Source organism: Toxotes jaculatrix, chromosome 4 (genome assembly GCF_017976425.1).
Source record: "Toxotes jaculatrix isolate fToxJac2 chromosome 4, fToxJac2.pri, whole genome shotgun sequence".
In the NCBI taxonomy this organism is placed as follows: domain Eukaryota; kingdom Metazoa; phylum Chordata; class Actinopteri; family Toxotidae; genus Toxotes; species Toxotes jaculatrix.
The window spans coordinates 4,213,476-4,357,654 of record NC_054397.1 but is presented as its reverse complement, the minus strand read 5'-3'; the positions used below and the strand labels follow the sequence as shown (position 1 = coordinate 4,357,654).

Sequence of the window (144,179 nt, the reverse complement as noted above, 5' to 3'; positions counted from 1 at the left end):
GCATGCAATGCATTCAATTAGCACACTTGCAGTAGATCTGTTATTCTGGTGCCTGTTGTCGTGGCGATGCTCTTGTGGCCAGCAATAAGGCCTGTGAAACCAGTTGGATCAGTACATTGCAGTATTATATCATGGATATTGATTTTCTGTGTGTGTGTCTGTGTACACAGTGTTATTAAATGTTATGTTTTACTATGAGTCAGATGGGACTGTGGTAGCCGTGATCTGTGTGGCCTGAGATGTGATTCCGCACACGCTCATTTGCATAACACTGATGAATGTGAGAGAGGGGCGGGGACAGGAGAGACTGGAGGTGGATTCATCTTAATTAGCATCTTGGTCCTCTGGAGGTAAGCTACTCTGCTGGGGTTACACACACACACACGCACACATACACACGCACACACCCACGAACGCACAAATACAGGCAGTAGTGGAAGAAGTACTCAGGTTGTTTACTTAAATAAAAGCAGCTATACCATATTTAAAAAAATGCAAGGATAAATATTGCATTTGAAATTGCAATTTAACTTAGTTTAACTTAAATATTAAAATATGCAGAATGTCCTCTTTCATAGTGATATTTTATTATACATTGTTGAATTATTATCACTGAAGCATTACTGTGCTGTTGTAGCTGGTCAATGTGGAGGTAATTTGACCTACTTTATATACTACTGGCTGGTTCAATCTATAACAATTCATTTTGGTGTAAAATATGTAAGACATATGAGATATTATATGATATTTTATAAGATAAATATTTGCCAGTGACAGTGGAGAGATGACAGCAAATGAAAGAGAGAGAGAGATAACAAAAGTCCCCTAGCCGCACTCAAACCAGACAGGAGCTTGATCAACCAATCGGCTTACTTGAAGGCCAGGTTTGGCAGGTGTGTGCATCAGCTCCTGTGCATCCTGTGGTTACCCATAACACCCTTCTCTCTGTAGGTCTGAAGGGATGTTTATCTGCATCTTTGCCGAAACACAGTTCCAGCTTATGACATGATGGAATAACAGTGTCATATTACTTCTACATTTACCTGAAAGTGTCTTTCAGACACTCAGCTTGCCTCAAAGCAACAGCATGTGCTGTGTTTATCGCAATGAAGTAACATGTCATTCAATGCAAAGTGGCTCCTTTGTAGTGTATATTTTTAAGAGTTCTTGGGCAACAATGGAGTTCAATGACACAGAGACAGGAGCTATGTCAGGCTGTGTATTTTCCATCAATGAAGTATACATTCATATTTATGCGCATGGACTCATGCATATGCCAGAACATGCACTTAAACACAGACTGGATCCAAGCAAAGGACAGGGACCTGAGCAGTCCTCTGATGGGCAATTAGCTCATGAAGTGACATAGACAAGCATGCAAAGGCCCTGACAAATACATGTACACACACACACACACACAAGAGGCAGTGCTGGCTTGCTCTCTTGATAGGCAATTAACTTACTTCAGACACCTCATCAGCAAGTGAACAAAAATCCCCCTTTAATCATACACACAAACATGCGCACACACACACACGTCCTCACAGCTTTGCATATGCAGTGTTCATTGCAGCATTGATATGCAGCATGAGCGGGAGAATCTGTTCCCATTGCTAGCGCCTTAGCATTGCTAAATTTAAAATGCACATACACAAACACGTTCAGCCACACACACACACACACACACACACACACACACACACACACACACACAAGCACATATACACGAAGAGATCAGGGGGCAGATGATGCGTCAGGAGTCCTGCTGAGTTAAGTAATCACACTTGGGTGTTTAATCACTAACGAGAACCTGATGATGCTCTTTAATTAACACAACACTAATTGAAGAGGGCTGGCGAATCACAGCTCTCGGCCCTGTCTGTTACTTGAATAATTAGAGAGCAAAGGATTGTGGGTGAGGAGTCTCCAGCTGTAGGTGGGTCAGTAGTATGAAGTCTTTTGCTTTATTTCATATTATGTGGAGGGAGGAAATCTGTCTACATAACCTGGCTGATTACAAATGTATCTGTTTTTGGCCGGCCATGATTTTTCTTCCCTTCAGTGACGTTTTAAGTCACGTTTCCTACCTTGATAAATTGCGAAGTCAGTTTCCATTGCGCTGTCACATTTTACCCTTATCAATACACCACTTTCACACCCCAGCCAAGCGTAGAAGCTTTTTTGTGATTGTTCACAGATGGAAGTTGGTCCTCTATAGGCTCTTCTTCAAATAGAACTGCTGTTGATTCTTATTTTTCTCTTTCAAAATAACGTTACAGTAAATTTGTATCTAAACTGTAAATGTTTTATACTTCTCTTCCACGAGTTAGAAATACATTATCAAACGTGAAGGAATTTTGAGTTGCAGGTGTGACCTAGAAATATTTTCCAACTGCAAATGCGACAACAACAAAAATAGGACCTGAATCTATCAATTACTGTACAGTATGTTCATAATCAACTTGTTTCTCAACTGCATGAATTGCTGGAAGCCAAGTGACGAGGGGAGAGCTTTCTCAATCCTTTGTTCAACAGAGATTTCCGTGTTTCACAAACAGAATGTAGGAACGTAATAACCATAATTCATAATTTACCATGAATGTACAAACATTTGCAGAACCGTTTGTGTTAGAGGCTGATAGGATTCTGACATCTGTGAGCCTGCTGTTAACAACTGAGTAAACTTTGCCGAATCCTTCCCGCGTCAGCGCAGAGTCTGAAGAGCGACGAGTTGATGGGATTTTGATTCGACTGGGTTTATTGGAGTCTCTTTGGTGAAGTGGGACGAGAAGTTTTTGGTGAAGTTTTACACAGCAGAGACAGGGGGATGGGACGGAACATGGCAACACGGAGGGAGGATTAGTGTTTTGTTAATGAGGATTACCGTAAACCGGTGAAAGGCAACTAAGCTGAGCACCACCGTCATCAAACCGATTTAGTTCCTGGCTCCTATTTAGAAGGATTACCAAACAATGTTATTGTGATTACAATTGTTCTAGCAATGAGACTGTTGAAGCTATTCTTGTCTGTTGTTATTTTACCCCGAGTGGCTAATATAGCAGCTAGTGTTTGCGTGTTTGTTCTGCTATGGTCATGGTATCATGTAGATATGGTCAGGAGGTCTTATTGTATTAAATGTCCATGCTGCATGTGAAAAGCAGCAATAGTATTGTTACAGAGCTGCAGAATCTTCCTCTACCTCAGCTGGAGGAAGATTAACCTGAGAAACGTCTTCATCTTTCTCCCTCCTCCTTTTATTTCCCCCCAGAAAGCTTCTGCTGCTGCTGCTGCTGTCTGTTTATAGGTTCCACATGGGAAAAGGACAAAGGTTTAAACAGAGGGGGGGATTTCAAAAGATAATTAAGGAGGAACAAACAGGCAAACTATTGAAGGAGGAATGGAGGAAGGATTGGGAGCAGAGAGGATAACAGAGGAGCGGAAGCTACCTTTGTTTTGCCTTAAACAAGTGGATCAACTCAACTGCTTCTCAAACGCCATGAATATGTATTATATCAGGTTATTCATCCGGTGCCATTGTTCCTCTTCAAATTATGTCCCACCAGAAGAACACCGAGGAAAGACAAAAGAAAACTGGTGCAAATAAAAATGTAACAAAAACAAAAAAAACGACAGAGCTGTTCTTTTTATGTCCACGCGGATTCTTTTGTGGCATTAGAGGAATCTTTGGAGATGTCTCGCTTTTATCCACGTGAATAATGCCACCTTTTGAAGAAACAGCTCTAATTAACATCCATTTGAATAATCTGATTATTCTACGGTGCAGCCTAAAGGAAGGAATATATAGCATGAATATGTCTATTGTCATCGCACACTAATACACCAAAGGTAATATGAGAAATACTTAACTTAAAACCTCTTTTTTTCACAGAAGGATGTAGCAAACTAATTAAGGGGTTTATTGCTGGATGGGTTTAGTATTTTATGTGAAATGTTATGTGAGAACTTGGCTGATACACATTTTAGATCTTGCCTTCATATTTTCTTGAGACATATGATTATTTTTTATTATTATTCTCTACTAATGTAACTCATTCTGAATGGAGACAATATATGGGGACAATATGTTTTGGATTATTTTGTTACTCTAGTTGCTTGTCTGTAGGGATGGCATTGTTAGTCTCTTTGCTCAGACTGAAATATATCAACAACTATTAGATGGATTGCTGTAAAAAAAAAAGAGAAAAAAAAGAAAAGAAAATTGACATTCATGGTCCCCGGGGGATGCACCCTGCTGGCTTAGGTACCACCATGAGGTTCACATTTTCATTTTTTGTGAAATGTCCCGACATTCCATCAACCACAGCTGTAGTTTGTGTTTAGTGTTAATAAGCTAATGCAAGCATTCAAATGTCACTGACCCAGGAGACTCGACCTTAACAACCCTGAAATAGTTTGTTTTTAGGTACTTTCATGCTAATATATACTTGACGTGTTTGTGATGATAACGTAAAAATATGAAATGGATAAATAACACTAATCCTAATTTATTGTTTTAATGCTGATTATCTGGGTGATGCTAACAGAAAAAGGCAGAGAATGAACGGCGTGGCTTTTCTAAGAAGGGACTTCCATTCCCAACGAACATGAGACACACACACATTCACACACACACTACGCTGGCAAAAACACAATAATATGGGTAGCACTCACCTGGAGGGAACAGAGGAACAAAGGGCTAATTAGTGATGATGAGAAGTTAATTTAGTCAGACACCTCAGGTAATAGTCTCCCCCCTCCTGTCTTCATCTCCCTCTTTCTCACCTTCCCTCTCCGTCAGTCGTTCCCCACTCTGCATATTGCTTTTTACTCTCCAACCCAGCAATTTTCATGTTCAGACAAGGTGTCAAATGTTGTGTTTTGTGTTTTTTACCCCTTCAGTATGACTCTATCCCTTTATCTCCATGAAACAAGCACACATACGAACACATATCCACGTGTATTCTTTAGAGATTGGTGAGACTGCAAAGCAGGTGAGATTGTCAAGTCGACTAAGTGGGAAATTACATTATCTTCTGCTTTGACATTGCTGAATTGTATTGCCGTGTGTGTGTGTGTGTGTGTGAGTGTGTGTGTGTGTGTGTGTGTGTGAGAGAGAGAGAGAACAAGCAGTCGAGATGGTTCCTGAGCTAAATGTTTGCTAGCAGGTGAGCCTGTTGTTGACAGATGGTGTTTGTGAGAGAAGCTCACTCCCTGCAGAGTCTCACCCCAGGAAAACGCTCATGCTAACACAGACAGGCCCACTGTACACACACACACACACACACACGTACTGTACTTGTACATACATAGAGCAGAAACACAACGTCACGATGTCTCTAAGTGTATTATAACCTGTTCTGTTTGTGTTGTGCACGGCACAGTCTGGTGAGGCAGACGACAAAGGAAAGGGAAGATTTACTATCACTACCTGTGTGATACAACAGAGAAACTAATGCCCCTGTTTTTTGTTTATGGAAAGAAAGGTACCCTTTTATAAGTTGTAACTAATAACAATGTTTTAAAATATCATTCATCAGTGGTTTAAAGGCCATTTAAGCCTTTAAACCACGGATGGCATGTGCGTAATGACCACCCCATGGACCCTGAGCACGTTCAGAGCTTTTGTTGAAACTTGTCCTCAAAAATTAATGCTGCGCAGTTAAACCCATGAACGGTGGAAGCAGTTTGTCAGGTTGTGAAATAAGGTCAAAGAGAAAAAAAGAAACTGCAGCAACATTAGTGGGAAATTTTAAAGAGGAACTAAAGTCTGATAGCGCTGTTGCTGCTGCTCTGCAGTGATCTCGACAGAAATAATGTAGTGTTATATTAAGTTGTATTTACGTAGTGTGTCTAGTGTTGGCCAGAGATGATTCAGTAATAATCCAAGTGGATATACCTGTTAGGCATACCAGTGGCTTGACTGCAGGAATGGTAATGTCTGTCTGTTGGTTGGTCGGCCCTCCACTTTCATCCACACTGGTTGGTTTGTGCAGAAGTTCTCATGGACCCCAGAAGATAAATCCTACTCAGACCAGTCGCCTTGTGCCACCATGAGGTTGAATTTTTCCTTGTTTGTGATGTGTCTTGATAACTATTAGATGAATTGATTTAGATATTCATATTGTCCTAAAGATGAATTAAAACAACTCTGACGATCCTTTAACTTTTAATGTAGCACCAACTTTATGTCCAAGTGCCCGCAAATTAGATTCACATACTTTGTGTTTGGGGCTAATTAGAGCTGAATATGGTAAATCTTATACCTGCTAAACAGCGGCATGTTAACAGTGTCGTTGTATGTTCTTCGTGACTTGATCACTTAAAAAATTAGTGTCATCAATAAAGGGCCATGAGTCATGTTTTAATAAGTCATCAGGGTCAGTGATTTAATATATAAACCCTTGACTATCCATCATCAGATGGATCCCAAGTGGTGCCAAAAGAAAGAAATAAAGAAGCAAACAAAGAATGGAGTGAAAGTTACACTGACGGTCCTCCAACTTGTGACACCATTTTCCTCCCCGGCCAGCCAACCACACATAGCAGCCATTTTGTGCCTCTGAGATCAGATTAGTAGTCTGGTGGCACCGCTTCCCATCAGCAGGTCCGCTGGAGCGTGGCAACTGTGGAGGAGTCACTATTAGAGCTAATGACAGACTAAACAGCTTTTAAGTCAGGCCTGTTGTGTGTAATGAGACTTTAAGTGTGATGACAAGAGGAGAGAGAGGAAGGAAGAGCACAGCTACACTGAAGACTACATGTTAAACAACCACTTACCCGCTTCTTTAGAGGTATATGTAGGTGATGAATATGCAAACCAAAGCAAACATGAGCAGAAGCAACTTAACTGTAAGGAAATAACACAGACTCGTGTCTCAGACTGGCCAAATTACAGAGCATGAGAAAGTCGACAGAGACGGAGACAGAGAGAGGCAGACACTCAAAGTGTTAGAAAGAGAGGAGAGATACAGCGAGGGGAGGGGGAGCAAGTGAGAGCTCCTGTAATTAGTCAGTTAATTACATCTGGATGGTGATCTGCTCGGGGGGATGGATGTTGTTTGAGCTGTGTGTGAGTGAGTGTGTATGTGTGTGTGTGTCTATCCTTGGCGGCTGTGTACACTCCAGAAAGCGTTTACTGAAATGGGAGCTAATTCTCACTGTCTGAGGCCATTACGGTATTAATTTAATTTGGTTTAGCTGTCGCTAGCTCATTAACACATCTAATTAATTCATTGACATCAGAATTAAGTTGTTTCACTGAAACTGACACCTCTCTCTCTTATAAGAGAGAGTGGGAGGAGAGGGAGCGACAGATTGAATGAGAAACAGAGATGGAGAGGGGGAGAGAGATGATGGATTGAATCATATCTACAAGAAAAATGCTATTAATAAATTTTGTTGGTGAGTAGTGTCAATCTGTTATGTAGGAAATAAGGATGAGGAATGAAGGGCAAGAGGGAACACAGAGGTGCAGATAACCGCTGCTGAAGGAGGAGAAACAAGAGAGAAAGTTGATTCTTTGGTGTTTTATTGCAGTAATTTGAGAGGTGATGCCTTACTGAAGAGAACAGCCACTTGTGTGACTAATAGGATAGAATTTATGGAGGAAAGCTGAAGAAGATTACAAAGGCACAAACAAATAGTTTGTCAGCGTCTTCCAAAACCATTACAAACGACTGTTTGTAGAAAACAGCCACACTGCTATATCTCACCACTTCCAGCTTTTCTCAGTAATTCTCACGGCCAGTGGAGGATCTTGCCAGTAAACTTGGTTATTTAAACAAATAAAACTAATTAGATTTTATCCCATTCTTGTCTAAGGCAGGGTCTCAATCCTTAACATTTACTGATACTGCTGCACACAGTATCGAAAGCAGTCAGTTACTGAGAGCTTGTCGGATTCCTAATCTTGTTTACTTGTTCTCTGACTCCACAGTTTCTGACTGTTTAAGTACATCAACTCAGTACAAATCTCCCCATGTGAGAATACCTGAGAATATCGGCCAGTTAATTAGACTTTGGAGAGCGGATTATTTCGGTGCAACCTGGCGTGGGTGTGTAGTTAGAGGTGGGACACCTTTGGAAGTGGCACGCAGTGTGAGCCTGGCTAGAGGTAGGGATTATTTGGATGTAACACACAGTGGGTTTCTTGTTAGAGGGGGGCGTCGTCACAGTCTGTCTCTGTGGTAAATTTGATTAAGGCTGGCGGGAAGAGGTGGTCCAACCGTGAACAGGTGCCCCTCACAGCTGAGTCGGGTTCAACCCTTGGTCTCTCTCTCTCCCTCTCTCAGACATTGTACTTCCTGCTCCTTCCTGCTCTTTGTTCTCCCTCCATCTATCCGTGTAATCTCTCTCTATTTTCACCGCTGTCTCTCCTCGCCACCGCTGCCCCTCTGCTTCATCTGTCTCTGTTTGTCTTGTAATCAGTCGCGGGAATGGAGGCCTCGTAGCATTTGGGACCTCCACCATGAAACGCTTCTCCATCTTCCGCTCGTCTTCTCTGCTACGTGACTTTCACTGACCTTCACAAGCATTTCTCCCCCCTCCTGTTCACTGTTTCCCTGCTTCCTATGTTTTCACTATCCCCCCTCTGTACTACCCACCTGTTTGGATCAGTCCAGCCAAACTCAGACCGCTGGATCAAACCCTGTCCAAAAGCACTCCTCTTAATTTATGTTCATTTTACTAAGATTTGTTTTAAGTTGGTGTAAGATACATCCAGCCATCAGGAATTTTGCTTTGTTGTGGTATTCAGTTTCATTTCAGTTCAGTTGGATCTTATTTTTGTAGTTTTCTCCATCATTTCTGTCCTTTATTTTAACTTTGTACAAGCGAAACAGTGACATCGTTTAAGTCTAGGCCAAGAGACAGGAGCAGTCTGATGATTAGACAGGTCATCAAAACCACTTTTTATAGTTAAACTGAAAATGACTGGTCCAGTTCCCAACCCCTGAATCATCGCCCACACCTCAAACTGTTACAGCTCGTCTAATAGAAACAGTGTACTTATTGATGTCTGTGATTTCAATTAGAGGTGTCATCTTGGTGACATGCCATGAATGAGAATGACGCAGTTTTAAGTCAACTTACAGAAATAGTAGATACTATTTCTGTAAGTTGACACATTTCTTCAAGTTTATGGAGGTTGAATAGTCCCTGTGTCAATGGATCCTTGACTTTTTGTTGGAGAGGACTTAAGCATTCGTACTGGGGCCCCACAGTCACTCCTGTATTCATTGCACCCAGATGAATGCATATCCCGCTGCCTGTCTGTTAGGATGTTAAAAACATCATGATCAAACACACTGCTGTGGTGTCACAGTACAACACCACTGCTATTCTCAAGAAAGCCCATTTTCTTTTTAGGACAACTGAAATAGTGTGGTGTGTCCAGCTATCCAAGGGCGCGCACAAACTCGAGGAAACATTAGGAACAGAACTTCCAGGTTCCAAAACAGCAGATATCCTGAATCTGTGCGGCTCCTTAACTCTCTAAACTGCCACTCGGCAGGTTAAAATTATTGTGCAATAAGGCAGATGTTTTTAATGCACTTGAAGCACTTTATCTAGTGGGTCGTTTCATGTTGCTGCTAATTCCCCTACAGGTGCCAGTGTTTTATCTATGATGTTCTCATGTGTTGGATTTTATTTTATTTAATCCATTTGTTTTATGCTTTTATAACTGTTTTAAGGGTTGGATTTTACTTAGCAGTTTTATACTTGTTTAATGCGCTATGTGCGTTATAAGTGAGTAGTTCTACTATTTTTTGTCTTTTTCTGTCCTTGTCTAAGTGAGCTCAGCGTGTGTTGATATGGCAATAAAGCTCTGAATCTTGAAGCTCTTAACTGCAGGTAGGACATGTCAGTCACTGGGAGTTCACTATAATTAATCTCTCATTACTTGAAAAAGTTGAAAAAGCATAACTGTTGCATTACATATATTACTGTCATTACTCACACTGACAGTCAGGTCAGTCAACCGTCATCTTTGTCCAAAGCCTGCACAACCATGTTGCATGTAAAAAGCATGAGCCAGCCTATGGTTCAGAGGCATTTGCTGACTATCGACAGCTAGCTTACCAGCTGGTCATCCCAGATAAATGCCCATAGCAGGCTCCCCATAAGTCCCATCCTCACAGTGAAGGCTTGGGGTTCACACTCCTGTCAAGTCTGAACAAAACCCAGGTGTATGCTTAACACAGGTGTAAGGGCCCAGTATGCTGAAGTGAAACTCTTTGATGCCACGTCACCTCCTTTGCCCCCGTCTTAATTACTATGCACACTAGAGGTCGCCTCACCAGAAAACATTATATTAAATTTGCATTACACTCTCATTTTATCCAAAAGATAATTATGGGTCATTAATAAGCTGCTTGCGCAGACGACCTGTGGACCTGTCTAGACCAGTCTCTTCACTGAATGCACAGGGACAAAACTAATATCAGTCTTTCCATTTAACTCAAGGCAATAAAAAAAACTCACCCCCATACATATGGAAGTGATCAAGTGTTACTGGAAACCATAACCATAATGTTATTACTGGATGTCAGATTGTAATAATTTTATATTTTGCCTGCATTTTCACTCTCAAATACATTTGACAAACCAGGGCTTAAAAAAAAAAAAAAAAAGCCTGACTTCTTGTGTTGGTGAAATGTCGCAGCCTTCCCAGATCTCTGCTATTAACTTTGTGAGCACAGTATTCTCATAATAACTAACAGAAACAATGACCTAACAACTAGACCCGAGCTATAATGCACCAAAATGATCTTTTACAAAGCTCTGAGTCTGCCTCCTTAACACGGTGTTAGACAACTTTTCCCAGAGGAGAGAGAAAGAGAAAGTGATTGACAGAGAGAGAAACCTCACCTCTTTAGTACAGAAGAGCTACATAACCAGCTGCAGCAATTAACCCCTTCTTCCTCTGGGGAACCATTAGAAGGTAGAATAGCCTTTAAAATTGCATATGGCTGCAATTAGGGCAGAGAAAGTGATGAAATGATTTGGCTCAGATATTCCTGTATAGATTTTTAGGAAATGGCCCTTTTTATAGCACCATAAATTGGAATTAAAAGAGTGAAGTGCTTCAGCCTCTCCTCTCCTCACCTCTCATCTCCCCTCTTCCTTTACTCCCCTTCCACCTCCCGTATCTCTTTCTCTCCTCTTTACTTTCCTCTTCCATTTCCCCTCCTCTCCCCACCCCTTATTTCCTCTATCCTTCCTCCTCTCTTATCCTCACTCTAATCTGTTCCTTTCTCCTCCTCTCTTTTTGCTTTCTTTCCTGTCTCCCCTCTAAAGTTAACCCCTCTTCTCCCTTTTCCTCTTTCCTTTTGTCTCCTTCCCTCTCCTCATCTACTCTTTCCCCATCTCCTCTCCTTTTGTAAGTCTTCTTTCTTTCTTCCCGCTTTCCTCCTCTTTGTTCCTCCCTTTTTTCCAGTGGTTTCCTCCCATTGTATCTCCTCTCTGGTCATTTCTCCTCTCCTCTCCTCATTCTTTCCTTAGTCTTTTCCTAATTTTCTTCGTTCTCTGTTTCTCCTCTCCTCCACCCTTTGCTATTTCCTCATCTCCTCTTTCCTCCCTTCCTCTCCTCTGTCCCCCTCTTTTTTGTTTGCTCCCTGTCCTCTCCTCTTTTGCTCTTTCCTCAGTTTTCCTCTTCTGCTCTTTTCTTCCTCTCATTTCCTTTCACCTTTCCTCTCGTCACCTCTCCTCTATACCTTTCCTCTCCTTCTTCCTCTTGTCTCCCCTCTTCTCCTTCCTTCTCCTCTCCTCTCCTGCAAAAACAGAAGGAGATGGCTTAAGCATCTGTGTCATCAGTGCAGATTAATGTTCTAATAATATTCACAGATGTCATTTCAAAATTCTCCATTTGTTTATTTTTGCTCTCCGTCTCCTCGGAGCTCGTCCGCTCTCTGTCGTTTTCGCCTCCTTTTCTTTCCCTTGTCAATGAATCACAGGACTAATCACGGGCTCATCACAGACTTCAAAGCAGCCACTTAAGACCGCCTGTCTCATTCGAATGTGACACACACATACACACACTGCCGCCTCTCCGGCAGCAGTGTTTTTGAATCATTCTTAATCGGGATAATTACACATGAGAGGAACTAAATGAGCGAAAGCTTGAGTAAAAAGGAGGCAGGACAGGGAGAGCTGATAGTGAAAAAAGGAACCGAGGAGGGAGGACAGCAAAGTGCTTCCTGACACGTTTATTCCTTTGCTTATTATTTTGCTGCTGTAGTTGTTTGTTTACTCATTAAGGATAATCCAATTAAAGCACTTAAGAGCAGCTTAAGAAGAAGCATACACACAAACACATCTCAGAGTGGGTCCAGTCTTGGAGAGAGGACAGGTTGCGGTGGGGTCTGTAAAGCCTGCAGTTTCCACCCCTCCCTGCCTCTACAAACAGGGCTTCAGGAACGTGTGCCAGGGGCTTGGGGCGCTGAGACCATAACATGCCTCCATGGCGGCTCCGTGTTGGCTCCGGAGCTGGTCAGTCGCCTGCCTGCCTGCGTCCCCCCCGCAGCGCTTTCCTGTCGTGTGTTGGCTGACTGGTCCCCCAGTGCACATATGCCCACTTACACTGTGTTCCTCTCTAATTAGCTGCTCTTGTCTACACAGGCGCACGGGCTTTGTTAAAACATTGCTATGCCTTTCCTGGCATGTTTTCGTCTTGTAAAAACGAATCTTTCCCACATCATAAGGCTGTGCGGCGGGGACATTAATCCTGGCCTTGTGCGTTGCAGACTGGACCAATATAGAAAATGTTCATGACTCTTTTTACTCCAAACAAGCAATAATAATCTGGAGGGCAGGGAGCACAGGTTACCTTGGTAACCTCAGGCTGGAGAAATGCCTCTTACTTCATTTGTGTTGGTTTTTGATGAGTCATTTATTTAATCCATGTGACCCTTTGTTGGCTTTTCTACAAAACGACACTACTGTTCCTCTAGTCAGATTTCAGTGCTCTCTAAACCAAATCAACTGTTATCTTTTTTTCTTTGTTAATTCTTCTTCCTGTAACAGAAGAGAAAAGGATGAGAGTGACTCTACTTTAGAGTTTGATCATTAATTATTAGTCTCTGGTTCCTCTGAGGAGAGAAGCTGATGACAGCTAATTAAGGATGAAGTGATGTATATGCTCTCTCTCCCTCTCTCTGTTTCTCTCCCACCCCTCCCTCCTCTCTGTCTCTCCCCCACTCCCTGCCCACCTGCCAAATCATATGCCGGAGCTATAGACAGTAAATATCCACAATAAATGTGGGGACGACTGCATCAGCCATTGTGTTTACCACATGCTTCACTGATTTTCCAGTAGAGTGGTACTTATCCTAAGGTATTTAACAGGATACGACTTGTGTTATTCTATATTTTTTCTCTCAGCAACAGATCCCAAGAGAAGGCCAAAACCAACAACCCGACCAAGAGAAACTTCCCTGTCCTGTCCTTCCCTGTCCTGTCCAGCTACAAGCCCACGGCCTGGCAGATTTAGTGGCCTAATGCTAATGTTTTGCCAGGATACATACATGATCTATTAGAGTTTTGAGCATGCTGTTAGTGGACAAAGCTGTCAATCCAATGCAATGAGAAATCCAAAGAGCTCCTCAGGACTTCAAAATATGTAAAACAGGGGAAGAGGTGAGACAACAATATTAGAAAAATAAATGTTGAAGCTTAAGGAAAATGTCCTTTATCCTGTTACTACAAAACAAGTAAGCATAAAGAAGAGAGGTGAGGTCTCCCTTCGATCATGGTTCTCTCTTTATCATCCTTCATATTTTGACTGTTGTGTCCATTCAGCTGCACACAGATCCACAGAGAAGTGGCTGGAGGATAGATCATCATGTCACTGCTGCTTTTCCTCCTCTGCCCTCAAACAGTGATGATGATGTCTTTATGACAAGTCCCTGGGCAGGAGGAGGGAAGGAAGGGAGGGAGCCAAGGAGAGGCGGGAGGAAAGAGACAGAGTTGGAGTGAGGTGTTATTTTTAAGGCGTGTGGATGGAAAACTGTGGCACATGGACCGCATTTGGACCATCGCTACAGCAAGCCCAGCTGGACAAACAGAACGTTAAATGAAAACTGGAGTCCAATTTGCTGAAGAGGTAAAAGAAAACATATTCACATTAACGTGGGATAAATTTAGAGATTCATACTCAAGATAAATGGTGAGACAGATCATTATTATTATTTTTTTCTGTTTTTCCCCCATTTCTCTTCCTCAAACCTCCCCCTCCTGTCCTGCCAAGGCCCACCCCGTCAGAACCCTTCTCTCCTGAATTTGTGGTGACTCCAGCAATAGTAACACCAGTGGAGGAAATCATTTGTGCCTCCAGGCGAGTCATTACAGAAGCAGAGTGTGAGATTGCAGTGACAAAACTCTGTCTCTGGCCTCGCGACCAGCCAGAGACCAGCACGCTCCTCCACACTCATTACTCCACAGCTCCTCTCCTCTCCTCTGTTCTCCTCTCCCCTTCTCTACTCTCCTTTTTGTTCCTTTTCTCTCCGTTTCCTCCCGTTCTGTCCTCTCTCGCCTTTTTATTTCATGTAGTTTATTGCATATGCTTATATTATCGACCCTGTCTCGTTCATGCGCTGCTAAACTGTTTTCCCAATTATGTTATTCTGGCCGCCTGTCTGTTCAGAGGCAACGTTTTTTTGCAAATGCTAAATTTATTAACGTTGACGGAATTTCCAGGAAGTGAATGCAGTGGCTGGAGAATACACAAAGTGCACGATTGTCACACTAGAGACGAGAGTTTGCATCCTGAGTCCACTCGGTGGTTTAGGCAACAAAAGCACTTTGGTTGAGGTTGTTGTTGGTTGATGTTTTTTATGAGCTGTTGTGATCATTTTTTGTGTGTGTATTAAACCACACCACAATCTTTCACTAACCTTAACCAAGAGCTGTGAGTTTCTAAACACAAGCATGAAAGTGTCCGATAATGCTGTAGTCACTACACGTGGACATTGTACTGTAAGATTGGATATTTTGGCAGAAAACAAATATGTTGTCTGTGAATGTTTTACGGATACGTTCATACATATGAACAACTCACCAAGTACAGAAATTACATCTAATCATTAAATTAAATTTATCAATTTATTTATCAATCTAATATTAGCATCTATATACAATAAAATCTGGATAAAATCATTTATTTTGAAAGCTAACATTTAAGGATGCCGCTGGACGTGAGCATTAAAAGCATCAAAAAATGAACCAAATAAACCCAAATTACAGTTCATGGTTACTTTTATTGTCTCCCATAGGAGAAAGTTGGTTGAAGGGAACTGCATAATCATTAAATAAGAACATTAAATCAGAACACAAACACTGACCGGAGGTAAAACATCCAGCCAAAATTATCACTAAAACATTCATTCTGTTTAAAGCTGCAAGAACTCATGACTCAGTCCCAAGATGATTGATATGTCTTTATATACAGGGGCAACAGCTAACTATCCTTCGTACATGGAGGAGTAAAATTATTTTTTCATTTTAAACAGAGACTTAGGTGAACAGATGTGTATGACTACTTTTCGAACCCAGTGTTTGTATTCATTTAATGCTATTCTAATAATTTGGTTTGTGATATTTAATTCAATAACCTAACTATAAATAATACCGACTGTGCCTCAAGAAGTCAGTAAGTAGAAGAATAAGCTATATTAAAGCTGCTAATGTGGCTTTATGAGGTTTATTTTTGTATTTAGTTCTTAAAAGGAAAAAGGACTTGTCTTCTTGTATTCGCAGGCTGTTTATGCCCTCCCTGGCCAGAAGGTGTCAGCTCTGTGTTGGGTAGCTGTCTGCAGCTACACTCACACACACACACAATACATGCGCATGTGCACATGCGCACGCACACACGTACAAAGCCGGGTGCTATGGCCCACTGATGTCCAGCTGCTCCTGTCAACACTCTACTACAGCGTGTAATTCACCCTCACACACAACGGCAGCTGAGACCTGAGAGGAGCCCCGCCCCACCCCCCAACACACACACACACACACACACACATACACACACACACACATACATGCACACACACGCTCTAAAGGGTTTGGAGGCAATAAGTTAAATAAGTTAAATAGCCCAAAATAAAAGTGGACAGAGAGGAAGTCAGAGAGCTGGACATGGAGAGGGAGAGTTGTGGGTGACAGACGTACAGAGAGCCAAAGAGACAAAGAGAGGTGGGGGGGGACTGTTTAAGTGACCTAATCAAGGGACCTCCCCTTCAAAGGGAGAACTGGTGTGTGTGTTTGGGCAGGGTGGGGTGGGGGAGGCAGGGTGGGTTACACATGGACAGACTGAGTCCAAGTTCCCCTGCAATTATCAACTTACCCATCCTCCCTCCTCCCTCCTCCTCCTCCTCTTCTCCCCCTTCGTCCCCTGAGAGACCCAAGCTGCTGTACCCATCAACAACTCATTCAGGCCTTAACAAAGCAGCACCACGCCTACCAAACCCCCCCACCCCCACCACCACCAACACACACACATTTTACAACTCGGCTGCCCAGTCGATGCTGACATGGGATATGGATTTGTTCCCACATTGGAATCATTTGAAAACAATTTCCAAAATTAGGACATTTTGATTTGTGATCTCCTCTTTAGGCAATTTTTTGGATGTTCAGGTTGTTGATCCAGTTTTGCTGTGAGCTTTTAAAGTGTTGCTTTGAGTGTTGTCTTTTGTTATCAGTTCTCACACTATAAACACAAAAAACATTCAAATTTATAAAATTTGAAATCCTGTGCTTCCATTTAGCAGACATGTGACCACTTTTAATAACACAAGGAAAAGGTGATTAAAATTGAAAATACAGAAAATGTTACAGAAATGTTAATGTGAATCTTTAGCCATTATATTTCCCGCTTTATCCTAATTTCAAACTTGCATTGGGCTGTTTTTGTGACATTTCCCAATGACAATCATTTTATAATAATTTTAAAATTAAGAGAACTTTTTGATGAGCCCTTGTTCTCATCTTCTTTAGCTTTTCATTTTTTCTCATCTTGGTTGTAAAGGTCATATCAGAGCTGTGTTAGAGGAACAAGCTGTTTTAGTAGACTCTTACCCCCTGTAACAGAAGCTTTTTATGTGGTAAGCCGCGCTGTATCCTGCCTCCTTTTACAGTCAGTCTGGTAGTATGAAGCACAGGGAAAACTCACTGTGTTTGTGTGTGTGTGTGTATGTGTGTGCATGCGTGCATGTGCGTGAGATGTAAACGGCTGGCGTGTGCCGCTCCACATGCTGAACATGCCCTGAGGCCATCATTTCACCTCCGGCACTCTTAATGTGGTGAGCTCTGTGTGTGTGTGTGAACAATATATGCATTTATGCCTGTTCCCCTCTCTCTCTCTGGCTTTGTGTGTGTGTGTCTCTGTGTGTGTGTATTTGTTCTCTAAGCCTTCAGTAATAAGGTTGGCCATGGTGCATCAGAGATAAGGCATTAGGCTGTTGACCTCTGACCTCTACCTCTGTTTAATACGGAAACCCGTTCACTAACACGCAGGAGAAGCCATGTTTAAGAGGTGCAAACTGCTTAATGAAATCTGTGTGTGTGTGTGTGTGTGTTAATTGAGGCATCTTTATAAAGCAGCTGTATTGGAAGTGTTGTCTTTGCGTTCTAACCCCGTCTCCTGGAAATTACGCTCAACGTTGTAGGAAGCATGATCGCTGACTGGATTATGTTCATATTTTTATTGGAAAGAATGAAGCTACATTTATAAATGTCAGCAGCGTCACCAGGAGGTGGAGGGCAGCCATCCAACATGTGTGACTGTTATACCAGAGGCCGGGGTTCATATCCAGGGTCCAGTCTGTGGATGGGTTTAGGCAACAAAAGCCACTTAAATATTAAGTTTAGGGAAAGATTGTGGTTCTGGTTAAATGTAAATGAGAACCTTAACCACTTAACCTTAACCAAGTGCCATGAGTGTCTTAAAACCATACAAAAGTTTACTGATGCTGTGGTCACTACATGTGAAAAATGCACATTTTAAATTGCAATATATTATATGTCTATTTACACTTTTATATATCTTTACATATATTGTTCTATTATGTGACTGTATGTGATATGTTATTTGAAGTATTACTATAGTCTTGAAATGGGAGACTTACATGTAGAGATCACAGTAAAAGAACCAGTGACAAATCAGTAGGGACTGGATAATACAGGGTGGAAGTCTTTACTAGGACAGAAAAATGAACTGTTCTCAGCTGTCTCCTTCGCTTTTTATCCACTTAGGACGGCAGTGAAGCCTCTTCACCCTCCACTGCTGGTTTTGTCCTTCCCTCCTCCACTGTCTCTCACTCCACCTTTTAAATTTATATCTTCTTCATTCTCTGTTTCTTCCTCCCCATACTCTCTCCTACTCCTTCTCCCCCCCTCAATATTATCTTTTGGTCTCCTGCCCCCCCCCCCTCCCCTCCCCCTCCTCCTCCACCACCTCCTCCTCTCCTCTGTCTTTCTTCCCTCTTTCATTTGTTCTCCACTCTTTCGTTCCCTCTCCTCACTTTGAGCGAAATAGATTTTCAATTACGTGCTGAGTGCCTGGAAGCTTCTATATTTCCCAGCCTGACCCCAATACAGCCGAAGTGACACCCCACGCACCAGGAAAACACACACAGACACACACGCACACACATATATCGACACAACACACACACATCTGATACACTTCCGCCTCCACTTACAGCCTAATGGAGTGGAGGAGAGGTTGGAGAATGTCTTCCGTGTCCCGGACAAACCCGGTAAACTACCTGACACACACAACTCTCCAAGACACACAGAAAAATGAGGCACTGCAGAAGTGAAGTCCTTATTCATAAGAAAAGAAATAACTTTGTTTATCCTAAAGGAATTCTTTTGAGAGGGAAATGCTGCAGTTGTGCCAGCATTGTGTGGGGAGTTTTATGTAAAATTGTCAGAGCTATTCCGGATTACATTGTAGGTAATATATGTGCTTAACTTTCAACTTCAACCATACTGTTCCCAGTTTTCTCGCAGTCAGGTAGAACACGGAACAGACTTGAACATAAAGCACAAAATACAGTAACACATAATAGAAATATGAAAAACTAGAGACCATCTTGCAGTGGGATCACAGCCGCCGTCAATATGCTGGCATTCCGCCCCATTAGTACTCAGTAGTCATTCCTGAATGATTACATAAATACTCAGTGGTCAGACCACACCTGCTTGGACTTCATTTTGATATCAGCTACAGAACTGTAAAGTTTTGTGACCACATCTTACGTGACAGTGATGCTAGGGCAGTGACAAAATCTGTCCACAGACAGACCTTAAATTTTTTTCATAATTTTAATTTGAACTCAGATCTGCCTCTGTGGTAGTTCCTGTTACAGTAGAGTTGCTTTCACACATGCACTGCAACCCTGACGCTAACCAGAGGAGGTGTATGTGTGACCGAAAATGTCTGAATCAGACAACCTGGACATGAAACAGACTTTACCCTGCCAGGTCCGTGCCATGTCCGATTGGCCCAATGTGTGAATATCATTATTGTCCGGAAAATTCACAGCAAGAAGTTCCCCTGCCCCTCGCCTAAGCCATAATATTTCCAGTATGCGGGAGCGCGTCTTACATGGACAATCTCCGACTGTGTGCCTCGTGTAAAAGGGCACATGTGATTATCCAGACATTGTCTGGAGTTCATATGTGCAAACAGCAATTGAAAAATACCTGTGAACAGACATAGAGAACTACTGACACCATTGTGCAACACTTCCGTTCATTAAACCCACAAATGCTGAGTCTGTGACAGTGAAGCAACAAGATTTTGAGAAGCAAAGAGAGAGCAGATAATATTGTTTAGTGCTGTGATGAACGAAAGAAATTAGAGTAAGTTCACTGAGTGACAGCTGAAGCAATAGAGAAAGACTGCGTGCACTCACAAACATTTAGTGTCTACAAGTTTATCTGTTCAGGTGAGGGGGGCCTGAAGGTTTTGGAACCAACAACTTTAAACAACAAATTTATATTAAAAGCCAGAAACCCACAAAAAAAGGTTTGGAATTGTTACATGAACGTGCACAATTTGGAACTAATCAATATTTGATTTAGTGATTTATTTCATTTTTGATATTTGTCGTAGAGGTCAGATTCAGTGAGGATTGGATGGCTAGACATTTACATAAGATTTCTGTGGCACCGACATCTAAATGCTTGGCGTGAATATCAGGTACATGCATCAGGCCAAAGCAACGGTTAGTTTAACCTGTTAGTGAGAGATGGTTTTCAGCTGGCGAGTTGCCCTCTGCAACTGGGTTGTATCAATGTTTGCTCTGCACAAAGCTCTAACACATATTCAAAGGAACTCTGAGTACTGGGATGTTTTAAAGAGCCACAGACCATTTAACATTATACCATTCAAAAAGTGGCAAGAAAACAATTACAGTATGCTTAAGAATGTATGAAATGGGCTATACAAATAAAGTTGCCTTGCCTTGCTACGTTTATTCAAATATTACTGTAACTGTTAGTATGTAAAAATATATACACATTTAAATGTTTAGTAATTCCCTAAGGCTCTTCTCAAATGGTCTATTTATTATTCATTATTTGGTGACACTTCAGGTGCTATATAAACCTAATAAATGGTTTATAACACTCTGTAATTGTAAGCAGATGATTTTTTTAATCTATTTGTCAACAACTTTAACTCCAGTGAGCACCCATAAGTGATGCTGGTGTATTAACAGATAATGAATGACAATATAGTACACTGAGACCCAGCTGCGATAATCTAAAATATGTATTCTGGGAGACAAAATACAAATGCATTAATAAACACCAAAAATGTCCTTATAGCTGCTTATGACTACATTATAGTGTGTTATAAACATGTATTGCTTTTTATAGACTACTTAGAATGGGGGGACCATCAGCCAGTTAGGGACTATTACGTTGCATATTTTTTTGTGTCAAAAGTCAAAATCACGATGTCAAAATTGCTCCAGTGTGCAGGTGACAAAAAGCACTACAAAGAACACAATTTGGTTCATCTCTCCAGATGTCCATGTGTCTGTATGTATGTGTGAGGGATAGATAGTGAGGTGGAAAATAAATGTGTGTGTGTGTGTGTGTGTGTGTGTGTGTGTGCTCTGTGTGCCTGAGGCCTCTTCATCTCATCAGTAGAAATCTATTCTGCTCAGACTCATCCAATAAGGTGGGTAATGATACTCCACTCTAATATTGGGACCGTCCAAATTGAACACATTTAAACTTTAATGCAAGTCAAGTCCTGGGGAGAATGTAATCTGCCCCACTTAGTGTGTGTATATTTGAAGGTTTGTGTGCGTGAACCCATGTGCATCTGTTTCTGTGTAATGTAAAGCACTTTTAAGATTTTTTTTTCCCACTGTTGCTCTGCTAATGAATTTAAATATGTTGAATTAGTTTTAAGAAGAAGGTGAGAGGTGAGATGAGAACGCGTGTGAAGTGCTGCAGAGGGGTTGTTTGAGCGGCTGAAGCAACAGTGTGTCTGTGTTTAGAGGCTCCAGCTGAAAGGAGCTGTGCAATGAGAAAAACACATTGCACACCTTTCAACCTCACTCCCCTCTTCCTTAACAGAGAGAATATGCTTTCTTGCATTTTTCCCCTTAGCTTAGCATAAAGACTAAATATGGGTAAGCTGCCATATTGGTCCTGTCCAATGCTAACAAAATCTGCCTACCAGCACCTTTCAAGCTCACTAATTAACTGTTCCCTTTAATGTATGTTAGTATTGCCACTGTGAACATGTTAGTATGTTAAGGTTTACATTTAGCTCAGAGTACTGCTGTGCTTTTGTATCTACAGCCTCACAGAGCTGCTAGCGGCGCCATAGACTCTTAGTCTTGTTTTGACCTGTCTAATAAATAGCTAAAAAGCTAAACATGTATTCTAGTGTACAGACAAAGCTCAGTAATATAAGTGACTGTTTATGTTTGATTTTGATGAGTTAAAGTTAGCTGACTTTATCTTGGAAAAGACAGAAAAGGGTAATTTTCCTTTGATTTTTCAATTGTGCTTTAATTTAATGGTAGACTATGCACTTTATCAGTAATTTGCCGACCTCATCTGAGATATAGTGTGATTGATGATTATTAAAATTGTGTGGATTGGTATTATTTATTTTTGGACACTTTGTTGTACTGTTTAAAAATTGATGTACCACAATTTGTTTAAAAATTAATGTACCAAATTGAGGTACCACCTCATAGGATCTAGTTTGTATTCATCTGATATATTACACAGGACTAACCTAAAAAACTAAAATGTCTTAGTTTACACCTAAGCTTTGCCAGTTAAATTTGTTAGTAGCTGTGTGTGTCAGTGTTTACAAGTCATAATTCTTGACTGTGTGTGTGTTGTTTGGGTAAAGCGTTGTGACTGATCATTAAGATGTTTTGAGACCTTTCGGTCTCTGTTTGTGTTCACCTCAAGCGTCCGTCCACAGATTTGAATGTGTGCATGTGGTGTGGTGCTTTACCACTAATCCATGAAGAATCGTCTTCCTCCTCCATTTCCTCTTCCTCCCAGGATGTCAGGGTCACATCAAAGGAAAAGCAGCGACCTTTGACCCCATGACCCCAGTTTGGGAGCTTTATGAGTGAACAGGGTGAGAATCCATTAGCTACAGCAACATCTTCAACAACATCAATGACAGTGCTGAAGCTTGAGCCGAAACATTAAGGCAGACTTTAAATCAAGGTAACAATAGTTTAAAAAAAAAGCCATATTTCTTCAAAGTAATTACATTTGAGGACAAGTGACGGAAAATAATTAAGTTGTTATTAACAACACTAAATTGTGACACATGATAATAAATGTTATTCAGTCATAGAACTAAACTAAATACAAATGTTTATACCAAAGTTGACTATGACAGTGACACTAAATAAATAATAATAAATCTCCTTTTTTGTTCCTAATATTTCAATGACACAATTATTTTGCATGTGAAAGCCAGATGAGATGAGATTCAGATCCTTGTTTTCATAATTAATGAAAAATGATAGGGCAAACTGAATAGTGCTTAAAATGATGAGTGCTGTGTGTGTGCGCATGTGTGTGGGTACATTTGTGCTTGTAAATGGGGCTAACCTGCATTTAAAGCAGCCCTCGGCATTGCTCCCTGTTTTTGTCTTTTTCACAATGAGTAACTTATCTAAACCATCCCCTCTTCAACGCTCAACTTCAACTGCCTATTTATCCATTTTGGGTTGCATGCAGCCCGTCGTTAGTATTCCGGTACACACCTCAACAAAGCCATTATCATAAAAACACACATTCACATGCAGATGGATTGCTCTTAGCCTCTTAGCTCTGCAGCTAATGGTGCTAGCCACTTAATTAAGGTCACTTATGGACAAACTCTGTTAGCATGGGCACTAATAAGTACTGCCCAGACAATGGGACTGAGAGTGTGTGTGTGTGAGTGTGTGTATGGTAATGATATTGCTGTAAAGCCTGACCTGCAGTCTCCATTATCACCAGCTTATTGAGTGGTTTGTTTTGCAGAGTGGCTCTTAGAGGTGGGTATCATTGAAATTTCACTAGATGGACAACTGGACACTTTAGAAAATGCATCACAATACATTTTGGGCTGAAGTGTGCGTGTGTGGCCCAGTTGAGGGGCACCCAGAGACAGAAAAAAAGAGATAAAGTGTCTGCAGTCTTCTCACCAAAACCCATGCGGAAACCGAATATCCGGCACATCGTTAATTTATAGCCCTCTGCTTTCCTCCTCTTCTCCCTCAGTCCTTTGCTCCTGTCCTCCCTTCCGGAGCCTCTCCTCAAGTTGCCTCATCTAAAAACAATTAGTTCCCCCAAGCAGTCTGATCAACCAGTCAGGTTAGAGAGTGTAGGTACTATGTGTGCAGAATATACGTGTGAGTGGTGTTGTCCCGCTGGGAAGCATAACATTGCCCCCTAACATCACCACACAGGATGCTTCCGAAGACTTGGTGACCTTTCACCTTCAGTCGTGAGGATGAGAGACGAGGGGAAGCAGACAAGAAGCTGGGGGGGGGGGGGGGGGCAATAGGAAGACAACATGGCGGTGTTATCATTCCCTTTTGAATGAAATAGTAGCTTGTCCAAATGTAATGTACATAAAGAAAGATAACATACTGTGTCATGAACTATTGTATTTTGTTGTAACGTAACATAACATGATGTAAAGATTATTTTAATTATGGATCAACTGATTATTTTCTTGATTAATTGATTAATTGAGAGTAAAACGCAGCAAAATGTCACATTTGAAAATCTGGAACCATGGAACATTTGGTTAAAATGATAAATTGTTGTTAAAATCTTAATTGTTGTTTTATTATCATATACTATGTAAAACTGTATTGCATCATGTGATATTGTGCTATATTACATCATAATGAATTGTTCAGTGAGGAAACCCAGTTTCATTCATGTGTTCAGCAGCCATTTACCGAGAGGCAGTGAATTATTGGTCCCCAGGTGAGAACAATTGATTATGTCTTCACAGGGACACTAAAGAACAGCTGTTTCTTACTCTTTCTCCATTCACTTCCGCCACCAACCAATCTGTCTCTCACCCTCACCACCCCTCTCCTTTCTCCGCCTTTCCCTTTTTTCTACCCTTTCTCTTCCAGTTACGTAGACGCTGTCCTGGATAGTTTTTACCACCATGTACCTCTGTTCTCAGCTTTCATGGGTGGCCAGCCTCTTTGCTTTTTCTCTCGTTTTCAATTGTGTCTGTGTTTGTGTGCGCAGATCTGCTGCAGGAGCCGTGTATGTGGTCTCACGATCAGGAACCCAAAGTTCAGAGGTCAGATAAATAGTTGTCGGGAGTGCCTCATCCCAGGAGAGAGAGAGAGAGAGAGAGAGAGAGAGAGAGAGAGAGAGAGAGAGAGAGAGAGAGAGAGAGAGAGAGAGAGAGGGAACGAGATTGTTATTAGAAGAGAAACTTAAAACTGGATGTGAAATTAGCATCTTTGCAGTGAGAGCAAGCCTCTGCCTCTTTCTCTTCCATCAAAAGCAGCCTGCAGGTTTAATGTAGAATGATATTTGTGTATGAAATTTGCTGAGAATTCAAAGGTAGATATGCTGTACTATAGTTAAAGCCCCAGCCAAGTCTAGTTTAATAAGGGCAGACATTTCTGAGCATGAAAAATGTACAATAAATGAAAAATGTATTTTGCTGTAGGCATATTGGGATTTCTTTGATACGTTTAAGTACAATATCATTTAGGCTGGAAATTAGACTTCACAGAGCATCTGAAAACATTTATTTCATATCACCAATAAGCGTCACTGTGATTCATTCTCCTGAATGTCCTGCGCTGCTGAAGATTCTGCCTTAACAAGGTTCTGCTGCAGATGAAATAGGTGGCCTCACTTCACACACAAAACTACATCAGACCGAGGCAACAATCCCATTTCCAAAATCCATGTGAAATAGATATGTCAACACAAAACGAACAGAAAGAGAGGGAGAGGAGAAGAAGAGGGAGGGATGGGGGTTGGAGGAGATCCTGAGAGGAGGATTGAAGGAAAAGGGGGAGATGGGTGGAAGGATAAAAGATGGATTAAGGTTGTGTTTCAGATTGGCAGGAGCGGTTTGTATGTGCTGCATTGGGTGTGTTTAATGTGTATGTGTTTAGTGTGAACAGTAAGCTGAGAGATGTGGCACTTTATTTGTTACAGTGTTTTTCCTGCAGCCTGCCATTCCCCACGTCTCAGAAGGAAAAAGCCTTCTTACCCAACATGCTTATCTCTGTCTGAGTGTGTGTGTGTGTGTGTGTGAGTATGTGTGTGCAAACCCCCTTATGTGTGATAATGACAGCTGTAATGCCTGTCTGATATCTACTCAGCTCTGGGAATTCAGTTGCATGTTTGTATCTGTTTGTGTGTGTGTGTGTGTGTGTGTGTAGGTGTTTGTGTGTATTTGTGTGCATGTACCTGAAACATGCACTTGGGATAGGCATGCTTTAAAAGCTCTTTGTGTGAACACAGGAACGTATCAGAGAGGGATAATCTTAAACGTGTGTGTGTGTGTGTGTGTGTGTGTGTGTGTGTGTGTGTGTGTGTGTGTGTGTGTGTGTGTGTGTGTGTGTGCAGGGAGGACACTGTGTGATGAATGGTCTATGACAGGTGTTGGGGATGAGATCTCCAATTATCACACTTTGATACCTTTTTTCCTGTTCGCACATAAACACACACCTCGGTGTGGAGTGGAGGGGCGATTCAGGAAAGAGCGAAAATGTAGTGAGACGGAAGAGTCCAAAACAGAAGGAAAGACCAGGGAGTTTTCCCTATATTTCATCAGTGCTTACCTTCCAAAACACAAGCTGTTGTTCAAACACTGTGCTGGTCTCAAATGCTAGTGAATTACAGGTTTTTGTGAAATCTAGAATTTTGGACATGAATCAAAACAGAGCTGTGGAAAACCTACGCAAAAATATTTTTAAAATGATTCCTTTTCAAAACAGATCCAGTCAGGAGTGTGTTTGACCCGAGCAGACCCAGACAGAGCAAACGTCAACACTAACACCAATGCACCACCAAGTGCCAAAGGTGATGTACCCGAGATGCTATCTGGACCCAGTTAGGCTGAAAATAAAGCAGACGTGGCCAAACAACAAAGGAGAAAAATACTTTACCTGGATTCCTATTGGCTTACAGGGTGAATTTAGCCTGTATTGCTTTTCAGATTGCCTGGCAGGTGTTAAAATCGTATAAGTGGACACCAATTATACAAGAAAAATTCAAACACTTTTCTGAATCAGTGTGCAAAGTGTAGTATTGCAGGTAACCATAGTAACAGTACTTCTGATTGATGCTGTGAAAATAATGGACTGAAATAACAGACTTTGTGTTGTTGTGTTTGCCACCTCCTCTATTATTTTTATACCTCAGATTATATTTCATATGTCATCTACTTTATTTCTCTCATGCTTTCAGAACCACTGCAAGACTTTAAAGGAGCACTCCAACAATTTTACACATGAAGTTTGGTTTATTCGTCACAAGGAGTACAACTTAGCCAATACTCACAGTTCATCCACCTCGCAGCTCTCCTGTCACCTTCCATCCTTCCATCTCGTGAAGCTGTGGAGCTGCTCTTCCTCCTCTGATCGCTCTGTATCTGCTGCATCAGCAAGGTGCCAGGCAGCACAATGACATTGTCTAATGGAGACAGGGTGGGATGATTGACTCTATCCTCTGCCTGTCAATCATCATCACCGCCCTCTAGGAAAGCTGTGTTTATCTGCAGCTGTGACTGACTAATGGACAGGTGTGTGCTCCCCGTCCAACACATGCCAAGACACACTTGTTTCACTGCTCTTCTGTGTTTGTCAGGTATTATGACTCTCCAAGATCTGAGCGAACAAACTCAAACACTTTATAGCACTAAAGACACAATACATCCAGTGTCTTTAGTGCTTCATTCAAACATCACAGGTATATGTTTGACATCTTATATGGTGAACACATGATTCCTGTAACTCATTTGAAAGACAAATTATCATATGGTCTTCCTGTTTTGAAAAACACATTCCTGAACATTTTCTGAAAGTTGGTGGAACATTATAAAAGAATATCTTTTATTAAAATGCTTCATTACATGAGCTCATTAAACAAACACAAACAAAAACAATCAGGGAGAGATTAGACAACAGCATCCAAAATTTACTATTCCTTTGAGAAATTCTGAATTAAAATATGTTTATCTCTCCCTGCAGGGAGAAATGATCCAGCAGCAACACAACTCAGCAATGAACTCCAGGGCAACTGGAGGAGCCAGGGACTGAATCCTCAACCATATGATCTACCAGCTTTATCATTTTAAATAGAACAATATCTTTCAATGAGCATTAAATAAGGAAGATCTGCTAAATAATAATTGATAATTTCTTCCTTATTATTAATTTACTGTAGTTTTTTTCTTTTACACGTCATCTTAACTTATGCTTAACTTATGCTGATTCATCCTTTTTTTTTTTTGTTTGTTTGTTTTTAACAGTCTCTGAGGTGAGATATGTGAACACCAGGCTGTGTAACCAGAGGAGTATCATTCATCTCTCCTAACAGTGAATTTGGAAAATGAGAGCATATTATTCACTATTCTCTGCTCTGTTGCCCTTATTTGACATTTTCGCTCGAGCTTTGATTTGGTTGCAGGGTTATTTTCTGCGAGTTGATTATCTGCCTAAAGAGGATATTTGTGCATGTGCAGAAGTAATCAGGATAATAAATGTGACAGATTACTTGTGGATGGTTGTTGGACGGGTAAGACAACATGCTTATCTTTTTTTTTTTTTTTTTTTTTATTAGTCTGCTGACAATAAATCTGTTATTATTAGAGAAACATTATTATTCTGTGGCTCTGGCTCCAGGCTGGTGGCCTGCATCATCTGCCTTTTATGAACATGTTTTTGAATTAATTATTATTATTATTATTATTTGGAGCTTCTGTTTCTCCTGCCCCAAACATCTTACCAGTGAAATGTACTTTTTAACACCTTTTGTCCATTTTGTTAATAAGTGAGTCCAGACTGAAAACCACTGGTGACTGTCACTGAATGGCACCTTTGAAGCCAACAGATGGAATTTTCTCGTGCGTGTTCGTTCCCGCTCATGTGTTTGCCGTGTTTGTACAGTTCTGTATGTTTTTGCGGAAAGCGAGTGTGTGTGTCGCGTGTGGCCTGTGTGTGTGTTATGGTTGGACGATCGTCACAGGCTCATGAACTGGCCGTGATCCATGCTGGTGCGTACAGTATGTTTACACATGGTACAGTTTGTGTTTCTGCATGTGAGTGTGACTGCGTGTGTGTGTGTTTTCACCATGACCCATAATATTTTTTTTTGTCTCCAGAAAAAACGAGGAGGTGAGCTGGGAGTTGAGCCCCCAGTTCAGAGCTCTGCTGCTGGGGTGGCCGGGCATCCCACAGGGCCTGTGGCTCTGGGTCTGACCTGGAGAATGTTCCAGATCTGTGAAGATGCACCATCCGTAGAGCTTTGGTGTGTGTGTGTGTGTGTGTGTGTAGATGGGTGTGTTTGTGTGTGCATCTCACTGATTAGCCTGACAATCTGCTTATTGATGTACTGGTTAATGATGTTCCCAGAATGACACAGAGAGAAAGACAGATGAAGGAGAGGAGGAGGGAGGTTCATGACAGCAATAATCTGGTATATATGTACATGCACATCCTTTTAATTTGATCATCCAAAAAAGCAATGTTTTAATGAATGAATAAAAGGAACAGCAAAAGATCATGTGAAAATAACCAGAGATCCTACAATATGCAGTTCTACATACACATAAAAATTTGAGAACCACTGAGTGAAACTCTTCCTCCACCTCCTCTAGGCTCTCTTGTACCTCGTTGCCTTCATTCTTCTTCTTTGTGAAAAAGTTTCTTATATCCATATCCTTCAAGTCTTGCCTTAGTGACTAAGTTAGCTAGCTTTCACCGTATTGCAGTGATGACAAGCCTTGTAACAGGTGCATGCTCGTTCTCTGTCTCTTTGTCGCTGGAAGTAAATCGGCTGCTTTATTGACACACAGAGGATGTTGTTGATAACAATATCATGTTATTTTCAAGGGATTTAATGCTATTTTTTATTACTATTTCTATTTTTGTAAATAAAAAAAGGCTATAAGTACTGGCTCAACATGGCTTCTTGAGACAATGAAATGGAACTGAACCATTCTTAGATTCATTAGTTCCACCTGTTCCATCTCCCATGAAAAAGGCCTTTTATTATGAGTATTGGCCATTTATCCCTGGATTCACGTAATAAGTCACAGCATTTTCATTGAAAATAACTAAAAATGGAAAAATCATACTGGTATAACAATTTTACCAAAAATACATTTCAACGTTTATTATAAACGTTGAATGGCAATGGTCAGTTAAGTTTTCCCTATTTTCTGCCATTTTATGGACAAAATGATCGAGAGAATAATCTGCAGATTAAGTGATAATGAAAATATAATATAATGTTTTTATAAAATCATTGTGTGATCCGGCCTTCAGTACAATTACTCATGAAAACTTCTCCAAAAACATGCAGCTACCTTTCTAAAGAAGCCACTTGAAAACAAAGGAACACAGTTTTAGGGGCAGAGTTTAGGGATCTATTTCTGGGCCTAACATACTTCATCAGTGTTGTAGACATGTTCCAATCAACTACATTAAAGAGACATTCCTGCTGTATATGTTTAATGTATATTTACATCTGTCTGTGTTTGGAGACTCTGCTGTCTTTGATTGTATGTTACCTCATATTGTTTAAATCCTCACGGGCACAGTAATCCACCGTGTGTGTTTACATGTTTGTCTGTCTACATGGGTTTTGTATCAGTGGGTACATGTGTTGTGTGTTCACGCATGCAGCCGTGTGAGTGTGTGTTGTTAGCGTATAGTCCCTCAGTGGCTGTTCCCCTGCCGTAGACGCCTGTTCTGGCGATAGCATTGTCTCCATGTCCAAAGACCTGCTGGCTGCCCTATTCCACCACGTCTTTATCATGCTAATACAGAGAAAGAAGGAACAAGGGAGGAGGGAAAGGGGAGGAGAGAGACGGGAGAGGGAACGATAGCTAGACAAACAGAGAGAAGGGGTAATCTTTCCCCTCCTTTCTCTGTCCTCGTCTCTTCATTCTCACCACATCCTCCGTTCTCTCTATCCCCCTCTACTTCCCTTTCTTCTTGTCCCCGCACCCTCTTCATCTGCCGCTTCCTTATCTTCCCCCTTAGTTCTTTGATAATCCCTCCGAACATTGTCTTCATAATTACACACAACAATGATTCCCATCCTTGCAAGAGAAATGTGCACTGTGCATGGAGAATATTTCATAGATGAAGACCAGTGTGTGAATTAATAACTTGGGTCTCTCATATAGGCTGGTTTCTGTGTGCGTGTGTGTGTGTGCGTGTGTGTGTGTGTGTGTGTGTGTGTTTGAAGGGGGAGCACATAGAGCCCAGTGTTGTTTTAACACGACTGTTACATTATGCATGCTGACAGCCCTGCCTGTCCCCATTAAAGGCCCATCTTGTTTCCCCATTATATCTGGTTTCTCTGTTAATAGAGCTCTTTGTGTGGCACTTCCCTTTATACTGGGGGTGTTACAACAGAAAGGTCAGCGCCGGTACAACCTGCCACACTACTGTGGCTCGCACAAGACCCTGAATGGCAACAACGGCATAGTCCTCTCATTACAGCTCTGATTTTTGGAGGTGTGTTGTACTACTTTCACTCATTCACCATTTTTTCTTGTGTTTTATGCACATAGTAATTTTCTTTCTTTAAAAAACCTTCAACTCATAGAACTGTCAATCTAGGTTTCCTGGATTGTTTTTCATCATTGTGTTACTGTAGCTGAAGATACAGGCCTATGGTTGGGGAAAGATCAAATGATTGTGGTTCTGTTTTAAATGCTTCAAATCACTTCTAATTTCTTCACTATTAGAGATTACTTAAACCTTAACCATAAAATACTTTGAAAGTCTATTGAAAACTAGAAAAGTCTCAGTCATTTAGCTGCCAGGAGCAGATGCTGACACAAACATAATTCAGGCCACATTGTTTTTTCTGCAAAATGCATTTTCTATTGCACATCAGTTGTATATGAACATAATTTGCCCAATGGACAATTCAGCCACTTCTGGAAAAGAGCCGCAGAACATCCAGACCAAAATCTGTTTATTATGTGCAGCCTTAATGGACTATTGCATTTACCAACATTCCTCACCACAGGTTTGTTATGGAACTTTTACAACTTCCTTTCTAATAAGACATCAGGTCTGCTGTTATAAATGTTTCCTTCATCCATTTGACTATATCATCAGTCAGAAGCTGAACAGATAAACTATGAAACGTTACATCTGACGTCAAGTTGAATTCCTGAATGAAATAAAGCCACATCCATGAATCTTTCCTTATTTTAGTACCCATAATTCTGTGGGTTTGAAGCATGTTTGGACACGTTTCCATCCAAATCCTGTCATAACTAGAAAAATGCAGCAAGTATGTGTGTGTGATTATATTTGCATCAAATCCATCAAGCGGTTTAACGTAGCTACTACTTAGAAATCCTCCATCATTACAGGCGCGGTGGAATGACTTCATTATAATAACTGCATGAAATAATATCCTGCTCCTGCTGCCATCTTTTCTCTTCATTCACTTCTCCTTTCTCCCCTTTTGGCTTTTTTCTCCCCCTCCTGTGTACGTTTTTGACCTCCTCCTCGCTCCTTCCCTCTCCCTCTCCCTCTCTCATCTGAGTCCACTGTGTGCAGGCCTCTGCCAGTGATCCATGGACGGTAATGGCCATTCCTGCTGCTCCCACAGCACACACCATTACTACTGGAACACCCAGACAGAGAACGACAGACGGAGAGGGAAAAAGAGGAAAAAGCTGAGAAACTGAAAGAAAAAGAGACTCAGAGAAAAAGCCGGAAAGACAGAATATAAGGGAATATTTTTGTAATAAAACTGGAAGCATAACAGCATGTCTGGATGGTGAATGGATGTGTGTGTGTGTGTGTGTGTGTGTGTGTGTGTGTGTGTGAGAAAGAGAGAAGTGTATAGATCATTTCATGGTGAGGATTAGAGAGGGCCAGGTAAGATATCTTGTTTCCTGTGACCTGCTCATTGCAAGGTTTCCCACACTCATCACTTCACTCTATCACATCCCTCTTGCTGAGATATAAAACATATAGGCACTGTTCCCTCCGACACCCAAAACACACACGCAAAGACACACACACACACCCACCCTTACATCACACGCTTCCCATACCTTTATATGCTGCTGAGCTGTAAATCCAAATTATCTTCAAATACCTCGTTCATACGCTCACTTTCAGTCTATCTGTGTGTGTGTGTGTGTGTGTGTGTGTGTGTGTGTGTGTGTGTGTGTGTGTGTGTGTGTGTGTGTGTGTGTGAAGCTATATCCCGGTCACACTGCAAAGTTGAGAGATGTGTGTGTTTCCTGTAACTCACTGTGGGTTATGATAACAACCGTTTCTCCTGTCAACAGCCCATAATGTCAGATTTACAGGGTTGCCCCCGGTAACCAGCCGGGCTGGCGTGGCTGAGTGATTCTACAGCATCTGTCAGAGCTGGAGAGGCCATCTATCACACACACACACACACACACACACACACACACACACACACACACACACACACACACACTGGCACTCTCACACACATATCTAATGTGTCTCTCACACAAATTCTCAGTATAACAGTTTCTTTCTCCCTCAGCCTGAGACAGTTCTCTCCAGAAAAACGTCGTCATTGGTTGTTTCCTCGGTCAGCCTGAAGTGACCTGTGTTTACAGACGGTGCCAAAGCAACGAGGAGCTGATTACCAGTCGCAACAGTGTTTGTTTTCACCTTGTGAGTTTATGTGTGTGTGTGTGTGTCATCATGGCAAAATGTGGTCCAGCAGACACCCACTGTAGTGGGAACTATCACAGAGGTGGTTTTGGCAGGTGTCCCTCTGCCTGTCTGTGGACAGACAGAGTCAAGACTGTGCAAGATGGAGTCATGAAACTTTACAGGTGTGTAACTGAGATCAAAATGAGGGCTGAGGTCGAAGATGGGTGTGGTTTGACCCATGAGTACCGAGCACTCTTGTAGTAATGTTCTAATGACTGCTACTACTCATGGGTCGGAGCGTCAACATATTGATGGGTGTCACAGACGGTGTGATCCCATGATGTCCTCTGGTTTTGACAATGGTTTAAGACCTCTGAAACCAGTGGTGGTACTTAGTAGTACACTATCTACTGTACTCAAGTACAGTTTGAAGGTACTGGATTGGATTCCAAGCATGAACTTGAGTGAAAAAGTCAATATCAATATCAATATCCACTGGAGCTTTACAAATAACCCTCGCAGCATAGTCCAGCTCTCTGTTAATTTGTATGTCCAGTATGTTCATTAGTATCTCCATAGTACAATTTAGTACTTCAGTGTTACTGTTGCTTCCTTTTAGCTTTGTATTTCCTCTGGAAGTATCATACATAAGGACTTGATGGTGAATACATGAGTGTTTGTAACATAGTGAACACAGATATAAACAACAGAGAAGTGGACCATGATGCAGTAGTGGTGGTTTAAGTGGTTACTTACTGGCTGTGAATCGAGTCTGCCCACAGCTGCCTTCCTCTGTAAAAGAGCAAACTACAAACCTCTTAGAGTCGTCTTTTCAGCCTACAGTGTTTGACTATTTGAGACTCAAAAGCTAGATTTCTGTGAAATAATCCTTAATAACAGGGGCTGTGGATCAGACAACGCTCAGATGAGTTGTCTTTGAAATGTCACCGCGGGTCGTTTTCTTAGTCTGGTTATGCTCAGTCTGTCCTCCCACTCTCACTTTTTCCTGCTTCTCTCTCTTTTTGCTGAAGTGAAAGTAGCGCAAACTAACTAAACAGTAAAAGTTATGCCTTTCTTCTCAGCTAATGTGATCAAAGCGTGTGTTTTAACTGTTTTAAATGGGACTCGCTGGCAGCCGCTTCCACTGATGTGAAACCTGGGGGACATATCAGAGGATGCGATTGTGTACCGCATTCACATTCTGCCTGTTTAGTTCTTATCACACCACACTATTCTAGATCTGATCTTGATAGACTATTTTAATTCTTATCATAATAGACTATTTCATGCACTGATGCCTTTTTACTCCTGTGCAGCTGTGATGAGGTATAATTGGTTTGCTATGCACATATTCTCAGTCTGCCTCGCCGTGCAGTGGACAGAATTTTATTGTGTTTTCTCTTGTTGCCTTTTCTTCTCTTTTGTACTTTCACTTTTGCTGGAACAGCAGCGCTGCCCTACTTCTTTCGTGCTTCATCTTCAAACACACTTGTACATGCAGACACAGACACACACACACACACACACACACACCAAAGGTTAATAAGTTGTTGCAGCAGTGACAATCACTGGTTGTCCACTGAAGCACAATTGCTGTCTCTTCTAATCTAATGCACACGTGCAGTGAGATGATGTCTGTTGGGTTTTCTGTCGATTAATCAGCTGGTTATTTCTCACTCAGTTTAAAAGTAGACAGAGGCTGAAAGGAAATTACAAAGCTTCGAAGGTCATAGCGTAAGAAGTGTAGTGACCAGCTTCTGGCCCAGTGTTTGCCCCGGCTTTGACTTTCGCTGCTTCAGCCTCTCTCAGTCTTCTCTGCTCGTCTCTGTCTCTGTGTGAGAGTGATTCTCGGAGGTGTTTAGCTGCCCCGGACAGCCTCACTGATCGGCTGGAGTCGAATTGTACCCTGCAGTGCCATAATGTTTCCACTTTTTTGCTTCTCTGCCTCTGCAGCTTTTCCTGTTCCTGTTCCTCTTCTCCTTAATTTTCCATGTAAAATTAAATCTTACACACCCTCAGATTTTAGTTTGTAGAGAAATTTGTTTGAAAAACATGCACTGGTGAAGCACAATCAGCTGCCACTTTATTATTGAATCAACACCTCTCTAAAACAGTATTAACAGACCTGAAGGTTGTAATCTTCATGAAAGGAGGATTTGTTGCAGGACTGTTGTATTTGATAATATTAGTTTTAGCTAATTTCAGTGGTTGTACTCTGTATTTCAGCAGACGTGTAGTCACAAAAATAAAAACTTGAGACTTGTCAGGTTTTAGGCTTGAATGCCTCAAGATTTGAAAGGAAAACCCTTCAAGTCTCTTTCCCAGACAGAGACAGTGTCATGCAGTGACAATATGGACTCGTCCTGACTTGGGACTTGACTTGGACTCGAACCAAAACACTTAAAAACAGTTCTGCTTTGTAGGTTAAGATGCCTCAACTTCATGGCCTATAAGTTTTATTAAGAAGCCTTCTGTGAACATTTTGATTCTGTGGATCGTTTGGGAAGAGTTTGACAACGCCTCCAGAACAGCGACCCTGTTGATCCAGTTTGAGGTAGAGTCTAAATCATCCAGTGAGCGGCACGTTTGTCCAGTCAGATGCAGGAACAGTTAAGTTTGTTGATTTTTAAAGGAAGGAGATCATCTAATGAAACTGATCGACTGTGGCTTTGGTCTAACCAAAGTAATGTCTCTGGGAAAGGAATCGTTTGTGGGGAATTAATCTTCTTTTTTCTTTTCAGGAAGAATTAATAAATAAAATAATAAAAATGTGTTATTTTTATGCAAACTAAAACAAATCAGGTATCCATGTTATATAGAAGCACTGCTCACATACAGGTAAAGCTTTGTAGTGGTCTAAACCACCAGAAGGGGTTTTCACTCTATGTGTAGTGTACATATGAACACATAATTTGGCCTTATAAATACCTACATTTTACTGTTTTTGCTCACAAATCAGTGACATTACAGACCAAATATCTCTGTAACCACCAGTTTCACGAAAACACCCTTTTTCACAACAGACACACACACACTCCCCCTCTGCTATTCAAACATGGTAGAACCAGGAAGTATAAATAGACATGAGCTCCTTCACAGACTCTTTTGCCTGAACACCAGAAAGCAGGTGAGTTGCAAACATAAGACAATATGTGAATGTTTGATTGTGTTAGCAGTGCTAATGTAGCATAAAACAATGAACAGCCAGCACAACTTATTCTTTCCGTTTCAGTCTACAATTTAGTGATCCTTATTGTCCATACTGGAAATCTGCTATGTCCTGTTTTGTACACATGGCCTTTGTCTGTCCTGGAAGAGAGAGAGGGACCCTCCTCTGTTGAGTTTTTCCTTATGTGATTCGAGGGTCTAAGGAGAGGGAGTCGTAATGCTGTACAGACTTTAAAGACCCTTGAGGCAAATGTGACTTGTGATATTGTGAGCTATAAATACAATTTGACTTGACTTCACTGACTTTGACATAGTTTGCCAAGTACTGCTACTGACAAATTCTCCTATGTTGCACAAGCATTAACACACACACACAAACACAGAGCACGGTTTCAATTTGCTTCTGTGAAATTTACAAACACTTGAGTGCTGGAACTCAACAAGTTCTCATACTTGAGCGACAAAAGTGAGCCTTTCTTTAAGAAAAATACTCATGTGACTCACAAAATGAGTCACATGAGTATTTTCTTAGCTGATATCTTGTCTGGTTTAGTTTAGGCAACTAAAACTAGTTGAAACATACTGACCATTTGTCAACAGTGTTGAGAGCAAGAGAGTCCAAAGCAGTGGAAGCTGTTGATAAGACAGAAGTCAATAGTGCAAATACAGTATGTCTGTTGAATGACCTGTAAACTTACTGTTCAGTTATTGACCATAAGAGCACAGTGCTTCAGTGCACATGTGGCCACACGACTGTTGTCCTAGAAATAATGTGAAACCATAATTTAAGATATTTTAAAGCAGTATGACAATATCGTGCTACTTCCACTTCATTCACAGGAGGGTTGCTTGTCATGAAAATTAAAGCATAGGTCATTTTAAGTGGTTTACAAACCAAATATGAAGCTGTATTTTCTGGTGAACGGAAGCAGAGTAAACTTCACTTTTATGAACTTGTACGCAAAGTTGTTAAACATGCTTCCTCACAAATCCATGGTTATTATAAATTTCCATCTTGTAATATTCAATCCTGCTCGCAGTGTAACTGTCTTTGAGTTTGATGTCCTAATCTTTGCATCAAAAGAGGCTAGGCCATAATGGGAGAACAATTACAACCCATAACAATGTATGTGCACTGTAGTCACCACCTGGGTGTGTCTGGGTGTGCGGGATATGTCATAATGTGTTATGTTAGTCACTGCCCCTCTGACAGCTCATGTCAATAGGTGGGTGATACAGCTGTCATCATATTGTGGTGTGAATGAGCTTGGCTCGACTGTGTGAGTCTGTATATTTGCTGTGTGTGTGTGTGTGTCTGCAGTCCCAGACGGAAGCCCAGAGGACAGATGGTGGGTTCAGACGCAGACTGACACACCGTAACCAAGCGATTACACACTCAATGACTCCCACTGAAGAGAGAGGGGGAGAAAAAGAAGTGTGGAAGAGATGGGGGAGAAAGAAAGGTAAGGAGGGTGAGGGTGGATCAATGCACGGAAAGTGAAGAGAAAAGATGAAAAAGTGGAGAGTCCAGTTTTTCACTTATAGAGGAAAATGTGCAGATTTAAAGAATGGGGAAAAGAGAGAAGTGAATGATGAGAGATTAACATGAAAGAATTGTACAACTTAAGATAAAGGAAGAAAGTCGGGTTTAGAGAAGTGGTGAAGGACCCTGCAAACAATGGTAAGGCCAAAGAAGAGATGGTGAGAGCGAGAAAGAGCGACTGAGGGATGAATAGAAAGACAGAGGTCTTCAGGGACACCGGATTACATGATAGCCAATTAGAGAGAGGGATGTTGGAAACTCCCCCGATGAAATTGATATGTGATTGGTTCAGGGTTTAATATGCACACTGAGCTATCTTTGCCTCTTTAACACACTCAGATGCACACACATGCACAGCCACACAGATTAGGTTTGGTATTAAACTGGTGATGCTTTTTTTTGGTCTGGCATATGATTCTGTTGTGTTGTGAAGCTGGCACGATTAAAAACAGGATCTATGCATATATATTCAGCCTTTTTACAGATCCTGAATTTTTCATCTTGTTTTCTGTAAAGTCTTATTTACTAGCCGCTCATTATGTTCCAGTTCTTAAGAAAAGCTTGTAAGTTATGTAGCAGGTAAGCAAAAAAATAATTCATAAACAAACAAACAATATCCTTCATGGCTTTGAACTGCCAAGCACTACAAATCCTCTGGATAATTTGGTAAATAATGATTTAATTGACGTTTATTCTGCAAATTGGTTGAATTACATGTCAACCTGTGGTTTTCAGTTGCCCAGGCAATTTCTCAATTCTGTGATGCAAACTAGACTTTTACATTGAATTTTTCACTTACCTACTGCATAATTTCCTTTTTTTTCCTAAAGAAAAAACTTTCTGTAGCACCTAACTCTCAGTTTCCATTATAATTAGCCCCAAATTGCATAAACCTTTCTTGGAGATATTGCAGTAATTAAATACAGAACCTGTAAGATAAAGTGTCCCAGTGATATGTCACAGCTAGTATGTGAGCACATGTGAGGGAAGACGACTGATTTTTAAGGTGGATTTTAACCTCTGCCCACGAGAGATACTGTTTACAGCAGTGAGCCAGACCAAAAACTAACACCCCCATCTCTCTCACACACACGCACCACAGCCACCACCACCACCACCACCCAAGTCTAGCCCAGCCCAGGTCAGGTCAAGCGGGATCATGGGAAACCAGTCCTGTGGCCCTTCTCACCTTTTTCATCTCAGAGCGTCTCAAAAACATCCCAGACATCGTGCTCTCTGCTCCCCGGTTCTTCCTCTCTGCTCACACACACACACACACACACACACTTTTTTGACTCAGACCTCTCTCTCTTCCCAGCTTTGAAACAACAGTAGCCCTGGAGGAAATTGTCACGGTACCGTGTAGCAACTACTTTATTTGAAGACTGAAACAGTGAAGTGAAATAAGTGTTTTCACTAAGTAAAACGATACTGAATTTTTTTTCATGCTTTCTCCATAAAGCATCTGACTACAAACCTGAAGGGTGAAGTTGACTAAATCTGACAAAGTGCAGCAAAAGCATCTTATATTACCGTCCTGTTTCCCTGTGTGAATTCTCCAGAAAAGTAGAAATTTTACTATTTTCACTTCCAATTTTGGCACATCCCAGCTACTGTAGTTCCCCTGTCCGTGTGGCTCAATCAGTGTTTGCTTTTCAGTGTCAGTTGACAGTTCACCTGCCTGGTGTGTGTTGCATTTCACTGACTTTTTGACTTCTTTTGCTTGGTTTATTTTCAAGTTGGTTTAGTGTTTATACTTTCTGGAGCCTGCTTGGCTACGAAATGCCAGTTGTTTGGAAATCCTCCAAAGAAGCACACAGTTAAAGTGGCACTCGCACACACCAGTTTTACACATGGAGATCAGAAGCACTGCTCAGTTGAAAACAGCTGTGTAATGTCTTCTTCTGCGGCTCTGAGCTTTCCAGTGTCAAAAAACAACATCTCAGATTATCTTGGTTTGAGACTTGAGACTTTAATTTTTAAAAAAATAGAAAGTCTGCATTACAAACTGAGGCGGTGGAATTTGAAAGGCACTGACATTTACCAAGCAGGGAGGATCTAATGGAGGGCACTAGTGAGTTGCATTATGGGAAGTGTCAGCTTGGTGCTTGACCCATTACAGAAAATAAAATTCTGTATCATTTTGATCCTGATTTGATCCATGATTTTAATAAAGTACAAAACCAAATTGCTGGAGAACCCTTTTAATAAGTAAATAAATACATTTACATTCAAAGATTCAGGATGTTTTTACTTTTTATTTCACTTTTGACCTGGGTTGTGTACATTTATTAAAATTGGTTTGTACATGGGTGTGTGAAGAGTAGGGCTTTCCAATAGTTTTTCCAAAATACCACAAGGCCATTGGGCTGTTTTGCTACTGAAATACACTGTCTAGGTAGTTTGGTCATTACAGTGATGGTACAGTACTGTGGTACTGGTAAAACCCACTGGTAAGCAGCAGTACTAATACAATTTTATTAATTTGCAGGTGAAAAGATGTAGGTGAAAGTATAGTGATTAAAATACTTTTGAAACAGTGTTTATCTGTAACCTAGACAAAAACAGACAACTCCATTTTAACTTACATGACAAGACCTTGTTTGACCTGTATCAACAAATCCATGTGCACTGTGACAATGTTACTGACCAGTCAGTTTCTGTGGTATTTTCATGGTACTTCCTTATAAGTTTGTAAATGAATGTGCAATGAATGCAGATTCATTGTGAAACTTTAAATCCAGCCCTGTGTGGACTTTTCAAGCTGTCGGAGCAGATATTTACAGATTGAGGGATTAGGAAGATAGCTCTTATTAAAACTGAGTCCTCATCATTTGACTGTCATTCTGTTTAATCATTACTAAATGGACTCATTAAATTCCTTCTCTAAAGTGTTTCCCTTCAAACTCTGTGCCTTTGATGCGCTACACAGACAGACACACACACACACACACATTTATATCTGCAGAAGCACTGCAATGACCCAGTCTATTGAAGAGACTTTTATCAAATGTAATTTATCAACTTTCTAATGCGACCAGGACTTGTGATGCAGTTAATTCTGCAAGAAGGATTAGTTGCATGTGTTTCTGGGTCTGCAGTATGTGTGGGTGTACATATGTATTTATATGTATGTGTGTGTGGTATTGGAGTGGTGTTGTGTGCTGTAGTGAAAAGGGCACGTTCCTTTGGTGTGCGACTGTAGATTTATGAACTGTTTTTTTTTCCCCTCCTAAACCTTTTAATGAATTGAATTTCACACACCATAGAGCACAAGTACATTCCACAGTTGTATATTTGTGCAACCTAAAAATACATTGCATACATTTTTTGTTAATGATCAAATGAAGTTCAAGACAAACTTGTCACTTAAAAAAAAAATGGTTTCAAAATCTGTAACAGTTCAAATGATGTTTTTCAGATTTATTTGTTGTATCAAAACATTTGTGATCTTTGCTAATGGTGGGGTAACTTATGAAGGCTGTCGAAGGATCTGTAACAGTGGTTTTCAAAACAAACCAAGGCTTTGGTCCAGTTAATGATGTACGCTGTGGAAAAGTAGTTTAACTATGACATTTGGCTGCTTCTGTCTGTCTCTGATTTTGAAAATGGGTAAACCTGCTAAATATCAGCATGTTATCATTGTCATTGTCAGCTTGTTAGCACGTAGCATAGAATACAGCTACTAGCATGGCTGGAAACGTAATCTTGTCAATGCATAAATGCCATAGCTTGATTTTAAGTGATTTTTAAAGTGCGCTATGAAATGGCTGTTTATTACGGTAAATATAGTCAAACATTAGATTCTAGTAACGGAGGCCTCTCGTCCTCGTTCTCTTCTCACCATCCTTCACTCTCCTCTAAGATTTTTACCTCTCCTCCCGTCGTCCCCTGCTCCTCCTCATCCTCACCCTGCGTCTCTTTTCTACCACAGCCGAAACGGGTCGTTGATGGTTAATAGATTTAGCCACTATACTGGTGGAGAGACAATGAGAGAACCATCAATTTATCCACCGTTTAACTGCTCCAATCTAACCTCCGTAAACTCACCCGGTGAAACTCATTTCTGTGTTTCCTCGCCAATCTGAAAAGCTATCATCTCGCTAATCTTGGGCTTTCAATTCGCCGGGGGGACACGGGGAGTCAGACCAATCCCGGATCTCGGAGATGATCTGTTAGCCCGGCGTAAATGTTTATAACACGGGGCAATCTCCAGGGTTTATACGTTGATGCACATGCACACGGGCACGTCCAGTTATACACACACACACACTTCCCCCTTTTTTTTTTTCCCTGTGTCTTTCTCTTGCTCTCTCTGGGGCATTTATAGGGATGTGAAAGCTGTTATTGGGCAGGTCAGTGGAGTGGAACTGTCAGATAATAGGCTAGTTACCGTGGCAGCACATGAATGAGGGATGGAACGGAGGAGGAAGACAGAGAATAGAAACGCTCAACTCACTCCTTAATCAGAAGGTAAACTGGAAATCTAGGGAGTTTAGACTCCCCGCTGAAACAGATAGAGAGGGGGAGGAGGGAGGAGAGAAAAGGGGAGAGAAAAGAAAAGTAAGTGAGTGAGTGAGATAGAGGGTGACAAAGGGAGGAGGACAGAGGAAATGTGAATGGGCACGGAGCAGAGATACAGATACAGAGAGAGAGCTTATTACCATTCCCAGGGAGCCAGGTGTTTATTTCTCTATTTGCAGACGCTGGCTTCATTACCCAGAGTTCAACAGGAGCAGGCTGAGCTGCGGCTGCATCAAGGTCAGACTAATCAGACAGCGAATAGGAAGAAAGACAGAACAGGGAACACAAATTATGTAATGTATCCTCTCTGCTGCTGCTTGCCCCCTCCATCCTTGCCATTTCCTATCTGCCTGTGGTCCTCCTCGCTCTGCCTCCCCTCCCTCACCTCTTCTCTCGAGCCTAGTCCTCCCTACATCTCCATCGCTTCGTGGTCCACAGGGAACAACACTCTTCAGACTGTCTCCCACTCTCCCTGATGGAGACTGACAAAGTCTCCTTTTTAGAAAGATGTTTGTATGTCTGTGTACCTATGTCTTTGATTTGTCTGACGCATCAGCTGTCACTCTGGAAAACCTCTTTGTTGCATATTTATTTTCTTTGGTCAGAGCCATAAAGAAAAAGTTTACTATGCTGTAAATATAAATTATACTATGTCCATTACTTAATTTAGTGAGATAAACTAACAGTAAGTGACAAATTCAGATAGATGCATTAGTTAATGAATAAAAAAGTGGAGTTTACATCCACATCCATCCAGAATCATATATGTAATGAAGACTTAGAAGGAATTAGATTTGGCTTGACTTTGTTAAGCTTTGTTGTTCATGTTCTGCTGTATGTCTACTGTATCATGTGTAAGTTCACTAAGAGAAACAAAAACCAGTCAAATTCTCCAGGCAATGCTTCAAATATGGGTGTTGCTGCACAGAAACTACTATTTCTAAGATGGATGCTTCATAGACATCTTCAGCCCAGCAGCAGTAGATCTATACGATCACTACAGTTTCTGGGTGCACAAGATTCATGTCACCAATTCAGTGTCTGACCAAATATGAAATATGGTCACAATCTCCCCTTGTGTTCCTGAGTTATGGTGTTGAATAACGGCCAGAAAAGTGTTTTTGCAGAACATTATAATGTCACAGGGAAGCTGACCTTTGACCTTTTGGACATAAAATGTCACTGCTTCATCATTTTATTCTAGTAGACATATGTGTGAAATTTTGTCATAATTATAATATGGATTTTTGAGTGATGGCTGTGGGCAGCCTTCAGCTTGACACAGAAAATGACTGAACACAGATGGATGTGAAAGCTGACTTGTTAACATTTTTCTTGTTCAGTACTCCAGCCTGAAAAGTTTTTCCTATCCACACTACAGTGTGGGCATTGGGCATTTTAAAATTTGTCCAGTGTGGAAATTATTAATTTGGTAATTTTTGATCCTGGTGTTCATGCTGCATTGTTCTCTGCTGTCCATGCGAGCCGAAGTACACATAAACACTCCCATAAACCACTCAAAACATGCTTGGTGTGATTGCACCCTCAAGTGTGAGTTGTGGTTTGGTATATGAAGGTATCTGTATGCATGTGGGTGTGTATTAAGATAAGAAAAGCCTTTTTTTAATTTTTTTTTTTTTATTATACGTACACTTGACTCTACGTGGTATTGTAATAATCACAGATTCTTTTGATGTCTCGGACTTGAAAAAGGCTCTCAACAGGGCTGTTCTTCAAACTGCTAATCTCTCAAAGGTAGTGAAGAGGAGGAGGAGGAGAGGCAGGAGGAAGAAAGGAATGAGTAGAGGCGAAGAAGGAAATGGGGAAAGAGAGGGGAAGGAGGAAGAGGATGGAGAGTAGTGCATGGAGGAGGAGATCAGTGAGAGGGAGGCCAGTCACGTGGAGAGATGGAGGGAGAGGAGGGCAGGAGTGGGAAAATGAATGAGAGGAAAAGCGATAAGAACTCTTGCTTTTGAACTTGAAGAGCTTAATTTGAAATGTCAGGGCTACTGTGCACACCCCCCCCACCCAACCCCCCCACCTACCCCCCGCCTCACTCCCTCTCCTCAGGAGTCCCTGTTGTGCAGTAGTGTGGATTAAAATAATTAAACAGGCTCTGTTTTAATTAAGACAATAAAGCTGGGAGTCTCTAGGTAAGACCTGAGTGAGATTGAGAAAGTGAGTGAGCGAGGGAGGGAGGGAGGGAGGGAGGGAGATGATAAAGAAGTCTAACGAGAGAGGCGGGATGATAGGAGGTACAGAGGGAGATACATTATCTTCATTACTCATCTATCTTGTCTATTTCCAAGCCTGAGATTGCATTATCAGTCTACATAAGTATGTTTGTACTGGTCCCTACATGTACCAAAACACGTGTATCTGTGTGTGTGTGTGTGTGCGTGTGTGTGTGTGTGTGTAGGATAGGCGTTTAGGGCTGCTTGTGTAATGACTGAGGCCTGTATGTGAGCATGAATGTGTAAATGAGTTTATATTGCTTTTCCCTTTGCCTTTACAGCGTGAATGTTTGTGTGCTCCTGTGTAGCCCGTGTGTGTGTGTGTGCGCATCTTTATTACGTCTCCCTCTCAGCCTGCTAATGAAATATTTATTTATTTCTCGGAGCGAGGGCGCCGGGTGGCGAGAAACTCAAATGAAATGTCTTATCTCATTGTGTCTCCTCGTGAGGAGGGGGGACAGAGGGAATAGAGGAACAGAATTGCTACTGAATTATATACGTAGGATTCAGAGGGGAGTGATTACAGGAAGGAGAGGGAGGGGATGTGAAGAGTAAGATGGTGAGAGACAGGGAGGAGGTGGGAGAAACGCGTCATTCATCTCCCATCGCTTATTGTTTTGTGTGTCATGTTGCCTCTCTGTCACATCAGCAGCCTGCGGTTCTGAGCTTCAGATGTTGAACTCTGATTGTTATGCCCACAGTTTACTGTAGGACTCATGCACACACACACACACACAGTCCAAAATAAACCACAACAGTGTTTTAAAACAGCCCATCTAGACATACCAGAGGGACCAGCTACTGCTTATCTAGTAGTAGCTGTTATCATTGCTCATAGAACACACACAAACACACACCGGGTCTCGCCACTAACCTGGAGGAGATTAGAACTTCTTAATCTTCTCTCTATGCTACTTGTGTTGCACAAACATGCTCAAACACACTATGCTGGTTCTTAATGGGAGTCTGCGACGCAGGGCCACACGACCGACAGAGGGCGTCAGTAGGTTTCTGTCCGGTAGCCTTGCTAGGTTGTCTACTAGTAACGTAAAAAGAAAACCAGTGAAGAAGAGAATAACACAACTGTCATTTAAAGATTTGTAAAACTGTCCACAGCAAAGCAGAAGATCATACTGTTTTCAGTACTTGAAAAGCGGCAACCTAATCCTAGACATCACTCTGAAGCAGCCAGTTTGATTGCAAAGAGGAACTGTTTTGGATTTTCTGGATAACAACCCAAAAGAAAGTATTTGGAAGTCCGACACTGAGTTTGGAGAGCTGCTCTCCCTTGGAGCAGAGGATGAGATAAGGAGGCAGTTTAACAGGGCCATAAGGGTTTCATACATCATGTGTAGCTTCTTTTACTGTTTAGTTTTGCATTTAAGATGTCAAATATTGCTCATGTGTCGCGTCTCTTTCTGTAACTCCCCTGGCATGTCTGAATAAAGCTGCAAGGACTGTTAAAGTAAAAGGCAGAAATGTGACGTATGCTAGCCACGTGGCAATGTCAGTCGATCCACTGCTTGAGCCACTGTAATCCAGACTAAAATATCTCCACTAGTATTGGATGGATTTCCCCTGAAATTTTGTACAGCTGTTTGTGGTCGCTGAGGATGAATCCCAGTGACTTTTATGATCCCTTTACTTTTCCTTTGGTTCCACCATGAGGTTGACATTTGTGGTTGTGAGTGAAATGTGGTCCATAAGAAAGTGCAATGTTAATAAATTGCAAAAGCAATAACACGTTAGCAAGCGAACTTGTTAGCAGAGTGCTAGCCCCCGTCACGTGACCCTCGACTCGCAGGTCTTAGCAGTCCCTCAAGAGTCTCTGTTCCCCTGAGAGTTTTTTAGGATGACCGTATCTTCCCCCTGAGCCTTTCTCACGACCCTACGTGTCTGCTGCAGGTGCAAAAATACTCCAGTAAACAAACAAACTGTGAAAACAAACGCAGGCTAATGACGGGACAGCTGCGCTCTGCTCACCAGGGTTCTCTCCATTACGAGTTAAATGCCTCTTTATGACTTTCCCTTAAGGAGTTAATGTGTCAGAGAGTGAGAGCGAAGGTGTGTCTTTAACACCTTTAGCTTCAGCATGGCACTAATCTGAGTCAATTCTCCATCTGTTTTGAAGATGGCTATAGATTAACACACTCAAATCTGCACTAAAAGATGGAAAAACATCGAGCAAAGTGCACAGTTGTCACCTACAAGCATGCATTTTAAAACTAATGCAGAATAGAATACAATTTATTTCCATCCAATCCATTTTATGCTGTTGGTGCTTTTTTCTTTTATTTTCCATGTAAGATTTTTTTTTCTATCTGCTTTTCATAGACTCTGAAAAATAGAAACAAAATAATTTACTCTTATTTATTTCTCTCATCATATTTTGCTAAAAAGCATAAGGACATATGGACAAAATTGTGGAATATGTGGGTGAAGAGTGCAGCAAACGGATACACTGGTCTGGTATCTTCTCTATTAGTGGTCGAAAAACATCCCATCCTCTAGGACTTTAATATTTCAGCCTGGGATCACCAATAAAATACTGGGGCTACATTTGGGGCTAAAATGTCAGTCTGAAATGAATTTTGTGGGTGAGAATATTTCTGCACTGTACTCAGGCCAGGGGCAAGAAATGAGACTGTCACACATACAATATTCAATAACGAAATCCCATCATCCTCTACTGCAGGCCAGGCCTGAAACTATGCCAGTCAGCTACTGACACTTCCTGAAGTTGAAGAAATTATTTGCAGAGAGGTGAAGTCTTTCAATTTTTATTTGGTGAGGTCAAACTGTATCCTATTCGTGTTATGCATGTTTTATGTTATGTTTTATGTTATTTATGCTCCTCAACGAGCACAGATTTTAAGTGTTTGTGTTATCAAATCCTGTGGCTCTGTGAGCCATAATAAAACAATTTACTACTATACAGTCTATACATGACAAGACAGTTCCATTGAAATCCAGACATAAAACCTGCAGACAATGCACGACATGATAAGGCAAGGAATAACTGCTCAATAAAATTAAAATTCTTGTGCATAAACACTCTACGAGTGAGTTGTCTAAAACGCAGTTAGAAAGCTCACTTACCAAATCAAATACATAAACATATTTAAGACCTTTGACATGTAGCTAAGGTGGGTTAACTGGTTCTCATAGTAAGGTGGCATTACAAAGCTTAAGAAGTATCCTTTTTTTAAATATCGGATTTTCTGTATGTGTTGAATAGCAGTCCTGGGCCTGTTTCAGAAATGAGGAGTCTGTCCTGGCTGATGATTACAACTTGCTCCAGGTTATGTTTGTACTCCATCCATCTTTACTCTGAAAGCACACTGCCAAACTCGGACCCAGTCGGCACAGTTTTGGCGTTGAACATGGACAAAGGCAGAAGTTGTGAGATCTGAAGAATATAGAGAAAAGAGTTCACTGATATTACTGATCCCCTCTACAATATCCATTCATGACAACTAAAGCATGATTAACATTTATATGGCTATGTTAAGGCAGCTCAGACAACTGTAAAGTTTAATTATGGTCTTGTCTGGACGTTTTAAAACATTGCTGACTTGAGAACAGACCTGTTTGCTGTTTAAGTATTTAAGGAAAACAGATCCCAGTCTCAGAGGTCAAGTCCTGAACTTTGTATGTCCACCACTCATCCTGACCCTGGCCCCCTCTCTGGGACTACTGGACAGCCATTATTAATTTTAACACACTGTGTCTGTCCTGTTAGATAAATATGAAACCATCCACACAAGTACTCTAGATGAAAAATTTACCTTAGACAGAATTCCATCATGACTTACTCTATCAAATGCTTTATATACATCTAAAAATGCAGCTCTAACTTTTCCTCCTCTATCAAGCCTAAATTTTATTTGCTCTAAAAAGTGTGCAGTAGCACTGGAAAAAAAAACCTTTGCCAGTGAACATAATTCAACTAGTTGTCCTAAAACCCTATTTATTTGTACATAAATAAATATCTTAAGCGATAGGGGTGACAATTCAATTGGAATGAGAGGCCCAACTGTTCGAAGGTCTGAAAGGGTCTTTTCATTGCAAACTATCTGAACAGTTCTTTTGGAGTATATATAAGCACTGATACCTTTGCAATTATCCATAAACCCCAGTGCTACGTAAAGTTTTTAATACAGTGACTAAATTTAAAAATACAGATGAAAGAGGAGTCATTGTACAGTCAGCCATTACAGATGCATGTGTCTCTGGTTGTTAGGGCAACTTTTTTCATCTTTTTCTATGAAATCTGCCTCCCACATGAATCCCCAATCTACTGTGCGTGACTCTTTCGCACAAAAAGAGACTTTATTCAACAATACTTGTGCTTGGAAGGATGTGAGATTGAAATGTTCGGTCCTGCTGCTTGGTAAAACACAGTGCAGCGTGTTGTTTTCTATTTGTTGACATATGCTGGTGTCTGTGCTTATCTCATAAATAAAGTGAGGTTAGAATAAAGCTATGCAGAAAATCTGGCCTCAGTCTGGCGTGCATGGAAAAGGCTGCAGAGCTAGTAATAGCAGCAGGCATGTGGGAGTGTTTAATGGAGAGTGGAGTAATTTGCGCTTTTTAATGATGATTAGAGGAGGAAATTGGCTCAGATTTACAGTGTCACTCACCACTGAGACAGAGGAGGGAGAAAATAGAATAAAGGCCTCTAAATTGTCTGATACTCTGTGTGTGCGTGTGCGCACATATGTGTGTGTGTGTGTGTATGTGTGTCTGTGCACAGGTGTGAGACAGAGAGAGGGACCCGTAACGTACGACTGACCCCCCTCGCAACACCCACCCACACACCTCCACACCTCCACTTCCAGAGGAAATGTATCACTTAAACCAACTGCAGCTCAGCTCACAGAACCTAATGAATCTGGACTCAATTTTACGCCTAGCTGCCCTTCCAACTGACACACACACTCTCTCACACACACACACACAAACACTTAAATACTGAGGCTGTCTTACCTATAGCTTGGTGGTAATCTTTGTAATGTAAAGGGGAAACTGGAAAAGTGTGATTACGGCACTGATTGGCAGAAGAGTCTGTTCTCAGTCTTTTCTGTCTTCTCATCAACACTTTATTCTCCTTTTGACCTCTCCATTATCCACCAAAAACCTCCTGACAACTTTGGCTCTTCACAGCCCTTTATCTCTTTTTTTCTACACCTCTTGCTCCCACATCTTTTCTCCATTGATTGCGTTATTTACAAAATTAATAGAGTGAAGAGAAGTGCAGTGGACGAATAAAAGGAATTTGCTGAAGTTGGTTGATATAATTTCAAAATGCACAGAATCTTGTCTATGCTAATGTTTTGAATGCAGGGCAGCTAGCTTGATGTTCAGACTGAAAAGACATTTTGTTCACAACTAAATTATGCTGTCTGACATCAACGATGTTTAATTTTGTGCCCATAGAATCAGACATATCCAGCTATTTCAGGTTGTGTAAGCTAGCTACCAGTTAGCATAGGGGATAGCAGTTGATGTTTCTTCTGCCCAAACAGTTTACTGATTGAGTATTGCATGAAGAGATGTCCTAATTTGTACGCCATTGCCTCTGCAACTTCTCACTCATCGCTGTGGACCCATCAAAATCTGCATGCTCAGGGACATTAGCTCGCTCATTAGAAAATATTAGGCCTTTCTCAATCTGCATTTTTCTCTGTACTTGTGTTCTTGTGGACTTATGAAACATCAGTCACAGTCCAAATACTGTTCCAAGTCCACATCTAGCCAATCTGTACTCATACTCATGTACTGAGAAAGTCCTGTTGTGCAAATAAGCAACCTCTAATGAGTCCTTAAAGATTTTATTGTTATGACGTGGAAACAATTAAGATGCACTAAGGTTATATTTAAGATATCTTAAATATCTTGATAATTAGACTAAATTATGTTTGACTCCATTGTCCAGTCTGAGTGTTTATGTTTTGTTGAGGTTAAAAGTTTTTGCTGAAGCGGTAACAAGGAGTAGTTCGCAGCTGAATCAGTCTTGTCGTCATTTTCGAGGCCATTTTTTGTTGCTATTGTTCTGGCTCTGGCACAGGAGATGACAAGGAACATCAACATTGTTGTACAGCACAGCACAGAAAAGCTTGTTTGTTTTTTCCAACTTGGGAAATCTGAAACCAGTCTATTTGAGACTTCCCTGTCTTGGACACAGCTTATTAACAGCACTAAATTTAGTCAACTACTGTTTTTTTTTTTCCTCCAACCAGGGGAAGAGCCATTCACCAGAGCAACACCAAAACTTTTTGAACCACTGCCAGGATTTGAGATGTGGGTGGCGATTGAGAGGTCTGGAAACCAGGTACCCACAACTCTCTTCAAAAGCACTGTGAATTTTTTAAAGCTAGGTGTCATCTTTTAAATGTTAATTGTGAAATATTCCCGAACAAAACTCTTCAGTTTGGTGAAAACAAGCTGGGTCGACGCTGAACTGGTCTCCCACCTCCACTGAGGACACTGATGTTTGTGTGAAAAGCTCTTCAAAATGGCTATAAAAAATGACATTTAGTATAAAATCACTCAAACAATTCTGATCACAGATAACAATGTCAACAAAATTATGGTTCACGCAAGCCACCCAAAATATTTCCCTCACATGCAAACACACATGTCACATACATTCTGTAATTCTGAAGATGAAGTTTTTTTTCTTTTCTTTTTTGTGGTGGAGAGCCGTAGCATGCATTTCTCCATTAAGATATGTAAATTCATAATCTCTCAAAAGCCAAGCCCATTTTTACATCCATTTCTGTCTGTCATTCAAACAGTCTTCATTCTCTCCTTAAGTCGAGGTTTTTCCCTTTTTTTTTCTGCCTCTGTCTTGTGGTTTGTATGTCGGTCTTTCTGCTCTGTCACCCTCTGCCTCCATCCAAACAGCAAAATCCCAATGAACGAGACTTGTCTCGTCCCTAAAGGCCAATTGTCAGGCGTAATTACCATCAGAAAATTAGAGGTTGAAAAAGCAGATTAGATTTGAGCGCGTTTCATTTTTTCCCCCGCTCCTTTTCTTTTTGCATTGTTCCTCTGCACTCTTTATTTTTCTCATTATTATAACACTGCAGAAGAAAGAAATAGAAAATTAAGAGTGCTTAAAGACAACGTGGAATAATCTGCTAGAGGAAAAATTGTAGTTTGCATTAGGGCTGCAAGTAATTCATTTTATAATCAATTAATCTGTTCATTATTTTTTCTGATTACATGTTTAGTGTATAAAAAAGAAAAATGACTCATAAAATATTGACAAATGCTTCTTAATACTTGCCCAGAGCCCAAGATGACACCTGTAAATGTCATCTGTTGTCCCTCTATATACATATGTATATACACATATATAAATACAGCAGATAAAAGCAGCAAGAATCATAGATGAAATTAATCAATATGTTTGTAACAATCTATCAAATGACAATTTTAAAGAGGTTGGTTGTAAACACAGAATTATCCCCTAAATCTGCAGCTTCCATGTGCACTATGGAGCTAAAGAACAAGACATTGTTGAGTTGGTAGAGACCAAAAACTGAGATAAAAGAAAGTGGATATAATGTTGCTCTGTAACTGCTGAATGTGCAAAAAGGAAACCGTTTGCCAACAGGTTTCACATTTCAGCTTTTAAAAGTGATGATATGTCAATATTGCATTCATGTTTTGTTTACACTACCCCCAAATGGCCAAAGAAATCAGTTATTGCAGGTTTAATAAATTACCAAAATTGTTGAAAATTAATTTTGGGTCCACTAATGGATGAAACAACTAATCATTTCATCATTTGGATAAAAGTTAGATGTAGTTCAAACCTGTGCTTACATGGTCTGAGAATAGAAACTCTTGTTCATGCACACAGACACACACACTTATTGATTGACTGGGCAAACCTTCAATAAAGCTCCCCCCTCTGCAGTCGTTTACCCACCTCCAGCAAACACACAGACACTCAAACTGCATAATCACCAGCACCCCCAGCCCACCCCCCTTCCCCCCACATCACCCCCCCCCCCCCCCCCAACACACACACACACATACACACACCCAAAGATGCTCCAAAACAACCACAAACAACCGTAGCATGATTGTGTTTGATAGAGTGAAGAGTAAAGCTCGATTTTGGTCCTTTGGCACCCTGGAGTTTGGATCCTGTCCCTGCTCTTTGGCTATCCTCTGTCATTTCTGCCTTGCCAGCTCTGTCATTCTCTTTCTTATACACACACACACACACACACACACACACACCAAGCATGCCAACTGTTACACTATCCAAGCCAGAATGACCATGTGTTGTTGTATCCTTCTAATGTCTCCATCATAACAGCAGCTCTAATAGCACTTGATCACTTCTGTGACACGACATGGTTTCCTTTCTTTGCAAACGTCCTCCCTATTCTCCTCTGGTATTCAGATCAATAGCAGGCTGACATCATTAAAATGCAGCAGGCCGATCTTTACACACACACACACACACACACACACACACACACACACACACACACACACACACACCTCCTAGAATCAACACAATAATTGAAATATTTTCAACCTGATTAGGTCTGGCCTGCTGGCTGGGTCGGTTGCTAGGGCTGTGCTCCCTGGTTGCTAGGGGGAGTAAATCATCTGGCATTATTTGATTTCTGTTCCAGATATGAAACCGTTACCGCGGCGATTAAATGTCTCACAGCTTAGACACCTTGAGGGGGGAAAAGACTGAGGAAGAGAAAACGGAGAGAGACCGAGAGAGAGATTAAGTTGAGGAGGGAGGCAGGGAGGGAGGGAGAGAGAAGCCCCTTGTGAGAAAGAAATATGAGAAAAGGTGAGAATGATAATGCCTAAATACAGAAATACACTGTGTGTATGTGTGTATGTGTGTGTGAGAGAGAGAGAGAATAACAGGGTAATAAGGATGAAATGTTTTCCTGCACTTCCATGTCTCAGTTGGCTGTTCTTTCCTCTTGACGACTGACAGGTTAGTGTGCATGTGTGTGTGCATGTGCACATGTGTGACAATGACGTGTTTATGCTACCATGCATACGCAGTTTCCGATGGGGCTGACAGACATGCATCTTGGTGTGTGTGTGTGTGTGCGTACGTGCGTGTGAGTGCTCTGGAGTTGTTTGCACTGTGTTGATATAGCGATGTCTACAGAGTCACGGTGAGGGCACAGGGATCCGCCTACCAATGGGAGCTGTGGGCGTCCTCAAATGTTTATAAAACACAAACTGAACCAAGTACTCCCACTGGAACACACGTTCACAGAGAAGAGGGAGACGAGCAGAGGAACAAGAAAAGACAGCGTGAAGGGGAATGACTGTTGCTCTGATAGACGCTATTTTACTTTTTTCTATTATTTCATTAGTTATTCAGCAAAGGGTTTCATGCAAACACAGCCATGTATGTTACATCATCATAATTATTATTACTTATTATTTAATAAGCTACAAGCTAATATTTCAATGGCTTACATATGAACTCACTTCAAACATTATGCATATAATACCCTGTATGTATGCATTACACTGTTTATATCCTAGTTAGTGCAGTATAAGACATGCAGTAACACAAAGGAAAATGTTTGTTTTGCAAAATATCTGTATAGTAATGTGTATCATAGCATGGACAAGGCCTCTGTCTCCTAGAGAATACATATATATAAAACTTATTTGCAGCAGTAAATACATTTTGAAGGAAATATAATGCAGACGGAATTCAATTTTTTATTATCATAGTTAGGAAATGTTGTCAGTTAAGTTATTAGTGAGTTAAATATTACTGAAATGTTCAGTGACAGTGCATTTAATTTGTTAAAGTGCTTTTGTTGCCTAAACTTGACCACAGATAGGATTCAGTGTCCCAGTCCTACACTATCACTATCTACTAAATGTGGAGCTTCATTCACTCAAAAAAGAAAAAAATAATCCAACCATCACATTTGTCACAACAGTTAATAATATATAAATGTAATTTTTCAGAGACAGTGAAATTATTTTTTAATTCTTACAGTCAGACAGCTGCTGTGAGCGTTCTCCCCTCCACCGTGTATTTTGACCTCTCACAGGCCACATGAATTCGGCAAGCCCTGTCTGATAGGATTACAACAGTAAGAGCTTGTATTTGTATGTAGCTGTCTGTGGCTGGTTTTCTGTCCTTCCCCCTTTCCCTCACTGTGTGTGTGTGTGTGTGTGTGTGTGTGTGTACAGCAACATGTTTCTAACTGCAGTGAACACTGTTGGGTAATATAAAGCTACTTGAACACTCTGACTGATGGAGAGATGAAAATGACAGAGGAAGAGAGATGATTGTGTACCACTTGCAGCACTCCACATGGAGAGCCCCCAGACCGTTTTATGTCAAGCACCCCAAATAGTTCTGTATTTGATCACAAGCCCCCCCCTTTTTGATAGGTTTGTGTCCTTACCCCACATTCATAATGTCAGGAACCTGGTTGATGGGTTGTTCTGGTCTGACAAGCTTTAGCCAGTATGAGAAGCTCTGATTTCAACAGTGCAGTGGTTGAGCGCAGTTCAGTTTTTTTTTTTTTTTACAGCAGTAGCACAGCCTTTCACAATGATACAGCCTGCTTTGGCAAACTGTAATTGGATAAAATGCAGATAAAAGTGCACACATGCATCTTTTTATGACAGTTTTTAAAGACTTTTATTTCTGTTGTCTTTCAAGAAAAAAAAGAAAGAAATAGAAATAAAATGGCCAAAACTATTGTTCATAACATAAAATCCCAGAAACAACAAGGAAACATGAATATCTGATTGGTTGTTGATGCCCAGCGACTGCAAAACTTTTCTCAGCCAACAAGCTTGTTAACCTGCTGACCTTCCATGCATCAGTTGCTCAGCTCAGTTGGAAATTAATGGACTTGTAGTGACTTGTTGATCATGTTGTTGGCAGTTTCAACAGTGGGTTAGGAACTGAAACGGGGAAGGCTTTTCTGGTTGACTTGACACAGATTTTATATAATTATATTCTGCTATTACAGACAGAGGGATGAGGAAAAACAGGGGCTTCCAAAAGCAGATGGACTATCTTCCTTTGCTGGATATGAGGAACCAATGCCCTTGGTGTTCAGTTTGCCAATTAATCGAAATATTTCCTAAATTTTCATCAAGGAAAACTACGCACGTGGCACAAAAAGTAGCACAGTAGTTGCTCAAAACCAATTTTACCTGCCCAGTTACGTAAAAAGCAGCCAAACTGGGTGGAAACACATCCAACGCTGATATAATATGATGTAACTTTGCCTTTTGGAAATTATGTTTGCACAGTACTGTAAGGTTTCATCATACTGCAGGGCAAAAATAATGTTTCCGAAAGTAGAAGAGTTCCCAAAAGCACAACTTTGTGCCTTCACAACCACCAAGCAGTTGAATCTGGAGTAGTTGCCTACACAGCACACACAACACACACTGTACCATACTCAGAGTCGTAAAACCACTTTAGATCAAATTAGTGTGTATTTATATATGTGCTCATTTTGTAGTTCACATAATCTCTAGGAAGCGGTTGTAAACCTTCTCTGGTATGTTGCAGGTCTGATGATTGTATTGGCACAGCTGTTGTGTTGATCAAAGTACCCTGTTTTACTTTCTTCCACTGATGTAGTATTAGTCACACTTTTGAGGTAGTTGGTTAACTGCAGTGAAAAGGATCATAGTGGGTTTCTGGCAGAAAGTACACTACTCTAATTGCCTTAAAACTGTTTCTCCCTTAACTGGTCAATGTGCCTGCAGTGTGTGTTTGTGTGTGTATGCGTGTGTGTTCCACTGGTCAATAAAGCGTGTGCTAGGAGGCAATTGGTTGTTTTTCCTCAACTTGACACGCTAAATGCAGTCACACTTCAGGTAAACACACACAGGCACGGTCGCACACACACGATGCGCGCACACATGCTACGAGGCGATCTGGTAAACGGTATTGATCCTGTCCTGTTTTCAACTTATTTTCTCTTATAACCCCTCAGAGCTCAATCACACTCACTGACGAGCAAGGAGAGTCTCTTAAATCACACGCACACGCAAACATTTATTCATAAGTGCAAACACTAACAAGGAGACACAGCACTGTCGTAAATGTCATTTGTTGACCCAAACGAAAACTAGATGAAAGAAAATTTCCAGCGATGACTTGAATCATTTCCTTTTAAAGCCACTCTTACTCAGTCAATATATTGTCTTTTGCTCCCAGTCGATTGTGTTGGTGTCGACCAGATTTAATTGGTTCAGGTTTGAGCTGCTCGAATTCCACCCACTCCAGTGATGTTTGTTTTAGTGGAAAGGAACGAGGTGATACGTGTGTTCAGTAAAACCTTATTACCAGACAAACTAGATCGTCTTCCTCCCTTTGTATATCATTACAATTACGTTGTGGTGACCAAAGTAACAGCTGGCTGGAATAAGTTCAGTTTTTTAATAAATAAAACGAAACGTTACATTTATTAATGGCAGGCTAGTTAACAGGATGTGGTTGGGGTGTGTGGCGGGCGTACAAAGGGCTTGACTGTCACACCCAACTCTGGGTGTGACAGTCCTGTCTGCCTTTAGGTTTAGGACAACAAAAGCACTTTAGTTAAGGTTGGAAAATAATGTGGTTTTAGTTAAATGTAAGTAAACATATTGTGTCTGAAGTCACCATGAACTTTTTCTGTATTAAACCAGACTAGGAGATGGTCAAGATAAACTAAAACAGATCAGTGAAAGATTATAGTTAATTGTTGGTCCGTGATCAGGCAGTATTTCAGTGTCCAGCATGAGATCAGGATACACCACACGCCAGTCCACCACCCTGCACACCAGACCCTTACTTAATACCCTCTACATAAGGGATGCTTTTCATCTTGGACTAGCACTGTGTGTAGATCTCGTGAAGCAGACTTTTTAAATGTGAATATATAATATCTCTAAGGGAAACTGCACTGGTTTAATCCTTGTTATTACACCCAGTAAGTGTTTATACTTGATCCTTGTCAGCAAAATTAGTTTTTCAAATTTGTGTAAACTTTTTAAACATTTAATTTTCGTAGTGTGGGCCCCTCAGTCCAATCCATTAACACTTAACAAGATAATTATTGAGATCTGAGGCAAATGCATTATATTATGTTTAAAACTAGTTTCATGACCAACTGTGCAGGTGAAAGTCCTACTATCTTCTCCTTAAGTGTTTTTTCTTAAATTAGTGTTTACATTCATTCTTAAAACTTCATTCACTTAACAAACGTACACATAAACTGGGATTCATTTTAATAGATTTAGCTTTTTTTTAATTTTTTTTTTTCATGATTTACAGTATTATTAATAGCAGAGATCTGTGGTTACAGCCGGTTATAGCCTCACCCAGCTGACCTCCCTTCAATGTAACTGCATTCCCAGATCCCAGCAATTAACTTGGATGTAAAATGTTATTATCACCTATATAATTTAGGATTAAAACTGTAAAAATAAGACCCGGGTTGGATTTTTTCCCCTCAGTGGGACCCGAAAGACACATATAGCAGCAATATAGGTAATATCTAATTTTTTAAGGCTCTAAAATGTGCAGACCTGTGGAGGATATTATACTGTAATTGTATCAATCATCCTAAAGTCACTTGTGTATTTAAGTCCATATTGTTAGATATATGCAAGTTAATGTGCTATACTTAATAATTAATAATTACCTGTACTCCAGCAGGCATAGACACACAGCAACAGTCATTCTCATGTGTGCAAAATTCTTAAAGCGAGAAAGCAACAGAGAGACAGAAAAAGATGCCAAATAGTTAGATAGTTTATGTTTTATCTGAGATATGTCTGAGATTTCTGCCTCTGCCTCAACACAATGGAGGTGACAAAGAAAGTTTTCACTGGAGCTTCTTCTGTAGTTCATATGAAGACAGCAGCAAGGTCTGTTGAATATCAAGAGTAACTGTTTATACGTTTTCATATATATTTTCTCAGTGCTGAATGCTCTGCAAGCAAAAGTCAATTCAAGTCCATTGTGTTGCAGTGGAAGCAGAAATCTCAAACCCTGAGCAGATAATTTTAAGTAAACTATCAGTTTAGATAGATGCTACTTGGCACAAGTGAGAATATGTTTTTTTTTTTTAATTTTGGTGAACCAACCTTATTAAGATGTTAGCAGAAAAAGCTTAAAAGATGAGTAATGATAGTTTAACATGTAATATGATAGTTACACTAAACACAAACACACAAACAGGACTTCTCCAAGCTGGCAGTAATGCAGCACGGTCCAGTGCTGGGAGGGGAATGCTGTTTTTTAGAGGCAGGAGTGTGAGCTTTGACACCCTTGCACCGTCCAAGAATAAATAATTAGTGGAGCTGGCACCAGAGATGACGGGGGACAGAGATGTCATTATTTACGCCAGATTATGGACACATACACACACTGACTCACACATGCATGCATTTACACATTCACACACATTCTTGCAGATGAGCAGTGGGTGATCAGTGTTTTTCATGTGACAGGTGCATTTACATTGTAGGGTCCCAAAACTGTGGAATTATTAAGGTTTGTTTTTGAATTTTTTTCTCTATTTTTAGCCAAACCTGTGGTGAAGCTCTAATTACAGAAATTTGGGTTGATTGGTTGGTCCTCCACTATGGTCCCAACTGAAATACGCCAACAAATGTTTGATGAATGGCCATGAAATTTTGTACAGACATTTGTGGTCCCAAGAGGATGAATCCTACTGACCTTGATGATCCCAACTTTTCCTCTAGGGCCAACATAAGGCTTTTTTTTTTTTTTTTTTTTTTTGTGAAATGTCTCAACAACTATTGGATGCATTGCCATAAAATTATCCCCAGATACTGTAACAACATTGATGATCCCCTGACTTTCCATCTAGCGCCACCATAAGGTCAAAATCTGCTTTAATCTGTATTTGATTAAATATCTGCAAAATTCATGGCATTCCCAACTGTATTTAATTTCTTTAATTTAAACAGTTGTTGACAAGAAACTTTTCAAAGAATTCTTATTCTATTTAATGAGTTTCTTTTACTTTGTAAGGTTACGAGGTATATCGTATAAGTCTGACAAAAGCAAAATGACATTTTAATCATTGTTATAGGAATAAACTCCTCAAGAGCAGCGTTTTACTGAATGAACAAACCTATTGTTAGTCTTTTGCAGAAGTAGTGACAAGAAAGTATGATACTCAATGCGAGTGTGTGGAATTGTTTAATAATCCTATAGTCCCTTTGATTTTTTTCACTGTCTTTCTCAGCTCACTTTTTCCTTCTTTCTTCTCTCACATTTTCAGATTTTTTTTTGATCCTCTCGTCTTTCTGATGCTCTACCTCTCTGTGCCACTCTGTTATCCTTTTCAGCCCCCCTACCCTCAGTCTGCCCCACCCATGCCTCTCTAACTCATTTCAAGCGAACATCCAGACGTTTGTAGACTCACATCTGGAAACAGCATTTAGCTGTGGTTGAGTCTCAGGAAGTTTTCACACTTCACGACTCATTAACCTGCAGACCTGCAGGCCTCCCAAGCAAGAGAGAGGGCAGCCGGGGAAGTGAATGGTGGAGGAGGAAGGACAGATAGGGGGATGATGGGTTGGATACTGGTTGGAAAGGGAGATGATGGGGGAGGGATGAAACCGAGGAAAATTGAGTGCTCAGGCTCAGGTAATATGAAAGCTGAATTACCACATGTAGACACCAAAATGTGCTCGATTCACCAGACCAGTGAAAAATATCTTAGTTCGATTTAATTGGTTGGTGGCAGTTTAAAACACTAGCAGTTTTAAGAGCTGACAGGTTAAAAAAAAAAAAAGAAAGAAAGGAGAAGAATCTTTGAGTAAAAGATGTTAACGTCAGAGGATGAGCAGAATATGGAAGACGAACAGAAAGGGGTGTGAAGACGTCCAGAAAAAACGATCGGACTGAGGACAAGAATGAGGGGTGATGAATTAAAGACTGGGTGTGTGTGTGTGTGTGCGCGTGTGTGTGTGTTGTCCAGGGTGTCTGTGTCCAGCCCTCTGTGAGTAATGTGTCTGAAAGAAGAGCTTTCCTAATGAAACACTTTTCCCGGAGTGATAATTACACCAGTAGAAAGCAAGGACACCTCCAGTCAATGTGTGAAACTTAGCTTACTAAAACACAAAGTTCCTCCCAGGCTACTCAGTGTGCGTGTGTGTGTTTGGGAGACACGCTTTGTAGTGTGTATATGGGAGACTGACATTATAAGCTTTGCTTAATAATCAGCCCAATAAGTGAGAGCAGACCCTCTCACAGATGTGTTTGTATTTTTCTGTTGCAGGGATGCACGAGCTGACATTTACATGAGCTGAAGAAGCTGATTTAATACATTCACTTTCTATAAGCTTATTGTGTATCAAGGCCGCTTTCATTCACAGGGGGGTCAAAAATGAAATTATATTATCTTTTTTCCCCTCCCTCTCCCTTTTGGTTTGTTCTTCCTTTTTCCTTCTGATTTCAATCTCTTTGGCGCAGCTGAGTGACAGCCTCTGCTTTCACTGCATGTCACAGTGGTTGAAATCTCACTGAGGGGCTTGATGCAGATAAGCAGTGAAGATGTGGATAAGCAGTGACAGAGCTGGGGCTTAGATAGGGAGAAGAGAGGAAAGGAAAGATAAAAAAAAAAAAAGATATGTACTGGAGATGCACAAATACACAAAAGATACCTGTGTCTTTAATGGAATTTGCAGGAAATCTTGTATCACACTTCGACAGCCAAAGAATTTAGTTAAACAAATCAGACCTAGACCAGCAGAACAATTCAATTATTCTGCGTGGCTTTAATAAATGTTTGATATGCATTACATGGGAACTTTCTAATTCAAATTTTACGATTTAACAGTTAGGGCTTTTCCCATTAATTCTCGACACACAAAGTTACAATTTGCATTCTGGGCGTTTATTAAATAAATATGAAAAAGTCTAACAAAATTAGTAGTAGGAGCTAGAAAGAGTGGAGATTAACACACACGAGTCAAACAAAAGTTTCAACTACCGGTGCGTTTATAATACAAACTCCTGGCATGTGCAGCGCTGGAATCTGGCAGATGAAGTATTTAATTCTTTGGTTTAATAGATTTTTCCGCCTTTTTGGAAATATGGAAATACCCTTGCTCCTTTAGCACATGCAAACTTTTCCACATGGTGTAAGCAAATCTCTCTGTTTGTCCTGCTCTCCCTGTTGATGAGATTTTGAGTCATCTGTAATTTCTATAGACATCCATAATGTTTTCCAACTGGCAGATTTACAAACAGTAGCATCTGGAGACTGTACTTACGGGTGGCTTTAGCTGCCTGTTCAAAACTCCTCCAAAATTTAAGGATTACCACCCCCTGGGAATTTGTTACATGGCTATCCTTACCTTGTTCCTCACAGAAATTATGGAAATAATACTTCTTTTTGTGCCACGCAAACAAAAAAAGAAGAAATTAAACCAAGAATTTAATGTTTCAACAGGAGTTAATCCATTATCCTCTCACTCCCTCACTGAAAACCCATAAACATATAACAGACATTCAACCACACAGCTAAACTGTGGTAACATTTAAAATATGGTCAAATCAAACCCACAAACTTTCTTAAAATTGTTTGCTTTAAAAAAAAATTTTCCAGTCACATTTGACTGGATAAATTACCTGTATATATAGTTCCATGGGATATCCAAATCATAAAACTCATGACATACTAGACTAACTAACACCGCAGGTTGCTCTGTACAGTGTTCAACATTCAAATAAACCAAATATGAAAACAAGTGGCAGTGCTTGTAAAGAAAAGTGTAAATACAGTTTGGAGTGAAGCGGTGGGATGTACAACATTCTTTTGAATTCATGAGGAGGCCGAATGAAAACCCACTTATCTTCTTGCCAATTAGTTGCCTGATGGCTTTCAGCTGAAATTAGCTCATCCACTGTTGTGGAGTGCAGGTTAGACAACAGCAGCCACTAAATGAAAAGAGACACTTCAAGTTTCCTCTATGTCCCCTGGATGAATCAGATATGAACAAACCACCTCAAAGCTTTTGTCCATCGAATATTTGGTCGCTGGCAAACGTGCAGTTTGTGAGAAACATGCTGTGTCATCTCTGCTCTAATGAGCAGTGGAGAGTAAACTCAGGAGAGCGTAAGGGACAGTGGAGAAAATATTTTTGCAATAATTCGGGGGTGAACTGGTGGTGTTTCTCCCATTATATTTTCATTTAATCTAAACTTTGTTTCTCAACATGAAAACTTGGAAGTCTGTTGGTTGATTAATAATATGTTATGGCTGCCAGTTGTTATTCAGTTCAAACAGTCACTGCCTTTTGTTTACTCACTGCTTACATTAAGATCATCTCCACTTATGCAGAACTCAGGAAATACTCATTTACACCCTTTAAATCATTGTGTTATTCTTTCTGGGATTAAATCTGATGTCAAAATCAGTAACACGTTGAGAGTTTATGCACAACTGCATGGAATCTGTGCCCTGACAAGTCATCTCTATAGAGGCTCAACAAGAATGAAGCAGCACATTATACATTTTTCTTAGCAAATTCTTAAACAATTCAGTCATCATGCACCCTCAATTATTTTACTGATGCAAAAAGGACATTTAAATCTAGCATTGGTGCATTTTTAAGCTCAAACAAGGGTTTAGGTTTTCTAGCCCTAACCCACAGGATAAAGTTCAGCCACAGGTTCAAGTGAACTGATTTAAACTGCTGAATTGTTGAGTTCTCAGCCCACAGTTTGTGGCGTGGGCAACAGAATTTTAGGTTTTGTAATTTAATGCTCATTGGCTCTTGCAGTTACTTCCTAAAGTTTTTATGTACCCACTCTTGTACCTTTGACCTCACATCAATGAATCATATATTTTTTCAACACACGCTGCTGATAATTCATCTGAGGGAGCGCTCCTATGAATTATCAGCGCTTTGAGGGCAAGTCACCAAATATCATCAATGCAAAACACAACTTTTACTTGACTCCTGAAAGGCTTATATAATCCTGCACTTCATGGTGTTATTATACATATGTGCTCTGATACATTGACAGTGGAACAGTAAGGAGCAGGTTTCCAATGCCATTTCAGATATCTCTGCATAGATGTATCGGCCGTTTGTTTTGGCACAAACAACCATAGACAATAAACCTCTGATGAGGTTTTAAGTGCAGCATAGACGCTGCTCAAATTTCACGGGGATCCATGTTTCATGTTTCTTAGTCAGAAATTAAAAAGGAGGCTGTGAAGGTTACGCAGATACATGTTACCACACACTGTGTGTTGACAGCAAATGTAAAGCCACTGTGCCGCATGTGCTGAGTCTGAGGGTCAGTTTGAGCGCAGAGTCATCAGCTTCTGCCCCTAATACCTGAAATAAAAGAATTTGTGCAGCAGTCCATAATGTTCTGTACCGCCGGCAAAAGCTCACACAAAAAGCACCGTGCATATTGTATAATCTGCAAGGGCAATAGGTAATGTAAAAACTGGAGTGACTGCAGTCTCTGAGTGAAAATGCAGTGTGTAATATGTTTGGCTGCCTGTGTACTGTGGCCCTACAAACAACACAAACCCTCAAATTCACATCTTCTCAGCCTTTATGGTGCTGTTTCGCAGTTCCAAAGAAAAATGCCATGCTCGCCTGGAGAGACTTTTTTTCTTTGTGAGCAGTTGTAAATGTACATTTTGAGAAGGTGTGAACATGCTATAGATCTGCTTTCCAAGTAAACAGGAGGGCCTGTAAAATCGCTGCTTGGTTTGTCTTACCATGGCTGTCTATTTGTCTTTTTTTGGCTGTGGCAGGACAGCTACAGATGTTTAGCCCTGTGCCTGCTGGTTTGACATTTACTCTTTGCAATTGTACAGTTGGAAATATGGAAATATTAGTTGACTGCCATGGATAATTCCAATTCATACATAAATTCACCCATTGATTGATAGTTGTTCTTCTGTTTTGTAGTGAGTGGGGAGCGAAGTTCCAAAACCACAGAACAAAACATAAAAGTGAGGCCTGTGGCTTGACTGGATGTAACAGAAGAGAACATGGAGGTACTTATAATCATACTCATATAATTAGCATCTAATCTGCAAACCAACCTAACTAGCAGGGCTGGCAGAGTGGTTAAGCTTAGCCAAATGTTGCTTGTTACAGTTAATGTTAGGAGGAACAAGAATTATTAAGTAGTGTAGCACAACCTTAGGAATATTCACCTCCTACTGTACCGCACTCAAAATGATCAGTAAAAAAATATAAACAGATCCTTTGCTCCTTGATTCTCTGATTAAAATGGTAATTGGAGAAATTTTTAAATCTATTTCTCCTATGTGTGATTTTTGGTTCACGTCCTAAAGTCATCAGGGGCGGTATAAACAATGTCCATGCTGCATGAACGCCGTTAGCCTGAAAATATGAGGACACTCTGCCACATCTGACTCATGCTACAGCAAGGTGGTTACAGCACGAGCATTTCTCATGTGATAAAATTGTATTTGAAAGTGAGTCATGAAAGTCATGAATTTTGAAACAATAACTATTAATTCAGTTTCCAGGTTAGACGGTGTTTCAGCTACAGGCTAATAAGCATATGGGCTGAAAACAGCTGAGTCAGCACTGATTGACTGCTGGGTTTTGATTTACTAGATTTATTTTTTTGCAACTGAGGACACACACACAGCTAACCAATTATGCATTTTAAAACTTTTTAGCGGGGCCCAATAAATCACCCCTTTATGTCAAATATGACCGCTGTGCTGTCCCGGTGCTGAGTTGAACAAGTCAGGTGGGAAGAAATAAGTCAGTGGTTGTCATTTTAAAGGAGCATTCCACCGATTTTTTTTTTCAGTTTCTCAACACAAGGAGTCCTACGCAGTCCTGTTTCACAGAAAGCCTGCCTTACTAACTGTATATGGGGTTTGAAAGAAGAGGGCATTCAGGATGCAGAGGGGTGTCTATTGAAAGTGGCAACTGAGTTGCGTTGTGGGAAATGTAGGATCCAGTGCTTTTGGAGCTTGACCCTTACATGCTAGAGACAGAAAATCAGGATATCTTGGCCTCTGCTGCTTTGATTTTGATCGTTTTTTTTTTTATGTGCTCCTGTGCGTACGTTAACTTTTTGAAAGCAAAATGCTAACTTGTTAGAGAACCTCTTTAAATTTACACCTCAGAGATCCATGGGCACAGTGGTGAAATATAACTAAGTACATTTACTCAAGTACTTAAAGTCAGATTAAGGTACTTGTGCTAACTTGAATATTTCCAGTTGTTCACACTTCATACTTTTACATTTGATTCCACAACAGTTTTGACAGCTGTATTTATCTGGTCGGATAATATATACAGAGTGGGAGAGTAAAGCAAGGAAGTAAGTAACTAAGTAAATTTATTCAAGTACTGTACTTTTTCAGTACTTTGTAGTACATCTGTACTAACTTTTACCCTTAATGGGGTATTTTCAAAGTCTACTATTTCTGCTTTTACTCAAGTGAACGATCTGAATACTTTCTCTGTCACTGTAGAGCCAATGTGAAGACTTTTTAAAGGTTATGGCTGAACAGTCAAAAATATCGGCTGCTGAGAGAAATATATGTTTGGTATTGATGATCAATATGTGGTGAAATTGTTTCATGTGTTTCACTCTTTTGTCAGGACATGTATCTGTCACGTTTATGCTTCAGTTAACCCCAATCAGTTGGTGCCAGACCTCTATTGAGCAATTTGTCCCTCATGTAGACTATTGTACATAAATAACACACTATTGCTCTATATGTGTGTGTTTAAGTCTCTGATGCTGAATCAATGCGACACCTCAGGGATGGCACAGTGGTGGAGGGAGGTGGGGGGGGGGGGGGGGGGGAGGGGGGAGGGTCGTATGCCAGGCTCGTTCTTCACACATTTTTTTTATTTTTTGGGGGCGGGAGGGGGGAAGGAGGGGGTGGGGGGTTGCGAAATAATACCCGCTCATTAGGAGCGCGCTGGTTCCTGGTTAATTCATCCTGGACTGTCATGGGCTTGTGTACGACCCCCGGGTAACACATAAATCACACGCAGAACCAACCGGCCGACCGGCAAGCTTCATGCCCCTAACGCCGCTGATTTATCAACCAAATTACTGCGAGTCCTGCTCGGCCCCAACACTTTGCCGAGGAAATCACCGACTAACCCCTGAGCGAACCGATTTATTGAAAAGCTGTCCCCCTCCACTTCCATCTCCCCGCCCTGCCCCGCTTTCTGTGTCACTCCACTCATCTCTCACTGACTTAATTAAAATCTATCCCGTTGGCTCGTTGGCATTTATTACAACCACTGGGCTGATGAAACAAAGAACACGACAAAACCAAAGCTGCTTTATGCCCATAAACGTTCACCTTGCACGCTCACACACACACTCACGCACGCACAAACACACTGTACTTACTGGTATTTAAACTAGGTGTGTGCGTGTGTGTGCCTCTGTCAGAATTCAGAAGCACCAACAAAGGGATTTGGGACTTCTAAATAGAAACTATTATCTGGAAATTAACCCTGGGCTTCCTTCCTCACTGTTTGATGTGCCATGTCATAAAAATAATAACAATAACTGCAAAATCTAACACTTTTTTCTTTGAGTAATTTTTTTTCCCCTTTTCCTGTGACCTTATTAAAACCAAAGATGCAGAAAAGTATTGAAAAGGTACCAAAAAACTGAGCTTGCACATATTTTAAAGCAGGGAAATACAAAAATATTTAACATTTTATGTGTTAAATTGGCATTAAATGAACAAATATACTAATTTTGTTGCCAAAAAGTCATTCACAGACACAGAAATGTACAGTGTAGGCTATTATCCAGTGACACCAGGACCCCAAACTCCCTAACTACTATAAAACTCCAATAACAGAACTCCAAATAGACTTAATTGGGATTTGTGATGGTAGTACAGCATTAAAAAGTACTGTTAAGACCAATCACATATCCCAGATCACGTGAAAGCTCATTGAATTTAACCATGTTTTACAGATGAGGTCTCAGAGACCTCAAACAGAGGTAACATGATTTTTCTGCTGCAGACTTTTGAAACATGTCAGCAGTTCAAAGTCATGTTTAAAAGCAAATCTCATAAAATTGGTCAGTCACAAAGTACCAGGATGATAAAACAATATTATGTACGTTTTTTAAAGAGGCCACACACAACATTAGGATTAAAACTATAAAGCAGCTACATATAGCTTCTTAAATAAATCCCTGAACCTGCTGAACAGGGTGATAAAGTATTTAACTCATAAGTTTGTCTCTAATACTTCTGATTAGCTTAACCTCTAATTAGTTTTGACAGAATTACAAGACAAAATTTGTCTTTAATGTGTAAGAATAGTAATTGATTTTAAAGATGTTTAGTGATCAGATACTTATCAAAAGAAATAAGGTTTGAGTTTAAAGTTAAAAATGTATAACTTCGGGAGACGTTAACTTTATTTTTATTAAATCTGTTACTTAAGTGGAGCATGAAAGTTTAGTCTTGACCTTGGAAATAGCAGTTCCAAAGTACTTAACAGTAGTGATGAAGACGGTGAGATGTGGGTGAAAGCACTATAGACCTTCCATATTAAACAAACAATAATAACTGTGTTAGAAATTATTATGCTGTTATGAATATTTAAAAAATAAATACTTAAACCAGTTGACATGGGGATTTTAGATTGGCTTTAGGCTCAGTATATATCGGCACATCACCGCTTTCTGAGTCAATAGGTCTAACAGAGGATCATTGATGTCTGATGTTGGCTGTAGGCCCATCCAGTCCGGATCAAAGACGCCTAAACCTAAATGAGACGTCTAAATGAGAAAAGCTGCTAATTTACTTTGTGATGATGTAGAGTCAGAGAGGGGGTGGTGGTGGGGTTTGTAGTGGGTGCTTGAAATTACGTCGATAATTAATTGTGCAAATTTGTTTCTGTTAAATAAAAATAACACGTATTGAAGAACTCAATTAGCGTTAATTAATCCTTCTTCTAAATTGCGTAAGAAAAAAAGAACTACCCGGATTGGAGGACTCTCTCTCTCTTCTTCTCTGACATTATTTCTGATTCTTTCTAACCTCAGGGCTTTTTTTCTTCACTCTTGGAGGTTAGGCAGCCATTGGACTCTCTCCTCTCCTCTCCTCTCCTCTCCTCTCCTCTCCTCTCCTCTCCTGTTTTTTTCCTTGCCTCCTCTTGAGAATTGGAAATGGGGGATGGAGACGGGGAATGTGGAAGGTGCTAAATTAGCTGGCTGATCCGCGCTCATTGCCGCATACACATCCCCCTATTACTGCGCCCCAGCGCCGCTTAATATTCCGGGCATGGCGGGCGCGTCTAGATAGCAGATTTATCAAATGGGAAAATGAATGTATGATGATCAGTTAAATTGAAAATCAGCGCCCCGGTGACAGGCCGCACTGACACCTCGGTAATTAGAAAGAAAAATGATGGCGTCCGAATGCATAATAGAGCAAAAACAATTTACACTATCCCCCCACGCCGTAATGATCGCGCGTTCAAATTGAAAATTTCTCCCGGTTGAAATTGAATTCATAAAGTGTGATGCATGAGCGGCACGGACACATCGGGAGGGCCTGCCCGGTCCAGGCTCGGCTTGATCGATTGGTCGTTTCTGTTGGTGCCACCGAGACACCCCCCCATCCCTCACCCAGCCCCAACCTCCCTCTCTTTCTCTCTCTCACACACACTCACCCACTCAGAGTCCACTTAGTGTTTAATGTTTTAGCCCCTTAACTAACTACATAGATAAACAGATCTTTTGCTACAACTTCTTGTTATATGAAAAAAAAGCCTGACATTTAGGCCTTTTCTTTCCCATATTTGCAGAAAAATAATGATTTTTCTTGTTTTGACAAGTAGACCGCAGCTCAGTGACATTCATTTACAATTCTGAAAAGTCATTTTTTTTTAAAATGGAAATACCAGACAGTGTGCAAAAGCTACTAAAACCATATAATGTTTTAATAATAGCTTGTTTCTGGAGCTTGTGTACAGGTGAAACGCAGCAGAGGACCTATCTGTTAAATTCCTGCCTCAAAGACTGCTGTTTGGGGTAATGATTTCATCATTTCCAAGTTAATTAAAGCTACACACACACGTTAACTCTACCCTTCCTTTAATAAAGCGACAAGTCCAAATAAACATACTCCGGATAAAGTGAGATAGATGAGATGAGTTAAGTAAATATTATGATTTTTACATTTACAGTTTGGTTCTTCGTTTGGATCTCTGACAGCTGTGTGACAGATCAGTTACGCCTCTAACAATATGGGGGCCTATTTTATGTCTGTAGGTTTTAGGCAGTAACATGGTACCTCCATTTAAAAAAAAAAAAAAGTTTATTTCTTTAATTATTAGGAAAAGTGTTGATTATTTTTAGACAAAGGCTCACTTTTGGTGCATTATGTCCCCACACACTCAGCACCTTCACATACTATAAAGGTGAATAGTGAGGGGAGATCAAACTTATATTTTCTAATTAATTGCACTCTTGAAACTAAGCGATTATAGTAAAGCCTCCCCACCCCCCTCCCCCCCAAAAAAAGAAAAAAAGCGCGCGCGAGAGAGAGAGAATACAAGTAGAAATTTCACACAGCACACGCGGAATGAACGATTTAATGTGATTGTTTCGGTCGAAGGGGACGTTTCCTGAGGCCTTATGGGAAAATAATGTCCTTATGAATTAAATAATAGGGTTATTACTTTCATTGATTTTAGCTGTCTGGGAATTTAGTGTTCAGCTTCGGTCTTAACCCATCCTCCTCCTGCTGTTTTTCACTCTCGCTCCCTCCTCGTCCTCTTGTCTAATTATTTTCCTATAAGCCCCCCGCTTCCTACATCGCAAATAGCAAAGTCACTGAGCGAAAATTATGTAAATATTATTAAAGGGACTCAGGCACGGAAATTCATTTTAGGTCGGCGCAGCAAAGTAAAGCTCTGTCCCTTGGATCCCCCTCAATTTATTTGCAAATAAAGGCGAGGTGACCGGGAGGGATCAGGGATAGGCTATTTAGCCGGGCTGTCAACACGGCTCCTCCGTGCACCGACTCGCCAGAATTAATGGTTTTAATAATTGAGATTTCAGTTTCCAGGGAATTGGTGGCGTTTACACTTCATAAGCTAAACACACTCTTTCCTAAACGGGCGCGAGCGCGCACGTGCAGTTGAGTGCACGTGGGCACACACCTGCACGTTTAAGAGAATTTGTCTTTTCTTATGTCCCTAAACATCTCTAATTCAGCCATTCTTCACTTCCTCCGACTTTTTTTTTCTTTTTTTTTTGAGCTCAGCCAACAATTGGTCAAAAAAATTATTAATGCAACCCTGGCACATCACTCGCCTCCTCTCTCCCTCTTCCTCCCCTATATCTTTAGGCTGTCTCCCCCCCCGAGGGACTCACAGTCCTATTAGAACAAATGACGAGGGGCCCAGGCGCTTTTGTAAAAAGGCGCAGGCAGGCGGGCGCGCGCCTGTCCTATTATGTGCGACACATGATCAATAGGGCGATAACGCAGCGACATCAATATAAGCGACAGAACAATGAGGGATATCATCGAACATCTATCTTAATATAGCCGACTACAAGGGCCGTCTGACAACCGCGGCAGCTCATGAAAATTCCGCCCCACGAATCTACCACCATCTCATCCTCCTCCTCCTCCTCCTCGCGCTCAATAGTCTATGCGCACTCACGCACGCGCGCGCTTGCACGCACGCACACATACACGGTGCAGCTGGCGCGGCTATCATTTTCCCATTTCAATTTGACACCCCTGCCTTTCATGCTAATTCTATTATTGTAGGAAGTTTATGTGATTCCATATCACTAGAAATCGGTAATGTCTAATAACCCTTTGGGCTGAAAGGAGGAAAAAAAACTGCCTCGAGACCCACGGCAGCCAGTGGGAAAATAATTACTTTCATATCAAAACTCAGCAGGAGGCGCAGGGTCCTATAGCCCGCGGCCACTAACCTCATTCCAGCTCGGCCTTTCAAATGAATAAATTTGTTAAAGCAATAAATACAAACAGCCAGACGGACTTGAGCCCCAGCTCTGGCTCACTACACAGAGAAAAAGGGGGATTTATCTGCTGTAACACGACAAAACTCCAGCCGCCATGATCCAAGGTTCTGCCACACAGCAACCTCTCCTGTTTTTCCCCCTTTTCCCCCTCAACAGGGCCCTGGAAAGACAGTGATTCAATTTAAACAATAACTTTATTTATCAAAACGTTTACATATAAATATCATTTTCTCGTTTTTACAATATCTGAGGATTTTTGTTGTGTGTAAGATGTTTATTGTAGCCTAGTTTTTTTTGTTACAAGTCGGTCACCAAAAAAAAAAAAAAAAAAAAAAGAGAGCGAGAGAAAAAGAACCTGCTTCTAAAGGTGTTTGGGCCTAAAGCCTGAATATGAGGACAGCCACAGCTTTTAGGGGCCATCTGGATTGATCACACATTATGATTAAAAAATAGATGAGCATTAAGTCTCCTGATTCCTGATATGTTTTAGAGTGTCTCAGCAGAGCTTTGGGAATGTTTGAATAGTCTGAGCGGTGTTCCTGGTCCTTTGTTTGTGTTTGCTCCTTGCAAGTGTTAGTCCATATCGACATCCTCTCCATCTGTTCCGGGTGTTTCTTGACAGTCTGTGTTTGCCTTGAGACACTCGGAGAGGTCTGGAGACGCTCGCTCCTCTCTTGCACCCTTCTCTTTTGAACACAGCTCGGCAGCTTGGCATCCATTGGTCGCTGCCTCCGTCTGAACTTTCAGACTCCTCTCCTCGCTACTGTCACTGGACTGTGTGGAGCTCAGCCTGGCCAGAGCTGTCTGAGCCACACTGCTTGGTGGAGGGGAAACAAGGAATCTTCCATCACTGCAGTCACCACCACACTCCTCCACGTCTGTTCCATCCACTCTATTGCTAATGTGATTGTGGTGATGCTGCGTGTTATGCTCCATATGATCCAAGTTTAGAGGCTTAGTGACAAAGCTGGAGAGGTCAGAGGGAGCAGGACTCCCTTCGCTTGGCACACACCTCTGTCCCAGGCCGAGCCTACTAATGTTGTCCTGACACGGTGTGGCCTTCAGGGCTGTTTGGGGCACTAGAAAGCCCAAGGGCTGATGGGTAATGGGATAAAGCAAGAAGTGACCTTTACCCACCAGTGTCCTCTGACTGGGCAGCGAAGGGAAATCCAGCTGAGATTTCCGTCGAGGCGTGGCATCAGAGAGGAGGCTCTCCACACTGAAAGGGTTTCTCTTCTGCAGGGCAGAGGACCTCGGGCCTCCAGGACTGGAGCTGTGCGTGCTGCCTGGGGAAACCTGCTCCGGTTCTCCTGCGGTTCTTTGGTTTTGGTGGTTTTGTAGTTGGCTGAAGTCGTGTCTCGTTTGGTCACAGCTGGATTCAGTTTGGTGTCCTCCCGCACCCTTTGTTGCTGGCAGTTCAATGTGAATAGTCCCATTAATGTTTGTAGGCTGCTGCTCACTGTCAGTGAACTGGGAGACCCCGCTGTCACTCTCTGAGCCTCCAGGTGTGTGGAAGCTTTCACCTGGGAGAAGTTTGTTCTGTGACTTGAGCAGCTTCCTCTCCTGTTTCCGTTTCTTCTTCTCAGCCCGCTCTCGCTCCCTGCGTGCTATCTCCTCGGGGTCCATGGGCTCGCCGCTGCATGTGGTCGGGTGGGAGTTGTGAGCAGGCCGCCCCGGACCTTTCTTTGTGTTCTCCTTTTTTCTCCATTTAGCACGTCGGTTTTGGAACCAGACCTATGCACATGTACACACATAAACACACACACGCACATGAAATACACATATTCACAGGTGGAATATTGGCACTTGAGACTAGTTTTGCTTAAGAGTAGTTTTTTTTCCCAGACATATTAAGGTCATACATTGGTTTCTGCAATTTTGTTGGGACTATTTCTGAAATGATTTGCCAATTAATCAATTAACTAAGTAACAGAAAATGATTTTGATAGTTTGTTAGTTATTTAAGTCATGTAATGAAGAAATAGATTTGCTTGTTCTAGCTTCTCTAATAAAATGGCTTATAGCTGTAAATGCAGCATCTTTGCATAGTAGATTGTTGGTTGGACCAAAAAAAAAAAAAAAGCAAATTCAAGGAATCATCTGGTCTCTAGGGAATTGAGTTGAGCATTTTTCAATATTTTCAGACATTTCACAGGGTAAAATATAGCAATATAAAAATAATGGAACAATTAATGGATGATGAAAATAACTGTTAGTTGCAGCACTAATTAGAAAAAAAAATTATAAAATACATTTGGTTAACAGGGCATTTGTTCATCTTGGGCTAGAATTGCAAGACTTGCACACCATTAACATGAACAACAGTAGAATATAAATGTAGTCCAAAATAATATCCCTGCAATAAACAGTAGCTTCACAAAGCCTACAATATTCATTTTTGAGAACATATCAGAAATGAGTTGATTAAACTCTGTGGTTATTTTTAAGGGCTAGTTTCTGTCCTGGATTTAGGTATATTACCTGTTCAGTCCCCTTTCACAAAACTAATACATTAATTGACTGAAGAAGGCTATGGGAGACAAAACCTCATTTACAGTGTGTGTCTAATCTCAGCCAACAACAGAACTCACACCTGCCATGACAGAACTGATAAATCAGTGTCAAAGGAGGACAAAACCAGATGGCCTACAAATCCAAACAACTACTGGAGAAAATCTACAAAGCCCCGAAACAAGTGAAATGACTGTCCTCTGCCTCTTTCTTTCTTTGTTTACTGCAGATTTAAACGTCTAAAGGGTACATTAGGTTAATAGGGCACAGCGGTGGAGCAGCAGATGCACAGATGTACCGGTGTTAATTACCAATGAGTCTGTGTAATAGGCAACTCTGCCAATTACATTTAATTGTACCGTGGCTAAAACAGCCATATCCCGTCTCTGTATATTCCTTTACACCCAGACCTCCGCTCACATGGGGCTTCAACAATCGCACGGCAACCCCCGGCTCTCCTCTCTCCGCACCGAGCCAAGAGAGGGAGCTTCCCCCGCCTGAGAGCTCTCACTACCCGGCCTCTGGGCGCGCTCAGGGCCGCATGTTCGGCGCTGATAACGGCAGGAGTTTAGCATGCAGAAGTGGATCCGGGAACATTGCATAATAAGGACGGGACACCAACATCATGTGCGACAATGGCGCTTCTTATGAATTGTTAATGTCGGTTATATCTTTCCCCCGCAAACCTGGCGATAAAGAAGCGCTAAGCAGCTTGAGGGAACAATAATCTGAGGTTTAGGAGCGAAATCCCCAAACAACATACAGCAACGGCGAGATGTGCGTCTGTCCCGCGTTTACTCGATCCAGCCATGCATGCAAGCAGTAAGAGGAGTGAAAATGACACAGAACATTACAAACTTAACAAATAGGCTAACGTAGGCCTACTCATTATTATTATTATTATTATTATTATTATTATTATTATTATTATTATTATTAAAAATTAACGAACCTCTAAAGGCGAAATGTGAAAGATGGAAGTGTCACCTTTAACGATATTACAATTATTTTATTCCTTCAGAGTAACTGATCCAAAATTGTAAATTGTTATATAGTCATTATTATTCTGCTTATTAGTACTAACATGTGATCATTCTTCTTCTTCTTCTTATTGTTATTGTCGTTATTATTAGCTTATTAATACTAGTGTTATTATTAATAGTATTATTATTATTATTATCAGCAATATTGCTATCTGTTAAATTAGGTAAATTGTGCTGTTAATGTCTTTATAACTGCAAAATAGCATAATCTTAAATACGTTTATTGTCACTTTATGTATTTCGTCTTCGTCAACAACAGTAATAAATAATAATAATAATAATAGATTAGTTTAATACTAAAATGAAACCACCTAAAAGTAAAAAAAAGAAAAAAATATATTTTTCTTATGATAAAATTGTGAATGAACTGTCAAATAAGTAAAAAAAAAATTGAAGGTAAAGGAAGAATACTAGATACCATTTTCACCCCTTGGTTTGCTCAGTAAATAGCCTTGTTTTTATTAACCCATAAATCAATAGGTTGGCTCCATGCATAATTCAAAAGAGACCCTTTATTGATGCTTTGATAATTGACAAATAGCTATCTCAGTGTGGGGCAGGGCTTCATGGGCCATTACAAAACAAGCGCCCCTCTTAATTATTCCTATAATTTAGGATGTTATGTGAGTATTTTGCGGAGTTTGGCTTGGAAGTAAGATTGAAATTTACTGAAATATCAGAACGATCATTAGAAAATAAATTTGGAGAAAAATTGTCAAAACGCTAACCAAAAATTAAATAATTCATGCTTTTCAACATGTGACGCATTTCGTCGTGTCTTTACCTGAACCCTGGACTCCACGAGGTCAAGCCTGAGCGCGAGCGCCTCCCGCATGAACACATCCGGATAGTGACTCTCGTTGAAAGCTTTCTCGAGCTCCTCCAGCTGCCACCCGGTGAAATTCGTTCTCGTGCGTCTCCGTTTACAACCGGGACTGTCCTTATCCGGGTCCCCAGAATCTGCAGTGGTCGGCGTGTGTATGTGTATGTGTGTGTGTGTGTGTTTATACAAGTGTATGCATGTGTTTGTTTGTTCGTGTGTATGAGTGTGTAAGTGAGACAGGACAGAGAGCGGTTCATACTACAACACTGTCATGGCAGAATTTGCTTGTAAAGCATTGGTTTAGTGTCATTCTCATCATCTCTCACGTCTTTCTTTTTAAAATATTTTGTTGTGCGTGAACTCTGAGAAATCACGCCACAAAATCTGGGCCTTTAAAAAGCACACCTTTTACACTGAGATTTGCGACAGCCTTCCTAATGACTACAAAAACCACTTTTGACCATTACATGTGAAAGGAATGAGCAGCCCAGCGTCAATTTCCACTGTTAATGACGTTACTTTTGTTTTGACATCCAGTTCAGCTTTTACAATAAAATTATAAATGAGCCTGCATCTAAACTTTTTTTTTTTTTAACTCAACAAGCTCCAAAACTTTTAAACAACGTGGTTTCCTTGGCAGACTCACTTACTGCTTCAAAATGTGTCCTCAATGGCTAAAAAAGTGTAATCTAGCCTAAAAGTCCACTAAAATGCTTTTATTTGGCCATAAACAAGATATTTATTAGACTTCCTGTAGGCCTAACAATGCATTGTTTCCACACGGGTCTACAACTGAGACATCAGACAAAAAGCGCCAGGCCTACCTGAGAGTTTGAACTGCTGGCTGTCAGACGACAGAAGCGGGTTGGAGCTGACCACCGAGGCCGAGCAAGAGCCGTTAAGTAATCCGTCTATAGAGAAGGGCACGGCTGCCGCGGACTGCAGCTGGTGCCCGCCGGAGAGCTCGTAGACGTGCTGGTGATGGTGGTGGTGGTGATGGGGGCCGAGCGCGTACGGGAAGCCCACCAGCCCGCCCAAGGAGCCTCCGAACTGGGCGTGAGGATGCTCGAGTACCCGACTGTCCATGCTCGCCCGGGCTGCGGCGGGGCCGAAGTGAAGATGCAGAGGGAGGCAGTGTGGCTGAACATGCAGTCAAAAAAGTCGGGGAGAGGAGGAAGAGGACGAGGAGGAAGAGATGAGGGCGGAGAGGGAGAGATGGGAACCAAAGGCAGACGGCCGTCTCCCGCGGCCGCGGTACGATCTGTATGGTGAGGCGGCGGAGACCGGGCTGCGCGAGGTATTTCACGTTTACGGTCCAGCCGAGATGTCAGCCCTGCTCGTTCTCTCCGCGAGCCAGCTCATTAGGACTCCTCCATCTGCTCGCGGGACCAGTAAGAAACGTTAATCGTCCTGTGACGTCAGAGGCGCGGTTAATGGGGTAGGCTAACGGGAGGCAGAGCTCAAGGAAAAAGAGAGAGAGAGGGAGAGAGAGGGAGAGAGCACGAGCGTTTTCTTTCTTTCCGGATCGATCGTCAATTACACCTGGCGCGGTCCTTTAATTCAGCCCTGTCAAAACAATGAGGACGAGGCTAAGCCGGCGCGTGGAAATAGCGAAGGGACTGATGGGCCGACTAAATTAAATTCTCAGGAATATAACCTACATGTTTTATATTTCTTCAACTTCCTGATGTAAATGAAAAGGATTTATTGACGTTTAATTATTCATTTATTATGGTTCAGTTATTAGTCATTAATTAATGAACAACAAGTTTCGGGTTGCCAGATTGTGGCAAATTGTCCTCCAGCCATGGACTGATTACTGAACGGGCCTTTAGAGCACAGGCCCAAGGGGCGTAGGGTCTTCACCAGCAAAATATCACAGAAATATCACAAACTATCACAGAAAGAGACACAACATGACCAAAATGAGACACAAAGTACCACAAAGAGATGCAAAATGACCACAAAGAGACACAAAACTACTAGAAAGAGATCCAGAGCAACCACAAAGATACACAAAATGACCACAAAGAGATGCAAAACTACCATTAAGAAAAGCGAAACATGTACAGAATGAATCAAAATGTCCTCCAAGAGATGCAAATGTCAACAAATGACACAACTGTGTGGTTTGTGTCTCTCTCTGGGTCTGGGTGTCTTGTTCCTATGAGGGTTGAGGGGCCCATTGTGTCATAATCCATCCATGCCTCAGGCATGACACTCTACTTGCCTTTTTAGCTCTGTACTTCATGAGGAGGATCCCTCCAGTGGACTGTTTGATCACTTATCTTCTGGAAAAGGGCTGCAGAGCATCTGGACCAAAGTCCATATATTTTTAAGATTTATAGCTGCAGACTTGATTGATTGTAGAACCTTTTATTAATGATTCATTAACCTTTAGAATGGACTCATTTGAAATTGGGAAACTAAGTACGTATTAATGTGTTAATAAGCAGTTTATAAATAGACTTTGGTCCATATGCTCTGTGGCCCTTCTATCCCATTGGAGAGGTTTCCCTAATCAATTAAAGAGCTGAAAAGACAAGCAAAGTGTCATGATTTCCACAACCCAAAAGTTGTTATTAATGGCTTTTAACCATCTATAAAGCGAAAGTAAATAATGTATTAACCATTAATAAAGCCATTAATGTCAGCTGAGCACCGCTTTATAAATGGTCCCTTATCAGAAGGTGGTACCAGAGAATATGTTTCCTTTCTCCTTGTCTCACTCTCACCTGAGTGTGTAAGTGCTCCCACATCATGTGTGTGAAAGTGTTTTACAGGGGCATTCAGGGCCAGATTGATCCAATAACAGCGCCTTTATCATCAGCCCCCCCCTTCCTGAGCTGTCACATCGCATTTTAAACTACAAGCCCTTCTCCATCTCCCAGGCACAGCCCCCCCCCCCAAAAAAACACACACACACACATCATTATTTCGATTTTTCACCTGAGCAGCTTACACCGATGTTTAGTTGTAAAGTGGTTTGTTGCCTACATGATGTGCTATTTCAAGAGTTCGATCCCGGCTCATAGAGACTCCAGTCAGCCCTAGCTGTGCATGTAGCATTATAAGACTATATTGGGTGGCTTTTTGCATGAATTTAGCCATTAACAATAAAAAAACAAACATAATTACATGTTTGTTAACTCACTACAGCTTAGTTTGTGCTTTAATACAGTTAATGCCACACAGCAGCGTTGTAAAGGTTTGGTTTTCAAACACGAAAACTTGTGTGCATCAGAAAGTTTCAGTTAGGTCAATCAGACTGGAAGAGAAGATGACGTCTGTCCATCATCTCCCTCACTGTTACTTTGCACCTCCATGTTTCCATTTCAAAATATTGCCTGTGTTAGTTAAGATGGCTGTTGTACTTGATCCCAATGGTTATAAAAAGTGAAATTTTTAACATGATTACATCTAAGGTCATGGGTCAAATTATGTCAAACTTGGATGTCTTACAATAAACACAGTATATCTGGGTGGGTGTACCATCCAGGACAGGTATTACATAAAGATACAGGTTCTTCTGTGAATCTGCTGCCCTGTGTTCAGTGGGGTTTTCCAGATGTTATGTGAGTATCTGGGCCTTTCAGCTTGGTCCATCTTTGAGGCACTTGAGGTTTGACCTCTGCACTGTGTCTGTAGGTGTTGTCTTTCCTTTAAATGAAATAAAACACACAGAAGCATGAATCTTCCTGGAAAACAAATCTAAGTTGCGAACTTTGACAAGGCCGAATTCTTTGGTTTGCTGAAAACAGTTGGTAACATCCTTGACCTTACTTTTGCTTTTCAGATGTTTTCTATGTGTAGTCAGAAGGCACAGATGGTATTATGTCACCCACCATTATTGTTCTGACATGTACAGTTTAAGAAAAAGTCCTAAATTAAACACATAAATAAAAAGTATTTTCCGTAATAATCTCTTAGAAAGGGCACAAAATCACACCTAGGAGAAACAAGGCTAACTGGAAAAACTACTACTGACGACTGAATAATTTGGGCTGTTAGGTCAAAGTATTTGAATGAAAAGCCAAAGACATAACAGTCAACTGAGTTACTGTTTGGGTTCTTCTGAGGGGAGATTGAAAAAAAAAAAAAGCTGTTATCATGATTTGCTTTTTTTTTTTTTTTTTTTTTTTAACATTCAGGTACTCAGAAAAAGCTGATTTTAATAAAAATGTCATCCAATAGAAGATTTATTATTTTTTATCTATATACATTAAAAAACACTTAACTTGCAAGCCAACGTGTCATTTGTAGCTGTGCATTTTTTCATTAAAAAAATATTGACATAAACAAGACTAAAAAAACAAGAACAATTATATTTCTCTGGGCTGCCTCCAAACACGGGTTGAATCAACCAATCAACCATCTTGACGAGCAGATCTGCAGGACACGTAACGCTCTCTCTGCGTAGGCTGACAGAGACGTTTACATGTGTCATTTAAGCTATTGTTTCATGCTATCCGTGTTCAGAATCACTGCTAATTTTTTTGAGTAATTATGATTATTATAATTAGTGATTGCCAATCAACAAAGTTAATATAGTTCATCCTACTGGGGATGTAAATTTCATGGTAATACATCCAGTAGTTGTCAAGGCATTTCACATAAAATCACAAATGTCAGCCTCATGGTGGTGCTAGAGTCAGGAGATCACCAAAGTTAGTAGAATTAATCTTCTGGAGACAATGAATGTCTTTAGAGTATTTTGTGCCAGTTAACGCTGTAGGTTCTGTATATATATTGTCTATATGTCAGTGTGAGCCAAAGTGGTGGACTACTAGCATAGCTAAACCGAAGAATTTATATTACGTAAAATGAAAAAGAAACTAAATGTGGTTGGACAGCAAATGAGTTCAAAACTCACATCTCTTTAGGTTCTGTTTATTGAAAACTATGGACACTGCCTCTACCAATGACCATTTTAGTAAAACTAAATACATTAAGAAAATTCAAGCATCATATGGTGTCTGTCTAGTGGAGGTTAAAAACAGAGAAGATAACTGCAATTACAATTTCAAGTTATCCTGTTGAGTTAAGGGTCTTGTCTAATGCGGGGGAAATGGTGCTCAAATTGAAGTGTGCATTGGAAAATGAAAGGTGTTGAAATTTACAATCATGGCACAGGCCAGGAGCAACTGAGTGTCCAGGTGGACATCTTTCGGGAAGCGATGGAGGGAGAGAAGGGGAGAGAGAGAGAAAGATTATACATATAAATTGTAAACGGTGTCGCAGGGGCCAGATCTTGCCTGAGGCGGTGACTGCTTCATTTTGTGTTAAATTTCTTGACAGAAAGCCACCCGCGTGCTGGTGAATACTGAATGGTAATCAGAGCTGGTTGAATAAGTGCCTCCCCCTCCCTCTTCCATTACTGTGAATTAATTCGACTTTATTTATCCAATTTCTGGAGCTGACAGAATGTTAATTTGAGTTGAGATTTCTCTCTGCTGTTCTGCCTGTGACCCGTAGCCCTGGGATTGGCGTGTTGTAATAACCTGAATCTTTCACCAGAAGCTCCGATAATTGTTACCTTATTAGCATGTAAATTGTTTAATTAATATTATTATGAAGAACCATATAATCCCTCCGTTACTTGACCCCGAGTCCACACATGAGCAGGCTTTCTGCATTTCAATGTCTAGTTTTTTAAATGGACTCTTTAATGTTGGCTGGTCGTCGGGCTGTTATAAACCCCCTTTCCTCAATCTTAGTGCAACTTTGAACGGCTTGAGAGGGGCTTTTGATGTCACCCCGTCTCTATCTCTCTCTTTTGCTCTCTCTATTCCCTTTTTATTTTGTTGCTACTTTTTCTGATGTGTATTTATTTTCTTGCTGCCATTTTTGAACATCAAAATCCAACGCCTTCTTGTCATTTGCTTATAAAAGCTCTTTTCTTTCTTTCTTTTTTTTTTAAAGCCCCCCCCCTCGTACTTTCCCAGTGGCTGTGCGAGCCAAACACATGCAGTGCTCGATGAAAAGCAGCCCTTGACATGAGGTCCTAAGAGACCGCAGCATTTAAATTCGCTTTTCTTCCTTCCTCCTCCTTTTTTGCTGGGCACGAGTGACATTGTCAGATGCTAGCTTTAATTAACTTGATAATAAGATGGGCGACTCACATACAGGCCAGGGTTCGGCTTGCCTTGCCTCCAGCCCCCCTCCTCTCTCTCTCTCTCTCTCTCTCTCTCTCTCTCTCTCTCTCTCTCTCTCTCTCTCTCTCTCTGTCTCTGTGCAGGCAACACAACCAAACCCACACTCAAAGGAAGAAAAGGCCAACAAACTAAACAAAATATTGGTGTCCACTGAGGTGACTGCTTCTGAGCTGTCATGTAAGTTCTGAGGAAGCCTATATTGAAGAACACTTTAATATGTTTTTAATTTGGTCGAGATACATGCCGGAAAACCCCTGGAGTTACAGGGAATCCCCAAATAAAGAACAGATCACTTCTCTGAGCTAATGAAGTCAGGTATTTTCTGGGTCTATAACTAAACCATGTTCATGTTGGTATTGTACAAAACGCAATACACAACAACTAGTTGACAATTCTCAGAACGTCTCTAATAGTCTATTTGTGTCTTATTCCATTAGACGTCTTAAACTTATACTTGCCCATCAACAGGGTATGATTGTAGTCCCTAACTGAGCATGGCAGAGGTTCTCCTACATAAGGAGACAAGAACAGCTAGCCTACTGTATAAGCTAATTTTTTGTTCTACAAATTAATAATTCTAATCAATAGTCAACCACACAGTGTTGTGACTGGGGACTTCTTAACTGTCTATTTAGGAAACATCTCTTCAAACAGCAACCAAACAGAGTCTTGAAATGGTTAAAGACAATATTTCCATAGATGTTTGGTACACGTTTAACATCAACTGTTCCTGGACTCTTTGTGAGCCACTAGAAATCACCATCATGTGTTTCAAAAGGTGGAGTGGAGACTTTCAGACTTTCATGGCAAAACCCAAAACCTTTGCTGTGTAAGGTCTTAAAATTTTTGGCTGCACTAACATGGTGGCTCTAAGGATGACAAAGTCCGTCAGTTGGTCTGACGTTTTCTCCAGTGCCACAATGACATTGATATTTTTGGCTCTAAACAGAACATTGCAGCTACTGGATCAATTATAAAGTCATGGAGCACAGACATGTTCGCTACAGGATGAGGTTTTGATCTAGCACCATCTTTATACCAAGATCTGTCCAGTACTTTGGTTTATGACCAAATGGCTGCAAAAACACATGACATTCCCATCATCTTCAGCTGTGTGTTCAGTTCTAATTATCAAACATTTTGCCTTCTAAACATCAGCATCTACAGCACCATCATTGCAAGTGTGTTAGCAAGTTGATGTTAGCGTTTAGCTCAAAGCCCTGCTGCGCCTGAGTACAGCCTAACAGAGCTGCATGGCATGGCTGTACACTCTGAGTCTTGTTAGATTATCCACAGTGACAGCTGTCAGTCATTCGCCTCTTATGGCCCACACCAGGTCACAGACATTGTGCAGCACAGCCACATTCTCACACTGTTGGCCACTGAACAGCTGCACTGGAGGTGTCCAGGGTGATAATCTTTGCTCAAAAGCACCTCAGTTGTGGGTACTGAGGGAGGATTGAGTTTTAGTCTTTCTTTCGTCCTCACCCATTTTTCCCGCCAGTCCAGAAACCTACCAGTCACAACCCCACCTTTGTCGTATTTATCCACCACCCACTGCTGCCAGATTACATGTATGTCTCCAGACTCAAAGCTACACTTGTGACTAACCTTTGGCAAATAAGCGCCCAGAATAAATACACTTCAGTCTTTATATTTCAGTGACTATTCAAGGTCTATTTAAGGTCAATTTGACATATGGCTTGGGAAAACAGAGTATTTAAGGTTTAGTTTAGAATATATTTGATTATAATATTTATTTTTAAGTCAAGTTCAGACTTGTGTGGTCTTACGCAAGACCGCCTGTGTCCAGAAAAAGTCCAGCCTGGACAGAAATAAGGTGGATCAGTGACCAGTTAACATAAATTCCATTAATAATCAAATTTAGACCCTTCATTTTACATTCACAATGCTATATGGACATAAATACACCATGCCATGTCAGACGAATCTCCCTGAGTGCCCATGAAAAGTTTTTTTGTTTTTTTTGTTTTTTTTTTTAACATAGCTCATGGAGAAGAAATAAAACCATGACCATGTATGTTATTGCTCAGACTAAGAATTGCTTTTGAGCCACAAAGCTCCCAATATGCCTCTTGAGAGGTGGAATCAAGTCATATTTATTTTTTAATTAGCAAACTAAGGTGAAGCACCGGAGAGTTAATTACTCAATTACTGAGTGCAAGTTAATTTTTAACCATCTGAAATGAAGTCAGTCATTATTTAGTCGATTGGTTGATAATTAAGAGTCTAATCTAAATTAATTGTTGGGAGGCTGGTTTTTGATCCTGCAGTGCGCTTTGTGCCGCCTTAAACCAGGAAACTAGATGCGATTCCAATTAAAAGTGAAGGGCTTTAATGTATTGATGTTTTTTTTTCCCACAAATCTTTTCCCTGACACATAATGGAAGCTTTGATAATGCAGAGAAGGAGAGAACCATTTCCAGTTAAGTGCTTTTAGCTCTTTCTCTCCACGCAATTAAAAACTTTTCCTCCATCTAATTATGAGCGTAATTGTGCCTCTAACAGAATATTTGGAGGAAATGCAAACAGCGATTGAGCTGAAAGTTCTTTCCTTTTGTTCACCTCCTGTTTGACAGATTGAACACGATGCCTTTTAAAATATGTGTCGTTCAAAGTCTTCTTGTGTGTATATATATTTAAAATGAATGTGACCAAAGCCAAACTTCCTCTGGAGCAATAATTCCATTTCAATTAAAACTGACTTATCACCTTTTCCTAAAACATGCTTAATATGCCAAAAATTTTCCATGCTTGAAAGAGTCCAAAATGCCTTTTTAATTGTTATCAGCGAGTCGGATCTCCCCCTCTCTCTCCTTCTCTTTCTCTTTTTCTTCTGCCCACCCCCCTTTTTTTCTTGGCTGTCTTGGCACAAGCCGCACGGAAATAGACCTAATTAACCCCCCTACCCCGCAGGGAAATCCGCTATGCAAATTAACATTTTCAAAATATAGTAATGATATAATTTGAGAAATGGTGGCGCCAATTTTTTATGCACTGAACTGAAGTATTTGCATATACATTTTAGTGGCCCCAGTCAATACTTTTCTCCGCATCTCTCAGATCATCTGGAGGCTGTGTGTGCGTGCATGCATGTGTGTGTGTGGAGGGGAGGAAAGGGGGTGTTGAAACAAATGCCCAGATCTGATGGGCATATAGAGGAAGAATGGATCAGCCTATTTGGCCACTGGCTGGCTACTGGAGCCCAACAAAACCATCTGCTAGGAGAGAAATGGTGGAGGGGTGGAAGGAAGGAGGAGAAAGTCACCTCCCTCCCTCAATTCCCTCCAAAGAGCTCAGCTTAAAGTCGTTCTGTGAACGAGGAAAGATGTTTTAATTAGGAAGCAAGTTCGTGCACATCTCATTTAAATCGCTCTAATGAATAGCTCAGTCTGAATGGCTTCTGCGCGCTGAAATGAAAGGACTGATGCTATTTGAAACAAAGGTTTTCTCTTTGGTGCGCTTGGTTCATGTTTTGCTTTCTCACTTCACCGGGGTCCTCATGTCTCCTAACTCTCATCATTGCAATTTACAGTATAAACACCATTTACATTTACTTAACAATGACATTTATTTAATCTAATACACATTTGGATCACACAAGGACCCTGGTAACTAGGCCGGAACACCTAATACAGCATAATGGTCCCATGTATTAAGAGGAAATAATAGTAAGTTCACATACAGTACATACAGGTTTCATTTTATTCCATTTTCATTATTGGTAATCTGCTGTATTATACACCAAAGCTACACCTTGGGCAGGTCAAACAGGATGATAAAACCATGGGCCTGAGCTGAGCAGAATGACTCTATGGTAACATATTCATGTTCTCAGTGCTTCATCATTCCACATACAGAACTCGGAAACGTGGTGGGATACAACATTTTCCTGTACAAATGCGTCTTTTTCATCCAATTAAAACCTGATGCAGTTTTTCACATTTCTTTTAATAACCATCTGATACAATATAGATGATAGATTTAAAACAGACTAAAATTATATAGTAAAACTGAATAACTGTGGATAATGAGGGATGCGATACCTTGTGTTGTAGAAGCAACATTATTGGAATGACCAACAGAATTAAAACTTTCAAAGAACTTTCTCTTTTACTCTAAAATTAAAGTTCAGTTCTCTTTATTGCAAAACAACCACTTTTGTTGCCATATTTCTTTAGCTTTTTTTTCCCGACTACTCAAGACAGCATCCAGTCAGATGGCACACAGCTAAAATCACAGTGTAAGCAATTAATGCTTAAAGATATCAGTCAGTGAGAGCAAATAATTTCACATAAACTGCCAGTCCACCAAGCACAGCCTGATGATGGCCTCTGTAATATCCCATCCTAACATATGCCTAATTGTTTACAACTGCTTGTTTACATAAATACAAAATGCTGCAGGGGAGGAGGGATGGAGGGGAGGTGGCTGGGGGGAGGGAGAAGAGGAGGGTTTAGAGTCAGTACACTATCAGACAGAGCTGGAGAATTAATAACAATTTGTGGCAGATAATTACTTATCAATTAAAGCTGTTATCCTGCCTAATTAGGCAACGTTCATTAAATTCAGCCAATTTAAACCTTAATCAAAGTTAGCAGGGCCTGACAGCAGAGTGAGGGTCTGTGAAGGAGCACCCCCCAGTGGAGGACAGTGGAAGGAGGCATCCCTTAGGATGGTGTGTGTGTGTGTGTGTGTGTGTGTGTGTGAGAGAGAGAGAGAGAGAGAGAGAGAGAGAGAGAGAGAGAGAGAGAGAGAGAGAGAGGCAATTTTGGCTTTTTTTATTTTGCTAAAAGAATGGTTGACTTTACCAGTTTTATTAAAATTATTAGTGTTATTATTATTAACAATTTTACTTAAGTAAAAGTAGACAAATATTATCCTAAAAATGTACTTTAAGTGTAAAAAATATATTACTTGTTATAAAACATGGCTTCTTTCTGAGTATTTTATTACTATATATCTCCAACTTAAGAGACAAAGCATAAAGTCCTATAATCTGAAAATACTTAAATAAGCTCCTGTTTCCCATAACTAAATACAATTGTCAGATAAATGCAGTTTAAAAAGTATAATATTTCCGTCTGACATGCAGTGAAGTAGAAGTATAAAGTAGCATGAAAGAGGGTTGCTCAAAAAGTACCTCAGAACTATCCTCAAGTGTAGCACCGGAATGAATGTACTCCGACACTTTCCACCACTTATATCAGTTGAAATCTTTAACTTTAATAATGCAAATCATGCATATTAAGAGATATGCATTCAAAATTACTTGCAATTGGACATTACAAAAATATTATCAGCAAATTTTACTTGACAGTTACCAAAAGTAAAAATATTCTTTTTTTTTTTTTTTTTTTTTTTTTTTTGGTCTATGCAAAAGTATCAAATCTTGTTTTTTTGTGTGTAAAACCTTAATCTCCAGAGTAACTTTTGCTTTCTTTGAAATACAGTACAACAGAAACATAAAGGAGCAGAGTACATAGAGGTTAACTACATGAGGACTAATGCACTTAGTTACTTTCCACCTCTGGTTATTTATTATTTATCCATTCAAAAGCTTTAAAAAAAAACTACACTTAGGCGCACAATGACTCCAGGTTTAACAGCCTCCTTCACCCTCTGGCCTGTCACCTCTGATTTTAAAGCCTTCACTTCCAAGAACTGTTGTGGCCAATTGACAACAAAGCACAAGCTTCTCGGGGCGTCTCGGCACGAGGAACGAGTTAATTAATATTGGCTCCTGTTTGGTCTAGTTAATGAATGAGTGAATTATGCACCTCTGGGACACCGCCTCCCCAATCGGTTTAAATTATCCCCCACACCCCTCTTCCAACATTGTCCTCCAATTTCCCCACTCTGATCCTGCACTGATGGGGTCCCTGTCACCAACCAGACCACCACACACACACAGACACAGACACAGACACAGACACACACACACACACACACACACACACACACACACACACACACACACACACACGTACACACAGAGACTGAGGCTCCATCTGTCTGTCTTCGTCCTGCTCGTGTGTATTTTAGTTCATTGTCTCCAGCACATTTATTGACGCCTTTTTTTTTTTTTTTTTTTTTGATTCAACGCTTCTGTTCGACCCCGCATTGTAAGCTCAGGGTGGCAAATAACTTCCATCCCATTAACTCATTTGAGAGGGGAGGCTAGTCAAACAAAGCTTGGCTGCAATCTGATCCTCTCTCACTCACTCTCTCTCTCTCTCTCTCTCACACACACACACACACACACTCATTCTCAGTCCTGTTGGGCAGAGAGGGGTGGAAAAAAGATCCATATTATTTGCATTAAAAGCCTCGCACCGTGAAATTCATTTATAATTACAACGCGGGATGCAGTGTGTGTGTTATGCAGATCAGGGACATGTGTGGACTGAATCACGCTCAAATTGGTTATTTTGTGAAATGCTAACATGAATGTATGGTGACAGACTGCAATTATCCCGTTATTGTAATTGTCAAAGTCGATTCACCGCGGCTACATGAAAAAGAGCAGGATTTACACATGACTTTCTGGAATTGATAGTCTTTTTGACACTCAAAAAAAAAACAACAACAACAACAACAACAACAACAACAAAAAACCACTTTAACAAACACTCTGCTGTCAGGCCGTCACTTTGGATCACATGATGACACATTGAAGATTGGCCTCAACTTTCATCATATTGAATAAAATCTGACAGCTGATTGTAAGTTACAGTAATTCCCTGCAGTACTGGTAACATCCAGATTATAAGATCTATAGTCTTCTGAAATGACATTGAATTAATTAAATGTAAATTAAACTACATAATCTATTTCACCACTGCTGAGTATCCTGCTTGTGTGCTTCATGTTCATGGTGGATCTAAAGTAAACTGTCCCTAAAACATCTTACACCATGTTCACTGACAGTAGGCTCTGCTCGTCCTCATGGATCCCCAGCTCCCCCTTGTGGTTAAGAAGGGACTGTGCAGGTCTTGAAACAGTTTTTGTGCCAATCTGCAGCTCTCTGTGTACAGAACACAAATCTGTATGTCCCTATAATCATGGACAATCATGTGTTAAAAACACCACAATAAATGAATAAACACATTTTTAAAGCTATGTTGACAAATATCCAGCGGTGTTAGGAAGGGGATTGGCTGTTCTCGGGGCAGAGGTGACACAGCTCAGCACACCTGCACCTGTTTCTACTTAATTAAACACTTCGTGTCTTGTTCAGACCGAACCACGCACGCCGCAGGTGTCACCCGCTGTGATGGCTGAATCCCGGAGGGTTCAGCTGACCACTTTGTCCTGTCATGTACCTCCATCCTCTGACCCGCCGGCTGGGGACCAGAGGTTTCCGTCAGGTGTTCTGCCTGGAAGAGAAAACCGTCCAGACCGACCCGCTGACACCGACACGGTGCGACTGATCCTGACATTGTTTGAGCCTAATGAGCGGAGCTTCCCAGAGTTCAGCTACACCCAGCTCACTGACAACAAGGTGGGATTTTAATATGACTCCTGCTGAGAAAACTCACCTCATTTATGGTCTAAATTTTCCAGTTAGACGAGATTTAAATCTTAAAAACCAGCAGTTGTAGGATTTAAGAAAAACGCACGCAAGAAACAATCCAAATTCCATGTGTATTTACAGGTAACCTGTCAGTATAAAAACATGTTTTTTGGCTGGACATTTTTCACTTAAAAGGAAATATCTGACACTCGTTTTCCTACAAAATACAATTTATTTTATTAATTTATATTCATGTTCATGTTAAATACAAATGATATAACTACAACAGTGACCAGAAAACTGGCCAAATTTAAAGAATGAGTGTGACATTCACAAATGTCTCATAAGGAGGTCTTGGGCTATAACTGTGCTAAATTTGTGACAGTAGGACACTGAAATATTTATCTTTGTGTGAAATGTATGATTGATATGAGACTATTTTTTTTTTCTAGCTCATCCAGACAAAAGATAAAGACCCACTGAGCAAATTTGAAGAGGAAGAGAAGATAGAAACTGATGAGGTCGCTGCCATTGCAAGGAAGTTGGAGGAAAAATATGTGAGGAGCTTTTATGAAAAACTCTTGAGCTAAAAGTCTTCATCATAGTGATATCATGCAAATGGAATAAAAAAAAATATATATATATATATATTTCGCATCCTGTCATTGCAGGGTGGCAAACCCAAGAAAAAGAAGGATCGCGTTCAGGACTTGATTGACATTGGATACGGTTATGATGAGGAGGATTCTTTCATCGACAACTCTGAGGCCGTGAGTCCAGTGTCACACATTTGAGTTTCCTCAGAAGTGTTATCATTTCATATTTCTAGCCTCGGTTTTTCCTGTAGTCCTGAAAAAATGTTTGGCTCTTTAACAGTTTCTTCACTTAGCACTCATCAGATATTGTCTTTGCTTCACCAGAGGCCGTTAGGACAGTTCACTACGGTCTTACATTTAGTGGCCCATCAATCCGTCTGCATGTTTTCTTTGGCTGTTTTTAATCTTTCTTATTGATTCAAAAGCTGTTTTAACCTAATTACAAATATTGATTCTGGCTGGTCTCTGCAGTATGACGAATTTGTTCCAGCTTCCATCACGACTAAATTTGGTGGGTTCTACGTAAATTCGGGCGTGCTGCAGTTTCGCCAGGCTTCTGACACTGAGACTGAGGATCTCACAGAGGAGAAAACACCAGAGGCCTCAAAAGTAAGTAGTGCATCGGATGTTTTGTTGATCTCAAGGAACAGACTTCAGCATAAGGAGACATTTTTCAGTGCTTTTTCAGAAAGTGTCTGATTTCCAAACGTTTTCTTTCCAACAGAGTTTTGTGTCTTGAGAAAATGTTAACTTGATTTGATTTCTGAACTGTATCTTTATAAGAAAAACCGTTTCAAATGTACATTTTTAGAAACGTAAACTCAGTGGTGGACAGAATAAGCCAAAGAAGAAACAGTGCAGAGCAGGTGGAGAGATGAAAAGCAATATGGATCCTGATTCAAGGTGAGGGTGACCAAAGTAATTTTACCTCTCGTTTAAAGCCAATTTGGCACTGATGTTAGAACATTTGTTTTAATATGATTCTCAAAATGATCTTGTAGCGCTTTGCCTGAGATTGGGCCAAAAGATGAGATGAAGAGGAAAAAGAAGAAAAAGGTTGTTGGCACATTAAGTGTCACAAGCATGTTGAAGAAGTTCCAAAGAGAGAAGGAGAAGGAACGACAGAAAATGCGGCAAGCAAATCAGAAGTTAGCAGGGATCATGGGTGTACCCATAATCCCTATGTGCCCGGCAGATGCAGCCGGCGGTGGAGGCTCAGGGCTAACCGACCCTCTCCTGAGTTTAATTGGATCAACCAATGACCACGCTCTTATCCAAGCAGCCAGCACAGTGGATTTTGATATTGATTTGGTCTCTCTGTTAGATGCCAGTGAAGACACTTTGTCACCAAAATCGGATCCTCAACCTGCCGCAGAGACGCAGCTTTTCCAACCCAAAAGAAATGATCTTACCCCGATAAATGCTGCTATCACTCAAGCCCAAGCTTCAAACACAAAGACTCATTTTCAGCCAAGAGCTCATCCAGAGCCAGTCCAGCTCCCTTCAGAAACCAGTTCTACTTCACCACATCAGTGTGTCTCCCTGCCAGAGGGACTCACTCCAGGACTGGAAGACAGTATTCAAAAACTAATGGCAGTAAGGTTAAATTTTGTTATTTAGATATACAAATGAAGTGAAGATGTCTCACATGTGTTGTCAGATTGCTTGTGAATAGCATCACTTGCAAAAAGACAAATGCAGGATGGCTGCACGGATGATGTACACTCATTTTTTCAGGCCGCGAGGACCTCAGAGGGGGAGTCGAAACTCAAGTTCTTCACTCCAGAAATCAACTCAATCCTGTTAGAGTGAGTAATCCAATGGCACAGACAAAACAAACCCTGTGTTAAGCCAGGAGCACACTGGATGCCTTTATAAAACCCCAGTCATCTGAACAGTGCCAGAAGTCATTCATTTAACAACTTATTACAGATCACACCTGTGGAGAAGCACATGGTGTTAAAGTTGTGTCATCAACCAGTTTAAAGTATGAGAACCCAGAATCCTGTTATAAATATCAAGTGTCACTTCTTGGACTGGTCCAGGTTAAGCCGCATTAACAATGTGGTACAAATCCATGGTTTGTCAAGAATGCATCATGATGACTTTGATCCCTCGACATTTCCTCTAGCATCACCATGAGTTTACGTAAGTGCAGGCTCACAGAGCTGCTAGCATGACGGCAGAATCCTGGCCTTGTTTATAGATCAGTACTGACTCTGCAGTCCTAAAAATCAGCTGTCATGGTAAATGGATTGTATTTATGCCGGCAACTTTAACCTCAGGACAGTGCAAATCACCAACCCTGTGATTACCTGATGACCTGTTTGATTCCCTGAGCTACTCTCATCCATAAATCCGACCCTTCTGGGTCATAATCAGGCTTTGAGTCGTGTGTTGTTTGCTTTAGCAGTACAAGGTAACAGTAAGTGTTTGAGTGCATAGTTCAGCTCTCTGACCGTCTGGGTCCAGTATTGAGTTGCAGTGTCGGGATCAAGGTGGCCCGTTGCGCTCCAAGGTGTACACGCACCTGTCATCCTTCCTGCCCTGCAGCAGAGACACACTCCTCAAGCGTGTGAAGAAACTGTTACTGTCACACATGGTGAGTCTGCTTAATGTTTGAGTTTATGTTTCTGTTACAGATGGATCAGGTTGTTCAAACGTTTTATTTGTATGCGACTAACTTCTCGAATCTGGCATTGACAAGAAGGAACCCCCTGAAATGGAGGATCCCATGCAGAAACTTAAGGAGGCCATCGGCAAAGTTATGCCTGAACAGACTGCGTGCTACCATGCAAACTGCCAAGCATATGAACAAGTCAAGGCTTCAAAGTACGTTCATTAGTATATATCCTTGGGTGATGAGTGGATTCTTCTCTATTCACATGATTTCAATTTATCAGATACAAACCATTTTTTCTTGATTTGAACTGTGCCTATGTCCACATCAGGGCAACAGAGGAGGGCAAACAGAATGAGGACAATGTGGAGGAGAGAGGTGGGAAAAGAGCAGGTCCTAAGAAGTTGTTCACATGGAACGAGGAAATCAGGTCAGATGTGATAAAGATTGTATAAAATCAGTTTAAACAAACAGGCTATGTGAAAACATGAACAGACAGAAACTGGAATTTAAGTAACATGGTCTTTCTTTGATCCCATTTCTCCCATGCAGGGAATGCTTGTCCCATGTGTTAAGGCAAAAAATGGACGGATATAGAAAGGAAAGGAAAGGGAGCCAGGAGACAGAAGAGTACCTCAAGACGCTGCTGGAAAGCGACATCAAACCACTTTGGCCTAAAGGCTGGATGCAATCTAGGTATGTGATGTTGGAAATACTGGTGCAAACTCACATATTCTTAAGTCGTAAGATTGAAAGTTTTTCACCTCATTTACACATAAATGTGCCCTTTCCTTACTTTTTTTTTTTTTAGGGTGCTGATAAAGGAGAGCAGGAAATTATTAGGCCTCTTCACTTCAATACAGTAAGTGCAATAATCAGTTAAGTTCAAGCTACCAGTTTGTTTAAGTTTATGACTACCATGAATTTCTGATTGAGAGCCAACAAATGTTCTGAAAAGTCAGATTTTTGTAAAAGATGCCCAATTAATAAGTTAATTTCACAGCTTATCAAAGATTGTCACTGAAACTGTCTCACATGTGCTCAGAGTAAAGAAGGCCAAATCCCATAAGAGGCAGTCCTCAATCAGCGGTGCTTCCACAATGTCAGACGTTCTCCAGGGAGCTCCACCACTGAAAGGAGAACTCCCCCAAGAACCAGATGATGTCTTTAATGAAGGCTCAGACATTTCCAATTCATTGTCACTTGGTGCTGTGAGGAAGGAAGCTGCTGCCTTGAAAAAGGTAGAGGGTAAAAGAGGAGAAGGGGTGACAGTGAATGCTGGTCCCTCCACACCTGCAGAGTCGGCCGAATCTCTCGTCGATGCCACATCCACTGCAACTCATTCACTTCTGGATCTCCTTGCTGATCAAGCACTGGCTCGAGAACAACCTCTCAGAGTTTCCCATGAGCTCCTAGCAGCAGCTGTTGCAAAGTACAAACGTTCAGGTCAGCACTGGAGTTTTGGGGTGGATACCAAAAGTCCTCCTCTGCCTCCTCCTCCTCCTCAGTCCAGCCCAGTCAGTTTGCACGTGAGTGGGCTATGTCAGGTTGTTTTGCCCCAGCTACTGCAGACAGGAGACTTCTCCAGACACGTGGATGCTGACCAGGTGCAGATCATTTCGGATGATTCTGACATTAGCATACAGTGACCGCTACCAATGCAGACTGGCACACAGTAAGTTTTATTCATTTACTTTTTGTTGTTAAAAAATTACATTTCCCATAATGCAACCAAAAGCATCATTCTGTCAGACCATCCCTGCCTCTGTCAAACTCCACAACCCCAGTTTCACAAAATTACCCTGACTCAAGGTTCGTTTACAAGCTTTCCACGACACCTGAGCAAACTACATCTGCTGATGAAGATCAAGAGATGTAGCTGAAATCTCAGGAGAAAGCTAGTCAGTGGATTTTGGCTTAATATTATTTTGTCAAATTTATATTTCCGAGGTATTGAATGGACTTTCTGGCTCATTCACATCCTCAGTTTATATTACAGGTTTTCTGTTCAAAATCTCCAAGCCCAAGCGGGTTTTACCCTGATGATATCATCAGGGTAATTTTCTCAGACTTCTCAAAACTCTTTTTTGAAGCTGTCAAAATGGAACGAACGAAACAACCAAACTAATTTTGCTTAAGTGCAAACCAAAACTGTGGTTCACTTGCTCTCAGTTTTGTTTTGTAGACTTGTAAAGTTTTTGTAGTTGCAAGATTTTATTTGAGCTGTTAGAAGAAAACATAGAATTGTCCACATTTGGGGACCTTATGTATCCCTAAGATACTTCAAGTGCTGCAAGAGTCGTTGTTGCTTAAAATTGACTTCAATGCCAATAACACAGCTGTAAGATGTTGTGACATAGTTCATGCATTTTGTCAAGTGGATAGAAAATTATGTATGTTCTGTCTTTTCTTTCTAGATAACACGTGACAAGGTTCTGAAAAACTGTTGTCAAATACCAACATCAACAGTGGTAAATGGCTACCTAGAAAATCTGCCAATATTACTGTCATGTTATAAAATGTGATTGAGAAAGGAAGAGTTGCACTTTTACAAGTGAGTGGAGAAGTGAACTGACATCCCACCCCCGATCTGTGTCTGATACTTAACAGTTACTCAGTGAATCACTTATGTTAATAATCCTTTTACTGTGACTTGTATTTGGAAGGTTTTGTTTGAATTGTCAATTATATACTTTGAATTAATAAATAATAAAGAGATTATATGCTATATCATTGCTACAACGGCAACTGAAGCAAATTGGACATAAGGTTTTTGTATTGATGCACTAAAGCATGAAATGGTTCAGTGTGATTAACTGATTTTTCTGATTTATAGGACCTCACTTATAGTTCACATTTTATTCTCAATTACTAAAGCGCTACTTGCAAAATCAGGGATGTGTTTTGGTTGTGGTGTGAGCTCCGGCCAGCAGGACCCAAATTTCAGTCGCATACTTTTTTAAACAAAAATCCTAAAAAAACGCTGTTGGACGTTTGATAATAGTTAACACTTTAATCCACAGTAGACAGCAAGTAATCTCAGTCACGGAAGATGTAGTGCTTTGCAATGTTGGGTGGCTCCATGTACAGAGGGAAAACACTAACATTGGTCCACAAAGGTTCATACAGTTCAAAAACAACTTTTAATAAGACACAGGCAAAAGGCAAAGCATTCCACTGACACAGATCTATGGCAGTACGACTGTTGATTATTAAATTGTACAAGACTAGAATGTGAATCTTTCTGGATGATTTGAAATTGACATGTTGCAGATAAACTGTTGTGCATTACATGAAGACTTAAGTTTAATAACAAAAGAAAGTGTACCTGGGCCTGAAGCTCTCAAGCAGAGAACTTGCCATTACAAGATGCATTTAAAAAAAAAAAAAAAAAAAGACATGAGTTCAAAACTGATCCATTTGGACAAAGAGAGACACAAAGCACTGAGCCTCTCCTGGCAAATGTTTCTCACAGCAGGAGCAGCTCATCCAAGCAGCATGGAAAGACAAATCACAGATCACGCTGGGTTCTTTCAGGAGGTTTCACAGCGAGTTAATCATCTGAATAAACAGAGCGGCCAAAAGGAAATATCTATTACAGCTGTTTGCAGCTCCTAGGAAAAGGAAGACAATTAAATCAATACAGGGAGACCTTAAATCTTATAGATCAATGTTTCTGTCCAGTCCCCTTTTGATCATGCATAATCTCTATCATAATGGGACAAAGCTAAATTTCTCAGAAATTTAGGAAGGAAGACCCAAACATTTGACAATAACAAGGTTAGATGTTTTGTAATTTGTCAATGTATGTAATAATGGGAGTTTAAAATCTGGAATGCAGGTCTTACACCTGAACTGGTTTATTTTTGTTGGAAATTTTCATTTGTTTGATAACAAACCTACCACTGCCAGCAAGGACTTCCACCTCCACTGTAAAGTTTTTCTGTCCAAGAAATCCGTCTGTGCAGACTGTGTATTTCCCAGCGTGCTTTTTGCTTAAGTGAGAAGGCAGGGCAACCACCTGCCCATCTCTGAACCAGATGACTGATGGCTGAGGGTTGCCTCTCACCTCACAGATGAGGCTCTTTCCCTCTATCACCTGCAGTGGTTTAGGGCAAATGAGGTGTGGACCAACTGGGAGAGAGGAGAAACCACAGGTGGGAGTTGAGTAAAATGCAGTTGATATGTTTTACACCGGAAAATGGGTAAGAGGAAGAAGCATTTTGAAAAGAGAAAAGAGAAGTTTTGAAGGTGTGAACAGACCACAAGAGAGGTAGAGGGGGGAGAAGAGGGGAGATTGACAAAATTCTCATAGGTAAAAATTATACACTTTAAATGTAATGACAAATGTTAGCAGTTTAACTCACAGAAGACTGTAGCATTGAGTTTTTGTGAGATCACCACTGGGGGATGCTGTGGTCCCTCAGGTCCCAGTTCTAGCTTGGCTTCACACCAGTACTGGACTCCATTATCTTCTTTACTGGGCGTGATGTCTAGACAGAAGATCTCAGTGACTGGTGTCTTCTCCGTATGGCTGGACTGTAGATGACCCATCGCAGTTTGTCCTCTGTAGAAGGTCACAGTGAGGTTTTCAGCAGGAGCAACATCCTGTACTTTACACTGTAGAGTGTACTTATGACCCTCAAACATTGGCCCAGAATGATTTTTAAAGCTGATGGACACACTGTCTGGAGGCTCTGTGGAGACAGATGTACAGATCAATCACACAGAAAAGGCTCAAAGCATATTCTAGCATGTCAGACAGAAAATCATTAACTCACTGTAGACTGTTACAGGGAGAGTAATGTCGCATTGTCCTCCTTGTTCAGACAGTGCATAGCATACAGGACTGATGCTCCAATTGGTCATCCTGTTCACTCTCCAGACAAGAAAACGATCCATGACGGCCTCAGGACCGTGCTAGAATTGCAAAAGGTCACAAAACTTTTAAGATTCTGTTGACTAAAGAGCAGTTTTACTGTCCTGTCTGTGCTAGTTCTGTTTTGTTTTGTTTTTTTTACACCTTTACAGTTTAATCCAATGCTGCAGCCCTACAATAAATTCTATCTTTGCAGGTATTCAGAGTGTTGGTTGTTCAAAGGGTTCAGCCCTCTTGGAGCCAATCAGTCTCTTGTGGTGGCAATCTAAGAACCCACTGGTGGGCACTGGGGTGAAGAAGGCTGTCCAGCTGTCCAGCTGAAAGACTTGGCCGAAGTGTTAATCATTTCCCTGGGTCGGGTTCGTGAAATGGTCAAAAAGCACAGAAGCATCAATGTGTCGGGTTGAATGAGAGTCACCATGAGATGCTGAAGGCTCTGGATATTGTCTGGTGACCAAACAACTGAGGTCACAGGTAAAGAGCAGGTGAAATCAGTGAAGGTCAGCAAAGACAAGATCACTGGTGTTACGTTACTCTTTAGCTAACAGGGATTTCAAGTTATACAATCATCAACACCGATTCTCTTACCAGTGGGACTATCCAACCCAGGACAGGAAATCCCTTCTCTGACACAGAGCAGTTAGCTGCGACAGGATCTCCAAACCTGTGATGGGAGAGTTGTCACAAATTTACACACAAACAGGGGGAAAGTACACTTCCCAAACAGGTCAGTGGCAGCACTGATATAGCTCCCCCCTTTGTTCTTCTAGTTCAAACTTTAAACACTAGCTTGAACAGGCATCAGCTGCTACGCATGCATAGATACTTCTCAGACTAGAAGATCAGTTCTAAAAATGGGGCTGGGCAAAAAGGTGAACCAGATTCTTATGTCTGCGCTCATGTCTAAGAGAAGGAAGAAAACATTTTTGGAATTTGGGTGAACAGACTCTTTAATCACTGAATCAGTGTGCCACTCTGAAATACTCTGTGACACACTTAGGACATAACATTTCAACACTGAAATACTTCCCGCCATACCTGACCACCAGAGTGGAGGGTGACACTGTCAGAGGGCAGAGAGCGCTTTCCGCTGACTCTCCAGAGCTGCTGATGAAGGGAGGGATGGGGGGTGGGACACTGACAGAAGATGGGAGAGATGGGAGATTTGATGGAAATGGTGAGGGAGGTGAGATTTGCAGTGGAAGAGGTGGAACAGGTGTGCAAATGAAAACAGGGGATGTGGTAACTGAGGTCACATGAGTGGTCAGGTGAGTGGGAGAGGAAGAAAGACACAATAAGTCACACAATAAATATGTGAACACACTGATCTAAACATATCTTAAAATTCCCTCCATATCGTTGTAGATTAGTGGAGCTTTAATGGAGACTGCATGTTAATAGTCTTCTGTGTTTATCTTGGTGCTGTGAGTTGTGTAAACTTATGAGACATTTTCCCCTGTCTTAACATAACAGAGGCAATGGTCAATTGAATTTTGCCATCTTGCAAAATAATACTTTTTTAGCTGATCTATTGTGAACCATTGTTTTGTAATGTGCTGAATACACCCAGCGTGTTCCTCAGGAAGGAAGGACACCCAAATACGCCCAAGTCAAAAGGACTCCCTACTCTTTTCTGTGACTATTGTTCCACTGGATCCTGAGGTTGTTCTCCTGCCCATTAGATGATCTCATTCACAGTAGCTCGCTGATGTGTGCCAGCACGTCAGCTGTCAAAAGCTATACTTATATTTCCCTCACGCAGCTCTGCAAAAAGGGTGAAATAAGACAGTTACCAGGTTATGTCTGTTCAAACTGTCATGATTGAATGATATTTATGTCAAGTCTCTGACTTAAGTAAAAAAAAATAAGATTTAACTTGAGGATGGAAATGTTTGGACCAAAATCTATTTAAAGACAGCATCAAAGTTAACACAGTCACTTTGCAGGATGGACCATTCAAAAGGTTTATATTTATATTATATTTTTGGGATTATTACCTTTGATCCATTAACATGTAACAAGTTTCTTAATTCTGTATCTACAACATACTCTGTCCAGAAACCCTCAGTCCCTGCTAATCTCTTGTTTACACTTCTGTTTCTTTTGTGAGTTTTACTTCATTAGTCTTGTAAACAGTTTGTAAAATAACACAAACTGAATGGAAAGCACTCTTTGGTTGAACAGCTATACCTAACTGACATCCACAATCTGTGACGAAGTACTGGCCATCCCGAAGAGTAAGACGGCAAAAAAAAAAAGGTTCACTGATTTAAATTACCAGTCTGTATCAAGTTTCTGCCCATAGCACTCATCCAGCTGTCATTTCACTCACCTGAGCCAAACCGGCGAAACAGCAGAAGCATGATTGGCCAACTAGAAATAAACATCCTTCATCAGTTTCCCTGGCTCAGAATATCAGCTGCTGATGTTGTGTTTTCCTCAAACACAGGTAACTGGCTGTGTGGTGCTGGCGGCAGCACAGTCTGTGACTTCTGAGGAAATACTGAGCACTTCTGGGTTTTATGGGGGCGTGGGTGTGTATGTATGTGTTTTGTGTGTGTGTGTGTGTGTGCTCCTGTGGATCTGAAACCAATAATCAGCGATTCCTTTGCTCTGGCCTCTGAAACCCACCATGGGCGTTCTCTGCTGGTATATCAGGAAAGGAAGGAAGGGAGGGTCAAGAATAATGCAGTGAAGTGCTGAAACGTGGAGGGCAAGAATGTGCGTGTGTGTGTGTGTGTGCACTTACACAGCAATGGGCTGCTGTAGTACTTTCGAGAATACATAACAATAAACTCAAAGATGATTTGCTGTCACAAAAAATCCATCCAGTTCTAGGTAATGTCAGCTGTTGAAATGCCAATTTTTTTTTCTCAGTTTTACTTTCACCATATTGCTAAAAATAATCTACATATCATTGCTGTCTGGTTAAAACCATGCACAGTTTTCTGTTTTATGTACATAAATCTTCTGTGATCAATATTTTTTATACTAACAATGGAAAAAACTGTGTATGTGTAGGACGTCATCAGCAGTGACAAACCACAGAGACTCAGTTCTGAGGCGTATTTCAACCTCCTTCAGCAAACTGCTTGTTTTTTTTACAGGCGACTTTACAGTTTTGGTTCCCACTGTGCTCAAAAGTCAGCCACAGGAGTTAAAGTTTTCTGTGAAACGCTTCGTTAAACCCATTTCATGCCACCTGCCCAGCATCACAGACAGACAAGGTTAGTGGCTTGCTAATAAACATAGCAGAGGATTTAGCAGCTTAAAAAATTGTTCCATGTCTGCTTGATGTGTAAATAAGTAACTGTTTGCTAATATGTTTGATGTAAAAACATTTCGAAGTTTGAGGTCAGTGTTGTGTTTATAGCTTGTGGTGCTGACACAGTTTTTATTTATTTTTTCATCTCTCTGACAGGAGATGATATTATGTAGAGCTATCCTATGTCTTAGACAGGCTTTGAGTCCTGTCTTCATATGGTTTGTTATGTTTATCTTGTGTATTGTCATGTCAACGTTAAATGTTATGTGTACTTTTGTTGCTGAAGCATAATAAATGTATTAAATTGGAGCACGGGAAGCAGGTACTGTTTGCTAATGGGATTCTAAATATCAGTTAAAACTCTTGTTTGTAAGAGTAATTGGTTTATTTATGCTGAAGTTCAATTTTGAACTTCAGCATTTAGGTTTTGTTTCCTCCCTCTTCCGTACTTATGGTTTCTACTACAGTGCCCTGAAAGTTTTGCTGTTAGACAGGTTAAAGTTGAAAGTGAAAGCAAAACCACAAACCTTAAACCGTTTATGACTATAGGTGGTGAAGCTGTAGGTTGAAGGTGACAGTGACGGGGTAAGTCCCTTTCGGTTTTTAGTGCTCGTTGAAAGTCTGTTTGTGCAGCCTGATGGTCTTTTTGAAGTGAGTATTAAAGGTGGTTGTTTTCTGGCGCACATTAGAGCATCATTATGACATGTGGATAGTGTTGTATGCATATTGTAGGTTAGCCCTAACAGTTGTACACACATCAGTATTAAGACTGATTAAACAGCCTTATGTTAGCTGCTCTCTGGAGCCTCATGATCTGTGGCCTGACTTATCTGAACTTGTTAGACTCTCAGAGCTAAGAGCTAATGAAGGTTATGACTGTTTTTAGTCAAAGTTTTTAGTCTGAAAGTGTAAAAATAACAAGTGACTTCCTGGAGATGTCACAGGCTAAAATGGACAGCAATTTGTTGATTGACAGAAATCGTTGATTGCTTAATTCTCAACAAATCTGATAAATATTTTATTCATTTTAAGCGAAAATACCAACACTTTGATGTGTGTGGTGACTGTGATATTAAACTGTATATCTTTGGACTTTGGACTGTTCTTTGGACAAAACAAGCCATTTAGACACACCCTCTCGGGCTCTGGGAAAGTGTGATGGCATTTTCCGCTATTTTTAGACATTATATAGGTGAAATATTTAAATCAGTAGATTATTATATAACCAAAATAACTGTTAGCTGCAACCCTAGTCCAGCACACAAACCCTTGTAAAACCACAAATATAGATACAAAAGTGATATTATTTTTCTCAGCTATCTTTATCAACAAAGCAAACAAGTAACAAACGAGCATTACTGGAAAGTTGTTTTTTTTTTTAAATACTGAAGCCTAATCTGTAATGAACTGAAAACTAATTTCCCATCTTCTGCCTGTTCAGTCAGCAGATATGTTGGTTCCTCAGCTGCTCTTGGAGAGTCTGGAATGGCTGACCAGTGATGACTTCCAAACTTTTAAGTGGTACCTGTCGATGAAAATCTTGGAAGACTGCAGACCAATTCCTAAGTCCCGCCTGGAGACGGCATCCCAGAGAGAAACTGTGACAAAGATGATGGACAGTTACGGTGAAGAGTCTGCCGTGAACATTGCTGTTGAGGTCTTGAAAAAAATGAACATCAACGATGTTGCGAAAAAGCTAATGAACGCATACGCAGGTGCAGTGGATGATTTTCTTTAACTCACCTGTGAGTCAAAGTAACCAAAACTAGTTTCTTTCCAGCCTTTGTTTCTTTACTGATTCTCCACATCTGTATTATTTCATCTACAGAGGGAAAAACAGCTGCACCCACCACCTGCTCCTCCGTTACTCCGGCACCTTCTCCTGGTCCTACCACAATATCAGCTCAGAATGGAAGCATGGTCTTTGCCCCAAAGATCATTGGTTCCAACATTGGATCATTCACTATAACCACCAACAACCCGTGACTTGTTATTGTATTGTTATTTTTACAATTATTTGTTCATAACTGAATAAAACTGAAACTTTTCAGATCACAATAAACCACACACCCTCGGGGGCCTTTGGGTGCCCTGAGCATCTAAGGCCTTGGAGTAATTGCCCTCATTGCCCTTTTGGCAATTAGCAAACAGGGTTTTCTCATCTGAAGCTGTTTTTAAGTGTCACAGAAGAAGTCCAAGTCTAATGACCATTGTGTTTTTGTACCCTCGGTACATTTTAATAGAATCTGTAGTTAGAAATGTACGAGAAAATACTTTAGGCTAAATAAACAACAACAAGCACTGTGGCCTGAACTTCTTTTTAGCACTACTATAGGTAGTCGTTCAATATTTCTATCCTCATTGTACCCCTTACCCTCACATAGTTTACTAAGAGGAAATAGCAAAAAAAAAAAAAATGTGTGAAGTTATAATCTGTCAGAGTTCAGTCTTGTGTGGGAAACACAGACTCCACCAGTAATAATGGAAAGTACTATACAGAGATACAGTTACAAAGTGTGAATGTACTGAACTGTCATAAATACTATAAATAAAATGCCTTTCACAGCAGACATGTTAACTTGCCATAGTAGGAAATGCTCAGGTGTCACCAATAGCATTAACAATCGTTCAGTTCTATTCAAGTGTCCCATGAGTCACAGCAGTGAGCCAGCATGTACTGTCAGCGGGTGGAGCCCTAGTTTCTGTGTTTCTCTGTAACCATATCATAACAGACAGCTCTCATTTCACAGCTGGGAGCTGTTGATATCAAATACATCCTGTTAAATAATTTCAAAGTAGTGAATGGGAAGCTGAATTTATTCCATTTTTAGGACATGATTGTCCAAGTTTTGCAGGGATTTTCCTTATGAAACCATTTCAGATGCTCATCAGGGATTTTATCAGTTCAGTCACTGTGACCTGCTATATCTGATATTTTGAATGGCTGAATGGACCTGTGATGGATAAGCTTTCATGCATTGTAATTTCACTTAATAGTTGATGTTAACTACTACTACCTACTAGACCAAAGGGACAGGTTTCTATCTGCCTTAAAAAAAACTTTTAACAAAATGAAATTATCAGCATAGTTATTAGCTTTAAATTTTTTGCTTTTCTTGTGTCTCTAGCAAGCTTGTCTGTCTCAACAGAGCTTGCTAGAGATTAAAATTTTGCCTGATAACTTGTCACTTTGTTAACACTGAACATCTAACATCTGCATTCTACGGGATCATTTGCTATCAAATCTCTAAATCTATTTTGTTCTACAAGCAATATACATCTGCTGTATAAAGTTTCTTTAACTTCCATCAGTCAATCCATCAATCAGCCTCTGCATTTCAGTGTCTCCAAAATGAAAACCAATCATGTGTGGTTGTGGTTTGTGGCTATAAAAATTCCATTTAGTTTCGTTCTAAGTCAGAGACTAACTGTCATACATATCACCACACGAGGCTACTGCATCATCAGTAGTGGTGCCACTACTGTAAAACATTTGCTGAGATTTAAAACGTTAAGGACATTTGAACATAAGAAAGCATGACAAAATCATGATTATATCATTTATCTGTTTGTTGTTTGAAAGCAAAGAAAAAAATACTCAACCAACAAAATACCAAAAAGACAATAAAAAAAGAACACAAAATGAACAGATGTTTAACTAATCAGCACACAGTAACAAAAAATAAATATAAAACTAAAGAAAGGACAGAATTAGACATGATCTAGAATTAGCTATGACTCAGTTGTCTTTATTATGACACATTATGGCAATTAAATTTTTTCTATTTTTCTTCAACAGAAGGATCAGCAGCTGCAGAACCAAAGTGACACCCTCAGACTGCTGATGGAAGATTTTCCACAATCTGGCAACCCAAAAGTTGCTCTCAATAATGGATTATAACTGATCTTTACAGCAGTAATAAATGTGCTATTAACATTCATTAATGGTTTGTTATCCAAACACGGTGCTTCTTATTTAAAGTAAAAACTACAGCATTTGTCCGTATTACTCTTTCATTAAAAGGAAATAAAGAAATCAGTCAATAATAACTCAAGTTCCACGTGTCAAACATGTTTGATGCCTGATGGCAGATTCCACAGACGTGGAGGCCCAGTCACGTGAACACTTTCAGCCGGAAGCTCACGAACCATGTGACCAAATATAGGACAACTAGCACAAGGTATAGTCAGGAAGCGGAAACCCGTTTGCTTGACGGAATAAAAACACGCGCCTTTGGGCTGCTCGTGTGAAGGGCTTTTATAACCCACTTATCACTTTTAAAAGTCATTTTTATAACTTTCTTCTACTTTCGTAGCTTTTGCTGCACGGCATCGCCTGCTGGATCCCTGAATCCGTAGCGTTGTAACGGACGTCGACCCGCCGCGGGTGACGTCGTTGTCTGCACCTCGCTCAATGTTTTGTTCTCGATACAAGACCAGGAAGCGAGATTTTTGCCATCTGTGAACTAGCTGTTACCTTATGCGATGAAAGCACAAAAGAGCAGGAAAACATAACATTAATGGTTATGATTTGATAACAAACGACGTAACATAAAAGCCGACACACTTCATCTAAAGATTAACTCACCTCGTGAACTGCTAAAACCGCTATCTAGCTCGCTCTTTAGCCATCTGGCAGGATTGTTTCTTGCTAACGCTAGCAGTAAGTTACCGTTAGCAGGCTGGTCACTGCCCGGTGATGGCTGTAGCACAGAGAAGCTGTGTTGTGGCTGGATATTTACTTCTACTGCTGCTGTCTGGGTGTAAAGCAAGGATACACAAGCTCACACTGAAGGTAAGGCGAGTATCTCTCAAGCTAGACTGTTGTTAGCTTAGGAGCTAACGTAGGCTAGTTAAGCTAGTTGGAGCTCGTTTTATTAGCCGACTCGTTTGCTTTAATTGGCTTTCGTGACAGACGGTAATCCAAACGTGGGTTCGAGTCGTGACGGTGTAAAACTTGATCAGAAGTAATAAAAATCGCAAGTTATGAGGAGGATGGGGGCGTATTTATGTATTTATGAACGGAAGCTGCAGCTGTTGACTGGAGAGTTTTCCATTTCTGCTCAGCTCTTCTTTTCTTTTCTTTTCTTTTTTTTTTGCTTCTGTCTAGAATGAAACTCGGTCTGTCGTCGACCTCAACAATTTTGGCTTCTATGCTAATGGGACTCTGGATGTCAGCCTGATTTCTTTGCGCCTCCCAAATGAACAGCTGAACTACAGCACTTACCCGGTAAGAAGTGATTGTTTTTGTTCGCCTGCGTGTGTATTTGTGAGAGTACAAACTGCGTATTTTGCTGATTTTATTTGTAAGTGGGAAGAAGTAAATACAACTCTGTAGCAAACAATTATTAAAATGAAAGCTTAATGCCACGTTTTATATCATGAATTTAAAAATAAACTGAAGTTTGGGCATCCTACTAACTCAGTACTAAGTAACTTTCTCTTTGCCATATTTTAAGCATGGGGGTGGGAATATTCTGCTTTGGGGTTGTGTGGCAGCACAGATACAGATATTACAAGATACGTGGAAAATCATGTGCTTTTGATCCACTGACTGATGACATTTATAACACTCTGTGTAGGTTGGTTTCAGCCTCTCCAGGTCACGTGTGAATGGAGTCTTGTCTTACACAGTGAGTACATCCCATCACTAATATTTATGTAGGATATTAAAAGTTCTGTAGGACAAGTTAAACAAGTCAGTTTCAAGCTTGTTTTAAGTAATCACACCTTTATACTTTCGAGGAAAACATTTGTCATGTGTCCTTGAATACCTATACATCAGATTCTTGATGTCACAGGGTAGGTTTAGTGACAAGACGTGCACTGGGTTGTTCAAATGTGATTATTTGATAGTGGTTTTCTTTCTACAGGCAGAGGAAACTGAAACATGCCCACTCACTCTGACAGAATCAAACAACAACGAGCCTTTCATTCTTTTTCTTATTGATATCAACAGCCTCAGGTGTGTATATTTCAGAACCACTGTCAAGAAGTGTGTATTACTGTGCCCTGACTGCCTAATGTGAAGGTTGACTGTATTATGTGTGTGGTGTGTTTGTGTAGTGTCACTGTGAAAGCTATGGGTGAGCAAGACAACCTATTGACACCAAAGCCAAAGGCTGAAGCGCCTAAAGGTCCGTGTTGATCATATCTTACAAAATCATTCAGCATGTTGCTTCCTTTTGCAGCCATAATTAAACACCTGAATGAATGACAGAGCCATTTTAAACAGACTGGAATATTGTTTGTCCCGTAGGTCAGAGGAAAACCAGGGATGCTCCCGATGTTAAACCTCAAGAGCCACATGATAAGTTGGATCAGAAGACAGAGGGTCAGACAGAACCAAAAGCTCCAGCAGAAGCTAAAAAAGTGGAGGGAAATACATTCCATGTAAGGAGTGTTTCTGTGTCTGTTTGTGTCTGAGATTTATTCTTAAAATCAGTTTTTAATCTGTATTTACTTTTAGCTGGGGAGTACCAAGCAGCTGACTTTGCCTTTGAACAAAGTTAACGGCACCTACAACTTCGGTGTAAGTACGCTTTTTTTGACCATTATGTATGATGTGAAGCAATATTTGATTTGGTTTACTGTTGTGTGAAATTGTCTGTCCCTCCCCCACAGTTCCACATGGTGGTTGGTTCGCTGGCGCAGGGTCTGTACAGCCTCAAGTTCCACTACTGTAAGAACAGGTCGCCTGGATCCCAACTGCCCTACTCGTTCACCGTAAGTTCATTGTGTGTGTCAGTATGTGTATGCTCAGATGTGTGCATGTGTTAATTTGAATGTATCGTCTGCAGGTCGAAGTGACAGAGAAGAATCCAGGCGGCTTCCTGTCTGCAGCAGAAATTCCTCTGTCTCGCCTGTACATTTGCATGGCTGGAGTCTTCTTCACCGCTGCCATGGTCTGGGTGTACACACTCATGAAGCACAGGTATACACACGCATACTGGCATGAATGCTGACAGCACTGTGTGACAAAATATCACAGCTTACTCATTTAAAGATGCCAAACCTCTTCGCAGGGTGTGTGGTAGGGCTGTTTGCAGAGGCATGTTTTTGCATATCCTGTTAAGTTGTAGAGAGACTAAGGCTCTAGATCCATGTTAGCACCTCTGTGATGCTCTACTTAGGCACAGTGTTGCTTTGAGCTAAATAACATGCTCACAATAACAATGCTAACATGCTGCTGTTTAGCAGGTGCAATGTATATCGTATTCACCATCTTAATTTAATGTGTTACAGTCCTGGGTTTAGGGGGTTCTTTTTGTGGCCCGCCAGACCAGAGCTCTGCCCCAGCCAAACACACAAATGCAACTGTCGAAGTGACGCACAGCTTCAGCCTTTGTTTGTTTGAGTGTGAGCATGCTAGTGCTACATTAGGGCTACAGTGTGCTTCATTTGGCTAATGTTACAGCGGTGTCTTTTTAGGCACATTTGTTAGGCCTGCGTTTTTCCCACTGCCCCCAGTTGGAAAAGTCAAATAAACTCATGTTTAATTACACATATGTAGGGTAGTGTTCTGTACAAACATGAATATATCTAAGCATTGAAATATACATAGACTGCTAGGGTGTGGTGCACGAAGTGGTAGTTAAGAAGGGGAGTTATAAAATCAGCATATCACAGCACCACAACACACACCTAAAAACCACAACAATAAAATAGTAATGTGTATTGATGGTCCATTTTTTTTTATTATTTTTTTTTTACTGTGGTATTAATCTGCTAATATCTAAGTACAGCCGAAGCCGTCATTAATTTTGCAGACAAATTAAAGTTTTGACTTTATGATGGTAGTTGATGAAAAGTTAAAGGATTAAAGGAAAGTGATTACAGTTCAGCTTGACAGGAACGTGAATGTCATTCCATGCCATCATTTTCCATCCAATATCTGCTGAGATATTTCAGTATGGATCAAAGTGGTGGACTGACCTACCACCTGACTGATGTACATCATTAGAACTGTGCATTAAATATAAGAAGACACCAGTAACTCTTTTTGTTTTTTTTTGGTTAATGTTTTCTGTTTTAGTTTGTTGCCAAAATTAGAAAATCTGAAAATGCTCACATGTGCGCTGCGAGAGTGTCGGTGTAGTTTTGTTAATGTACAACACACTTCAACCTCAAAACCAGGGACCATACTCCTGATTAGGGTGCAATGATTGCATCAATCACTCTAGTGATACAGATTACTTTGTATATAAACTATTTAAGTGCTTGTCTGCAGGTACAGCGTGTTTAAGATCCACTGGCTGATGGCAGCGCTAGCCTTCACCAAGTCCACGTCATTGGTTTTCCACAGTGTAAGTCCAGCATCACCACAGAGCAAACTGTCGTCACTTCTCGTCACATGTTTGTGTTTGGTTTTTATTGTGGTGTTTATTCTGTCTGTTCTGCTTATTGCGCTCACAGTTTGCCTGGATTCTTTGTTTATGAAACATCTCTCGTTGTGTCTCTCAGATCAACTATCACTTCATCAACACCGAGGGGCATCCCATTGAAGGCTGGGCTGTCATGTATTACATCACACACCTGTAAGTACAGCTTCTCTCAGGATATGAAGTTCAGTCTATGTCGTGTTTGATTTTTACATGGGTTTGAATGGATGTTCTCTCCAGGCTTAAAGGGGCTCTCCTGTTCATCACACTGGCACTGATTGGCACTGGGTGGGCTTTCGTTAAATACATCCTGTCGGACAAGGAGAAGAAGATCTTCATCATTGTCATCCCCCTGCAGGTGTGTGTGCCTGAGACACAGGAGTTGTGTGTGACTGTTTATACTGTGTGAATTTGTTTTGGTAACCCACTCACCTGTCATCCTGTAGGTCCTGGCTAATGTCGCCTACATCATCATTGAGTCTACAGAGGAAGGCTCCAGTGAATATTATCTGTGGAAGGAAATTCTCTTTCTGGTCGATCTCATCTGCTGCGGAGCCATCCTTTTCCCTGTTGTCTGGTCAGTGTGTGTGTGTGTGTGTGTGTGTGTGTGTGTGTGTGTGTGCACGCGCATGCACATGGTCCATCTAGTTTATCAGCTGCAGTTTCCATTATAAAAAATCCATTGCATAATTTTGAGATTAGTGTACAAGCAGCCGGCTGGGATTGATTGCCAGGAGACAAAAAGTTATGCAAGACTGCATATTTGATAACAGGCTGGAAGAGTAGCACCACCATCCAGTCAGAGGCAAGTTGAATGACCGTGAAAGCCGTGAAAATGACCTCAGCAGCGGAGGAAGGATGTTTCTTGGTGGTAGTTAGTGTAAAGACAAAATAAAGTGGCAGATTTCAGTTCAACCTCAGCTTTAGGTTTTCCTCTTTTCAGCCAAAGCACATCAGTAACACAAATGAAAACTGCTGAAAGTTTCAGTCTGAAGTCCAGAATACCCCGATAGAAATTATGAAGCAAGTAAATGATGGATAATAAGTGTTACGTGGACCATGTTAGTTGTGCACACACAAAATAATATTTTGTGTGTGCACAATAGGGCTGCAGCTAACAATTGTTTAACTGATTTGTCATTTTATCTATAGAAAAGTGCCTGTCTCAGTTTTCAAAATACCCATGTTATGTCTTAAAATGTCTTTTTTTAGTCCAGCCGACAGTCCAGTGGACCTTTTCAAAGCACTGCTGCAAAAATATCTTTGGGTCTAGTTTCTGATTCATTTTCTGACAATTGACTAATAAGCTGATTAGATGATCAGATCTACTGCACATGTATTTGTTGCTCTGAAACCAAAAAAAAATGTCTTTATAGGTCTATCCGTCATCTACAAGAGGCCTCTAGCACCGATGGCAAAGGTGAGAATATTGGTCAGTTACAGCCATAAAACCATAAGGTTTGATGTAGATTTATTTATTTTTATTTATTTATTAAATTGGCTTCACGTCTCTTTCAGCTGCCATGAACTTGGAGAAGCTCAAGCTCTTCCGGCATTATTATGTGATGGTAAGAGGGAGTTCAGCTCAGCAGTATTTTAATTCTGTCATCACCAGATTGCCAATGAAGATGAAGTTGCCAACCACACCATAGCATAAGACAGCTTAATGGCCTCAGATCGTTAACATGTAATAATGAAGTTTTTAGTGATGTTGCTTTAGTATTTTTGTAATATTTAATCATTTGTATGAAGCGTCGCTCTTACAGTAAATTAGACTGATTCACAGTGTTTGCCAAGGCCACTTCAGGCTTCTCATTCAGCAGAGTCACTGCTGCAGAGCCAGAACAAAAGCTTTGCAAACAACCACACACACTGTTTGAACTTTTCGATGCTACGTCACAAAGCAAGTTTACCAAGCAAGAGAATAATGGGAGATTCAGTTTAGATTGGTTTAAGCATCCGACTGCCAATGTTGCCAAATTGCTGAAATCCTGTTCCCTTCTTTTTAGATTGTGTGTTATATCTACTTCACGAGGATCATAGCCATTCTGCTCAAGGTCACTATGCCTTTCCAGTGGCAGTGGTGCTATGAGGTAAGACACAAACAGCTGTGTACAGTAACTATCTGACTGAATTACTTTAAAGAGCACTTGTTTGTAGAGGTCAAAAACACCCCACCCACCCCCAAGATTTGAGATTTGACAGCACAAGGACTTAGATTTATGTTTGAATGGTCCGATGCCAGTAATATGGAGCTCATTTGCCTACTGGCTGGGAAGAAGCATGTTCATTCTGACAAAATATGCGCTGGTAGCTAGAGGCTATTGGCAGTTGTCGAGCTACAAGCCAACTGTGAGCAATCTTCGTCTTTTGTGATTGGTGCACACATCTTAGCAGTCTCTCAACCATCTGTCATTAAACACCCATGCACTCTTATTTTTCCACAGTTTCTGGTGGAGGTGTCTACTCTGATCTTTTTTGTGTTGACGGGCTACAAGTTCCGACCGGCATCCAATAACCCCTACCTCCAGCTTCCCCAGGACGAGGAGGACGTGGAGATGGATGAAGTGTAAGCATAAGCCCACACCTTCCATTTAAGGCATCAAACTCTCCTCCACACTTTACCTGCAGACTTACAGCACTGCATGTTTTTACACAATGCCTACACAGGCCACGTAGTGGAAGAGGAGCAGCAGAGAAGCAGTTTTCTTCAGTATTACTGATTTTTTTTGTTTCCATTGGTTTTTGAAAACACTCTTAATGGATAGGATATATATTTTGTTACGAGGAGTGTATTTTTGTGATTTCTAAGCAGTTTTATGGACATTTATTTATGATGGATATCTGAAATACCAGTGTCGCTGGAAAGAACGAGCCACACTGACAGCTAAAAGTTAAAAGACAGCCTTTCTCTTTAAATAAAGTGTTGTTGCTCCTCCCTGTTTCTCCTTTTGTCCAGAGTGACTGAGTCAGGTGCACTGGAGGGTATTTCCAAAGTGAAGAAGACGTCTAATGGTCGTGAGCGCCAGAAGGAGTCCACCTTGTGAGGAGGAAGCATCTTCGGGAGGGACCCACTAAACATCCCCAGGCCAGCTGGTGTAGAGGGGTGCACATGGACCAAGGCTCCCCACCCACACTGACAGCTATCATTTTGAAAGTCTTGTGTTGACAAGAGTTTCAAAAATTTGCACTTCCAGAAAGGAGGCGCCACCACTGTCTGGCTATGCAAAAAAAACAAAAAAAAAAACAAAAAAAAAAAACCCCAGAAAACAAGGAAAAAAAAGACTAACTTTGTTGGACGCTCTCTATTTCCTCAAAACCTCTACACCCAGAAACTCTGAAAGGTTTCAGAAGGAGACCGGCTCCCGCCACACTGATGGTTGGAGACATGGAAATGAGCTCGGATGTTCTTTACAATTTGTCTCTCTCTTTCTCTCTCTCTCTCTCCCCCAAAGATAATTATCATTTTAGAGGACTTGCTTTCGGGTGTGTTTATATCGGCTATTTAAATTGGTACTTCTGCGAACCTCTTAGCTGTACCTTTCCGTGTGTGACGTGAGTACACGTGTGTGTGTGTGTGTGTGTGAATGTGAGACAGCACAAAATTTGGACACAACTGTTTTTTTTCCCCTTTGGAGAAAATAGCCCGTACTCAGGTAAAAGGCTAATCAGTATATATTGAAAAAAATTTCGAACAACAACAATTTTCACATGATGTTTCTCTTTCCCACTGTTCAGGGGTCAGTAATGTCCCATCAGTCATACAACTTCGCCGCCACACAGTAAAGGATGTTTTTCTTATATATTGAAATATATATATATATATATAAAAATGGTTGTATATTTCAATATATTAATTATTGCATATTGAAATATCATATTTCAGTATTATTGTTTATATTGAAGAGTTCCCCCCAGTCTGTCACATGGACCGCTGCTGTAATTTAGTGCTTTAGTGGTCAAGGTCAACTCACATCTCTGTGAATTAAGCCCAGATGGTTACATGTAGACTTTTTAATGAATAAACAGGTTTTTGGAAACAGGTTTTTCTGTAATAACCAGAGCAGTGGCTCTTCTTGTTTTCAACAACGGCCTTGTTTTTTTGTTTTTGTTTTCTTTTTGGCCATGCTGTGCCAATCTGGGCAGAGAAGTGACCTAACTGATCATTTTTGAATTTGTCTGCTTTTGGTTTTACCCTTTTTGCTCTTGATGTGAAGCTTATTTTATTAATTATTGATGATTTATTGGTTTATGAAAGATCAGAATTGTGTGCAGCCAGGTATGGTAGATGGCCATTTGTAAATAATTTAGAGAAGAAGACTGTTGATATGAAAGGAGGCACATAACACTTTCATAAGAACTGCATAGAAGCTTTATAGACAGGGTTTCAGACAGTAATGACACAGGCTCAGTTTCAAAGAGATTTTTTGATTCCTTTAACAGATGGAGGGGGAGAGTAAATGTGAGGAATCAATGAAAAACTACTGAGATTTAAACACAGACACTCCTGTACAAACGAAGACAGAGCTGCAGCGTTTACAGACTGTTAATGTTTCTCCCGACTCTGGGTGTCGGGTACCTGGGTGGACAAGAGTTAACAGACAGTAAATCAGTGGAGTGAGGAAGGTTTTGTGCTTGTTACAGAGGACTGTTTGTGTGAACTGTCACAATAAAGCTGGTGTTCTGGAAAGATCTCAAAAGAAGCCCTTATGTATATTTGCCTTGAAGCAATGTTTTCTTTTTTTTCTTCTTCCTCTTGTCTGTTCAAGGAATAGTTCCATATTTTGGAAATGCTCAGAGGTAACTGATGCCACTCATAACTGTCTGTTAAATGTCAATCTACAGCCAGGGGACAGTTAGCTTAGCATGAAGACTGTCGCTGTCCAAAGGTAACAAAACACACACACACACACACACACAGGTTCATACTTTATTTTCGTTTGCTTACTTTTTCAATCAATTTGAAGGTGTCACATTGGAGGGGCATTTTTCCTCTTTGTTGATATTTCACATACCACACAGTTCATGCATTTATTCAGAAAATAGTTGATTATTGATAATTGATAATTAATTTGCATAGCTGTAAACCAATGGCTGCCTCAAATGGTAAATGCAAGCTGAAAATTTTTACAAAAATACATGAAAAAAAATCCTAAACTGAACTGTGCAAACATACTGTAGACCATAAATGGCCCATATCACGGGAACATTCAATTTTCGACTTCCTCCTCTTCCTCCTCTCATCTTCCCACAGTATGATGGATGACTGATGGCGGATGCTGGCGCAGACATCCTAGTCTCACTGCTGCAGCGCTGGAGGTGAACTCCCAGGAATAACGGGCACATTTCATCTGTCCAGTGTCGGTCCCGTAAGTTTGCAGGCTGGTGCCAGCTCAGCCCCTCCCTCCCTCCTTCCCGTGAGCTGCAGGCGGACGCTGGTCCTCACTGCAGTCCGCAGTAAGTCCACCGGCGCCCGTCAGAGTGCATCAGACTGCAGTCTCCATCACACTCCTCCCTGCACTCCCCTGGCAGGTGGAAAGGACACACACGGGGCCAGGACAATGTGAGTATCAGCGCTTTTAATACATGAATACCACACAGGTATAAATTATTCGATTTTTATTTTCTTTTTAATCTGTGCTGATGCTTATGTGTAGTGAGTTTTCTGCGGCGTCATGGACAGGTAAAGTTGATGTTTGCGTCGCTGATGATCGGTTATGCATGGATGTCTGACATTTTTAACCAGGCTGCTGTAACACGAGCAAAAACATAAATGCATACCATAAACGGCTTTTTTTTTTCCAAATAGATTTTAAACTGCACTGGTGATTGTATTCTTGAACCATTTTATACATTCTTAAAAAACCTTAATTTCCCCTCAGCAGTCTAAGTCTTTATACGGATATTTGGAGAAGTTAAACCGACAGTAAGGTCATGATGAAGGGGATGTAATGAGCTATTGGACGCTGTTCTTCCGTGACCTCAAAACGCCTTTGATTAGGAAAAGACAGAGCCTGATGATGCAGCAGATCTCCTCCTCGCTCCCCTCTTTGCGGCGCATTGAGAGCAGGAAAACGTGTCCCATTTCATGTCTGCAGTGCAAACACCGGATTGCAGCACGCTGCTGCGCAGACTGACACACACACACACTCACACTCAGAAAGCCCCTTCAAACCTGTCAGTCACAAATTCACGCACTGCCGATTTTTTAATTCTCTAGATGTTTAGAATTTTTTCTTTTTTGTACAATAGAATCCAATAGTTCTCTTATTGGTCCCCACACACAGAGACAGTACAGTAGGGAATATTAACCCCAAAGCATTTTGCTGCACAGTATAGGCCTTTAATGTAAAACGAATAATGGCATTTATTCTCATCACAGCTTGTTAACTTTTCACTCTGTTAGTTTGAGCAGAAGGTAATTAATTCTCACTTTCTCATTCATTTTGGTTATTTTTGGATCTTTTTTAAATCTTTTTTATGGCTTTTTGTCCCCTCCTCAGGGCTTTCATCTCTGCCTTGGCGATTTTGACCCTAGTGGCTTCAGCTGAAGCAAGTGTTGGGTAAGCTGATCATTTCAGATAGATAGACGGATGTGCTACATGGCCAAAAGTATGTGGACACACATATGTAATTTACACTATTATACATTAATTTGGCAGGTACTTTTGACGACTTAACGTTTTTCTTCCTTGCCACGTTTGGGAGGAATTTGGAGTTCACATCACATTAATCATAGGATTAGTGTTTCGATTCGTTACTGCTCCTGTGAGCGTTGAAAAGAATTTAAAAATCCACTCTTATAGGAGGGCTTTTAACAAGATCTTGGAACATGGCTGCAAGAATTTTCTCCCATTCAGCTGCAAGAGCATTAGTGAGATCGGTCACTAATACTGTTACCAGATGTTACTTTCAACAAACAAAGCATTACATTGTCAAGTCCCTCTGTATTTAAAGTAGTTGTTGTGCCCTCTGACCACTGGGAGGAGCGTCCAGCTTTCAGAACAGGGACCTCTGGTTGTTCCAAGGTCAAGGCTGAAAACAAAGGTGGCTGTTGTTGCTGCTGCCAACTCTGGAACGGCCTCCAAGTGTCAGAGAAGCCATATCAGTGCACATCTTTAAAAAGCACTGTGAAGTTTGTTTTCTGTGACTATTCATATCATATATGGCCATATCATGCTAATGGCATGACACCGGCAATGACAGCCTGTCCACTTTTGTCCAAAATGAAATATCTCAACAACTACTGAATGGATTTCTGTGAAATTTGTCCTCAGGGGATGGAACCTAATGACTTCAGTGATCCCCTGACTCTGCCTCTGGTAAAATAGGAAATGGATTGTCATGACAGTTTCTACAGATATTCAAGTTCCTGAGAGGAAGAATTCCAACAGTTTTGATGATCCTCTGGCTATCCCATAGGAGATTTATGTTCGCCTCAGGAATAAAGTGCAATAATTTGATCTTCTGATTATTCATCTCTTGATCTGGCACAATCATCAGGTCAAAATTTCTGTATGTCCAATGCTTTGATTTTTGACCAAATGCCACCAAAACTAATGACGTTCCCATCAGCCACATCTGGTAACCATTATACTAAACATTAGCAAGTTAGCACGGTCATTTTGTGCATTTCCTTCAAAGCACCACTGCTAGTATAGCTGTAGATTCTTAATCTTTGTATGCTGCATCAAGATTTCTCTTAATTTGAACTAAAGGCTTAAGTCCAATGAAAAAAAATCCACAGTCTAAAAGTTAGTGTCCACAGACAGGAGGAGTGTTCACAGACTTTTGGCCATGAGGTTTTGATAAATAATTAAAATGTAATTCTATCACCAGACCGAGTACCAACACCAGCTTCTGCACAGAGTCAAAGGAATGTCTGGAGTACGAGCTAGTCTGCAAAACAGATGAGTACGAGGTGAATGAAGCTCTTCATGTCAGCCAGTGCATATACACACATTACCTGCCCATTAAGCTGTTATTTCTCACTCAGTTTTGTTCTCTTTTCCCATTGTGTGTGTGTGTGTTCAGGTGCGACACTACAGCCCCACTCGCTGGGTGTCAACAGATGCTGAAGCCTATTTCATGGGAGTGGGTGCAGCCATGGCCTTCAGGAGACTTTTCCAGTACATAACCGGAGCCAATGAAGGAGGTAAGGACAGCGCAGGAGAGGAAGATCTGCCTTGGTGCGGAGGGTTTGTTGTGTTTGTGTTATTCTGTATGTGTGTGTGTTGACAGGCATCCAAATGGAGATGACTGCCCCTGTCCTGGTCAAGATTCCAGAGGAGACCAAGATGTGGGAGCCGGCTATCTACACCCTAAGCTTCCCGCTGCCGGCTGCCTATCAGGACAAACCTCCCGCACCCACCAGTGACAAGGTGAGTTGAGCCTGGCAGGTGAAGGGCTGATGGATGTGGGAGAAAGATCCTTTAGGTGCAGGGGGAGGCAGTTTTTTTTTTTTTTTTTTAGAGTTGGGTAGCTGCGCTTGCTTTTTATGAAGTCAAATGCTTTTATCCACCAGTTATCTGTGTGTAATTTGATCAGTGGTTTTTGCTTTTAGATCAATAAAGAGCATTGATGGATGTCTAGTATTTAGTGCAGCTGGCCCCGGGGCTGCTCTCACTCAGCAGAATAGAACCAGATATTTGCTGCCTCATGAAAGTATCAGTGTTGGTGTCCTGCCTCTGTTTTATGATTTCATACTCTGCAGGCTGTGCACTCATCTGAGATGATAAAGAAATATCCTTCTTGTCCAGACATGTTTCAGTATCGTGCCTTATTTCCTGCATATGCCTGACCTAACAGAAAAGAACTTATTCATTAGCTTAATTAACAATAGACTATATCTGCTTACACTAATAGTGCATTACATGTTCTACAGTAATATTTCAGTTCAATGACTTGATTTTAAGTCATCATGTACTTTTACAAAGTTTAAGAAAACCGTTTTCCCTTTGGTTTTTTTTTTTCAAGGTAATATATATTTTTACATTCGTGCTCATGTAATTTGGTTGCACTTGCACTGTGAAATAAATAAATAAATTCACAGTTATCATAAATAAAATTAAATACCCACCCCTCCATTTAAAGTTTACATGATTTAATTAGTATCAGTTAAGTTTTCATACACAGTACCACACAGTAATCTGATATTTCCAATGCTTTCTCTTTAGTTTACTTAAAGTTTTTAAAATCTTTCACGCTAAAATTTAAATTTTGCTCAGAGCATATTTCCTCGAATGGCCACGATATCAAACTCAAGTGAAGTTTAAAACTAAGACAATATACTTTTCTACAAGCATTTATGGTCATTTCTCTTAACACGTCGTCTTGGCTTCACATTCTGCATATGTACGTGTTTACATGTCCATGAGGAATATTATTTGTGCTACACTGAATTTTTCTCAGCAGTATTTACAGTGAAGTTGCTTTTTGTTTGCTGATGTTGTGTCTGTGTCTCGGCCGCAGCTGTACTTCACTGAGATGCGGGAGATGGACGTGTATGTGAGGAGTTATGGGGGCTGGATGCTGTCCGTCACCTCCAGGCTTCACACTCACCTGCTGACCAAAGAACTGGAGAGAGTTCGAGCTTCCTATAACCACAGTTACCACTATGGAGTTGGCTATGACAGGTATTACCAATACTTAATCAATTTTAACTCTCTTCTTGTTTCTTGGGAACCAGTCACAACCAGTGGTGGAGGAAGTACTGAAGCTTAGTACTTCAAGTAGTACAGGAAGTACTACATCAAGAATCTTACTTAAGTAAAAGTACTAAGTGCTTACTTTTAAATTGACTTTTTTTAAAGTAAAAGTACTCACGCAATGGGTTTTCTCAGTGTCGGGGCTGTGCCATTTTTTTTTTTTTAATTACTTTATTGATCCCTCCTGGGGAAATTACTCTGCATTTTACCCACACCAAATGAACGAAACACACACACAAGCATGCACATGCAATAGAGAGGCTGGGGCAGGGGGCTGCCTAGTGAGGCGCCCGGGGAGCTGGGGTGAATCGGTGCCTTGCTCAGGAGCACCACAGCCATGGTCGCAGAGGCAGGGGCCAGTCCACTAGCTCCTGTTGCTACTAAATGCGCGCTCTGCCATCATTGGAGGTAATAGAGCCACCTGATTGGTTGGCAATGGCAAACAACGCACATAACATGTAACGAGTAACAGCATAAATTGTAGAAATGTAGTGGAGTATAAAGTACAGGTAATTGCTGCAAAATGTAATGGAGTAAAATCCAAAGTATGCATTATTATTTTTACTTATGTAAAGTACAGATACGTAAAAAAATACTTAAGTACAGTAACAAAGTACAAATACTTTGTTATATTCCACCACTGGTCACAACTATTTCACGTTCAAGTTCTTGATACTGTCCTCCATGTTTTTACTTAACAGCACCAAGGTAAACTTAAACATCGTGATTGTGATTCTGACTCACTGGTAGTTTAGCACAAGTCTGACATAACTAATTTTTCTTGATTTTTATTTATTGAATAAAAAGGAATTATAATTATATAGGATACATTTAAGAAGAAGATTGTGTGGCCCCTGCACACATCACTGCACACCTCCCTCTTCTAACTGTTCATCTTTCTCACTCTTTTCTCGTGTGTGTGTGTGTCTGTCTGTCTGTGTCTGTCTGTGTGTGTGTGTGTGTGTGTGTGTGTGTGTGTGTGTGTGTGTGTGTGTGTGTGTGTGTGTGTGTGTGTGTGTGTGTCTGTCTGTCTGTGTCTGTCTGTGTGCGCGTGTAGTCCCTTGAAGCTGCTGAAGAGGCACAATGAGGTGTGGTATGTGGCCGAGGGAGAGCCAGTTTGCACTGATCCACAGGAACCGACCCCTCCACACACTCCCAGGCCGACTCTGACAGAGTCACCCACAAACTCCCCGTCTGACCCTCTCCCCCACACACTCTCTGATTCACCCTCACTCACTCCCTCCAACTTGTCCTTGTATACAACATCCAACTCCTCTTCACAAACGCCGTCTGACACAGCGTCTCTTCCCCCATCTGACGCTCCTTCGAGTCCTTCCTCCCACCTTCCTGCCGAGGTCGCATTCAGCCACCCTCCTACCTCTGCCCAGATTCTGCTCGACCCAACTACCAACTCCTCCGATCCTGTCTCTGTGAGCCCATCTCTGGAGCCCCAGTCTGATGTTGGCCTGTGGAACAGCACAGCCCACAGCTCTGTGGATACACAAGCTGACAGCAACCCTGTGGTCGAGCCAGATGACGCTCATTAACACCCTACACATTTTCTTTAAGCAGCTATTCCAGGTAAATTAAACACAGAATCTAAAAAGAAAAGAAACGGTGGAGGTGGTGTTGGTGGCAGAAAGTTGGCTGAATGTGTGTGATAGATGGACACGCTGGTCTCTTCCTTCTTATCTCTCTATTCCTGTGTATTACACCAACTCCTCCTTATGCACTTAGTGTTTCACTACATGTTCTACCACAGCTTCACGTCTGCAGCTTCCTGTATCAGCACACACACATGCTTGTACTCTTTGTGGTTCTGAGGTTGTCATACAGCTGCATTTAGAAATAAATAAGATGTACGTATTAGCTAGAACGTTAGAATTCGTAGTTACTGTGTTCTAAATCTAAAGGCAGAGAGAGATCAGTTTAACCCAAAAACTAATTTAGCAACTAGTAGGACTCCAATGGAAATCTGTGTGTAATTGATAAATAAATTGCTGGGACTAACCACAGTAGGCCATTATATCAGAGGGAACTTAATTTGACTGTGTTCTAGCCTCTTTTAAATGGAGTTTGATGCTGTTACTTAATATTATTAATAAGATTCTCTTCTCTGTTTAGCTTCTCGTTGGTTTTACTTTCGTGATATGTGGCAACATATTGGTAAATCGTTATACATTCAGTATGCATATTCATTGGGATCTTTGGTGCAGCTTACATTCTATGGCTCTATTTAATAGTACAGCTTATGTAAATTTCCCAAATTAATTTTTTTTGGTTTGTTTTTCTCAGTCTCAGTATTTGTGCTCAAAAGTGCCTGTAAAAACTTGCAAAACATATTGTATGGGTATTTTTAATCAGTTTTCAGGTAATTAAGAAATTTGATCCGACTGTGTGATAGGTTTTTTCGGCTCCCAGAATTTAATGAATGTAGTTATTACAATAATATAAACTTTCATTATGGTACACAGCATATTAATAACATATAGCATGCTGTGTGCCTAAAATAGTTTGTTCCCCGTTAAAAAAAAAGAAATTAAGTCAATTAATTTAGGAATTAAAAATATCACCTAAAATTCAACAGTCAAATTAATACACATAAACACAATCTCACCCTCTTAGTTCTGATCCTCTTGACTACTGTGACTTTCCTGTTTACTATTTCCATGATTTACCAAAAAAAAAAAAATCATCTATTCTCAAATCTGTTATTTCGTATTGCATTATGTTAAAGGGAGCTTTTGACCACTAGCAGCGCTGTAGGGAAATTTTGTGATGAGCAGATTTTTGTATCGTTTGTATCACATGTTCTACCAGCATGTGGAGGACGTACATACTGCATGTGGTCAGTAATGTGATACACTTTATGTCGACTGAATGCCGGTAATGGTAACAGTTGGTGGCGATAATGTGCAGTTACAGATAGAAATCTACCAATAAAAATAGGAAAAAGAATAAAAGTTTATCTAAATAATGTAGGTTTCAAAAACCTTAAAAAAGGCTCACCAGGTTTTTAAAGCAGTAGGAGATGCATTCAAAATGTTTATCAGACTATAAAGATATAAGAATATAATGAGTTTTGGTAGGATATGTTGAATTATAGTAAAACTGTTTCACACCAGGAAAAAAAAACTTAAATTCTGCCTAATCTTTTCTTTGCCCAGAGACACTGATGCTACGCTTGATTTCAGTCACTTAATAATCTTGTAATCTGCAAACTGTTGGAACTGTCTGCAAAACACAGTCGTCAAAATTAAAAGTTAAGGTTGAAACCAGACTTTAATCTCATTCTGGCTGTCCCAAAGATCCCAAAGAATCACGGCTGATCAAACCAACACAATAAGAGTTATATCAGTTAATAATTACTCTGTGCGTCTCTAAGATACATACTGTATGTTCTGAGGAAGGTGCAATAAAAACCAGTAACAAACCCTCATTGGGCTCATTGTATTATTGGTGGCTTTACACTTGATGGATGCTGTGCGTCAGGTTTGAAAATTCCTCACTGTGGTGTTACCTGGTGGTAGTATCAACAACACTGGAAAGCAGCGCACCTGCACCTTCACCTTCACCTGCTCTCTGAGTACACCTGCGCACCAAACCTTCTCCTATCTCATGAAATAACCTTGCTCTTAGTGATGTTTCTCAGTTTCTTCTGTTGTTCTTGGTTGCTGCCACCAGGATCTGCACAGAGAGGCACATGTGTAATAAGACAATCATGTGTCAGTGTTGTATTTTTAGCTTGTTTTGCAGCCCAAGTGGCCAAAAAATGAATGAATGCACGGACTGAATCGGCATTGTTTTGTTTTCTACAATGAAAAGTGACACATTACTGCCAGTGACAAGGTGCCAGTTTTGGTGCTCTGATATCTACTGTTAAATTCTCTGAATTTAAAATGCACAGCTTCACCTTTCCCAACTCCAACTCCAACTCTGATTCTGCTGCTGAAACCGAAGCTACCGATGACCCGTCAATGGACCTTGGCAGTGGCGAACACATGGCTCCCAAATATGCAAAAAAGAAGTTGGATGAGAACTGCTGTTTAAAGGTGAGTTTGAAATTTTTACAGGCATATCAGACTGCTGCTGCTGCTATCTCTAACTAGGAAAAAGTGAACAATGTACAGAGAGAGAGAGGGAGGACAAACGGTGAGGGGGAGAAAAAAGAATGGACAAGAGAAACAGCTGAATCAGTGGAGTTTAATCCGGTCTGTTATTTCATACATGAATGCTGGTCTGAAACACCAATTTTTAATTGTGTGCACTCTACAAAGAGTAGGGATCGGGTTCAATAGCATTTCACTGAATCGGAATCCTTTATCGGATCCTGTAGTTTTGTTTGTGAGGAAACTGAAGATATCTTCGCTAAAAGAACACAGTGTGTACTGTTTTTGTTTCACAAAAGCTTAAACCGACTAAATTACTGATTTCTCCACATACACAATGCAATTCAGTTTACCAGACGGCAGATTTGTTGTTGCTCTGCTACAGGTCACAGAATACAGTGTAACACAGGATGCAGCCTGAGGCCAAACACCTATCCTTCTATCTAAGAGAGATTGTGAATGAAAGATTCGGTAAGGGCTTCAATGGCCGCAGAGCAAATCCAGGTATTTTACTAACTTCCAGAATGGAACAGACTATTAGAACCCATCCCTGACCAAGAGTGCAAAACAATCTTCTAAATGTAAGCTTGGCATGATACGTCATCCTCATTATGCTATTAGTTCGGTATACAAAAGTTGTTTTAATTGGCATCTGTTGCTCATACGTTCATCCATTATCAACATAGTTTCATCAAACCACGAGTTTTCACTGTGATATAATTTTGAAATAAGCTTATACCACATACAGTAAATAACCATTCATGCTGTGGTAATCATCGCTGAAGACCACTGACACATTTACAGATCTTTGACTCAGTCCAAAAAAAACAAAGTTCACCTCTGCTCTCTGCATCATATGGTTATGGCTATCTTAATTTTGCAAAACAAATGTGCTTTGATCCACCTGCTGACAGTTGTGGGCAGAATTAAACTTGAGGGTTGTACAAAATAAAGGTCCTGCCAGTCACTCTGACATGAGAAGGCATTTTCTCCGTTGTTTGGCTTAATGTATAAAACTGGTATTCTACTTCAGGACTTTTAGTCCACAGAACCAGAGAGGGATCAGACAATAATCTTATTTCTTATGAAAGTCAGTGTTTTTCAGTAAACAATAAATTTTCATTTTTCTTCTGAAAGAAAAGTAATTTCTCGAGTTTGTACTTCAAACAATGAAAGTATAAGTAAAGAGACTTTTTAAAAGTAACTTTTCCTTGTGCACCTTACATTTTATAAAACCTTCCTCTGTACACTCTGGAAATGAGTGTGTCTCTGTTTGCTGGGTAAGAGAAATGAAGTTGTGCTGTTGATGTTTTCATGCACATAAATGGGGAGTAAAAATATTTTTTCAATATTTTGTATTACTACTAAAATGGAGGGCAAGACAGGTAAGGTGTATGTATGCACACACATGCCTAAAGGCTTATCTCTGTGTGTATATAAACCACTGTTTTTCATGTTTGACTACAGCTCTCACTATAATTCTGGTGTGATTATAGTGTTTACTTTAATCATGTGTCACTGTTATGTTGTGTTCTGGTCCTCACTTGGAAATAACTGCCTTCTTTGTGATGCTTCCTTTCCTGCCTCCTCCTCCTCCTGCTCCTGCTCCTCCTTGCCAAAGATGGCTGGGGATGGTGAAGGCATCCACACTCATGCCCACGGTTTTAGAAGGGATGGCACTAAACTGCTTCCTGTCTGAACTGTATTTGTAGATGGACTCCACCTGGGTGGAGCTAATTGCCCGGGGACCCACGCCGGCCAATCGTACGAGCTCCTGGGAGTCGGGGTTCATGGTGTAAACGCCTCTGAACTGGCAGCTGGAATCACGGAAGAGGATGAGGAAGTGGTTGGCAGGACTCTTCTCCATATCCTGAGGTTGGTGGAAGATTAAAATAAGAGAAAGAAAAATGCAACAAATCATATTGGTGTACTAGTTTTTCATCTTTTTGATCTCTTGCAAATAATCCAGTTTGGTGCCTAAAATCACACAAGTAACAGAATTGATTGCAAGTTTTAATTAATTTGTGTTAGAAATTTTAAGAAAAGAATGAATACAGAACACAATGATGATGCAGAAAATGAATCCTCTACCTCCACTATCTTGTTTTTTTGTGTCTCGTTGACCTTTCCGGCCAGGCAGCAGCGAGTGAGAGCATTATGAATGATAAACTTGTTGGACTTGAAGCTTGGTTCTTTGAAGAGCTTTGGACCTGAAAGCACAGGCATGCTTGTTTATGCAAACCCATGTGTACAACTGTAAGCATTTTTTGCAATGAATAGTACTCAAGAACTGAGAGATACCGTACAGTTGTAGTACTGTACCTGTGTATTCTGGGGCAGGTGAGGTACCATTGGAACCGCTCTCCCAGTCCTTATCTCCGTTCTGATTGACCAGTCTACTTGGTGTCACACAGCCTGCAGGTGAATCAGGACGGCTGTTGGAGAGAGGTCAAACAATGAGCCAATAGGCCATCACCTCAAATCTGTGTTACACTTGATAAGCAAACAATTCCTGTAACCCACCCTCCACTACACTTTTCTGCCCATCTTGGAAAGGTTCACAACAAAGAACTGGACAAGTGCTCTCGTTAATGAAACAACACTGGACCTGATCTCATGTGTCAGGCTGAGTGGATGATGAGCTGACATCCATCCAGGATGACAGTTTTGTAAACATGTTTGTGACACTGAAAAAATGTGTTTACTGTGTAAATATTGGTCTAAAAGGGTCTGGATGAATGGATCCTGAAAAAGTAATACCGAAATCACAAAAAAGGATATGAGGTAGGATTTCAATGGCCCTTGCACAACTCCAGTTCTTTGGTTGTAACCATGTGTAATTTATTCTTATGTGTGAAATGAGTCAAGTGACAGTACTGCTGCTGGGGGCTAGTCTAGGCCTGTTTCTACCCCGTGTTGTGACACCAAGTATTCTCAGTTAGAACTAACTAACCTGTAATACCTGTAATATCTAATTATTGTTGGCAAGTTTACATTCAGCATATAATGTTTGGCATGTTAGACAGGTGGAAACTTTGAACTGTTGATCGGCAAAGTCATCCAGAGGCTTCCTTGGTGGAAATACGGATTTCGCTACCAAATTTCATGGCAATAAATCCAATAGGTGGCGACATATTTCACTCTACAAAACAACTGGGCTAAAAAGACCAACCAATCAGAAATGCCATCTCTCGAGCCATACTAAAAACTAAAAACTGTGTCAACGAGAGGGTAAAGCCCCACACACACAACCTATGCGGCAGTATACCTCTGGGTTTTTTTAGTGGTGTCACTACCACGGTTTCCTGGTTCATCTTTTGCTGCCAGGTTGAGGGAGGAGTGAGAGTAGACTTTTGTCAGCTTAGAGCCTAGAGAGACATAAAGACGTGAAAACAGTTTAGTAAATTAAATCCTCTACAGACACTCTACTTAATATACTTCATGTGTTGATTATTCACTCTTGACTTTACCAATTGTGCCCTTGGCTGGACTCAGAGACAGTTGTGTTTCCTCCCTGGTCATGCTGCGGGGTCGAGAGCGGGTTTTCTTAGCCAACGATCGTCCTTGATTGGATGATTTTTGTCGCAGCGCTTTGTCCAGGTCATCCATGATCCTCAGCTGTTGCCTCCGTGCGTACTCTCCTCGTGTGAAATCTCCACGTCGAGCTGGAGTAGCAGGAGGTGTCAGGGAAGGAGAGGTGGTGCCCGCAGGAGGTGTATTTGAGGGAGACGCTACTCTCTTGTCTAAAGATGCTGGTCTGAGAACAGAAGTAAAACATCGGCGCAGATAAGCTTTGGAGTCTGTGAGTTAACTTGGATTGGGGATGCTAAGATGCATGTGGGTGTGTTATACCTGTTTTCCCTCTCTTGCTCATGCCACTGCCTCCTCTTCTTCAGCCCCTCCGTTCTCTTCTGCTGTCTCTCCAACAGGAGAGCTCTCCGCTGGGCCATCTCCCCCTCACTGTGTACCTCCTCCTACAGCCACACAAGAACACAATCATGTGCCCAACTGTCATGACAGAATTCATGTGCATGCAAAGCAAACTTTCCTCTCCTCACTTCCTCTCCTCCTGTTTCCTTTTCACTCACCTTAAAGAAGAGCCCTATTCCTCCTCTGGTTTCCATCTCATTCTGTTCTCCACTTGGTTCCAAAGTTTCTGTCTGTCTTGTGTGTTCTTTGGATTCAGTTTGTTCTTCTGGCAAATCCGTGGCTTCTGTAGCCAGGTTCAGCTGCTCTATAGGATCGAAGGGTTCTGTGGCCTGTTCTCTTGCAGGTTCTGCAGCAGATTCGGTGTGATCGCTCATAGAATCAGAAGAAAACTCCTGCCCTTCATCGGTTGGTTCATCGCTGCCTCCCTCTGGCCCTCCAAGAGATGATAGTGACACCTCAATCTGGCTACAGCGCTTCCCAGCACCTCCACCTCTCGCTCCTTCACCTCCTGCGCTGTACGCAGCAGAAAGGGACAAAGTCTCGCTCTCAAATGAGCACTCTGAAGGAGCACCAGAGCTGCTGCCGCCAGCAGCCCTGGGACCATCTTGCCTGGGCTGTGAAAAGACCGGGAGCCCTCCGACAGCCTCTGCGTCCTCCTGCTCCAGTTCCAGGCTGAACTGGGTGGGTGTTTCACTTGAGCCTGTGTCTGAGGTGCTCTCCTCAGGCTGTGGCTGCTGGCTAGGCTGAGGAGATTCCTGAGGAGTCTGGGGGCCACCAATACGGAAAGATGAGGAGGTCTGAACCTGACATTTGCTGGGCGACACACGGCGCAAGTGGGGGAGCGTGTCCACAGTCTGTGTTGGTGCCAATACACGATTTAGAGGAGGGAACTTGAGTTCGGAGGGCCGTGGGTGTGGACGCTGATTCTGGGGGCGTGAGTGATGTTTGGGGCTGCGAGGCGTGGAGAAAGAGTGAATCTTGGTGCGAGGAGCAGGGCAGGAGGAAGAGATAACAGTCTTTGGAGAGGAGGACAAGGAATGAACGTGAGAACGCCGTGATGGAGAGGAGGCAGAGGGGAGATTGGGATTGGCAGGGATCACCCAAGCTTTACTGTTGCTCTTGGTAGGAGTCTTTGTCGGGGTTCTTGGTGGTGTCTTTGTTGGCGTGTGTGGAGGAGTTTTGGGTGGTGTTTTGACGTTACTTTTAGGTGTTGATTTTGGAGTGGTTTTGGGTGTATTTCTGGGTCTTTGGTTACTCATGAGCTGCTGCTGCTGTTCTGTAAGTTTCTGCATGTCCTTCTGCAGTGACTGCAGAGCCTCACTCAGTTTCTGCACCACTTCATTATATTCAACAAGGACAGCTTCACCTGCTTTCTCTTTCTCTGCCCCTTTCTTACTTTCAATCGAGAATGTGACCTGCTTCTCTAACCGAGGAGGATTGGAAACAGACAGCTTCTCTTTCTCCTTTTCTCCGTCTTTTGCTTTCTCCTTCTTTTCTTTCTCTTCCTTCTCCTCCTCCTGTTTCAGCTGCTCCTCCATGCGCGTAAGGCGCTCATCCAGGGTGAGGCTGTCCTCCTCTGGTCCCTCCCCACCTCCTTCTCCTTGCTCTCTTTTCAGTTGAAGGAAAGCAGTTTTTCCTAGCCTCTGTCTGTGTTTGGCAAAGATGGCCTCAATGCGCCGTTTCTGGGCTTCAATGCTTTTGCGTTTCTCCTCCAGACGAGCCCCCAACTCCCAGGCCTCAGAGCCTGGTTCAGGGCCTCTGGGACCTGGGCTGTCCTGGCGACCAGGAGCCCCTGCTGGGGTCGAGGGTGTATGTGGAGTGCCTGGAGTCGTTGGGGTTGGAGCAGAGGCTGTCTCCTCTCCAGGAGCAGCGGGATGTCTTCTTCTGCTGTCTCGTCGCTCAGCAAAGCTTGTCATCCGTGGACTATTGTTGGCGCTGTGGTTTCCCTGGCGACCGTTACTGGGTCGAATATTACCAGGGGCATTCCTGGGGGTATCATCCGATGCTTCAGAGGAGTCCACGCTGCCATCTCGTAGAACGGAGTCATCGTCACGTGACATGTCAGAGGTCCGCCCTGATCTCTCCCTCCTCTCTCCCCTTCCTTGCCTTTCAGTATCACCCACTTCTCCTCCAACAGGCCGGTAGAGCACTCCAGAGCGACAGGGAGCAGAGCTACTCAGCTGGGGATTGTCCTCCTCGGGAGAGTGCAGAAAGAAACCTGCTGGGGCTCCCTCGGGACGTAACCTGGGCTCTGGCCTTCCTCCCAAAACTCCTCTCCCACCTTTCTCTGGCGTCCTTCCTTTCTTCCGATCTTTGCTGTTGGGGGTATGAACCACCTGTAGGGCCTCCTCAATGGTTGGCAGCTCTCCTAGTGGTGCTGTGTGAGCGTATGGGCCCCAGGAAGACCGCTGCGACGGGGCTGAAGCGCTGACCAGGTGGCTGAGGTCCTCTGGAGGGCTGTACGGGACACGGGTCATCCCTGCTGAAGTCACCGGTGAGGTCATTGCAGGGATGCCGGTGGTTAGGCTGTCAGTGCTGACAGAGCGAAAGACAGAATCTATTGGGTTTCCCATGACAATGTCAACATCACTGTCCAGGCCAAATGGGATGCTGAAAGTCACTGCTGACAGAGGACGACTGCAGAGAGGTGGGTGATGATGGAAGGATGGACCAATGGATGGGTTGTGCCATACAGTATGGAAAAGCAGAGACCACAGAAGCCAAAGTAAGAAGATTAAAGAAATTAAGATAAAATATGAAAGCAACACAACATTTACTGTAGGAATCACACAAAGCTTTTCAGTGTAGCTACCTGATTTGTTTCTTTGTCCAACTTTTGTTCTCTGAAAAGACAGATAAAAAATAAATGAGTCTATAGAAGTTTATTCCGGTTAATTCATTATGAAGAAACACTGTGCTCTGTATTTCTTACCGGGTGACACTGGGGAAGAGATGGGCACAAAGGGTTGTTTGAAGATAAAGGACGGAGAACCACTGAAAGAGGAAAAAAAATAGTAAAATGCTGTTTTTTCATAACTTTTTGTGTTACAGCTTTGATTCTAAGCTCAAAACATCAGGGTTCTCCTTCTTATTTCTTCCTACTTTCTTTTGTTTATAGAGGCTTTTTGGAATTCATTTGGGTCTGGGACATAATTTAGAAGAGAGAGAGACAGGTTGTTGGGACAGGTGTGAGGTTTTTTTTTTTATGTCTGTCCAAATTTTGTGTGTGGTGTTCACAGGATGCTTCAAATACCTGTTGCTGTTCCCACTGACAGGACTTGTGCAGTCCAGTAAACCCGAGACATCTGAAAGACAGAAAACTGCAATTTCAGAGGTGGATATTTATTTATCAAACACTCTAAGAGCCAGTGCATCAACATTACAGGAATGTCTTAGAAACGCACTGTATGTCACAGACCTGTGAGGTCGATGGGTTGTATGGGCTGGACAAAATCAGGCTTCTTGACCTCAAACCACTCCAGCAACTCTGTAATGAAGCTCATGATGTTCAGCTGAAGGGTAAAAAAATAAAAAAATGCACATTAGGTGGCAGACTCAAACATGAGGTCAGATTTCAGAGGCGGAATCAGCAAATTGTTGGGATGACTTTGTTTTGGAGGGACAGCAACAACTCAGAGTCTGTTAATGCAGCTGAGCACATGACAAAACAGCAACACAGATATTAGACTGTCAACGCAGTTAGCAGATGTGTGTCTGTAAAAATCTTATATTGATGGTTCTATAGTCAAAGCTCTAAAATCATAATTTCCTTAATCAGCTTCTTATCTTAAGCGATAGTGTTTTAAATGAACACACTGTCTGCCGAAGGTAAAATTATGATTCTGATTATTTCACATTAGAGATTACTGTATTTATGTGTTTGGCTGAGCTTTTCACACTGGTTCAAACTGGCTGGAAAAAAAGGTGGAATGAAGTATTTCCACATGACGATTTAAAAATACAGGAATACCGTCCAATTTGATCAAACCACATCAACACAGTCTTGATGGAGCAGATTAGATTGTTAGACTCTAACTAATGCTGTTTAGTAGCAAATGTTTAATATGAGTAATAGAGAAGTGAAAATGTAGAAGATCATAGTACTTACATGAAGAACTGGTGGAGCGTAGAGCAGGTCCTCCACAGCGAGTGGGCAGCAGCTCTGCAAACTGCTCTCACAGAACTCCTTGATCAGCTGCAGGTTGTAGAGACTGTCAGCCACCGACATGGTGTCCTTCAGACACACATCTGGAAGAGAAGGGAAATGAATACATAAGCATATTAATATGTGGTCTGTGTCAGCGAAGCAGTTATCAAACATAATTGCTTTAATTCAAAAAGTATTATAACAGATGCTTTTTAAACATTTAGAAAGGGAACTTGTAATGCGCTTTTTTGTGAATTCCAAAAAAACGCATTACGCAATTGCTCTCTCAATGTATATAATTCAAAGTCATTGTAAGTCATTCAAAATACCGTACTTATTGGAATTTTTTTCAAGCTGCTGGGAGTGTGGAAGCATACATCAGCCAGGTATTAATATTTCATCATCTAACGTGAATGTGTATTTGTGCGTGTTAGCGTCTGAGTTCATGTGTGTACCCTCTAGAGGCAGCAAGCTGGGGCAGTAGTAGTGCAAAACAGCAGCTATAGCACAGCCATTAGACAGATCTTTGACCGCAGAAACCAGGGGAAAAGTAGGAGTCAGCTTAGACTGCACTTTGTCCTTCCTATAGCGGATCTAGAGAAGAAAGAGAGGGAAGGGGGAGGAGGAAGATGAGAAAGACAAGAGGGTAAAAAGAGGAAGCATTGTACAAAGACAAGTAGGAAACAGAAACAGTAAATGGGCAAGTGAGAGAAAGAGGGGAGAGATTGTAGGGCAGATGCAGAAAAAAAGGTTCACGTTACGTTTAAGAGAGTTACTGTAGAATGGTGACAAAAAAAGTAAAACCAGCCAGGATTGTCCTTCTTTCAGACAACAAATAAAACCATCGACTCAAACTGTGAAGCCAGCCAAACTCCGGGGAAAGTTGCAAAGAGAAGAAAACCCACAGAAACAAAAGCGCAAGACCAGTGATGCCCCAATTATGAAACATAAGCACACATACATACACACACTCCAACCAGAAGGTGCAGTGCAAAGGTTAAAAAAACGAGGCAATACAAAAAAAACTGAAAGACATCCATGGGTAGAAAAATGTCAGTGATTATAAGTGAAAATGAGCACGTTTTATCTCCAGTGTCCATGCAGCAGAAACAGGCACTGACGACACTGTGAGACTTCTCTTCTGATCAGGTAAAAACTATGCAATCAGATTTTTTTTTTTTTTTTTTTAAAGGGCTCAGGATAAACAGCTCAGATGCTGTGTTGCTCTTTTAAAAATGTGCACATAAGAGAAAATACACCAAAAAACAAATGTGCAAGTGCTTCAGCTGTAACTTATGTTAAATGATGTTCCACAGCCTTGTTGCAGGAGTACAAGGATAAAAGTTTCACCATCAAAGATCAGCTCCAGGTCTTATTATGCCTCCTATAACATGGCTTTGTAACACACTTTAAAGAAAAGCAGCTGAACATAAATAAATGTGGATAAATAGTGTTAAAACCTAATGAGTTTTAACGGATCCATCCAACCTCGGGGTTGGAGTGGCGATTAGTTTGCAGTCAGTCGGTCAGTCATTGGTCAACAGCGTGGAAGAGGTGTGGCGATTGGTCAGTCTGTCAGTCAGTCGAGTGCGTTGCTACGGGAGACGTGGAGGATGAGGGTGAGATAAGAGCGAGGTGTTATACGTTACCACTGGCGGCTTATTCCCCGACTCCTTCAAACAAAAAGCGATAGCATGCTGGATGGGGGGGATGGCAGAGAGAGGGAAACAAGCATAAATGACAAAGGGGCCGACCATCGTGGGAACCGCCACACCGCAAAGTCACATGGTACCGCTCAGGGAGATAGGTGCGATAGGGGAGGAGGAGGAGAGGAAGGGGGGCAAACAAAGGATGCGCGGAGGCAGTTTTATAATCAGCGAGGAAAGTAATTTCGCCACCCTCCCTCCTCTCCAACATCTCCCTCTCCCCCTCCGCTCTGATAATCTGGACAGATTGAGATGGAACTGATGACTTAATGTAAAAAAGTCAGAAACACCCTCAGTGTCCAAAACATCATCAGTTCATAATAATACTACTAATAATAATAATAATCAATTACAGGACATTTCAATGGCATCTGATTAGTCAGTTGAAAAGGTCGTACACAAAGGCACTTTTCGTAATGGGACAGATAAGAGGTATGTGTGACATTTCCAGCAGGCACAATAATGTCAGCCATAGCAGACAGACAGACTCAGAGAGAAAGAAAGGCAGGAGGAGAGTAGACTTACGGGGACTAGTTTCCAGTACCAACGGGTGGACTGACACTGCCAGAGAGCATGGCACGACAGAGATAAACCAGGGAGAGAAAACAGAGAAGCAGAGCAAGGTCGATGTTAGAAGCTTCAGCGACACAGCAATGACAGACAGTTGCTTTATGGCAAATCATCATGCATATGACTGAGTGTGTACATGTGTGTGTGTGTGTTGCAGGTATTTTTTTTTACCGTTTCCTGAGCGGGCTGCACGTCTGTACACGTCTGTGACTTGATGGGCTCCTCTTCTTCTGTGCTTTCTCTCAACTTCTGGTTCAGCTGTTGGCACAAGGAAACTACTGCTAAAGGACAAGTTCATCGTTTTTCCCCCAAGTGTGCAAGACAGGATGAGAGAGTTTTAAGTTAAAGTTCGTCATTAAAATACAAAAAATTAAAAAGGCTTCATCCCCATGACATGTTCCATGAAAAAAAAAGATCACCTGTTACTGTTAAAACCAATAAGATGATTTTCCAGATAACATCCAGTTTCCTAAAATGATATCTATGCTTGTTTTTGAAGGCCTAACAACTTCACTGGTAAGCTGCAGCAGAGCGGTAAACATCTCAAGGCTGAAGGTATCAGTGATGTTATTTTTTTTGCATGATTACATTATGATGTTAAGCAATATTTTAATAAGGGTTAAATAGAAAATGTGAATCTGTCCTTTAGTCAAATACCTATATTTATGAATGAGGAGGGGAACAACGTGGTCTCACCCTGTTGACCCAGAAGAGCAGAGCGTTCTCCCATGGAGCCCCGACGCCCATCTGCTCCGCCTCCACCGCCATCTTCACCCGACCCACCGTCTCTTTGGCAGCCAGTGACATCAGAGCATCAATCAGGGCAAGGTGAGATTTCTGCACCAATCAGAGAGAAAAAACTTAGCCACCTCAGCCTCTTTAACACACAGTGACAGATTTGATCAAGAAAGAAATATACAGAGATGGAAAGTGTAATTTCAATTATAATGCTAGCTGATGCAAAATGACTACAAAGGGACATATCCTTTGTAGTCATCTTGTGTCTCTTTCAGTCTCCCATATCACCTTTACTTGACTGTGCTACTCATACAGATAAGGATTTTACATTCAACTTGAAACAAACTCTTTAAATGTCTTTAAATATCACTGATTGCATTGTGTTCTTTCCTTCTCTGTATCTCCTTCCTTATAACCTTTTCCCCTCTGTCCTTCCTTCATTCTTCATTCCCTGGTTTCCTTCTGTTGTTCCTTCTGTCTGTCCACCTTTCTCTCCTTGCTTCCTTCAACTAATCAAACTAAGTGATGCTTTGGACGCACGGGGAAATTTTTTTTTAAACTAAATTAAAATGTTGAATACAGGAGCTGGAGTATTTTTCCATTATTTTATGGAAGTACCTCTTTCTCCACTCCACAAACCAAACCAGGCAGACTGAAATCAAAACAAAAACTACAGAACAGAACACACACATACTGTCTTGATGGGGACATTGCTGAGATCCTCCTCTGTGATATCTACATCCTGGACCTTCGGAGTGAAACCTTTCTTAATGAGAAACTGCAGCAGGGCAGAGTTGTCAGCCGGGGACCCCTGCGACGCTGGCAAAGAGACCCCGTGTGCCTGGGCCAGCAGGGCCTGAGCTCGGCAGTAAATCTCTGGGGACAGAAGCAGCTTGGAGACGGCCGGTTTGAGGTGCTCTTGTTCATACTGGTCTTTGTAAAGTGGCTCTCGCAACTCCACAGGAACATTTTCTAGAGAGAGAGAGAGAGAGAAGACAACTGTGTGAGCTCCTCAGTCATGCTAACAGCAATCCAGACTGTACTATCTAAACAACTATATAGATTGCCATGAAAATTTGTACAGAAATTCATGGTCCTCAGAGGATGAATCCTAATGACTTTGCTGATCCCATAACTTTTCCTCTAGTGACACTATGAGGTTGACATTTCTGGATTTTCGTGAGATGTCTTGGCAGCTTTTGGCTGGACTGCCATGAAATTTGTGTCACATTATTCATGGTCCCCAGAGGATGAATCCTATTGCCTTTTGGTGATCCTTTGGCTTTTCCTTTACCACCATCTGCAAGTCAAAGTTTACACTTATTTTGTGCAATATCCCAATATCTACTTGACAGACTGGCACAAGGTGTTGTGGAGACATTCATGGTTCCCACATGACGAATTATACTGATTTTAATGGTCCCCTGACTTTTCCTCTAGTGCCATCATACGGTTCACATTTGTGGTTTTAATGAAAATTTGGTAAACACATTCATGTCCATTCGGGATGCTTTGTACTAACCATTTTGATCCTATGATTCAAAATTTCAATTTCTCAAATACTTTATGAACAAATATGTGCAAAACTAATGACATTCCCATCAACCCCTGCTGTCTCATATCATTGTGTTTCCTGCTAATTTGCAAATATTAGCATGGTAAGATGCTGGTGATCAACTTACAAATTACACTAGCATCAGCATGTAAGCATTATCATTATGAGCACTTGACATGCTTAAGTAAGGAAGTAAGAGCTGAAAGGATGGCGGCTGTAAGTGTCTTACTGTTGTTAATGTATAGAAGCAGAGAAATAACCGTGCTTTCAAATTCAAAAGAGCTCAAAATTAATATTTCAGTGGATGGATATTCCAAGCTAAAAAGAGTCCACTCAATCATTATCCAGGAGGCAGAGATTTTTGAGTGGTGGCACTCATTCATCCACTGGAGGACATCCTCTGAGCTGCGTGTGAGGACACATGCAGACATAAGATATTTCTTGCCTTCCTGCAGATAGAGAGGGGGGAAAAATGAGTCACCTTTCCTGCATTGGTTTCTAAGAAAGACAGCAGTGCCTACTCTTACGCCAATGTATAGAACTGCTGTGTCAAGGCATTGTCCCATGTGGAAAAGGTTACAGAGGTCACACAGGCTGCCGCCAAGAGACTGCAGCTCCACTGTACTGTCTGTTCTGGCAGAGAAAACTACATAACTACTGTATAAAAGTGTAAAAGTTTCTCCACAATGGAAATCAGGCGACAGTAAGTGTCTGACTGCAGGGAGCCTGCAGGAGAGGATAATGTCATCATCTGCATGAACAGCTCAGCGAGGTTACCCAGACAAGAGTGTGTGTGTGCATGTCAAGAAAGCTATGATGTGCAAGAAGCTCAGACCACGATGAGTGTGTCATTTCATAGACACACGCACACAGTGGACACACAGAAGCACACACTTTCCTGACTGACCCATATTCCAACTCTGCAGCCTCTGGACGACTGCACATCGACTCGGGATAATCCTGAAGATTGAGGTGGACTTCTTAAAGGGAATATCAAGAGTCTACATCTCTTCCATTTACTCTTTCAGTCAATCCTCTTTCCCTTTAAGCCTTTACCATTTTTTGTGTGTCTGTCCATAAACATCTATTTATGATTTGTAATGAGAGCTGCCTCCTCTTTCCTTTCTCTCTGTAACCTACTGTTGTAAGGCCTTTTTTTTATGAAACTAACTCCTTCTTCCCATCCTTTTCCTCCCTTTTCTCCCTGCTGCTCAAGAGAAGAGAAGAGAAGAGAAGAGAAGAGAAGAGAGGAGAAGAGAAGAGAAATCATCTATGTGTGTCACTACATAAACAACAATTTGAAAACACACTCCACTGCAGTCTGACACACACCGTTTGGGGTTAAACCATCGCCTTTCACACTCTGCAGCACTGGAAGGAAGTAGGACTGCCGTCACTATGGGAACGGTGGAAATGGAAAGCAGCCATTCTGTCCCAATCACAGAAGAGGCAATGAGCCTGGACTGCAGAGTAGGACCCAGCTAACCCACTTAACATAATACTAATTTGATCTAGTAGAAACAGAGACAGGCCAGCAGAGCTAAGACAACGTATGGATTTTATGAGCGTGTTCAGGCACTAATCAGACTGATCAATTAATTAATTTATTGTTTTGTTGATAAAATGTCAGAAAACTGTGAAAAATGCTCATTCTAATTTTTGCAATATCTATGTTTGATGTTATATGGGTGCCTCTACAGGACATGTACATGCCACACATGAATCCCATGTGTGGCTTTATTAGTGCTATTTTTATTCTTGGGCTTCCATTAAAATTCTATGAGGCACCCACTGGGCATTTTCAGCAGTTGACAGACAATGAAGCCTCCCTGCTGAGAGGTTTTCAGCTCATCGCTCCTCCTGTCCCACTGACTCGTTGACTGGGCACAAATACAAATATGACGTGAAATTCTGTCTAAAGCTATTACTACATAAAAAAAAAACCATGGCTTATTACATAAAGGACGACTTTATGTAAGTTTACTATTGCACTTTCAGTCTACAGTCTACACTATGACATCATTGTGTTAGTCAGCAGAGGCTGACCTTTGCCATTTGCACCCATGGTCTTGACAAACAGCTGAGGTGGACAAAATAAGAGAAACAGCACTGAAACAATTAGTCGCTGTTAGTCCACAAATATATATCTGGACCACAATTAACAATCAATTAATCAATTTGGTTAATCATCAATCATACATTAAAACCAAAACATAGTCAGGTCCCAGAATCTGGGGCAGGATTTGCTGATTTTTCTCTGTTCTTATCATCTTGGGCTCTTGGAATGTATGATAATCAAATGTCACTATTTTCTTTCTTTCTTTCTTTCTTTTCTACATTTTATAGATTATAAATGGCCATGACAGACTGATCAGTAATAATGATAATCAATGACTGCAGCCCCCAGCTAGGTGCACCTTTGCAGTATGATGTCATCCAATACAACATTGCCACAAACTGTAGAAAGACCACAGAAATTAATCAATGTCTCTGGCTCTATGTCAACAAAAGCACAACATCGGAAGCTTCATAAACATACTAATTATATCAGTGAGATTAAAATTGATTGCATTGAATTGTGATCGCGTTACTGTTCTCGAGTCTGTCCTGGCCATTGCTACACCTGGTCTGACCACTGGAAAAAGTATGTGCGCGTGAAAAACATGCCTCTGCGTTTCTCACACGCTATATTTTTTAGCAATAATCCTCAGAAATATTCTTAAGTGGTTAATGAATTGGACGCTTTTGCGGCAGTTACCACCAAAAACACTCCATTGTCTTATAAGACCTACTATGTCACCTTCACTGTGCCACGCGCTATAGCCCAGCGTGCGTGCGTAACACTGACACAAATATTATGCGATCCTGACCCATTTACAGCCGGCCCACACAGAAGCTGTATATACATATTTTTGCAGTCGGTTTTTGTTAATATATAAAATGAGGAGGCATTTTGTCTCTGGATCATATTCTGCCTGGTGAACCCGTCCACGGGCCTGATGTAGCGGCTCTGACAAAAGGCTTTGTTGCACTGCAGCGATGACAACCTCTAGTTCCTCCGCGCATCACGCACCACTGAGGAGATTCCTTCTGACAAGCCTCATATTCGTGTCAATACTAGGCTGAAAATCCTCCACAGTAATACGATAACATACATGCGGTGGCAAAGCTGCACAGCCTGGGCGGAACGAGCAGGTTAACTGTAAGCAACGGGGCAGCGACTGATAACGACGGATGCTGAGCAGTTGGATGCTGGAGGTTCCCCTAGACGCCAAATAAAACGAGAAACTCCGAGCTCCATATATAGCAGGATAAATTATTAAGCGCCCCACCCAAGCAGCGCCTGAGTGATGCGAGCAGACTGGGGTCTACCTGCAGAGCCGTACGATTTCGACAGCAGCCACCGAACGCTGGCGCAGATCTTGGCCCGGTTGAAGTCGTACTGGTCCAGCGGTTTGATCTCCGGCACCGAGAAGGTCTTTTTCATCGCGCTGGAAGAGTCCACCATGGCCGCGCTGTGCCGCACGGAGGACGCGGAGGCAGCAGCAGCACCGCACCGGGAAAATGTGAGGAGGAGGTATGGAGGAGGAAGGGGAGGAGGACAGATGGAGGAGGACCCTGTGATGCAGACGCAGACTGAAAAAAATGAATGATGCCTGCAAAAAAAAAGTTAAACACAAAGGGTAAATTTACAGTAAAACAGCTCTATTATTAGACGAGTAAATTAATCAAAAATCTTTTGTAAGGAGAATAAAAAAACCTCACTTATGCCATCACCCGGCGCTACGCCAACATGAACGTCACATATCGGCCAATGGAGATGTCTCAGAAAACCAGTTCTTCAGATCCTTCATGTTCTGGATTCATGTGAAAGCAGTAACGGGCCTAATGTGTCGCCTCCTTCCCTCAGCTCTGTGTTCATTTTGGGGCAAGAGCAGCCTCGCCGCTTTTGCCAGTGACAGCAATTCAGACTGGGAAATAAGTCACAGTCAGTGTCCCCCTTCCTCCACGTGGAGGAGCCCTTGAGCAAGGCACCGACTTCACACCCACGCCCGCCCCCATCAGCAGAAGTATACGCATATATCCCAGCAATACAAGAATTTAGAACACTAAAGCTTTTTTTTTTTTTTTTTAAAGTGACGCATAAAATAATATATAGATATAAAATATATCTTGTTTGTGTCTCAATGTTCTGTATATGCATGTCAAAAAAAGACAGGTTAAGACAGACACAAATTTGTCTGAGGACAGGAAAACAAAGAAAACAATCTCTGGTTTATTCCCACTGATAAAAACGTGCAATAAAAGTGGAATCATAGACCATTAATTGCGTGAAAATGATTGTTTTAACTTTGTTAGCCAGAACTCAACAATGGACAAGTACCAACGGCGCCCTCTTGTTTGGCTGTAATCAGCACTGCCAGCCTGCCCTCCACAGCTTCTTCCATAATACTTCGTTCACTTTTAGCACTGTCACACGGTCATGAATTACTGGGACCCTTAACATTAGGAGTGGTGAAAAAATCGATTATTGATTAATTGCGATTATATTATGGACGATTATGAGTCGATTATTAAATTTCCAAAGATCGATTTTTTAAAAATTATTCTTATTATTTTTTTGGTACTACACAGCAGTGACTCTACAGTTACTGGCTGTCATACAGGATTTAACCGCAAGGGGGAGGTGTTGACTAACAGTCAGTCACACTCTGTAACAGAGCCAGCGAGTGAGCTTACTATGCTAGCAAGACGAGAGGCGTGTGAAACGGGCGGAAAAAAAATTAAAACATTATCCAACAGCCAACCAATCCATCCAGCTCCTTCTGGGCGAAAAGCGAGCGTGTGGATGCATTTTGATTTTCATGGCAGGAGTTCTAAACACGTCGACAGGACATATGTTGTCTGCAAACTTTGCTGTACTAAGCTAAAGTACTGTGGCAACAGTGGTGGAGGAAGTACTGAAGCTTAGTACTTAAGTAAAAGTACAAATATCCCGCAAAACATTTACGCAAGTGAAAGTGGAAGTACTACATCAAGAATCTTACTTAAGTAAAAGTACAAAGTGATTACTTTTAAATTTACTTTAGAGTATTTTTTTAAAGTAAAAGTACTCACGCAATGGGTTGTCTCAGTGTCATGTCTGTGTCATTTTTTAAAAAAAATTACTCTATTGATCCCTCCTGGGGAAATTACTCTCCGCATTTTAACCACACCAAATAAACGAAACACGCACACAAGCATGCACAAGCACTAAAAACGCTGGAGTATAAAAGTATAACTTTTTTCGGCATATTTTGATGCTTTACGGTCGTATGACACGTTTCATGACTTTTTGAGGTCTTACAAAACTGACCTTTTTTTGGCCGATTTTGACGCCTTACTATACTATGACGTTTTTTATGACATTCTGAGGTCAAAAAAAATTTTGACTTTTTTTGGCCGATTTTGACGCCTTACTATACTATGACGTTTTTTATGACATTTTGAGGTCAAAAAATTTTTTGACTTTTTTGGCCGATTTTGACGCCTTACTATACTATGACGTTTTTTATGACATTTTGAGGTAAAAAAAAAAATTGACTTTTTTTGGCCGATTTTGACGTCTTACTATACTATGACGTTTTTTATGACATTTTGAGGTCAAAAAAAAAATTGACTTTTTTTGGCCGATTTTGACGCCTTACTATACTATGACGTTTTTTATGACATTTTGAGGTCAAAAAAAATTTTGACTTTTTTTGGCCGATTTTGACGCCTTACTATACTATGACGTTTTTTATGACATTTTGAGGTCAAAAAAAAATGTGACTTTTTTTGGCCGATTTTGACGCCTTACTATACTATGACGTTTTTTATGACATTTTGAGGTCAAAATTTTTTTTGACTTTTTTGGGTCGATTTTGACGCCTTACTATACTATGACGTTTTTTATGACATTTTGAGGTCAAAATTTTTTTTTGACTTTTTTTGGCCGATTTTGACGCCTTACTATACTATGACGTTTTTTATGACATTTTGAGGTCAAAATTTTTTTTGACTTTTTTTGGCCGATTTTGACGCCTTAGTATACTATGACGTTTTTATGACATTTTGAGGTCAAAATTTTTTTTGACTTTTTTTGGCCGATTTTGACGCCTTAGTATACTATGACGTTTTTTATGACATTTTGAGGTCAAAATTTTTTTTGACTTTGTTTTGTCGATTTTGACGCCTTGCTATACTATGACGTTTTTTATGACATTTTGAGGTCAAAAAAAAAATTGACTTTTTTTGGCCGATTTTGACGCCTTACTATACTATGACGTTTTTTATGACATTTTGAGGTCAAAATTTTTTTTGACTTTGTTTGGTCGATTTTGACGCCTTACTATACTATGACGTTTTTTATGACATTTTGAGGTCAAAAAAAAAATTGACTTTTTTTGGCCGATTTTGACGCCTTACTATACTATGACGTTTTTTATGACATTTTGAGGTCAAAAAAATTTTTGACTTTTTTTGGCCGATTTTGACGCCTTAGTATACTATGACGTTTTTTATGACATTTTGAGGTCAAAATTTTTTTTGACTTTTTTTGGCCGATTTTGACGCCTTAGTATACTATGACGTTTTTATGACATTTTGAGGTCAAAATTTTTTTTGACTTTTTTTGGCCGATTTTGACGCCTTAGTATACTATGACGTTTTTTATGACATTTTGAGGTCAAAATTTTTTTTGACTTTGTTTGGTCGATTTTGACGCCTTGCTATACTATGAAGTTTTTTATGACATTTTGAGGTCAAAAAAAAAATTGACTTTTTTTGGCCGATTTTGACGCCTTACTATACTATGACGTTTTTTATGACATTTTGAGGTCAAAAAAAAATGTGACTTTTTTTGGCCGATTTTGACGCCTTACTATACTATGACGTTTTTTATGACATTTTGAGGTCAAAAAAAATTTTGACTTTTTTTGGCCGATTTTGACGCCTTAGTATACTATGACGTTTTTTATGACATTTTGAGGTCAAAATTTTTTTTGACTTTTTTTGGCCGATTTTGACGCCTTAGTATACTATGACGTTTTTTATGACATTTTGAGGTCAAAATTTTTTTTGACTTTTTTTGGCCGATTTTGACGCCTTAGTATACTATGACGTTTTTTATGACATTTTGAGGTCAAAAAAATTTTGACTTTTTTTGGCCGATTTTGACGCCTTACTATACTATGACGTTTTTTATGACATTTTGAGGTCAAAAAAAATTTTGACTTTTTTTGGCCGATTTTGACGCCTTACTATACTATGACGTTTTTTATGACATTTTGAGGTCAAAAAAAAATGTGACTTTTTTTGGCCGATTTTGACGCCTTACTATACTATGACGTTTTTTATGACATTTTGAGGTCAAAAAAAATTTTGACGTTTTTTGGCCGATTTTGACGCCTTAGTATACTATGACGTTTTTTATGACATTTTGAGGTCAAAATTTTTTTTGACTTTGTTTGGTCGATTTTGACGCCTTACTATACTATGACGTTTTTTATGACATTTTGAGGTCAAAAAAAAAATTGACTTTTTTTGGCCGATTTTGACGCCTTACTATACTATGACGTTTTTTATGACATTTTGAGGTCAAAAAAAAATGTGACTTTTTTTGGCCGATTTTGACGCCTTACTATACTATGACGTTTTTTATGACATTTTGAGGTCAAAAAAAAAATTGACTTTTTTTGGCCGATTTTGACGCCTTACTATACTATGACGTTTTTTATGACATTTTGAGGTCAAAAAAAAAATTGACTTTTTTTGGCCGATTTTGACGCCTTACTATACTATGACGTTTTTTATGACATTTTGAGGTCAAAAAAATTTTTGACTTTTTTTGGCCGATTTTGACGCCTTACTATACTATGACGTTTTTTATGACATTTTGAGGTCAAAAAAAAATGTGACTTTTTTTGGCCGATTTTGACGCCTTACTATACTATGACGTTTTTTATGACATTTTGAGGTCAAAAAAAATTTTG

The 144,179-nt window shown here is 41.0% G+C and overlaps 7 protein-coding genes across 9 annotated transcripts; 4 read left to right on the top strand and 3 right to left on the bottom strand.

Moving 5' to 3' along the window:
• Nucleotides 1-72,468: 72,468 nt before the first annotated feature.
• LOC121181070 (homeobox protein unc-4 homolog) lies at nt 72,469-77,358 on the bottom strand. The gene is made up of 3 exons (XM_041036857.1): nt 77,097-77,358; nt 76,234-76,409; nt 72,469-73,629 (listed from the first exon to the last, which is right to left on the bottom strand). Exons 1-3 carry the CDS (start codon nt 77,356-77,358, stop codon nt 72,469-72,471), a joined length of 1,599 nt encoding a protein of 532 aa, XP_040892791.1.
• Nucleotides 77,359-88,038: 10,680 nt separating this feature from the next.
• Nucleotides 88,039-95,722, top strand: LOC121181377 (ubinuclein-1-like). Its single transcript, XM_041037318.1, has 15 exons — nt 88,039-88,173; nt 89,689-89,952; nt 90,417-90,521; nt 90,636-90,734; nt 91,032-91,169; nt 91,372-91,463; nt 91,562-92,156; nt 92,298-92,368; nt 93,033-93,162; nt 93,268-93,392; nt 93,512-93,610; nt 93,733-93,876; nt 93,992-94,042; nt 94,226-94,855; nt 95,598-95,722. The coding sequence occupies exons 1-14, from the start codon at nt 88,039-88,041 to the stop codon at nt 94,827-94,829; spliced, it is 2,652 nt and encodes an 883-aa protein (XP_040893252.1). The 3' UTR covers nt 94,830-94,855; nt 95,598-95,722.
• Nucleotides 95,723-96,105: 383 nt separating this feature from the next.
• On the bottom strand, nt 96,106-100,951 carry LOC121181376 (vascular cell adhesion protein 1-like). The gene is made up of 8 exons (XM_041037317.1): nt 100,943-100,951; nt 100,392-100,432; nt 99,098-99,196; nt 98,648-98,723; nt 97,962-98,100; nt 97,548-97,877; nt 97,084-97,314; nt 96,106-96,794 (listed from the first exon to the last, which is right to left on the bottom strand). Exons 1-8 carry the CDS (start codon nt 100,949-100,951, stop codon nt 96,724-96,726), a joined length of 996 nt encoding a protein of 331 aa, XP_040893251.1. The 3' UTR covers nt 96,106-96,723.
• A 215-nt stretch (nt 100,952-101,166) lies between these two features.
• LOC121180164 (pyrin-like) lies at nt 101,167-103,626 on the top strand. Of its 3 annotated transcripts, XM_041035332.1 has the most exons (4): nt 101,218-101,286; nt 101,874-101,909; nt 102,766-103,039; nt 103,153-103,626. In XM_041035332.1, exons 3-4 carry the CDS (start codon nt 102,775-102,777, stop codon nt 103,308-103,310), a joined length of 423 nt encoding a protein of 140 aa, XP_040891266.1. In that variant the 5' UTR covers nt 101,218-101,286; nt 101,874-101,909; nt 102,766-102,774; the 3' UTR covers nt 103,311-103,626. The 3 variants fall into 3 exon arrangements, with proteins under 3 accessions (XP_040891265.1, XP_040891266.1, XP_040891263.1); XM_041035331.1 differs by lacking the exon at nt 101,874-101,909 and having other exon boundaries at nt 101,167-101,286; XM_041035329.1 differs by lacking the exon at nt 101,218-101,286 and having other exon boundaries at nt 101,874-101,975.
• A 1,978-nt stretch (nt 103,627-105,604) lies between these two features.
• Nucleotides 105,605-114,397, top strand: LOC121180989 (protein GPR108). Its single transcript, XM_041036721.1, has 18 exons — nt 105,605-106,119; nt 106,435-106,554; nt 106,907-106,957; nt 107,198-107,289; nt 107,391-107,461; nt 107,584-107,717; nt 107,794-107,856; nt 107,949-108,050; nt 108,125-108,258; nt 109,555-109,630; nt 109,788-109,861; nt 109,946-110,063; nt 110,152-110,282; nt 111,082-111,125; nt 111,224-111,273; nt 111,715-111,798; nt 112,153-112,274; nt 112,665-114,397. Exons 1-18 carry the CDS (start codon nt 106,024-106,026, stop codon nt 112,750-112,752), a joined length of 1,650 nt encoding a protein of 549 aa, XP_040892655.1. The 5' UTR covers nt 105,605-106,023; the 3' UTR covers nt 112,753-114,397.
• An 855-nt stretch (nt 114,398-115,252) lies between these two features.
• soul5l (heme-binding protein soul5, like) lies at nt 115,253-123,447 on the top strand. Its single transcript, XM_041036840.1, has 8 exons — nt 115,253-115,268; nt 116,209-116,268; nt 117,545-117,626; nt 117,740-117,860; nt 117,947-118,086; nt 119,177-119,340; nt 120,470-120,993; nt 123,320-123,447. Coding segments are annotated over exons 1-7 (1,059 nt in total). The 5' UTR covers nt 115,253-115,266; the 3' UTR covers nt 120,960-120,993; nt 123,320-123,447.
• Nucleotides 123,448-123,629: 182 nt separating this feature from the next.
• Nucleotides 123,630-139,675, bottom strand: LOC121181058 (calmodulin-regulated spectrin-associated protein 3-like). Its single transcript, XM_041036839.1, has 19 exons — nt 139,540-139,675; nt 135,307-135,584; nt 134,571-134,711; nt 134,046-134,132; nt 133,830-133,865; nt 133,248-133,295; nt 132,054-132,192; nt 131,560-131,699; nt 130,870-130,963; nt 130,705-130,756; nt 130,384-130,445; nt 130,264-130,294; nt 127,610-130,088; nt 127,374-127,495; nt 126,992-127,278; nt 126,790-126,889; nt 125,844-125,956; nt 125,613-125,731; nt 123,630-125,391 (listed from the first exon to the last, which is right to left on the bottom strand). Exons 1-19 carry the CDS (start codon nt 139,673-139,675, stop codon nt 125,062-125,064), a joined length of 4,794 nt encoding a protein of 1,597 aa, XP_040892773.1. The 3' UTR covers nt 123,630-125,061.
• Between the last annotated feature and the right edge of the window lie 4,504 nt (nt 139,676-144,179).

Coding starts and splice junctions, on each gene's coding strand:
- LOC121181376 (XM_041037317.1), bottom strand. Junction 98,724..99,097: donor CCCTCCACTCTGGTGGTCAG/GTATGGCGGGAA, acceptor CTCCCATCACAG/GTTTGGAGATCCTGTCGCAG. Junction 97,878..97,961: donor TCTCCCTGTAACAGTCTACA/GTGAGTTAATGA, acceptor CTGTCTCCACAG/AGCCTCCAGACAGTGTGTCC.
- LOC121181377 (XM_041037318.1), top strand. CDS start 88,039: ATGACTCCAGGTTTAACAGCCTCCTTCACCCTCTGGCCTGTCACCTCT. Junction 88,174..89,688: donor CGTCTCGGCACGAGGAACGA/GTTAATTAATAT, acceptor TGTCTTGTTCAG/ACCGAACCACGCACGCCGCA. Junction 93,393..93,511: donor GAACAAGTCAAGGCTTCAAA/GTACGTTCATTA, acceptor TGTCCACATCAG/GGCAACAGAGGAGGGCAAAC.
- LOC121180989 (XM_041036721.1), top strand. CDS start 106,024: ATGGCTGTAGCACAGAGAAGCTGTGTTGTGGCTGGATATTTACTTCTA. Junction 107,857..107,948: donor ACGGCACCTACAACTTCGGT/GTAAGTACGCTT, acceptor CCTCCCCCACAG/TTCCACATGGTGGTTGGTTC. Junction 110,283..111,081: donor ATCCTTTTCCCTGTTGTCTG/GTCAGTGTGTGT, acceptor ATGTCTTTATAG/GTCTATCCGTCATCTACAAG.
- LOC121181058 (XM_041036839.1), bottom strand. CDS start 139,675: ATGGTGGACTCTTCCAGCGCGATGAAAAAGACCTTCTCGGTGCCGGAG. Junction 133,866..134,045: donor TGCAGCCCGCTCAGGAAACG/GTAAAAAAAAAT, acceptor GCTCTCTGGCAG/TGTCAGTCCACCCGTTGGTA. Junction 130,446..130,704: donor GTCAGTGGGAACAGCAACAG/GTATTTGAAGCA, acceptor TTCCTCTTTCAG/TGGTTCTCCGTCCTTTATCT.
- soul5l (XM_041036840.1), top strand. Junction 117,861..117,946: donor AACCGGAGCCAATGAAGGAG/GTAAGGACAGCG, acceptor GTGTGTTGACAG/GCATCCAAATGGAGATGACT. Junction 119,341..120,469: donor TATGGAGTTGGCTATGACAG/GTATTACCAATA, acceptor GTGCGCGTGTAG/TCCCTTGAAGCTGCTGAAGA.
- LOC121181070 (XM_041036857.1), bottom strand. CDS start 77,358: ATGGACAGTCGGGTACTCGAGCATCCTCACGCCCAGTTCGGAGGCTCC. Junction 76,410..77,096: donor CCAGCAGTTCAAACTCTCAG/GTAGGCCTGGCG, acceptor CGACCACTGCAG/ATTCTGGGGACCCGGATAAG. Junction 73,630..76,233: donor TCGTGGAGTCCAGGGTTCAG/GTAAAGACACGA, acceptor ACATGTGCATAG/GTCTGGTTCCAAAACCGACG.
- LOC121180164 (XM_041035331.1), top strand. CDS start 102,775: ATGTTGGTTCCTCAGCTGCTCTTGGAGAGTCTGGAATGGCTGACCAGT. Junction 103,040..103,152: donor GCTAATGAACGCATACGCAG/GTGCAGTGGATG, acceptor TTTCATCTACAG/AGGGAAAAACAGCTGCACCC.